General features: G+C 33.7%; 17 protein-coding genes, 1 long non-coding RNA gene and 4 pseudogenes across 24 annotated transcripts; 11 read left to right on the top strand and 11 right to left on the bottom strand.

Annotated features, from left to right (window-relative positions):
* The first annotated feature begins 7,974 nt into the window (after window positions 1-7,974).
* Window positions 7,975-9,469, top strand: LOC107890627 (FCS-Like Zinc finger 2). The gene is made up of 2 exons (XM_016815143.2): window positions 7,975-8,543; window positions 8,816-9,469. The coding sequence occupies exons 1-2, from the start codon at window positions 8,209-8,211 to the stop codon at window positions 9,000-9,002; spliced, it is 522 nt and encodes a 173-aa protein (XP_016670632.2). The 5' UTR covers window positions 7,975-8,208; the 3' UTR covers window positions 9,003-9,469.
* Window positions 9,470-10,105: 636 nt separating this feature from the next.
* Window positions 10,106-11,455, top strand: LOC121203184 (beta-amylase 3, chloroplastic-like; annotated as a pseudogene).
* On the top strand, window positions 11,415-13,017 carry LOC107892450 (beta-amylase 3, chloroplastic-like; annotated as a pseudogene).
* Window positions 13,018-13,173: 156 nt separating this feature from the next.
* On the bottom strand, window positions 13,174-15,265 carry LOC107890630 (uncharacterized). Its single transcript, XM_016815145.2, has 3 exons — window positions 15,111-15,265; window positions 14,890-15,007; window positions 13,174-13,415 (listed from the first exon to the last, which is right to left on the bottom strand). The coding sequence occupies exons 1-2, from the start codon at window positions 15,176-15,178 to the stop codon at window positions 14,893-14,895; spliced, it is 183 nt and encodes a 60-aa protein (XP_016670634.1). The 5' UTR covers window positions 15,179-15,265; the 3' UTR covers window positions 13,174-13,415; window positions 14,890-14,892.
* A 139-nt stretch (window positions 15,266-15,404) lies between these two features.
* LOC107890629 (60S ribosomal protein L37a-like) lies at window positions 15,405-16,987 on the top strand. Its single transcript, NM_001425979.1, has 5 exons — window positions 15,405-15,482; window positions 15,956-15,995; window positions 16,281-16,369; window positions 16,483-16,565; window positions 16,654-16,987. The coding sequence occupies exons 1-5, from the start codon at window positions 15,480-15,482 to the stop codon at window positions 16,715-16,717; spliced, it is 279 nt and encodes a 92-aa protein (NP_001412908.1). The 5' UTR covers window positions 15,405-15,479; the 3' UTR covers window positions 16,718-16,987.
* LOC107890628 (uncharacterized) lies at window positions 16,977-19,558 on the bottom strand (annotated as a pseudogene).
* A 2,036-nt stretch (window positions 19,559-21,594) lies between these two features.
* Window positions 21,595-24,533, bottom strand: LOC107890631 (calcineurin B-like protein 1). 2 transcript variants are annotated; one of them, XM_016815146.2, is made up of 9 exons: window positions 24,244-24,533; window positions 23,750-23,831; window positions 23,536-23,618; window positions 23,333-23,392; window positions 22,724-22,832; window positions 22,593-22,645; window positions 22,389-22,469; window positions 22,032-22,144; window positions 21,595-21,934 (listed from the first exon to the last, which is right to left on the bottom strand). In XM_016815146.2, the coding sequence occupies exons 2-9, from the start codon at window positions 23,826-23,828 to the stop codon at window positions 21,847-21,849; spliced, it is 666 nt and encodes a 221-aa protein (XP_016670635.1). In that variant the 5' UTR covers window positions 23,829-23,831; window positions 24,244-24,533; the 3' UTR covers window positions 21,595-21,846. The 2 variants fall into 2 exon arrangements, with proteins under 2 accessions (XP_016670635.1, XP_016670636.1); XM_016815147.2 differs by having other exon boundaries at window positions 22,724-22,802; window positions 24,244-24,473.
* A 1,530-nt stretch (window positions 24,534-26,063) lies between these two features.
* LOC107890632 (uncharacterized) lies at window positions 26,064-29,115 on the top strand. The gene is made up of 5 exons (XM_016815148.2): window positions 26,064-26,628; window positions 27,226-27,324; window positions 27,526-27,570; window positions 27,887-28,024; window positions 28,613-29,115. Exons 1-5 carry the CDS (start codon window positions 26,242-26,244, stop codon window positions 28,973-28,975), a joined length of 1,032 nt encoding a protein of 343 aa, XP_016670637.1. The 5' UTR covers window positions 26,064-26,241; the 3' UTR covers window positions 28,976-29,115.
* Window positions 29,116-29,656: 541 nt separating this feature from the next.
* On the top strand, window positions 29,657-32,329 carry LOC107890635 (phospho-2-dehydro-3-deoxyheptonate aldolase 2, chloroplastic). Its single transcript, XM_016815149.2, has 5 exons — window positions 29,657-30,274; window positions 30,380-30,657; window positions 30,839-31,115; window positions 31,574-31,819; window positions 31,924-32,329. The coding sequence occupies exons 1-5, from the start codon at window positions 29,786-29,788 to the stop codon at window positions 32,185-32,187; spliced, it is 1,554 nt and encodes a 517-aa protein (XP_016670638.2). The 5' UTR covers window positions 29,657-29,785; the 3' UTR covers window positions 32,188-32,329.
* A 122-nt stretch (window positions 32,330-32,451) lies between these two features.
* LOC107890634 (GATA transcription factor 26-like) lies at window positions 32,452-37,598 on the bottom strand (annotated as a pseudogene).
* An 8,299-nt stretch (window positions 37,599-45,897) lies between these two features.
* On the bottom strand, window positions 45,898-49,070 carry LOC121220782 (uncharacterized). Its single transcript, XM_041100249.1, has 5 exons — window positions 48,988-49,070; window positions 47,472-47,547; window positions 46,828-47,072; window positions 46,701-46,770; window positions 45,898-46,625 (listed from the first exon to the last, which is right to left on the bottom strand). The coding sequence occupies exons 1-5, from the start codon at window positions 49,068-49,070 to the stop codon at window positions 46,329-46,331; spliced, it is 771 nt and encodes a 256-aa protein (XP_040956183.1). The 3' UTR covers window positions 45,898-46,328.
* A 2,974-nt stretch (window positions 49,071-52,044) lies between these two features.
* LOC107892831 (vesicle-associated protein 2-1) lies at window positions 52,045-54,845 on the bottom strand. 3 transcript variants are annotated; one of them, XM_041101208.1, is made up of 7 exons: window positions 54,368-54,834; window positions 53,826-53,896; window positions 53,542-53,707; window positions 53,330-53,445; window positions 53,131-53,241; window positions 52,588-52,656; window positions 52,045-52,367 (listed from the first exon to the last, which is right to left on the bottom strand). In XM_041101208.1, exons 1-7 carry the CDS (start codon window positions 54,426-54,428, stop codon window positions 52,245-52,247), a joined length of 717 nt encoding a protein of 238 aa, XP_040957142.1. In that variant the 5' UTR covers window positions 54,429-54,834; the 3' UTR covers window positions 52,045-52,244. The 3 variants fall into 3 exon arrangements, with proteins under 3 accessions (XP_040957142.1, XP_016673360.1, XP_040957143.1); XM_016817871.2 differs by having other exon boundaries at window positions 53,626-53,707; window positions 54,368-54,830; XM_041101209.1 differs by lacking the exon at window positions 52,588-52,656 and having other exon boundaries at window positions 54,368-54,845.
* A 1,839-nt stretch (window positions 54,846-56,684) lies between these two features.
* Window positions 56,685-60,337, bottom strand: LOC107890637 (RGG repeats nuclear RNA binding protein A). The gene is made up of 7 exons (XM_016815152.2): window positions 59,835-60,337; window positions 58,967-59,270; window positions 58,815-58,880; window positions 58,555-58,687; window positions 57,931-58,086; window positions 57,788-57,841; window positions 56,685-57,208 (listed from the first exon to the last, which is right to left on the bottom strand). Exons 1-7 carry the CDS (start codon window positions 60,016-60,018, stop codon window positions 57,032-57,034), a joined length of 1,074 nt encoding a protein of 357 aa, XP_016670641.1. The 5' UTR covers window positions 60,019-60,337; the 3' UTR covers window positions 56,685-57,031.
* Window positions 60,338-62,670: 2,333 nt separating this feature from the next.
* On the bottom strand, window positions 62,671-63,985 carry LOC107890638 (ethylene-responsive transcription factor 2). The gene has a single exon (XM_016815153.2). The coding sequence runs from the start codon at window positions 63,672-63,674 to the stop codon at window positions 62,868-62,870; it is 807 nt and encodes a 268-aa protein (XP_016670642.2). The 5' UTR covers window positions 63,675-63,985; the 3' UTR covers window positions 62,671-62,867.
* Window positions 63,986-78,224: 14,239 nt separating this feature from the next.
* LOC107890639 (O-fucosyltransferase 30) lies at window positions 78,225-80,713 on the top strand. The gene is made up of 2 exons (XM_016815154.2): window positions 78,225-78,829; window positions 79,196-80,713. The coding sequence occupies exons 1-2, from the start codon at window positions 78,363-78,365 to the stop codon at window positions 80,277-80,279; spliced, it is 1,551 nt and encodes a 516-aa protein (XP_016670643.1). The 5' UTR covers window positions 78,225-78,362; the 3' UTR covers window positions 80,280-80,713.
* A 2,220-nt stretch (window positions 80,714-82,933) lies between these two features.
* Window positions 82,934-89,664, top strand: LOC107890640 (peroxisomal acyl-coenzyme A oxidase 1). Of its 2 annotated transcripts, XM_016815155.2 has the most exons (15): window positions 82,934-83,035; window positions 83,174-83,320; window positions 84,235-84,343; window positions 84,425-84,486; window positions 84,721-84,930; window positions 85,209-85,296; window positions 85,370-85,532; window positions 85,957-86,155; window positions 86,409-86,606; window positions 86,842-86,973; window positions 87,505-87,625; window positions 87,912-88,022; window positions 88,693-88,762; window positions 88,937-89,120; window positions 89,212-89,664. In XM_016815155.2, exons 2-15 carry the CDS (start codon window positions 83,183-83,185, stop codon window positions 89,419-89,421), a joined length of 1,995 nt encoding a protein of 664 aa, XP_016670644.1. In that variant the 5' UTR covers window positions 82,934-83,035; window positions 83,174-83,182; the 3' UTR covers window positions 89,422-89,664. The 2 variants fall into 2 exon arrangements, with proteins under 2 accessions (XP_016670644.1, XP_040957141.1); XM_041101207.1 differs by lacking the exons at window positions 82,934-83,035; window positions 84,235-84,343 and having other exon boundaries at window positions 83,190-83,320.
* Window positions 89,665-93,049: 3,385 nt separating this feature from the next.
* Window positions 93,050-102,304, top strand: LOC107890641 (WAT1-related protein At5g47470). Its single transcript, XM_016815156.2, has 7 exons — window positions 93,050-93,469; window positions 93,591-93,656; window positions 93,821-93,937; window positions 101,259-101,499; window positions 101,578-101,739; window positions 101,817-101,968; window positions 102,054-102,304. Exons 1-7 carry the CDS (start codon window positions 93,270-93,272, stop codon window positions 102,169-102,171), a joined length of 1,056 nt encoding a protein of 351 aa, XP_016670645.1. The 5' UTR covers window positions 93,050-93,269; the 3' UTR covers window positions 102,172-102,304.
* A 1,199-nt stretch (window positions 102,305-103,503) lies between these two features.
* On the top strand, window positions 103,504-104,186 carry LOC107892832 (uncharacterized). The gene has a single exon (XM_016817872.2). The coding sequence runs from the start codon at window positions 103,657-103,659 to the stop codon at window positions 103,975-103,977; it is 321 nt and encodes a 106-aa protein (XP_016673361.1). The 5' UTR covers window positions 103,504-103,656; the 3' UTR covers window positions 103,978-104,186.
* Window positions 104,187-104,802: 616 nt separating this feature from the next.
* Window positions 104,803-109,930, bottom strand: LOC107890642 (asparagine--tRNA ligase, chloroplastic/mitochondrial). The gene is made up of 15 exons (XM_016815157.2): window positions 109,424-109,930; window positions 109,276-109,344; window positions 108,972-109,082; window positions 108,412-108,516; window positions 108,019-108,156; window positions 107,553-107,633; window positions 107,142-107,219; window positions 106,992-107,060; window positions 106,782-106,856; window positions 106,558-106,641; window positions 106,302-106,388; window positions 106,026-106,121; window positions 105,857-105,931; window positions 105,524-105,650; window positions 104,803-105,226 (listed from the first exon to the last, which is right to left on the bottom strand). The coding sequence occupies exons 1-15, from the start codon at window positions 109,913-109,915 to the stop codon at window positions 105,111-105,113; spliced, it is 1,803 nt and encodes a 600-aa protein (XP_016670646.2). The 5' UTR covers window positions 109,916-109,930; the 3' UTR covers window positions 104,803-105,110.
* Window positions 109,931-110,273: 343 nt separating this feature from the next.
* LOC107890643 (vesicle-associated protein 1-2) lies at window positions 110,274-112,848 on the top strand. The gene is made up of 8 exons (XM_016815158.2): window positions 110,274-110,496; window positions 110,611-110,681; window positions 110,833-110,914; window positions 111,010-111,125; window positions 111,327-111,470; window positions 111,578-111,628; window positions 112,004-112,081; window positions 112,436-112,848. Exons 1-8 carry the CDS (start codon window positions 110,445-110,447, stop codon window positions 112,544-112,546), a joined length of 705 nt encoding a protein of 234 aa, XP_016670647.1. The 5' UTR covers window positions 110,274-110,444; the 3' UTR covers window positions 112,547-112,848.
* LOC107890644 (uncharacterized) lies at window positions 110,601-122,350 on the bottom strand. 3 transcript variants are annotated; one of them, XR_005918298.1, is made up of 17 exons: window positions 122,132-122,289; window positions 121,857-122,040; window positions 121,693-121,744; window positions 121,559-121,598; window positions 121,307-121,360; window positions 121,027-121,139; window positions 120,858-120,923; window positions 120,617-120,759; window positions 120,368-120,428; window positions 120,209-120,264; window positions 119,642-119,746; window positions 119,443-119,518; window positions 119,237-119,349; window positions 119,087-119,146; window positions 118,889-119,006; window positions 118,106-118,167; window positions 110,601-110,730 (listed from the first exon to the last, which is right to left on the bottom strand). XR_005918298.1 is itself a non-coding variant. In XM_016815160.2 (15 exons), the coding sequence occupies exons 1-15, from the start codon at window positions 122,217-122,219 to the stop codon at window positions 118,901-118,903; spliced, it is 1,317 nt and encodes a 438-aa protein (XP_016670649.2). In that variant the 5' UTR covers window positions 122,220-122,350; the 3' UTR covers window positions 118,747-118,900. The 3 variants fall into 3 exon arrangements, 2 of the variants coding, with proteins under 2 accessions (XP_016670649.2, XP_016670650.2); XM_016815160.2 differs by lacking the exons at window positions 110,601-110,730; window positions 118,106-118,167 and having other exon boundaries at window positions 118,747-119,006; window positions 122,132-122,350; XM_016815161.2 differs by lacking the exons at window positions 110,601-110,730; window positions 118,106-118,167 and having other exon boundaries at window positions 118,747-119,006; window positions 121,072-121,139; window positions 122,132-122,350.
* A 10,969-nt stretch (window positions 122,351-133,319) lies between these two features.
* Window positions 133,320-134,548, bottom strand: LOC107892833 (uncharacterized). Its single transcript, XR_001682636.2, has 4 exons — window positions 134,108-134,548; window positions 133,944-134,003; window positions 133,729-133,859; window positions 133,320-133,526 (listed from the first exon to the last, which is right to left on the bottom strand). It is a non-coding gene; the product is annotated as an uncharacterized lncRNA (long non-coding RNA).
* Between the last annotated feature and the right edge of the window lie 4,789 nt (window positions 134,549-139,337).

The following is a 139,337-nucleotide window of genomic DNA, read 5'->3' as shown; positions in this document are numbered from 1 at the left end:
ATGAGTAAAGAAAGAGAAAAGAATAAAAATTTGTTGGCTACACAAAGAATCAAATTCGGAAGACAAAATTTCATATTAATAAATAAATAAATTAGGTAGCCCACTAATTTCAGGTTTCGCATCGACTAATTCTAGGGGTCATTCCAACGGCACTCACAGATTCTAAAATTAATTTGTAATTTCTCAATTTTATTCATATGTGACCATATTTGTAATTATAGTTATACTTTCTTCAATTTTATATACATCCAACATTCAAATATAAACCAAAATATAGCTAATTGGGATTAACCTATTTAGATGAAAATTGGATTAGCATTACTTGAATTATTCAGTTCTTTTTTAACAATTTTATTATAGGTTTTAATCGACCCACATTCTTTTGCATTGACAATAATTGAATAAATAGTCAATCGATAAATATTTTTTTATAATTTTCTTTTGAAAATAACAATAATAATAAGGTATGGGGGGTGCATTTTTCTTTATGGTCCTTGTTTCACCAAATCAATGGGTAAAAGAATCTCGTTTTCTTTATGAATTTTACCCACTAGATGGCAAATGAGACACGAATACCTTTGTTGAAAATGAAAAGCCGAAAAAAAAAAGTAAATAAAAGTTCGAAACATACATATAAACGTGTCAATAAGTAGTCATATTTCTATTCAACATTTGATGCATAAATTGTACATCTTTTCAATAGGAAACCAAGTGATTCGGTCATCATGACTTCACAAATTTATAAGAGTAAATCCTAAATAAATCAAATTAAATTCAATATCTAATATAGTATTTATTTTAATGATAAAAGTATTGAAATATAATATTATTTAGCGTATCATGGATTTTTATTCTTCAACTAATTAGACACGAGATATTAAATTTGTCAAAATCTGAAGGTCCGTCTAAAATATGAAAGGTTTGGATAAAAGTAAGAGAATTAAAAAATAGACTTTGACAAAATAATAAGCTTTTAAAATTGTAAAAGAAGTGAGTGTGAATTGAAACTCGAACCCAATTAACTCTTTATATTTATATATAATATAAATTATTAATATGTTGCATAATAATATTGTTTTAGTTTTACCTCTTCAAAATCGACGTAAATAGATTAATATATTACATAATAATGTTTTTTAGTTATAAAATAAATTATTAGTATTTTTTTAGTAACTTAATAAATCGAATAATTTAAATTACAATATAAATGTACACGAAAATGAATACAATCTTAGAGCAATGATTATCAAACTTGTTGTTTGATATATCTCTTATTTAATTAGTTTAATATAATAACAAAATATAGGTATATGAAAGGCAACACTTAATTCTTATTTTATTTTGAAAATTCATGAAAAATATTATGAATCCAAATCTCATTTCTGTAAGTCAATGTAAAATTTTATCTAAATATGAAAATAAAGCACCATGTAAAATTACATTACATGCCCCTAGGGCGGATTAAAAAGCAAAAAGATGTTGGTATTTTAAAGGGAAAAAAAAAGGTAAGTAACACTAAGCTGACAAAAGGTTAATTAATACAGATGGGCTAAGATTATATGAAGCGACCTAATTAATGTTACAAAAAGTTACAACAATGTCATTAAAGTCTTTGTTTAATATAAGAAAGAAAAACCCTTGTGATTGGAATCAAATCTTTCCACTTTACAGTAATTAAAATAATGTGTTAAAATCTTTCATGGGTTCTTTAAATTAACTCGTGCCATCATGCACTATTATGATTCATGATTCGTCCCATGTGAGGCCTTCGTTCACCTATAATTAACACAAATATGATTCTTTTTTTTTTATATCCATATTTACATTACGAATAAAAGGAAAAGGAAAATATAATTTAGTCAAGGGTGTGCCCTTTGTGTCAGGGTTTGTTCCTTCTTATCCTACAATACATAAATCTGGCTCCATTTTTCTCCACCAATTAATTTAATTGCTCACTTCATTTGTATTAAATATCATTGACCAAATTTATATCTTCGGTTCTTCATGGTAAAAGTCTCATTGTTCAGAGTAGGTAAACATTAAAAATTTTAATATTGACATAATGTTAGAAATTTATTTATTTATGTATATATATATTTCAAGCGCACAACAGAACCTCTCCAAGTTGATGCTTGGGATCTAGATGCATGATCACGGAAAGGCGTTAATCAATAAATAAATAAATAAAAAGGGCAACCTTAGCGGTCGATTCTGAGGACCAAAACAAGATCGTGGCGTAGGGGATCGCTGCTCATCGCACCGTCAAAATTGAATACTTAATTAAAGATTTTGTCATGTTATTAAGGTGCCACGTGGAATGGCATGGGAGATCAATGTGCTTCGGTGGTGACAAGCACTAAGCCACACGTGTACAGTAGGAAATCTCGGGCAGGTGAACCAGTGGTGGGCTGACCTAGATTTTCGGGCAACTGGAGCTCTGGCTGGGGAAACAAAAACCTCGGAACAAACGCCGAGGTTAAAGTAATGACCGCATCATTCATTCATTTCATTCTGCCCTTTTCTTCATTCATTTTAGGATTAATTCCAAAAAGCACCCCCATATTATCACTCAACTTTTTTATTGGGCTATAAATTTCAAATTATTGTAATTCAGTTCTCAAAAATAAATATTGTATCAATCAAGTATTTCTATTAGTTTAGTATTAATTTAGACATTAAATACTAGTTTAAATCTAATACAATATATTTAGAACTTTAAAGATAATATTATTAGGATAGACAATCACAAACTCCGAAAGAATTAATTTTTATAAAAATTTAAAAAAATTATTTTTTTAACACGTTACATTAGTATAACTTTTATTTTATTTTAAAAGTGTGAAATTAAATTAAATTATAATTTAAGAATCTTTGAAAGGATTAACTCTCATGTTTATATATTTTACATAGGTATAAATTTTATTTTATTTTTTAAAATATATTAGTCAGTGTATTTCTCACTTTTTGTTAACAATGAAGTGAATGTTAATAAAATTTTTTAAAAATAAAATACAAAAAACATTAATTCTAAGTAAATTCGAAAATAGACAATAACTGGCAAAATATTGATATATATTTTTTATATTTATTTAAAAGGGAGGCTCCATCAGGTTATCAAAATGGAGCATCAAAAGGCAAAATAATAGCATCATCAATGATTAAAACAAAAAGGCCAAAAAAAAAGGAGAAGGGGTGGTCCCCACAATCGATGGGTTTGGGAGGCGGGTCCCGCCGAAGTTAAAGTGAGAGGAAAAAAGCGAATAAAACGACAAAAGAATAAGAGGGAAAAAAAAAAAGCGAAAGCGAGTGACGTAAAGAAGTTGGAGTGAAAGTGCACAGCAAGGAGCATTCGAAACCGTCGATTTTTTGCAATGGTTTTTTTTTTGGGGGGGAGTTTCTAACAAGTCGTACTTGCATGTGTGGCGCGTGGGGTACCCCCATTTTCTGGTACTAGTACTTTTTCTTTTTTCTAAAAAGGAAAAAAGAAAATTTGATGATTAAGATTTAAGACTACTATTTTGAACTGAATTGACAAAGACTTTTTCTCCGAACTTTGTTGAAAACGGGCCATTTATCTTTTTTCCCTATGTTCTAAAACCATGTTAAATGATTAAATGCTTTTATTAAACTAATTTAACAAACCTCGAGTCATATATTTCAATTTTTTAAATCTAATTCTAAACAAATTTGAAAAATATATTTATCTGTTTTAATTTCTCATAATATGATATTTAGATTTTAAGAAAATCAAGAAATTAGTCTAACCGTTTATTTGTATTAATTTATTGGGGAAAATTAGGAAGAATTTTCTTTTTGCAAAATAGGCTGTATATTTATAAAAATAGATTGATATTAGAGAGAGAAGCAAAAAACGCTTTCTGCCGAAAGCATTTTCAACTGACATGGCTGAAAGTGCGTCCTGAGAAAAGTGCTTTCTACAAAACGTTTTTTTTTCTTACATAGCAACTCTTTTTATCAGATAGTTAAATGTTTAACGGTTTTATCTTTAAGTCTTGGGTTCGATTCCTCTCCTACTCACTTATATATTTTATATGTCATGTTTATCTCTCCAAAATCGACATATTTCCCTAAATATGAAAAAAGAATAGCTTACTTTGCATATCTTTTTCGACTTTCCCCCTAGCTTCTCTTAATGTTTTGCATGTAAATTGTTGAACTATTTGTTTTTAATTCAGTCAATTAATGACAGCATTTAATAGTATTACCTAATTTATTACATATAAATTGTTTAACTACTTTCTCACTTTTATCAAGTAAAGGGATGAAGTTCATGCTTAACTTTTACTTTTTTATACCCCATTCATACTATGACACATGGTAATCTTAAAATGTGTCTAAACAGTAAACCTATCACTAGCAAGTTGAGAAGTCACTTGTGAACTCATCCTCTCGGGATGACTACTCAAACAATGGATGACTCAATCTTCATTAGGAACATGAAGGCGTTGATCACTAAACATCACGTGTGCTCAACTACTTCATCCCATCAGAATCAGAACGAATGGCAAGATTTGTCATGTCATAAACATCTTCATCCCATCGAATGCATCTCTCTCAAGCACGTTATAATGATGGCTAGATGACAAGCCTAACCCGTTAATACCATATTATACGAAACCCTTGCCTATAAATACCCTCGGGAAAGATGAAGAAAATATCGACCTTAATAGAATATCAAGCCTATGCTCTGCCAACATACTCTCAACCTTTACGTACTCTCCATAACCTCCGACTCTCAGTCCCGACTGGGTGAACTGAACTCCGTAGCAACCACTCTCCTCTCTTGTTATACATTACATCAACAATTTTATTATTAAATTTTGTTTGATTTTTTGTAATAATATTGAAAATCAAAGACATATAAAAAGAAAAAGAATGATATAAATACTATCTAATTCCAATTAAGAAACGGTTAGTACTTAGGATTTTAATTATGTCCAAAATCCGTTGCAAATTAATTGAGAAATTTGGTAGGCTCTAACTAATAATAAATAATAGCTAATTATTGTATTTTAACTGCTAACAATTTTCATTAAAAATCTAAAATAGTGGTGGCTCATTTTTAGTACAACCGGTAGTACAAGTCTCTGGAAAGACCCACCACGGTCCACCATGATTACTGTGGTCATTATGTTAACGCGCAATGCACGAGTGTGGGGCTTTGCTCTGTTGTTAAATATGGACAGTGGCATTTGTGGGGCTTTGTTTTTCAACGATTTATTTTGTCCCAAAATACACGAGACTTGCGGTTTCCTTCTTTTTCGCCCCCCATCTCCCCTAAACCACGAAATTGCCATTCCCTTTCAAATATTTTTTTCCATTTATTAACATTATTTACTAAAATTATTTACTTCTGAATTTGTATCGTGAATTAATTACTTTCACATCAATTTAATAAAAAAACTTTCGTTCAAAAATAATAACAATAAACTTAAAATTACACTGTATAAAATCTTTCAATAAAAATATTACTTAATAATTAAATTATTAGTATATTTATATTTTAGTTATTCAATTTTAAAAAATTATAGAATAGTCATTAAATTATTTAAATTTTTTTAAATCATTAATTTTTTTTAAGTCTGGCTAGTGAGCTCCAAGTGATAATTTAACTATTAGTACGGTGGATCAATACCTATCAATATGTAGAAGAATATAACTTAAATCTAAGTTGATTGGACGACCATTGTCGAAGATCAGAGAAAAAAATTGTTTAGTTTTTAGTTCGTAGATCCGTGATGCTTAAAATTGTTTCATGAAAAAAAAATGAATTGTAGAAAAAAATGAGAAGGAGAGCATTCAATTTATACAAGCGACACATACACAAAAATGATATAACAACAATTTTAACAACCAATGATTTAAATGAAAACTTTCGAATAGTTTAGTGACCATTTTATAACTTTTTGAAGTTAAATGACTAAAATATAAATTTACTAATAATTTAATGATATTAGGTGTCGTTTACCTTACAAAAATCTACCCTTCATTTATGTATTTTTATTTTACACAAATATTTTTGTTTTGTTTTTTTCAACTAAATTATAAGCAGAAAGTAATCTAAATTTTTTAATAATTTAGTGAACAATTTTTTATACAATAACTTTAAAAATCATATTCACTTGTAAATTCATCGTATACAAAAATTATAGTAGATTCAAAATTTGGTTGAGAATTCAAATTTCATACAAGGTGGAGCATTCATATCTCTTTTTATTGAAGGATTATATATTTACGTAAGATTGAGTCACTCTCCTTTGTAAATTGTATATTGCTTTCCGCAAAATCATCCTCAAAGGATAATACTTTTCGTTATTGAAGAATTAGATCAAGTTTTTAAGAATAACACCTGAAAATTTTATCCTGAAAAAACCGATCCCAATTTAAAATCACTCTTTCACCGAGGTGATAAAGGTTTATATTCGTAATGCATGCTAAATAAAAGGTTTTACCTCACATAATTAACACAAGATCTTAAAGGAGCTAGGTAAATTTTTTTTATTTTAAATTAATTAAAAGTAATATACGAAAATGTTTGTTTAATCGATTATTGATTATCGTTTTGGGAATTTCCTCATATCTAATGCATCACTTTCAGTGAATTTTTTAGATTTATTTGAAAATGAATCAGTGCTTATATTAAGAGAAATATAATTTTTAGCATTTTACAACTAAGTTTACTTTAATTTTTATATATTCTTTTATTTACTTTAATATATGATCTTAACAACTAAATTATTTTGGTATTTAAACTTAGAAAAATATAAAATTTTGATTATCACTTGAAAATTAAAAAAAAATTTATATAAAATTTCATGTGATGACGTGGCACAATCTTAGAGTGTCACATATATTACTATAATAACTGGATCGGTTCAACAACTAGTCAAACTACTGATTCTCAATTCAATTGGTTTGATCGATTCAACTGTTAGACCAACAATAATTAAATGAACAATTAAAAATTATAAAAAGTAAAAAATAAACATATTAAACAAATTCAACAACTAGTTTTTGTCTCAAATTTTCGGTTTTTACCGATTTCGAGTAGTTTCCAACTTAATTAGTTCAACGTCTTTTGACTCAATCAGTTCTCGGTTTAATCGGTTTGACTGACCAATCCAATCTTGTTCCAAGAACACTAATTACATTATCAAATATTGACATAATACCGGTTCAAAGACCAAAATAGATTTATTTATCAAGTTTAAGAAAAAGTACAAATACGAAAATAAATCTAGTCATCAAGTTCAATGTAGACCTGTCCATGGGGCGAGCCGGGCCCAGAAAAATTTTCGGCCCGCCTCCTAGGCCCAGGCTCGGGCCGGCCCGAAATACGGGCTTGAAATTTTGCCCAGGCCTGGCCCGGGAAAAATATCATAAGCCCGAGCTCGGCCCGACCCAGCCTATTTTTTAATAAACATCAAAAAATTATTTTAAAAATAAAAAATATTTTAAAATTAAAAATAAAAAAAATATTTATTATATTCGGGTTGGGCCGGGTGCGGGCCAAAAAAGTGGTACCCGAGGCCCGGCCCATTTTTTAAACGGGCCTCATTTTTTGCCCAACCTCATATTTCGGGCCTATATTTTTACCCGAACCCTTCCATATTTTGGGCCGGCCGTCGGGCTGGGCCGGGCCACCCGGCCCATGGACAAATTTAGTTCAATGGCCAAAATTACATTACCTATTATATAAATTTTTTTGATAAATGCTTAGAACTTCACATCATCTCACCCTAACTCGAATCAATGTCGATGCTAATTAAGGTAAGGCTCGTAATATTCATTATATTAAAGCTAGGAAATTCCAAAAATAAATAATAAATAATCATAACTAACCCAACCATCCATTTTCATAAAACAAATGTAATTAATTCCAAACGAATGGCAAAAATGTCAATGGAAAACTGGAAATAATTAGCGACTTAGAGATTGCAGGTATTTTGAGCCAATAGATTCACTAGCACGGATTTCCTGAAAACCTGTAGTTGTTTTTACTCTATTTTTTTTCTTTAATTTTAATTTTCCTCAACAAAGAACAAAGCTATGAGCTTCCCCCACTATAAAATCAACCCACCATTTTCTTTTCCCACTCACTTTCCTTTCTTCATCTTTGTTTTGCTTTGAAACAACCCAAAGATCAGACCTTCTCTAAAACCAAAAAACCGAACCAAAACGCTAAAAATGGAATCATCTGGACGTTCAAGGAGGCCTTGTTTCATTGAAGAAGATAATGGGTTGGCTTCTCTTGCAGTTATGGAGTCTGGGTATGCAGGAATTCATTGCCAAACTCATAAGCAAAATGGATTTTTTTCAAGACCTCTTTGTTACTCAAGGAGAAGTAGTTTGAGGAATCTGCCATCATCATCATCTTCATCTTTTTATTGTTCTTCGGCTTCTTCTCCAAGGTCTGGTAGGTTTTGTGATGCCAGATTTGAAGACCATCAGCCCCATTTCTTGGATGCTTGTTTCCTTTGCAAGAAGCCTATTGGGGGTAACAGAGACATCTTCATGTACAGGTCAGTCCATTTTTCTTTTGTATTCACAACAGTATCGGTTCTATTTGTTTTTCCAGACTGAAAAGAGAATAATTGCAGAAAGATCTGATGAATCTATTAGTTTTAGGGAATAAATCCATGAATCTGCCCATTGTTTGATCTTGGATAAAATATATGATTTTTCCTGTGCGCTTTAAGTATGAAAGTGTGTCTTAGGAACCAAAGATTGATTTTTTTTTTATGGATTTGGTTGCTGATTGGGATTTGGTTTTTTGTTGTTGGAAATCTTGCAGAGGGGACACACCTTTTTGTAGTGAAGAGTGTAGACAAGAACAAATAGAGATTGATGAAGCTAAGGAAAAGAACCATAACCTTTCATCCTCCATTAAAGCTATGAGAAAGAAAGACCAAAAAAAATCTACATCTCCAACAAAAGCTGAAAGCTACCCTTTCCGACCAGGCACTGTTGCAGCTGCCTAAATCACCTCACCAAGCAAAATAAAACAAACATATATCTACCTTGTATAAACAGAGTGAAAAGAAAGACCTTGAACAAAGGACATGGAGATCCATGAAGAAAAGGGCCAAGGAGAGGAAGAACAAGAAGGAGCAGCCTCTATGAGGGTTTCTTTTTCCGGGTTTTTAAAAAAAAAATCCCAATTTTCTTGAGAAGAAACATATATGCTAAAAGTTTAACTGTGAATGTTATGATATAGGGTATTATATGAGACTGTGAGATAGCCTTAGATTTGCTCTATGATATGGCTCTTTTTTTGGGTTTTTCTTTGGTGGATAATTAGATTTGATCCTTTTTTTCTTCTTAAGAAGTGCTAAATGAATCAATGAAGAAGAGAAAGGAAAGTTGTTTTTGGCTGTTCATTTTCATGAATATGGAAAGTGAATGACATGAATGGAACTTGATAAAAAAGAAGCTGTTTTGTTTTGTCGATTTTAGTTTTCATTGTTAACTTTTATTGTCATTGCACTTCCCTAGTCAATTCCTTCACCTATGGCCTTTTAGCCTTTAGACTGGTTTAATATGGCCATAGAAAGGTAAAGGGTTGGGAAGAAAAATAAATAAAGTTGAAAAAGGTTCATTAAAAGAAGGCGGGCAACTGTGGCTTGTGCCGGAGCCACACCACACAACTCCCACCGGGGAAACAATGGCTATTTGCAAGTTAAAGGCTTCGTAATCAATTCTCCACATTATTCTACTTTTTGTATTGCACTTAAAAGAGTTAATGGAGGGTTTCTTTTTATTTTTATTTTTCTGGGAATTCTTTCTTGGATATTTTAATGAAAGAAAGGGGGAGAGGTTGCGATTGATAGAGAATGTGATTTTATGCATTAACAGTGCGTATGACATTGGAGCGCTGGTTGAGGCTAGGGCGTCATTGCTCCCGACATGCTGTGCCGGGGCTCCAAACTTCTTGTTCTCGGGTATGCCTTGTCTCGATTCTTCATCTAAAACCACCAATGGTCTCAAAACTTGAGCCTTAAGTTTTCGTGAAACCTATATCAAGTTCAAAAACATCTAAATTAAACTCAATTATTTACAAATGCATAAAATAAAAGAAAAACATTAAAAAATCAATAAATGTAGTTAAGACTCGAAATAAGTAATCTAAACTAAGATGCAATATTTCACCTAAGAATCATGTAAAATGCTAAATGTTCGATTCTAAAATATGTAAATTATGTGCACTTATCATTATTCATGCATCGACTGATATACCATATTTTAGCTAGTGTGATCAAAATTTGTACAGTTGTGAAAAAGGATGTTAGTTGTTCCGATTTAGCACTGAAACAGTACACATCGTATTGAACCGATGTAAAATCGACCCCATATTTGGAATACCCAAAATAATCAACAAAGCCAAAAGACTCTGAGGCATGTTTATGGGATCCATGTTTGACACCTGGATATGAAAATACAATCTCTCAAAATACATAAAAAAGAAACTTGAAAAAAGTATAACCATACTCACCAATCCGAGTAACATGGTTTTTCGATTTGTAATGGACAACAAATAACCGCGTTACAGAGAAACTAACCTCGAAAAGTAGATCTGTTGCGACCTTTTTCTCCTTCAAAGCTTAACCCCAACGTTGTCTTTTCTTTCAAAAGCTTAACCCCAAGTTTCAATTATATACATATAAATGCAAACCGTCTTCATTTATCCCCATGTATCTCATTTCCTTCTCTTCATTTTCCAAAAAACAGCAAATACAAACAATGGCCTTAACCTTACATTCTTCCACTTCTTTCATCAATCTAGAAGAAACCAAAAGCTTCAAAACACCTGATGATTCCTTAGCCACCATTTGCTTTGCTCGAATGAGGCTGTCATCATTGTCCCGTTTCCAGGCGAGGAATTCGAGGTGCAGGATCAAGCATGGCTCTCGATCACCGGACAGAAGAAGAATAACAGCGAGGAAATGGAGAAGTTACATAGTCTAACAATTTCCCATAATAAAAATAACTCTTTTTGTGATGTTACCACTTGACACAATAACTCATGGAGGTACCTTGAATAAACCAAGGGCAATGAATGTGAGTTTAATGGCCTTAAAGAACGCAGGTTTGGAAGGAGTTATGGTGGATGCTTGGTGGGGTTCAGTAGAGAAAGATGTTAAAGTACAATTGGGAAGGGTACGCTGAGCTTGTCCGAATGGTCGAAAAACATGGTCTAAAGCTCCAAGTTGTCATGTCTTTTCATCAGTGCGGAGGGAATGTCGTAGATTCTTGCAGGTATAAATTTACTTCACCTTCTGCATCTCAATTTCAACTGCCAAAACAATAACATTATGTATTAGATTCAAAATTCTTTGCTCTTACGAAAATGGTTTCCGAGACATGAACCGAAGTTTCTTACTTGAATATTCACCATACCTTTGCCTCCATGGGTGCTTGAAGAAATCAGCAGAACCCGGACCTCATCTACACCGATAGGTCGGGGCAGAGGAACCCCGAGTACATTTCCTTGGGTTGTGACTCCCTACCAGTTCTCAGGGGAAGAACACCGATTCAGGTTTACACAGATTACATGAGGAGCTTCCGGGAAAGGTTCAGAGATTACTTGGGACGAGTTATTGTGGTAAGCATCTATATATCTCGAACTATACAAGTAAATAGAGGTATATCAGCATCATTGATATAACCCCTTGGTTCCTATTAGAGTCTAAAATATCAAACCATCAATATCAAGTTTTTATGCAGTTCTATAAGCCAAAAAAAAAAAAACTCAAGAAATATAAATGCAAGTTCTCTGTATCAGGAAATTCAAGTGGGGTTGGGCCCTTGTGGAGAGCTGAGATACCCAGAAAGCAATGGAACATGGAAGTTTCCTGGAATTCGAGAATTTCAGTGCTATGACAAGGTAAATTACTGAATTTTTATGAACTGAAATGAAGTTTCTCTATTACTAAGCTTAGATTATTAGATTTTCTAAACAAGTTTTTTAAGTGTTGAAACAGTATATGAGAGCTTCACTCGAAGCAGCGTCAGAAGCAATCGGGAAACATGACTGGGAAAGGTGGGACGCATGATTCAGGTCACTACAAGCAATTTCCCGAAGAAACCGGGTTTCTCCGAAGGGATGGAGCATGGAACACCAAGTACGGACAGTTCTTCCTAGAGTGGTACTCGGGAAAACTACCAGAGCATGGGGACAGGATATTTACAGCAGCAAAAGCAACTTTCCGTGGAACTGAAACAAAGCTTTCAGGAAAGGTAGCTGGAATCCATTGGCATTACAGAACAAGGTCTCATGCTGCAGAACTAACAGCAGGATACTATAACATTCGATATCAAGATGGTTACCTTCCGATTGCATAAATGTTAAGTAAACATGGAATAGTGTTCAACTTGGCCTGCATGGAAATGAAAGATGGGGAACAACCTGAGTATGCAAATTGTGAATGGAATAGTGTTCAACTTCGCCTGCATGGAAATGAAAGATGGGGAACAACCTGAGTATGCAAATTGTTCACCCGAGGGATTAGTTCGACAAGTAAAGATGGCAACAAAGACAGCCCAGGGCGAACTTACTGTAGAAAATGCACTGGAGAGGTATGATGCTGGTGGATATGCACAAGTTTTAGAATAAGTAGATCAGATTCAGGCAATGGATTGAGTGCATTTACATATTTAAGAATGAACAAAAGGTTGTTTCAAGGGAATAACTGGCAGCTTTTGCATAAAAACCAGGCACACAGGCTATGTACAACAGTATATACTATAGTGTATCACACATAATTTTTGGTATCATATGCCAAAGTAGCATATTTACATTTGTTTTTTTTTGTTGTTGTTGTTGTAATTCATTCGTTTTAGAGCGAGAAACTTAAATTGTTTTCCGTAATTTATTTATAGAAAAAGAGTCGTATACTAGTGTTGAATCATGAGAGCCTTCCTACTCAAGGCGAAAGTGAATTGTAAATTTTATTTTGGAGGGGGAATGCAATTTTATCACTGTATTAATTTTTGAAAGAACCAAACTATAATTTCACCATTTTGGGGGCCAAAGCCCCTATCAGCCTATCTCCCCCACCGCTGCCCTTGAGGCCGAGGCCACAAGTATCAAAAACAGTTTATGTATTTTTAAGAAACTCCACAATGAGCTTTGTTTCAAATTACACACCCAAATTGTTTCAAATAATTCTTTCAACCATAGAATAAAAGTTAGATATAATGAACCAAATCTGTCAAATCATTACAAAAGTTGTCTAGAGAGAAACTACAAGACATGAAAATACACAGCCAGAGAAGTCCAGATGAGCACTCTTAACCATGTCCCCAATATGCCTCCGTGAAGTCTTGCCAAGTTTCAAGCCTTGAGGAGGAAAGTTGTTCGGTCACAGCTCCTTGACCTCAATGCTTCCATATAGCTAAATTTGCCACAATCGACAAGAAAGTTTAGAGTTAGGACATTCATCAAGACATTAGTTTGACTCCATGCATCCAAGTAGGTAAATAATGCAAATATTAACTCTTTGAGTTCAACTTTAAAAGCAAAGACATTCGGTGTTTGCTAGATAAAAGACGTAGTAAGTTGGAGATATTTTCAACTGAGATAAGTGTGGCAAAAAAGGATAGCAAATTTCAAAGATAAATAAACCAATCAAACCATTCATGCATGTTGTTGCAAGAAGGAAATAAAATCAGAAGTTCCTGATTGGCAGTTAATAGCAAGGACAAAGTACCGAAGTACTAAAGTACTATTTTTAAGCAGTTAATAGCTAATATAAAAGTAATAATGCATGCAGCCGATGTCTAAAATCCAAACATATACACTGCATCCACGAAGTAGTATCCTCACATAAAGTTTTTAGGAATGATCTGGAACTGAAAAGATGAAGTTGGTTTTTACATACATTGCTCTGGCTCTTCATCTCTCTTTTAAGTACCCATGTCAGACACCAGTATCAAACACATTTCGGATATGGATATGTCCCTCAAAATACATAGAAAAACTTGGAAAAAATTGGACCGATATTAGACACATACCCTTATCCAACACTCACACTTGAGTCCAAGTATCATAGGTTATTACTATTTCAGAAGTTATAATAGCTTCAACCTTTAAGACCTCTTCCTTCAACCTTAGATATAACACCATATACTTTCCTTTTCATTTCTGCATCATCGACCATAAACTGGAAAAAGAATTGACCAATTTACCGAGCACAAAACCTACATCTTGACATCACTGTATTGCGCTAAATAGGCCATCCTGACTTTCCTAGTCCTAACCTAACCCTCCTTTAAGGAGTTGATGTCTCCCTCAGCGGTTGGTTTCTTGTAGCTGCATGCACCATTGATTGTTCACATTATCATTTGGACTCAAAGTGACAAATTTTGACTTTGCAATGTTAGCCATTCTTCATTCAACATTTCTCCAACACCTTCAACTTGAATTTCATTAAAAGCTTCATGAGCTACACCTGTCAAATCTGAACCAAATACTGTCCTCCTAAAATCCAGTCATCTAATAGGATGCCATTATAACTGCTAGCATTGGATCTTTTAAGCTTTCTCTCCTAATAAGAAGCATCACAAAGAGTGATAACCAACTTTGTCTCATAAATCTCTGTAGCCATTTCCTAAAGCAGTCGCAAGCATCGCAATCTGATACTCTGAGAAATTCCTTTTATCATGAGAAATAGAGAGATTAAACACTCGTTCTAATCTCCCTCCTACTGATTAAATTACTAGGAAAGTGTCCAATTTTCCTCTAACAAAAAGAAAAGAAGAAATTGCTTATTTGTCTATTTCATCATTCAAAATTTGAAGCTGCTAATTCTGTCAACTAATTATATCACATTCGAAAGAAATTCTCAAAATCAGTGAACTGAAAAGTACCGATCAAGAGTGCGAGGGAGGTGACGAAGAAGAAGAGCTTGAATTATCGCGGCGAAGATTTTCGATCAAGTCTCCAAGTTCTTTACGAGCTGATTCTCTGCCAAACATGAATCCGTACCTGAATCAATGATTATTAAAAAAGTGAAAAAACAAAAATCAAACTTTGAAAGATGGAGATTCCAGAGCAAGTGAAAGAAAAAAAATAATGGAGCAATAGCTACCAGCAAGAAACGGCGGAGAAGACACCGGCGGTGGCAACCATGTGAATAAGAGTGAACGATTTTTCCATATTATTTGTTGCTCTCTTTTTCCCGGTAACTGAAACGGCGTGGATTAGCTACTCGATTGGGTTTTATTGCAATTACCATAGCTGGGCTGACTGACGATAATTCTCATTGGTTGGTCCGGCCCATCATTTTTATTTGTTACGGGTTGGTTTGGAAGAATACTCGATTGTCTTGACCCAGTCATTTCAAGTTTCTATAAAAACCCGAACCAGAAAACCCTAACTCGTCGTTGTTATTTTCTCTCGAAGAGCCGCTCCTCACCTTCCGGACCAGACAGGCGCAGATCCTCTCAGCCCAGCGACCATGGTATTCTCTTCTTTCTCACTTTGAAAAAAATTCTTTTAACATTTTGCATATGTTTATAGACTTGTTTGTTTTCCGGGAAAATGCTATCCACAAAAATTGCCTGTTAAAGTAGTTGGTTAGTGGAGCAATAAGAACAAGTTGAATCAGATATAATCTCATTTTATAGCTAAATATCAACTGTGTTATAGCTATGTTGTCAGCCTTTTTGTGCAACGTAGCAGGAAAAGGAAATGAGATAGGAAGTCGAACAATCATATTTCAATTTTCGGGTTAAAAAACTTTGATGGGTTGTTCATAAATTGGTCTCATTGTCGGTTTCAAGTCGTTTTTTTTTATCTTCATTTATTTTGAATTAGAATCTAAAGGCTAAAATGCTAGAAAAGCAATTAGATATCACATGGGATTTATTTATTTTGTTAATGTTGCTTCACGGTGGAATATGATTTATTAACTCGCTTTTATTGATGGTGCAGACAAAGAGAACGAAGAAGGCCGGAATTGTTGGAAAATATGGTAGGTGCTACTTGATTTTATGAAGTCTTATCTTTGTAATTCATATTTTGTTTTCTAGACAGAATTTCTACGTAGAAAGGATCGATATTGTATGAAAGATGGTATTTGATAGCTATTTGAATGTTGGAAACTGTTACCTTTCTGATTTTTATCTAAATTGATTTAAATTTTCAACTATTGTAGCTTTATTCTCGAAACAATTCTAACTTAAAATGGGATTTTTGGCATTTCAATACCTGAAGTTTTCCCCTCTGATTCCTTTTCTTGTTTTGTCTGTTACTGAAGGTACCCGTTATGGTGCCAGTTTGAGGAAGCAAATTAAGAAGATGGAGGTGAGTCAACACAGCAAGTACTTCTGCGAGTTCTGTGGAAAGGTATGGCATTCGGTTTTGTTTGATCCTATAGTTTCTGAGTTCCAAGGCTTATGTTCATATTTTTGCTCATCATCTGTTGGATGTCTTTGTTCTAATAAGCTCTGCTGCTACAGTATGCAGTGAAGAGAAAGGCTGTAGGAATCTGGGGCTGCAAGGATTGCGGGAAAGTTAAAGCTGGTGGTGCTTATACTTTGAAGTAATTATCTACTCTGTTCCTCTCGTTTCAGTTTCTTTTCTTTGGATGTCCATGTAATTAACAAGGTACTGCTTTTGTTATTTTACAGCACTGCCAGCGCTGTGACGGTGAGGAGTACTATTAGGAGGTTGAGGGAGCAAACTGAGAGTTGAGCAGCTGCTGACTACGTTATGTTCAACTTTGGTATGATGTTCGTTTATGTGTTGGCTACAAACCAGTTGAGTCATTTTGTTGACAATTGTGGCGCTTAGTTCTTAATTTTATATCTTAACTCTGGTATTGGAGCTTTATTTAAGTTCAAATATTTGAGTATTCTTGTTTCATGAATATCTTGTTACTTTGCATCAAATTAAGTTGGTCTTTGTCGGCGTTCTATAATGCTGCATATTTTGCAATAATCGGGAACAGGTATTGCTCGAAAATGACTTCTTTTGTTTATTATTGTAACCAACGTGCATAAGAAGCTGGCCTTGGGAGGACTGGATGTTTTATCCAGAGTTCCAGGATCTAGAACTACGACTAATTACATTTACAAGAAGAAAAAGATAGAAATATCACCATACTCGTTAGGCACCCACCTCAGTGCCATCTCTCTTGTAAACTCAGCTTATATACATTACATAAGCCATTAAAAGAAAGGGAAAGGTCCATTTCTTGCTCCATGATCAAATAACCATCTTTGAATGACGATTGAACATGGTTCCAAGCAGGAACCTTGCAGTTCTCACTTCGAAAATTGAAGAGAACAGTTGTAACCATTTTTGGTGTTTTTTAAGGCTCTACTACATTCCTTGTATTAGGTTCAGGCTATCACGGTTGGTATTTCTTCACTGTTATGATGATGCATTTGTTTCTGGACAGCTTTAACAGCCACCACTCTGGCAGCATTGGCTGCTTTGTTTGCAGCTGACACAGCTTTATGCACTCTCTTGTCAATCTTTGCAACGTCACGAGCTTTCTCAGCAGCTCGCCATGCTTCCTGTATATATAGTGTAGCAAATTATAAGAGAATTCATAGCAGTTCTTGGTGTTATCTCGGAAACGTAGTAGTTTTTATTACTAGGCACCCTAAACATTCAGGTTATATTCATACTAAGGAGTTAATGGTAATTCAATAGTGAAGCCGTTATATAAACGACACCTGGACAGCGTGAAGGACTCTGGGTCGAGTATTTTGTGCGCTAAGAACATCGAGAGCACCATTTTGCCAGTGACCGGATTGTGTCTCACCATTTCTGTAAGTGTATGTACCAAGTCCCTGCCTTCTTCCTTCATATGCCAAGCCCCCTCATAGCGGTGTCCATTTCCAAATTGATAAACACCAAAGCCATGCATCTTGTCGGAAAAATATTCCCCAAAATATTCGTCCCCGTTTCTGCATTTTGAGTTGTAAAACCTCACCAGTAATTAGAACTGAAATCTACGATGGGAGATTAAAACTGTACGTAACGGGGAGCATACATTACACAACAACGTGAAACACAATGGAGAAACCAACAAGAATCAAAGAGAAAAATAAAACCAACAGCTCAAGTTAAAAAGGCAAAGAATCCTAAATTAATGCAGATTAGTTTCGCATGACACGATTAAAGATGAATTCACCTGAAGTGGTAATGACCAAGTCCATGTTTAACACCGCACTTGAATTCCCCCACATACTTGCTGCCATCCTCACAAGCATGAACTCCACATCCATGGCACTGCCCATTAGACCATTCACCAGCATAAACATCACCAGTATAAAACCTATACACCCCAATTCCATGCCTTAATCCCTGCCTATATTGACCGCGATATCGGCTCCCTTTTGCCCATGTTTCCACACCATAACCATCATATTTCCCATCAACCCAATCCCCTTCATACCTCCCTTTCATATGGTAATAATAAACCCCACTCCCTGAACATTTCCCCTTGTGAAATTCACCCTCGTACACATCCCCGTTACTGTAAACTTGTACCCAAGTCCCCGAATTCGCCTTCTTCTCAGATTTTGGCTTTGACCCAATTGACCAAACAACTGCTTTTGAAGATATGGAAGATGAACCTAGTCGAGTGAACTTGGCAGGCAAAGAGCGAGCAAGAAGTAATCGAATCGAAGGCAAGCGAGGGAGTGCAAGGTTGAGAGAAACCCAAAGGGTAAGCAAGAAAGCAAGCAAAGCGAGAAGATTCAACACAAGGAACCGCCGCGGATAAGAGACCAAGAAATACAGCGAAGGCAGAGCAAGCAAAACAAGAAAACGCAAGTGGAAACAAAGCAAACGGCCACGGTTCAGATGATGAACGAGTTTCCTACCCAGTTCTTGAGCGTCGAAAGGAACAGCAATAAAAGTAAAACAAGAGGTGGTTAAAGCTAATCTATCAATCCTTTGGCGGTGATTATGCCGGTTCTTGAAAGAAGACGGAGTTGGGGAATGAGAAAGGGGATTCTGTGTCATTACAGACCTCTTGTGGGGTGTTGAGAGAAGGGCATGAGTTGGAGAAAAGTCATTAGGTCTTTCCTGATGATGGGTTGTCGTTGTCGATGGTGGTGGTGGTGGTGGTGATGGGTTCGTTGAGGATGGGATTTGGATGATGAGATGAGACCTGTTTTGAGTGGGAACATTTGGATTCTTTTGTAGGTTGTTTCGATTGAATCGATGATCATCCAAGGAAGGGATTAGTAAAGAAGTGGAATGGTCGAAATCGGAAGAGATGCAGTCGCTGCTTGCTTTTCCGATCTCTTGATGTTTCCCGGATTTCTTTTGATGCATTTAACATAAAACGGGAACTAATTTATCTTCTTGTTTCGGTCTGAAAATTTTCTCTGTTACTCTGTTTTTTGTGTTTCTAATATATTAGAGACGAAAGGACGAAAACCAGATTGGGGAAGCAACATATATTAGAGGGGTTGACAGGGGCGGTTCTTGGTCGAAAACACCCCCCACTTTCCTGATATTTTCTTAAATGTCACTTTCTCCTTTTTTTCCTCTTCAAATCATTTTCTGGAAAATAATTTTGAATTTATTTATATATATATATACCATGATTAATCATTTAATCAAATATTTTAATTTTTAATACAAACAATAAATCTAAAAAACTACTACATTTCTAAATTTAGACAGATTCCAAGCACTTGAAATGGACCTATCACGTGACCTCCAACACATTGCACATACTGCTGCTTAAAGCAGAAAATATACCCTATCCTCTCTTAAGCTTAACTCTAAAGTTGGACCACTTTTTATTTATTTTTTTGAAGGATAATATTGTCGAATTTTAAAATGAATTTCTCCAATCATGCTATCCAATGATTAATACTTTTGGTAAGCGAAATTAATTATTATGTTTATCTTAATGTTCCTTTGTCAGACTACAAACATGTGTTGATCCTATAAAAAAAATTAGACATCAATTAATCAACTTTACTATAAATCAAGAGCGTGAGATTCTCAAGTATAGACCAAATCATAATATAAATTTTATTGATAATTCATGTACGTGTATTGACAATGCAATGCAAGTGGATCTACCATTCCCTTGCTTCAGTTTTCCCATCTCACTATTTTCCTATATCCTTGTTTCTTCACATAACATTTCTCTTTTACTGGATATTAATGAGTTTTTCCATCATTTCTTCTTTGATCACGTCCACGTATGAGAAAGTGACAGCTGGTTTATTTGATCCATGCATTTAATTGAGTTCAATGTGGCTTAAAATCTAAGCTTAATTTATAGTAATTAATTAGGTGAGCTTGTCAAAATTGGGTACTTAATCATCAAATTATTTAGATAATTATGTGCTAAAAGAAAGTTGATGAGCCTTGAATGGAAAGCAAGATCTGCCTGACAGCTGCCACTTTGTTTTCCCTTTTCAAAGATGACACCTCTTAATTTCATCTCTTTATTTCATGATCCTTTTATGCTAATTTGTCAAATTTTGGTCATTGTATTTTAAGTTAAGTTTAGTTGTTGGCAAATATATAAATTTGAACTATAGATTTTTTGTTAATTTGTTACATATAAATTGTTTAATTATTGGTTTTTGTTAATTCTTTACTGTTAATTTCTAAATCAAATAATTTAATAAAAAAAGTTTAACAGTGTCACCAATTTGGACTAACTTTACAATTATTGTAAGGAGCAAAGATCAATTTCTAATAAATTAAAACAAAATGACTCACTTTTTAATTTTCATAAAGTAGAGGGATTAAACTTAAGACTAAGCCGAAAACTTTAAGCCAATTGTAGGAGCAGAATTAAACATTTTTCGTATTTTTTGTGTGTTTTGAATGATACCCTGTATGCATATGGAAGATAAGGCATGAAAATCCGATAGCTTTAGAAAAGCAAATAAATGAATTTGGAAACTTTTGGCCTTTCTATCAAAAACTTCAGTTGGTGGCATGTATGCAAATAAAGCAGCTCATTAAAATGATTAAAATTAACTTTTTAATATGCCACTCTCATATGCCATTCGCTAAAATAATTAATATTTTAATTTATTAGTAAAAGTAATATTATTTATAAAAATATTTTAATTAAATAAAGTCATAAAATTATTAAAATAGACTTTATGTTCACATTAATTTACGCTTATTAGTTCAGGATAATTATCACTTAATATACCATTAATATCGAACAATTATACATTCTCATTTAAGTATATTATTTATTACTTGAACATTAGAATATTCTTATTATATTAAATCTAAAAAAATGAATAGATAAAATCTGATAAACATTAAACCACACTTTATATTAATTTCTATTTGAATTTATACACAAGCAATATCGTATTATAAAATATCTTAATTATTTTATATTTATTAAATAGATAAAATATTGAATAATAATTACTTATCTCATTTAAATAAAAAATATATAGTTAATTAAATTAAAATAATCAAATGCATAAATTCATGTGCACGTGAAAATTAATAAAAGAATTGAAAGAATGCAAGCTAAAAAAATATTTTTGGTAAATATCAGTGGCCATTGTGATTAATTCTCTAAGCTCGATGCAATTGGGCCATGAAACTTTCAATTAAATACCAACAACCCACCTCAACCCTGAACTTAATTTTCCAAAAGTAACAAAGCCTACAAGGTCGGATCAAAACCTGATGAATTTAGGTTAATTTGCCGACTCTGTACATCAATCATATTTTAGCCGCTACCCTTTGAAAAGAAAAAAAACTCGATAGCATGCTTTTTTTAGCCTTGTGATCAATGTCAACAATACAAACCAAAAAAATAAAAAAAAAAACAAAAAATGGCTTAAAGCCGAATGAATATGCTAACCCGAGCGAGTATTCTCCGACAACGTAGCGACCTCGTCTACTTCGGTATTGAAAACAAAGCTTGGAAATGTAGTTGTTATGTCTCTGCATGGTTTCATGTAACAAAATGGATGAGGTTCTGGTTGAGTAAGGTTTTATTTCTTTTTTAAAGTGAGCTCAGTATAACATCGGTATTATGTACCTTAGGTATGGGAGGGTCATTACTCTCAATAATGATGGATTACGGTAGACAAAGCTCTTCCATTCATGCATATCTATCTTTCCGTCCTGGTTAGTGTCGGCATCCATGAAAGTCTGCTCAAAATCACCATGTCCGAACACATACAAACGTTAACATTATCTATGGTTTCATGTATGAACAAATACTACTTGGAGTCTCGAATACAATTCCAACAATTTGTCTATAGGTTTGAAAGGAAAAGTAATTAAGGATTTCGGAAAATACTGATTGAAAAAGATCAGCACACGTATTTGACAAATTTCGAAACCGTACCGTAAACAATTATTTTATGCAAGCCATACCACAACAAGCTCTCACCTTATCAAGTATTGCCTCAATGATTTCTTCAGATAACTTCATTTCACATTCACTTAAAAGCGCAATTAACATTTCCTTGACCTGACAAAATAAAAAAAAGATAAAGTTGCACGAAAGAGGTTATTACATGGATGATTTGCAGCAATCTATAATGTTTAAAACCAGTTTTGCTCAAAATAATGCAACATATATCGCCCAAAGTACCTCTTGACGTTCGATAAAGCCTGTTCCATCCATGTCATAAAGCCTAAATGAAACTGCAATGTAAAACCATCCAACTTAGAAAAAAGAGATGAAAGATTAACATTATATGGATTCAAGAACTGTTTACTTACAATTTATCTTGTCCTCTTGCGAGGTATTCGGATGGAAGACACTGAGTGCTCGAACAAAGTCAGCAAAATCAATGACTCCCTTCTTATTAGCATCAAATAAATCAAAGATCTGCATGTATTAGAAGGTTGCATGAGTAAAACTAATTCAAATCTTGTTAACTTGTTCCCCTATAAACTATCTTGTTAACTTGTTCCCCTATAAACTAATTCAAATCTTGTTAACTTGCTCCCCTATTTCATAACTCTCTCTATTGGTACCACATTCACAGTTCATAGAAGGAAACCAAGACCAAGTAAAATGCTTCGCACCAAGTTGTGCAACTGAGACCATTTAGGCCAGTGATAAGTAGTCATACATTAGGGTATGTATGCCAATGCTAGCTCAAAAGAAACAACATAATGACCACAAAAAAACAATGTCCACACTCAAACTGTTTTGATCATAACAAAACAGCATTATACATGCAAAAGAAAAACCAGATTTCTTAAACCATGCTTGTACTTAATGGACTGAGTGACATCAAGTATTTGAACTGTATAAATAGTATTTCTACAAGATATTTAAATTCCCATGAATATATATATATATAAAGAAACAAAATGTATTACCCGATCTGTAAAAATGTTTTTCTTCTTATTATTGTGAACCAGAGCTAACCGAAACTCTTCCTGCATATACAACAGAAACATTAGGTATGCAATACATTACCAACTCATACATGACATACACATGTGATAATCCTAATCTCGAACTACATTAAAGACAAAGCCTGAAATAACTGGTTGATACAGAGGAATCACTGAAACTTTACCTTGCTAATCAGCCCATCATCAATCAAAGAACTGCTAATGATCTTAAATAGCTCAAAGAGTGCTTCAACTTCACTGACACTAACTGCAAATTCATTGAAAACCAAACCATATGGTCAAATTGACAGAAGAAGAATTTTCCTCTATGTTTCACCCGATAAAACACAATAGGGTACATGCAATGAACAAAAAATTTGTAAGAAATTGCAAACTTACAAGCAGTCTGTGAAGCAAGTTTGACAGGGTTTTCCCGTTTGGGGCATAGTCTTTTTGCTTTACATTGCAAGCAGCCCATTTACTGGAAAAATTAAAGAAAAAAAACAACAACAATCTTTACCATATTCTCTTAGCAAAACCATTGTAATCCTGCATATGTCTTTCTAATCCAAAACAATTTGGAAAACAAAGAAGATGAAAAGCTAAATCAAAAGTTCTCAGCCTAAAACGAAACGTTTCAACAACAACAAAATAAGATAAATACCCTAAAATTCCTCCAAAATCATCGAAATTGTTTCTGAAAAAAATTAAAATTTTAAGGAAATGATTACAATTGGATCATAAATTCATTTTTTTCCGTTCGTAGATAAATTAGTCTAAAACAAATCCAAATGTAACTCAAATTAATCAATGCAAATCCAAATCCGTTTACGCTTTTCATAAACAAATCAAAATAAACAAATTCAATAGTACCACTAATTTCATCAACTTACCGAAATTTGGCCGAAAAGCTAAAAAATACGTCGCCTGAAAGAACAGAGGAAATGAAGCTGTAGAGAGAGCTTCAAATTCCTATGTACTTTTAACAAAGAACGACGAATTAATATGAAGAGAATTCGAGAAAAACCGAAGCCTCATATAAAGTAAGATAAAACAACAACGAAAAAATCAAAAACAACTTTGACGGCTTAGTCCGACAGTTGAGAGATCCCATTTTTACGCTGTTTTTTTTAATTTAATTTTTTTCATCTTTCTTTTAATAATTTTCAGTTTTCTTTTGTTTGTCTGTTTTTGTAGTTCGTTCGCGCTTTATTTAAAATATTTTTATCCTCGTATAAATTAAATAGATTAAATTTACGTTATTAACCGGATAAATAATAATAAGGGTAAACTACATCATTAGTCATTAAATTATTGATAAATGTTCATTTTGGTCACTAAATTATTCAAAAATTTCCATTTAAATCATTGGATATTAAAATCGATTCTATATGACTTTCTCAGTTATTTTTCATTAAACAATTTGGCTGTCACGAATCAAAGTTCAAAGAGCTTTTTTCTCGGATTATCAACACTAACCATCAGATCGACTTGAATTTAAGATATGTTCTTCTACTCGTTGATGGGTATCAGTCTACCGTACCGATCATCGAATTTTTTTAAAAATAAATAAACTTAACCTACCACTGATTTAAATAATTTTTTTTGATATATTTCAGTGATTTAAATAAATTTTTTTGAATAATTCAATGACTAAATTATAACTTTTAATTTTACATTAAATTTATTTGATAAATAAAATAAATTAACATTGAAAAGTTAGCAAAATTTATAAATACAAATATTTAATCAATAGTCGTTTATGATAACTGAAATGAGGTGTTAAAAATTGAATTAAACAATGGATTAAATTGGTTGAGCCAGAACTTGATCTAACAGGTTAATTATATAAGTTGAATGAAAAAATAAGAGAATTAATCTGAAAATATATTCGTTCAAAAAAAATTCTTAAAAGATAATAAGTTGAAAATTATATATAAAAAAACAGTTAAAAACTGATAGGTTTTTTTCATATGGTTTGTGTTTTTTAATCATATTTTATCCTTTTTTTTAATTTTTAAAAATAAATATACATTTTCATTTGAATTAATATACTATTTGGTAATTGAGTTTTCCTTTAATTTTTTATTTTAGTATCTGAGTCTTGCTTTAATATTCAAATTAGTTCATGAGTTTTTATTTTTCAATTTGATACTTGAATTTTTTTTATCCCAATTAAATATTTGAGTTTAGTTTTAATATTTAATTTGGTATTTGAAATTTTTTTATCAAAAATAAAGTACCTCTATTTTTTACTAGAGCATATATTTCATATATTTATTGGTCAAATGTTTGGTTGGGGTACTAAATTAAGCGCAGAAGTCATACTTAGGTACAAAAAATTGGGCAAAAAAAAACCTTAAGATACCAAATTGGATATTGAAGCTAAACACTTAGATACCAAATGCTATATTTCATTATAGTTAGACGATTCTTTCAATCAATAAATCTCTTCTACATTAATTTTAATTTAATATGTAATTCAATACATAAACTTTGATTTTGTGCAATTATATATATAAAATTTTGGTTGTGATTTAAATTTATACATGAAACTATAATTTTGATCCAATTAAACATATTTAAAGAAATAAATATACCAATTTATTTTTATATGGGATAAATATAATTATTTATTAATGCAATATAAAAATTATATGATATTAATAATTAATGTTTTGAGATTCATCCTATAGAACCCAATAAAGAAAGTTGACTTCATGAACGCTAGTTGATTAATAATAAATCCTTGATGAGTACTTCTCCTTAGATTCTCCTCTGTTTTCACTGTCAACCACCCTCTCCCAAATCCAAATCACTACCATCTCATTCAAACATCCCAAAGTTTCCAAATTCGTCTCTGGGTTTTTCTCTTCATCCCTTAGTCTCAAATGGGTCGTAGGCTAAACGATCCAGAACACTCCCGTTTTGCCTCTCTCATCCTGCTCTCGGTGGCTCTCTTATCCTGTGTTTTGGTCTATGCAGTTGTTGCGACTTTCTTGAACCCCAATGTAGGTTCTCATGATTCGAGCTTTGAGTCATTGGAAATGGTGGCGAGTGGTGATTTTGGGGAGAAGAAGGACGAGTGTTGTAGAGGCATCGAGAATTTGGAGCTATGGGGTCCAGCTGTGAAGTGGGGATCCGAGTTCAAGTTCAATTCCTCCGTGGAATGTTGTCAGGCTTGCAAGACCATGTGTAGTGGCAATGATGGACCTTGCTTGTGCGATACTTGGGTCTTTTGTGGGAACAAGGAGGCCTGCGGATCGAGATTTGGGGAGGTGAGTTTTTCCTTCTTTAATTCGCTTATTTGATTGATATTTTTTTAAAGGTTTTCATAGATGAGTGAAATTTTAAAGTGGATGATTCCATCTTCTTAATTGTTTCATTTTTATGTTAATGATTCGTGGTTGTTTCACTTGACCTGTTGAATGCATTAGCTGATTGAGAATTGTTAGACCATATGGTGCTGATAAAGCAAATGTATTGTTCTCTTTGACTGCGGTTGAAGTTTTGTCTCTAACCATGGTATGATTTGGTCTTATCGGCACAAAATGCTCTAACAAGTATTGAAACGTGATGATGCTATATTCTGCTCCATCTGTTTGGTCTGATGCTGAATGTAATCATTGGAGAATGGTTAACATGGTTACATATCAAAACATTATAATTTCATTTAGTAGATTTGCTCAAGAATCTCGGCTTGCATAATCTCCTTTTGCTATTGAATCTTACACTTCTATCTACACTTTTATTTAAGATTGTAGTATTTCATTTGCATTCTTCTATCATGGCTTAATTCAGTGCTGCATAAGGTAATTTGAATTTTAAAATCACAAGAGCCATAGTCTTATATATTTATCATTTTGTTTTACTAGTGTTGGTTGAAGAAACAAAAGGACCCTTTGTCCCCTGATCGGCAGGATGCAGGAAAAAGCGTTATTTGGACCTCTGGGCTCATCTTTGGGAAAGGAGAGGTTACAACATAAGCTCAATGAAAGTTTCTTTTATACTATACTGGCTGCATAATCTGATATTTTAAGTACTATTTTTTCTATTGATTATTTTCATGAGGACAATTCTTCTTTAATCTTTTTTATTGTAGAAATTTCATCTATCTATCATGTCAATAACACCTCTCCAGCATCGATGATCATTCTTGCGTCTTCTCCATTCAGGGCATTGTTGGGATGGAAACTGAATATGGTACTCTTCATATAAAAGTGAGTACTTTTATTTTTAAGATTCTTTTTCTTTCCTATCTGTGGATCGTGTGCATCAGTGTCATAGAGTGTCGGACTTCTAGTTATGGCTCATTCAGAAGCTATTATCTTTAATATTGCTTCATCCTTTTTAGCCCCTTTTCGCTAATTATAGTGGGAAGAAACATTAATAAAAGATGATTCGCTTGCTCCTGTTTCTTTAATTTTTTTTCTGGTTGACATGTTGAATGTACGAAGAAGATGATCCTTTTTGAAGCCACCAAATTAGTAACACCCGGAAACAATGTTGTCACCAATTATTCTTTGTTTGTTGCAGCTTTTCCCAGACTGTGCTCCGTATTCCGTGGCCTACATTCTTGAGTTGTTAACAATGCGCCATTGTGTGGGTTGCCAATTTTATCGTGCAGAAAGCCGAGGACAGTCCTGGGATTCAGAAGGAAATCACATAAAAGATGTAAGGAAATTTATGAGCATCTGCTTGTTTCTTTTAGGGCTGCTTCTGCCATAAGATTGTTGCTGTGCTATCTGTTACAAATTTTGTGCTTTAGTTTAATTCTAGTCAGTAACTTTCTTCGATTTTGCTTTAAGATCGAGTAGCTCGCTGAGCTATAGGACTTTATTGCTCAGACTCTTCATCTTTCTTAAGGTACTCATCTGAAACAAATTCGGACGTATAGTCCTCCAAGGACTCTCCTAACACATGGAAACATTGAAAAAAAATTAAACATACCCTATATTCACACCCAAGTCTAAGTAACATAGATCTTCAATCTTGCCTATTTTATAGCAATTTAAATCGTGATAAAAAGGTCTCAAAATCCATCATTCCCCTGCTATTTGCTCTCATTTCTTCTTTTACTTCTGTTTCTTAAGCTAGAGAAGAAAAATTCTTCCAATAGTTCATTTGAGGGTCAATCATTCTAGTAGGTAAGAAGTAGATATTGTTCATGCGTGTTTGTCCATATTCTTAAATCCCGGACAATATGCTTCTAGCTATTGAAGATATTATATTTGTAATACCAAATTTGCTACGAATTTACAGGCTCCTTATGGTCCACCATTCGCACTGATTCAAGGAATTCTTGAAGCCCAAGGAACCCCATTCAACAAGATGCCAACTGAGGCTTGCCCTACCATAAGAAGGGGATCAGTTGCCTGGATTGGCTCTGGTCCGGAGTTCTTTATAAGCCTAGCGAACCACGGAGAATGGAAAAACTCATACACCGTGTTCGGTTCTGTTCTTCTTGAAGACATGGAGGTTGCTGAAAAAATCGTGCAACTGCCAACCAAATCAGATGTCTGGAACAACATTAACGTGTCTGTCTTGGAAAAGCCTGTTCCTTTGATTGTGCGAAGAATGAAGAAGAGTCTTGGAGATCTTAATTCAAATGTGAAACCAGAGTGAAGCTGATGTACATATATACATACATATATATATTTGTTTTATACTACAGTGTTGTACAATTTTCTTCATATTTTCTTTAAACACATTTTCCCTTTTTTCCCCTTTTTCTTTCAAAGAAGTAAAACAAAGTTCTTGAGTTACTTCATTGTTCTCATGTATTTTCTTGATAAGTTGCTGAATGTTTATGTAATTTTCAGTTTAATCACTCTTTTAGTTTTTTGGTTTAAATATCTATATCAGATACATATATGATTTTTTAATAAATATCATATATGCAAGTTTGATCTTTTTCTAAAATGATGTTTATAAATTTGTAAGAGAGATTAATTATTAGCATAATCCAATTGAATATATAGAATTAGCTACATTTGAGTATCTTGACTCAGTGTGAGGCAAATCGAGTTTTCGTTTTTAAATAATATTAAATTTTTTTAATTTAATCTCATATTCAAAACATAAAATCATTCACCATGAAAATTAAATTTACTTTTTACTAGACAAATAATATTAATCAATTAAATTTAATATTATCTCGAATCAAAGTTGGAGCTGTCAATCTATGTTCTGCCTCCCTTACACATTAGTATAATTACGTGTGATTCCCAGAAAAAAGGGGCAAAAATCTCCCAAAATATGGAACTAAATAAATATGTGAGCTTTGGCCAAAAAATAAAATAAACAAACAAACATGTGAGCCATGAGACTAAACGCTGTCGTTTTAGGATGCAAAGGCAAATGCAACAGATATAAAAATCCGTTAAAAGATCCCTTCCATTTCCCTCTCCTCCAATCACTCTTTCACTAAAAACGATGGTGGTCGCAATCCCGGGCTCCGCTAATCTCACCGCCTCAAAACCCTCTCTAGGACTGGGAGGTACCACCACACGCCTCTCTCTCTCCCGCCCGATCCCAAACCTCCACGTCACCAAAAAACCCAACTCCTTCATTGTCGCTTCCGTTTCCGCTTCCTCTTCTCCCTCCACCGGTCAAACCAATTGGTCTCTCGATTCCTGGAAGTCGAAGCCTGCCCAACAACTCCCTGAATATCCGGACGCCGATGAGCTCGATTCGGTACTCAAAACGATCGGGTCCTTCCCGCCAATTGTGTTTGCTGGGGAGGCAAGAAGACTGGAGGATAAGCTAGCCAGCGCCGCCGTCGGGAAAGCGTTTCTGTTACAGGGTGGTGACTGTGCAGAGAGTTTCAAAGAATTCAATGGGACCAACATTAGAGACACTTTCAGGGTCCTTTTGCAGATGGGAATTGTCCTCACTTTTGGTGCCCAAATGCCCGTCATTACTGTCTGTTTATTTAACCAAAAAAATCCCATCTTTCTCTAGTTAAAATTTACCCTTTTTATCAATTTATTTTTTAACCTTTTTTTTTGGGGGATGAATTTTTGATAGGTCGGGAGGATGGCAGGGCAATTTGCAAAGCCAAGGTCAGATCCATTTGAGATAAAAGATGGTGTAAAGTTACCGAGTTATCGAGGAGATAACATAAATGGCGATGCTTTTGACGAGAAATCTAGAGTTCCCGACCCTCAAAGGTTGATCAGAGCTTATCTTCAATCTGTTGGTACCTTGAATCTCCTTAGAGCATTCGCTACTGGTGGCTATGCTGCTATGCAAAGGGTCTCCCAATGGAATCTCGATTTTGTTAGAAATAGTGAACAGGGAGACAGGTAAATGCTTAGCCTTTTTTGGAGTTGCCTATTCAGGCCCGTTTGGCATTGTGATTGGAGCTGCCTGCATAGTTTTGCACTGAATTTTCCAGAAAAGAATGGGCATTGGTGATTTAGATTTTAGGCCTTGGATTTGTTTCTTGTTGCTGGCTTTAAAATCTGGCTTTGGATTTATAATTAGGTACATGGAGCTTGCACAGAGAGTTGATGAAGCTTTGGGATTCATGGCTGCAGCTGGGATAACCATTGGTGATCCTCAAATGAACACAGTTGACTTTTGGACATCCCATGAATGCCTTCATTTACCATATGAACAAGCCTTGACTAGAGAAGATTCAACAACCGGCCTTTATTATGATTGCTCTGCTCACCTGCTTTGGGTTGGTGAGAGGACTCGGCAATTAGATGGAGCACATGTCGAATTTCTCCGGGGTATTTCCAATCCTCTCGGCATAAAGGTACATCTTGCTTATTCTGTTTTAGAGTCTAAAGTCATTGCCAATTGCTGTATAAGATTTGTTTAGATGATGATTTCATTCCTATCAAGTATGAACTAAGTTGATTAGTAAGGATTGTTTAGGTAATGACAATAGTTGTAAGATTTGTTTAGGTAATCATTGCATTCCTATTTACTGTACCTAGTATGATTAGTAAGCATGCGAATCGATGCGTTAGAATAGTTAAACACGGTTAGACAATCAATGACTCTTGCTTGTTTTGACATCTGAGACTCATAGCGGCATCAATCTTTACTTTGGTTCTTCATTGTAGGTTTAAGTTTTCGAAATCAAACCAGTTTTTTTTTTTTCTTTTTCCTTTTAGTTAGTGGCTGGAAGGAGATAAGGTTTGATGTAGATTTAGTTGTTATGTTTGAATGGTACTTTTTGGTTGCTGATATCTCCATTGCATCATATAGGTCAGTGATAAAATGGACCCGAAGGACCTTGTGAAGTTGTGTGAAATTCTCAACCCTCGGAACAAACCTGGAAGGCTGACTATAATCACACGAATGGGTGCCGATAACATGCGAATAAAGCTTCCACATCTTATAAGGGCAGTGCGCCAGGCTGGGCTTATTGTCACTTGGGTGAGTGATCCCATGCATGGGAACACAATTAAAGCTCCATGTGGTCTCAAAACTCGTCCATTTGATGCAATCAGAGTAAGACCTATTGAACTTAAATTTGTTAGCCAATTTGTCTTTTGTTGTACTGTAATGAAGCCTAAATGTGATGATCTTTTTCCGGTCTGTTTGCATCCTCTCAGTCTGAGTTGAGGGCATTCTTCGATGTTCATGAACAAGAAGGGAGCTATCCTGGAGGAGTTCATCTGGAGATGACGGGGCAGAACGTAACAGAGTGCATCGGAGGGTCAAACACTGTCACTTTTGATGACTTGAACTCTCGGTATCACACACATTGCGACCCGAGATTAAATGCATCGCAGTCATTAGAGCTAGCCTTTGCCATATCAGAAAGGTTGAGGAAGAGAAGGCTCAAGTCTGCCAAGGAACTTTGCAATGGCAATTAATTGTCTTGTGCTGTGTCTGAAAAGGAGAGGGTTTTTTGTAATAGAATAAATAACCCTCTCCTCTGATGTCCCATTTGAGTTTGGATTTTTGTATGAACTATGTTCTTTGTTTTGCAATTGACATAAAGTAATGCTTGGTTAATTAATGGCTACTATTCAAACCACAATAATAGTGTAGTATCGTAGGAGTAGCAATGGATACTGTTGGGGTTCAAGCATACGGTTTAAGTAGGAGGCAATATTCAATGGTGATTCCTTTGCATCTATCTATAAAGCTATTTTCTCTTCTTTTTTTTCATTTTATTTTCTTTCTTCACTCAGCAAAACCAAACCAAAGGGGTTATATAAAGTTTATTTTTCTAAGCAGACAACATTTGCATACAATACCCTGGATATTGCCCCCTCTTCTGCACTTTTTAAGCTTCTATATATTACAATATGTTGTCAACCTGTATGGAAAAAAAGCACCCAAAATTCATCCCTTAGCATTCCAAGTTTGAACAGGTCAAGGGGAAAAAGAGAAACCATCAAAGCTCATTCACAGAATGCAGTCTTCCGAATGCAAAACATGTCAATACTGCTCTGGGGATCTTGCTGAAGGAGACCTTTATATGGTTCTAGTAAAGAACAACCATGTCTAGGGAGGGACAACATGTGTGTGCGTGCTCTTAGCTACAACTAGTGCTTGCCTGTTGCCCAGAGTCACAGATGAAGTAGTTCCGCGAGTGGGAACGAACCATTGGATGGTACATCCAGCAGCAAATCTTGGTCAGAGCTTTCATCAACATAATGGAGAGAATCAAGCAGAGGAGAGCTACCATCATGTGGCAAGGTTAATAGGCTTCCTGGACTAAAGCAAGAACCATCATTGTCTACGAGTTCTTTGTTTTCACAAGTAGCCTTCATTATCACCCTTTTGGGGATATTTAAATTCCTTGCTTCTGAAAAATGAAAAACAATTTTTTTTCTTGAGCAAAATGCCTCATAACAATGGCAACAAATAAGATTTAACTCTCAACTTAAAGGTGACATTTATTCAGTCACGGAGAAATTTTCTTCAAATGACTTGATTGTTTTAACTTATTTCTTTGACCCAATTTATGGATTGGTTTGCATAAACTACTCTCACTTAGTTTATGACTTCCCCTTGTCAACAAAACTTGGGTTATTTTCACTTTAAAATTTAACCATCTAATATTTGATATAGTTTAACAATGTTTATTTTGTAAGGGTAAAATAAGTACCGAGAAATTTTCGAACCTGGAAAATTTTGACATTGGCTGTCGCGTGATCTCTTCATGGTTGCCAAATTATTCAATGCGGTGGCATTTGGTCCTCTAGCAGTTGCACATCCTCCAATAGTACTTTTACATTTCTGCAGACAAAGAAACGCTGAAATACTTGGGCATCAAACGAACAAACTAAGTTCATGTCAAGATATCCCTATTTAAGAAACCAATTCAAACCTTAAGTACATGACAGTGTTCCACCCAGTGGGATTTCGTCAAATTGAATAAGACAAGTCTTTTCAAAGTCTTACAGTCTTCAGCTTTCACCCCAGGGACGGAGATCTTAAAGACCCCTTCCTCAAGAAGTTTCTGAAAGTAACATAAGTTCTCCTTGAATTGAGGGCTTTCAAACATGTTCTCGAGACTGCAGTTGCAAGGACAACTATCAGTGATTACACATCGTGTTTCAATCATTGGCCATTCCATTCTCTTTAGGTAACCAAAATAAGAACAGGATAATTATCAGTGAACGCATTGCATTATATACAAAATGTAAACTAAAAAGATATTATTATCCCTCTCTTGATAGAAAGGTGAGGCACCTATCCGGGAATTTGGAAGAGTCAAGTGGAGGCAGATACTGCAGCAGCTGCTGCTGCTCCTCATTTGTTAAATGTTTCATAAACTCCTCAAAGTTGAGAACATCCTGCACCACACAAAAATCTCGTCAAATAATGGAAAATGAACATATGTGCAGCAAAGTACACAAAATTAAAGGTTCGTCGTGCTCAATTTAGAATTTTTACGAAACAGCAGCCATAGAATTGAGATCTAAAGAAAAAAAGCAATAAGGAAACTTACATTCAAATCTATTTTACACAGTGGTGAATTGTGGCTTTCAAGCATTAGTGATTTTTCATGTTGAACCTTGTCCCTGCCAAATGTCAAAAAGAAAAAAGAAATGTTAATCAACATGAAAGCATTATTCTCCAATTTCTCCACCATTCCACAGAAGCTATAAGCTTATATCTTACACCTAAATGTCTTCCTGAAAAAAAATGTCTACGCCTCGCATTGTTGTAGGAAATGTGCCTACTCTATTCCCAAAAATATATTATCTAAAAGTGGTCACGGGAAAATTCCATAATATCTAAGATAAAAAGACCGCATGATAAAAACTGCTACTAGTTCCATAACTGGCAGATTCAGTTGCTACTTCTAAAAATATTATAGCTAAAAGATGTACCTCCTAAGCTGCTCATGCTCCATCCCTTGTCTAGCTGTATTAGCCTTTTCAATTCCATGTCCCGAAATTTTGAAGCCCTTGCTATCATTATATGTTGGGAAGCTTGAACAATGTGAATAAGCCTCGTTCACTGAGTATTGCTTGTTTTCAACTGAAAGAGAGCTAGCTTCTGATTCCTCTTCTCGAGCTATTGAGCTTCGATGTCTAATTAGAACACTTCCATGTCCAAATTCAAAAGAAACCATTGGTATTTGACTCTCGAGAAGCAAATCCTCCTCAGAAGATCCAGACTCCAGAGAAATATGAAGACTGCTGTTCGTGTAAAATAGAACATAGATCTTTTGTAAGTTTCTCCACTGGAGATGGCTTTGGACGATTTACGCATGTTCTTTTCTTAGAAGGTACCATTGAGTCCCACACGTTAGATTGAGCAGGCCCTGGAGAAAGACCAAAAGAGAAGACAACATAAATCAGTATTTAGGACCATTCTATGACTACAAACATTCTAGTAGAATGAAGCAGCTGGCATCAGCCAAGATGAAGCTGACAACAAAGATAAAATATGAGGATGCAAAAGATGAACAAGTAAAGGAAAATTTAATATAATAGCAAGAGGCATAATCGGAATCACGCTGTCAATCACATTGTTTCAACTTACAACTAGATATTTAATTTGAGTTGTCTCTAAGATGTTTCTGTTGTTCATAGGGAAGAAATATTATGAAAGCATGTGAAACCTTCAGTGTCAAACCCTAATGATTATACTTTTAGGAAGATATACAATTGTTTTCTAGAATCATTTTCAATTGTATCAAGGACTGAGATATTCAATTGAATTTATTATATGTTCCCCTGAGTCTCATTCCTTAAAAAAGAATGCAATCTATTCTCATGCAGTCAAACAACTAGTAATGAGGAACACTACTGAAGTTGTGTCCAACCTGTCAAGTCACTAGCATCTGCACCACCAAATTGGGCACAGCTTTCGGAATTAGATATGGCTGATCCAGAACTGGACCTATTACTTGTATCATCGTCCACAAACTTACGGAAACCCTGGTTGTAATCAGGGGCAACTACCATTGTATCATGATTTGGCTTTCTTTTCAGAAATTTCACTTCTTTGTTCTTATTTATAGATATGCTCTTCACTCTGGAAGCTCTATTATCCTCATAATCATCAGTTTCAGCCCGGGCATGAAGTGGGGTATAGTTTGCTAGTGTCCCTTTAGTCCTCCAGCGTGATCCGCAAGCATTGCACAATACCGGCTTCTCAGGAGGTCCATTGCGCCAAAGAGGAGTGCCTATCACAATGCATTGTTGTTAGTATAGTACAGTATAATTTGATAATGCTTAATAACAAGAGCTTTAAAGGGCCAAAATTTTGAGGTGAGGGAAAAGAGCAAAGAGTATAAGTATATTATTGACCAAGTTGTAAGACAAGAAAAACACCATCAAATAAATCTTCTTGAAAATATGATAATAGGACAGACATCTTTCACCTATCACGGGCAGACTAGAGTAAGAACCAAACAGGAGGATCTTGCGTTAGTCCTTAAAAGATGACATCTAACAACACTGATTTTAATTGCTTAATGTTGGGAGCAATTCCTAAAAGAAATTCAGATTTGATGCTCTTCTCCTCAGCAAATGTTATCAAAAATAACAAACATGAAAGTACCTGCTCATTAGCATTGAATTAAACAAGAGCAAGAGATTATATCAAAAGAGAAAATGAGCAAGAGGTCCATTAAGAAATCAATGGCAAGTGCATTCATGAAGGAGTGAAAACTCAAAACAATGATGTTGCAAGGAAATACATTTCAATTGAATCAAAGAGGACTGAGGTTTGACTTGATATTTAGGCTTATAAATATCCATGGAGCAATTGGTAAGCAATACAAATTTAATGTTGAATCTGGAACTGCCAGAATTCAACAGCATAGCCTCTGCAATTCCACAATATCCAATACGATTCAATCTCACTTTCCTTTGTGAGATATGTTGGAACTCTGAAATAAAGTCAAAGAAGACCAACCCCAAGAGTTATAAGGCTGAAAAAAACTGAATTCCATACAAAATTCTCAAGTTTAAAGCCTTACATGGATTAAGAAAAAGGAACCCTGTTGTTCTAAATCCATATACAAACATAATTAACACAAAGAATAGCATATATTCTGAAATTTATCATTTTAGTCAATGTTATCTTGTTCCTTTTCCGCATACAGTTATTCCACTTACAAATTCGAATGAGAATCATTTATCCAAGCACAAAAAAATCATACACAAAAAAAAAATACTGATTTATAAGAAAAAGGTTGAACATTTACATAAATTCCAGAACTCAACTTTTTTTAATAACTTTATATCCAAAAAGTTAACTGGAGAAACAAGAACTCACTTGTAACTCCACAATGATAGCAAGGTCCTTGCTTGCCCATATCTTTCTCTTTTGCTCAAGGGAAGAAAATAAATTAGAGAAATGAAAATAGTTGAAAATAACAAGAGTGGGGAAAAAAACTATTATTGACTAAAAATTGAAACTTTTTTTATATAAATTTGATTGGTTCCTTCAAGCTTTATATGACATAAGGACATTAAAAGGTATTCTGAAACAACCCAGAAAGCTTGTTTAATTTGCAAAACAAAGCAAAATGAAAAAAAAAAAAAAGTACCCAGAAGAGTTTTTATTTCATTTTTCTCAGTCCAATAAACCAATATATATATATAAAAGCAATAAAACCAAGCCCAAAAAAAAAAAAGAAAAAAGAAATGCAAACTTTTAGAGATGGGTTTTTGAGCTTGAAATTTGTATAGTCCAATGGAGATTTTAAAAGGAAAAGAAAGGAAAAATAAGTATGAAGAGGAATCTGATAAATGGCTTTGAAAAGAAGGTGAAATTGGGGGAAAAAGAAGAGATAGTAGCTTCGTGTGTTTCTTTGTAATTTGTATATTATCAAAGTAAAAATGTTCTTTCTTTTGTATTTATTTATATGCATTTTATTTTGATTAAAATAAAATTCTACTATTATGCTAACAAAAAGATTTAAAAATGAAAATTATTGAAGGGAATATTATTGCATATGTCCTGTTGACTACAACCTTTCAGATTTGTTGATTTTTTATAAAATAAACTTTCCCACAAAAATAGAAATTTGGAAATAAATTATGGGATTTTTATTCAATTAATACAATATTTTTCTGGTTGAAGACTAATTTTTTAAATATGTCTTTATTTTAATATTTAATCTACTTAAAAATTTTGGTCTAATCTCAACATATAATCAGGCCAAAAAAATTAAATATCTCAACATATGAGATTTTACTCCAAATTTTACAAATTCAAACAATTTCCTTTCAATTTTATTAGTCCAATAGTTGGATACACATGTTTTTTTAATTTTTTTTTTAACCATGTAAGTTTTTATTTGTATTTAAGAGTATTAGGTTGGTCGAATTTTACATTATGATCCATATTATTAAATTTCAGAATGAGATTATGCTGTTTTGATTCTCAACATTTTTGCAATCTCATAATTTCACATTCTGAAACAATATCAAGATGCCATAATATAAGATGTAATCTTATTACGGCCTCTTTTCTAAGTTATCTAAGATTTCGAGCGGAATCTTAATTTTTAAACAAAAGTAACTTCTATCTTCATATTACTTTGTGATTTTTTGTATTGTTATTGTTAAGCATTTGTTATTAATTTTTTTTTTAAAAATTTGTTTGTTGAATGCTCTAGAAAAATGAACTTTGTTTTTTATAAATGTTGAATTTTGATGCTGGACTAAACCACAAACTTGAATTTATTTGATTAATTTTTTTATGAAATTGTTTAATTAATCTTAGTTACTAATGTAATTGATCGTGAAAATAAGGTGAGGATGGACTCCCCATGTTAGCCAACATTTGCACAAAGTTAGGAGAGATACTTGAAATGTCTAGCATCAACATCCTCAACAAAAAATGAGTTGGATAAGAAGGAATAGCATCATCATCAAACTAATATAAAGACACAATTGGGCATTCAAATTTGGGTTGTGCATCCACTTCTGTAGGTCTTTGTTGGCGATTCAATAGTGTTAGGATACTTCAATTGTGAAACCTGTTGTGGACAAAATTGTGACAGCAATAGAACCACAATTTTGTTTTAGTTGACAACTTTTGATGATGTTTTATTTTCATAATATTAATTTTGTACACAGAAAAAAAAACATATAATTATTCATTATTGTAAACCAAGATAGAATGGGTTAAGTTTTTACAAGATAAGGTGATAACAGCTCGATTTTTAATGGTGTTGAAAAAAGTAGTTTTAGAACCCCATTTCTGTAAATCGGGTCTGCAAATATGAAATTAAAATATTTACAGACTTGGTATAATAGTTTATTAAAATTTGGTCCTTTAATTTTGCCTATTAATTGCTTAATTAAGATATAGGGACTAAATTGTAAAAAATTACCACTATAGATTTTTAATTGGCCAAAGGCTTAAAGACTTAAATTGCAATTAACCAAATGTCCAAAATGGCAATTTAACCATTTTGAAATGTGTGTTAGTGGCCGATGGTGATTAAGCTAATTAAAACATAATTAGTTTAAGTAAACGTAATTAATTAAAGTTAATAAAATTCTTAATTAAAATATAAAAACAAATCTAAGTGGATGGAAAGAGATAGTCTTCATCTTCATCTTCCTTATTCAGCCAAAACTTCAAAGAAGAAAAAACATTTTAAGGGTTCCAATCCCTCAAATTGGTAAGTTATTCAAGTCTTTTTATTGTAATTTTATATTTTTGAAGTTATGAGAGCTTGATTTAGCTAGCCTATGTACCAATTTATAAAACTGCTAAAGTTTTTGAAAGTTTCCATTATTAATTTCTTGAAGAAATTGGTGTTAAATTGATAGATTTTAAGCTTAGGTGTGAAACCGAAGCTCAAATTTGAAAGATATTGTTATTTCAGTTTCATGGACTAAATTGAATAAAATGTAAAACTTAAGGGACATTCAAAAATAGAACCAAATAGGTTCGTGCATATCATGGAATGGTATAAAAATGTTTGGTATTGATGAATTGTCTAAAACAATTGTTTAGATCAAGAATTAAATCAAATTAGGGATAATTTGGGAAAAGCTAAAATTATCGAATAGTCCTTAAAGGTACAACTTATTTGTTGTTTTTTCCAAATCATCATCTTGTAGAATGCGTCAAGCTGGATTGCTTGAAGCTCACACTATCCTATCACGGAATTGGTAGATGTTTGATTATTTTGAGTCAAGAGTTGTGGCACGTATTTAGGTGACTTAATGTATATGTTAACTTGTGAACTTGCTTTCTTGTGACAAGTTATTTTAACTATGTTGATTTGATGTTTTGGTATTGTCTATGGTGTTGGACATATATGTGCTTATATGCTAAAAATGTGGAATTAATAAGTATATGAATGGAATGTGGAATTGTATGGAGTGAGTTAGAAATAGTAACTTGATTGCTTAAGGTGGGTTTGGATCGGCGATTGGGTGGGGTGCGGTGCGGTGCGTTTAACTTACTTTTTGTCTCACGCTACAGGATTGTTACAGTATCTAATCTCACCGCCACCGCTATTTTTACACTAACCACAGGTAAACGCACCGCCCATCCAAACTCACTATTAGTGAATGAAATGGAAACGTATTTGAACATTAGCAACTTGATACATGCTTGTAAAAAAAAATGGCCTAAACTGGATAGTTGGTAGATATGTTTGAAGCTTTTATGTCATAACTGTGTATAAGGTTCACAAGGTTATGAAAATGGAGTAAAATGGTATGTTTAATAGATTTGGCATAGGTAAAAATAGGTAATTTGAATGATTTGAATGGAAGGCTCTAATGATATTGAAATGTTTAGTTTTAATTGATTTATATGTATTGAATGATTGTTAAATAATTGAATTTGAATGATGGAAATGATTTGGTATGTTTTAAATATGTTTTGATTCAACAGAAATTGGTAATTGATGAACATGTTGATAGGTATGTTTGGAAGTTTTGAAATAGGTACAAAAAATATGTATTTTGCCAAAAATAAGGACTTGGTAGTCTATTTCTGTTGTCGCGATATCAGCTCTATTTAATTTTAAAAATTTACAATTTGGTCCTTAAATTGAGAAGTTTAGCTATTGTCTATGAGATCGTGATGCCAAGCCCTGGATATCACGATACCCACTTGACATATTTTGAAGTTTGGCTGTTGTCTTCGAGATCGCGATACCAAGTCCTGGATATCGTGACACCCACCTAGCATATTTTGAAATTTTTCAGTTTAGTCCTGGTTCAATCCCATGATGGTACTGAGCTTTCGTAAGCTCAATTTAGACTTGGAAATGATTGTTATCATATTTTGAGTTTGATTAACACGTGATTACATGCATAGATGTTTGTATGTTGATTGATTGACTATAGTTGCTCTGGCAACGAATGTAACAATCTATAACTCGGACCCGACAATCGGGTCGGGTAAGGGGTATTACAATATTATACCAATCAAGATAAGAGTTTGAGATAAAACTAAATGAATAAATAGATTATGATGATAACATTTGAAGGAATTCTTATCATAGGAAAGCTAAGAATATAAAACAAAGTGTCAAATAATTGATGGTTATTCATATATATTGTAACACCTCTAACCCTTATTTGTCGCCGAAACAGGGTTACGGAGCATTACCAAACTTTACGGATTAAATACGAACATTTCACAATATTTAATATACATATCAAGAACCAATCGTAAAACACTCATATTGTCCCTTATATGGGCTCTCGAAGCCCAAAACACGCATTAGAAATAAATCGGAACCACATCGAAAACTCAGAGGATTTTTCCCAAAATTTCAAAAAAAGATTTTCCTAGGTGCAGGGGACACATACCTGTGTGGTCGGCCATGTGAGGAGACACGCTTGTTTCTTAGGCAGTGTGGGCATTCAATGCGAGGCACATGGCCGTGTCCCAGCCCGTGTCCATACCCGTATAACTCTCTGACTTAGGTCACACGGCCAACCACACGCCCATGTGCTAGGCTATGTGTAAAAACATGTGCACTCTGTTTCAAAATTTCAAGGTGCAGGGGACACACGGCGAGACCACATGCCTATGTGCTAGGTCGTGTGTCACACACGGTTGAGACACACGCCCGTGTCTCTGCCCGTGTGGACGAAAATAGGTCATTTTAAGGCCACTTTTCTCACCTAATCTTGGTATCAACCTATGTACAACAAATTTTACACTCACAAATCATACAAGACCCTCAATTCAAGCCAATACCAAGTTCTTATATCTAACATATCATCACATATAATCAAATATCTTAACTTACCAAATTAACAACTTACACCTAGGTGTATATGCAACCATGCCTCAATAGACCTATTAATTGCCCATCATTTAAACATTTCAAACATGCTTCATACATGATTTATCCTTACTCATATAAGTTGGGTTGAAATGTAAACAAAATATAACTCTTAATATTTACACAAACCATTATCATCCTATACATGCCATATAAACCAAAATATACATTGCAAAAACTACTAGAACTAGTTGGATAGTGTGGCTCAATGTGTTGATTCGAGTCCCCGACCTCACTTTAATCTACAAAGACATTAAACAAACACAAGTAAGCTCAATGAAGCTTAGTAAGTTCGTTGGCTTTTAAACATAAAGCGTACCGAATATACTATAACAATTCATTTAAGTAAATAATTCAATATATTATTCCTGCCAAACACAACTTCAATCGATGAATTCACTTATTTCAGATCAATATCAATAATAACTTTAAGTCTTCAAGCATTAATTTCATATGTAACTTACCAACCCTTGTCAAATCGGAGAATGTCTTACAAATATGAGTACATAGTATACAGAAGCCCGAAGGCTGCACAGAAGCACACAAGTGCTAAACGGAAACCCATAAGGGTTGAATGGAAGCTCATAAGAGCTGAAAGGAAACCCATAAGGGTTAAACTAAAGCTCAAAAGAGCAAAACTAAAACCCATTAGGGTTAAACGGAAACTCATATGAGTTAACTGAAGCTCGTGAGAGCTAAACGGAAAGTAAACACGAAATTTCACAAAAAAATATTGAACCTCGATTTACTTGGGTAATTTACCTTCAATTCCTCCTTTGCACTAAACGACTGTACTCAATCTCGCGTTCTGTTCGCTTCGAACATTCAATTCTATTTCATAACTTTAACAATAATTTTATTTTCAAAAAATGATATGAATAAATACATAATATCATTCATATATTCAATATATAAACATTAAATTCTAACCATACAAACTTACCTGGGTTAACTTGTGGAATTTGTAGTAGTTTAGGGACTATTCTGCTAATTTCTCTTTTTCATGATTATCTACGGGCTCTTGATCTAAAATATAAAATTATTCATTCATTAGCATATAATTCAGTTTCAATTCACTTCACAATTAATACCCCTCAATTTATGAAATTACACAATTACCCCAACTTTTATAGTTTTTTTACAATTTAGTCCCTCAATAATTATTCTATCAATTGAAATAATTTTTCTCAATTGACAATTTATATAATTATTCTAAGATACCATACAGCCTTTGGTAAACAGAATTTATTAACAAAACCTAATATCTAACCTTTTTTCACAATTTGGTCCTAAAATTAATTTCTATTCAAATCACTTGATAAAATTATCATATAACAAAATTAAAGCTCTAAATCCATGTTAATTCATCACAAGAATCCAGCACTCATCAATGGTAACTTTTGAAATTACCCATAAAATCAATAACTAATGACACAAATAGTTGGACCTAATTGTAAAAATCTTAAAAACATAAAAAATTCAAGAAAAGAGCAAGAATTGAACTCACATGATGTAAAAATATGAAAAACCAGCTTTTTAATACTCTAATATGGTGTTTTTGGCTGAGAATTATGAAGAAATTGCTAGAAACTCTTTTAATTGTTGTTTTATTTGTTTAATTTACCAAATTTACAATTTTTGCCCTTAGTTCACATTGTTTCCTTATTTCTTTCATACTTATGCCGCCCCAGCCATATCATTAGGCCAATTTACATTTTAAGTCCTCCTTTATTTACCACTTAAGCTATTTAATCACTATTTCTTTAATTAGAAAGTTTTGTTTTTTTTCAATTTAGTCCTTTTTACTTAATTAACTATCAAAACGTTAAAATTTTCTGACGAAACTTTAATACTAACTTAATGACACTCCGTAAATATTTATAAAAATATTTACGGCTCAGTTTATAAAATCGAGGTCTCGATACTCCATTTTCAAAACCAATTTACCTAATAAATTCTTCTAAAACACAAATCACTAATTCAAAAGTCTTCCTAAAATCGCATTTAACTTATAAATACTAAATAATAAAATTTTTGAACTCACTCGTCAGATTTAGTGGTCTCGAACCACTATTTCCGACACCACTGAAAATTGAGTTGTTACATATATACTTTTATATGTTGACTTAAAAGGTAGAGCAAAATAAAGAGAGGATTACATGTGCATTCTAGAAATTATTTTTGAGTACTTTATTATGCTTATGTGATTAATTTAACTATTGTTGATTTGAAAAGTAGTTTGATAGGATTCACTTTGATGTATAAAGGTGAGGCTGCAATTAGAGAGTGTAGACGTTGAGCTTAAATTATCTTCTTTTTACTATGATTATCATGGAAGAATAGTTCTTTAGGTAAGGCCTCGTAGACGTATATTAGTGTGAACTATCTTACCAATTAAGCTGGGCAAGTCAACCTTTTGTTGTTACAATTACGTCAATGGTGATTACCACCAGGGGTTTACAAACTTTGGTTAAAACTGAATTAACCGACCGAACCAATCTAATTCGGTTAATCGGTTGGTTAACTGATCTAGTTCGGTTGGAGGTCAGTTAAATGCTTTTTGGAATTCCAGTTAGCGGTTAATTCGGTTCGAAATCAAGTAATTAACTGAATTAACCAAAATTAATAAATTATATTATAAATTATATGTATTAGGCTATTATTAATTCGGTTAATTCGGTCAAATAAATATTATCAAATTTTTTTATATGTTTTATACTTGTTTTAACAAAAATATATATAAATTTCGATTAATTCAGTTAATTGACCGAATTAACCGAAATATTTCGGTTCGATTAACGATTAAAGGATTAAAAAGTTTAATTAATTCGGTTAATACTAGTTCGGTTCGGTTAACCGTTTAAACACACCTAATTACCACTACATATTATATCAGGCATACTTTCATTTATTATCAGAGCATAAACCTAATTCAATCGGTGAAGATTTTGTGTATGGTAATTCACAATGGAGGCCATAAAAGAAAAGGCTCAACCACACATCCGCCTCTACAAGATTGGTCAAATTGCTTTTATTAAAACGTTGAAAGGATCCCAAAACTTGAAATAAGTCGAATAAAAAAAAAAAGAAGAAGAATCGCAGTCAAACTTGTGCTAAAGATGAAGATACAACTCTTACAACACGTTTGGTTCGCTGTAATGGAATAGAGGCGTAATGGAATAGAGGCGTAATAGGTAATTCTTTTGTTTGGTTGAATGTAATGGAATAGAGGCGTAATGGTATTCTTGTGTTTGGTTGAATGGAATAGAGGTGTAATAGCATAAGGAAAAAAGTTAAAATGACTAGAATACCCTTAGCAGAATTTTTTTAAAGTAGATGATTATTGTTATTGTTATTAAATTTTAATAAGATTATTAATATAAATAATAAATAATTTAATCATATTTTAACATAATTGTTATAAAATATAATTTAATAAAATATATAATTTAATAAAATTGTTAATAAATATTCTTATATAAATTTACTAATAAAATCATAATATATAATACTAAAATATAATTTAAAATAATTATTATTAAATATAATTTAATAATAATAAATAATTAAATAAAATTCTTATTCTTATATGAATTTACTAAAATTATAATATATAATACTATAAAATATAATTTAAATAATTATTATTAAATATAATTTATAATATACTTTATTATTATTAAACTGCAATACATATTTAATGTGCTAAAATATCATTTGTGGAACAAATAAGTTAATTATTCTACAATAAAAAAATATTAGCAGTAATAAATAACTTTAGAATTGTATTTTGCATAAACATAATAACAATGAATATTAACAAAAGGTTAAATGAGATTCATGAAATTCTATGTCACAATCCAAATGTTATACAGTTTTGCCACATCAAAAAGTTATATGACATACCATCCCAAATATTACAAACAGAAAAAGTTACGAAAATGTCATCAACAAAACCATAAATTTTAATGGTTAGCAAGAAATCTTCTGACCCATTCCAACCGTACATCAGAAGGTAAACTAAAGAAAACTACCATTTGAGTTGGATGATCTGGAATTTTAGTCAATGCTTGAAACCGTTCATCCACAGTTAAACCTTCTATTTCACATAAGGTTGGATATAAATTTGCCGCTTTTTCTTGGATGCCCTGGTGAACTACCACATCGGAGGCAATACTCCTACTAATTTGTTCGCCAATGGCCCGCATGTTTTCAGCCAATAAAGTGGCAGCATCAGTAACTGAAGAAGAAAAATGACCAGTTGCATCAGAATTCTTTTTTTTTCCTCTTTGAAGATGAGGAACCCCCTTGGTTTTTGTCTGTTTGCGGCTCCGTGGCAGAAACATCCATGTCATCCAAAGAGACATTAGCATCACAATCATAGTATTCGTTTCTGTCTTCATTAATATCTGCAGAAGGTACATCCTCAGCATTTATTTCTTCAAGAACGTCAGCGGCTGTTTGAGCGTCTTTCCCAGTCGCTCGATCTTTTGCGTATATGGCAGTAAGTTGGTCGTAGTAGGGGAAACTACGATGTCTGAACTGACCGGCTTCTTTATGACTCTATAAAAACGAGGAAATCATATTAGTTATAAGTTTGGTAAGAATAGGATAATCAAGAGTTGAACTCATTCTTACCTTTAAATAAGAGTCCCAAACCGCATCTTCAGCAACAACGACCTGCCTATGGTCGTCCCAACCAAAACCGCTATTGTTTTGGCCATTAAGCATGTCATACACTATTGACTAATCTCTTTTCAGTAACCTAATCCTTGACTCGATATTAGGTATTGCCTTCAACATCGCATTGGGTAAAGCCTTCTCTAACATTTTTTCTAACTCGTTTAAGTAACCGGCTTTGAACCCCGTATCAGCGTTAAATGTCCCAACATTGTGCAAGTCTACCATGCAGGAAACCAGTGCTGCATCTTCTTCTGGAACCCATTTCCTTTTGGATCCTCGAGATGATTGGGAAGGAACATTTGATTCCGAAACACCTGACATAATTATCTTAAGAAAAAAAAACAAATTAAAATTAAGTTTAATATCATGAATCAAAAGGTGAACACTTTATAAAATTAAAATTGAGTTCAATATCATGAATAAAAAACTCAACACTGTATAAAATTGAGTTCAATATAAAAGCTTGTTGACCTTACTTAATTAAGCAAATATAGAATCTTATTTTTAATAAGGAATTTATTGCAAATAAATGTTATCATTTGTTTATATTTATGTATAAATAGGTAACACAAGAAAAAGAAGAGGAGGAGTTTTTATTATTAAGAAAAGAAGTTACGCGGCAAACCTCTCATTAAAAGAAATACATCACTTTTTTCACAAAACATTACTATGGAGTAAACCATAAAAAAAACAGTCCAATTTACTGGAATTGCAACTATAAAATACCTCTTGAAATGCAACTAGAGATTCAGCTTGCCAACGATTTATGTCTCGAGCAAATCGGTAGGTAACGGTCCAATACCTACAAAGGAATCACAGTCAATCAGCCAATCCACCTAGTGACAGACAGCCACATTTTAAGCAAAAGAACGAGCCAAAGCACGAGCAAAAGAAAATAAATAACAAATAACAAGGGCATAAGCATGCAATTCATTCAACAATATGAGGTCCAATTTTTACATGGAACGAATTTTAAGTACAGTTTTACAACTAAATAGAAATTGATGAAGGTAATACATGGATTTCATAACATAGACAACGCCAAAGCACATTGATATATACCAAGCCACAAGCAGAATAAAATAATTAAGAAAGGAAGTTCGAGTGAGTTTGAGAGAATAAATGGACTCCATTTTCTTTTCATATGACTCCTGCCGAAACCACGCTAGCAATAATTATTTGAAGGAAGATCTTCCTACATTTTAAGGATGTTATTAATTATTATCTCACATCGGTATTAGATTGAATCAACTATTACTATAGTATGGCATTTAAAACTATATATGCTAGTCTGTCTCAATTGTAGTCTGTAATTCATATTAGTAAATTCATAGTTAACAAGAAGGAAAGAAATGTTAGAAGCTCTGAACATTCATTGTCACCATTCTGCACCAAAATAACCACACTAAAGCAGCTTAAACTGTAATCATCAGAATGGCATGTAAATATTTGTTCAGTATTACTGAAGTAGAACTAAAGAATCACATGCAGTAAATACACTTTAATTATATTCATAATTAGAGAGCAGAAAACAACCTAATCAAAGCTAATAATTTAAGCAGTGGTCATTTGCTGCACTAAAGGACAAGTTATTTTTGTCTCACTTCAAATTAAAATGCAAATAGACCATGAAAGGAAGAAGATTCCTATAACATTTCAAACCACCGAAGACCTATAACCAAAATATATTATACCCTCTAAGTTTAGAAATCAGTATGCCAGAGAATATTTATCATCAACTACATGCACATATACATAGACATAAGGAAGCAACAGAATCCAATTGTTGCATCTAAAAACTAAAAAAGTACAATCTAATCATCTTCTTATGAAAGAATTAAGTTCACCTATAGAAACCACACAAACTGAACAGTTTATTAACTTTCTCAGAAAAAAACCTGGCTCATTAACTTTCTCAGAAACCAAATGGAAAATAACTAAATTTTAAGGATAAAAAATCTATTTAAAAAAAAGGTCAAATTTTATTTAAAATAAAGGAAATATTTCCACTTTGACAAACATGGAGTTGGAAATTAGTAAACATACATTTCTCATCGTTTTTTCCTCCGTTTTCTTTGAAAACAAATAGAAAACACTGAAAAGAAAGCTAGAATTCAAGCATAACACAAGAAACCTTTGATGCCAATTGAGCTTTTAAAAGTGAATCATGATACTGCAGCAATTGAGCTTTCCAAACAGAAACTCAATGCTCCAATAGCAGACAAAGAAAAAGCAAACATACCTCTCATTCTTGCCAAATGAAAATCGTACACCAAAATAGAAAGCAACTTGGTTGACATTGCCAATGAGATTGACATAGTTCATAAGATAAATGAAACTAAAGACCCATACACAATTTGGTTGAGATCATACAACTATTCGATAGCATTACAACTCCATACTGCACTGGAGTTACTAAAGGCCAATTAACAGCCAAAAATACAATCCCATTGCAGAAAACCACTAATAACAATGCATTCAGCTAAGGGTACGCATGAGTATAATCAAGATGCAAATCACATGAGAAAAAAAATAGAATGATAATCCTTCAATCAAAATGTTCAACAAAGCCCTCAGATCTCATAGCTATATCCGTGTCAATAAGAAGATAAATATAATTATAGATAGAAAGAATAGAGAAAGAAAACAGGGAAAGAGGAGAGAGTTATCGACAGGAACCAGAAAGGATAGAGAAACAGATGGTGAGGAAGAGGAAGAGGAGAAAGAATTGAAAAACAGATGATGATAGTAAATGTTTTAAAGCGAAAATTGGGCAAAATCCAGTAAACCAAATCAGTTCTAAAAATAAACAACATTCGGCCGGTGGGAATAATCGGTGGGAATAAACAAATAAAAAAGAAAATCATGAGGAAGAAAATAAAAATCCGGGATGAAAAAAAGAGAAGAACAACTTACCGAAATAGTTGGGCTGGAGATCTGAGACGATGGAGTGAAACGGGAGCGGCGATTTCGGGAGGGACGGAGAGGGAGAGGGTGGAGGTGATTTTGCAGAAACAACTTCTGTTGATGTTGGTCGATTTCAGCGATTTCGGAAGGGAGGGAGAGGGAGAGGCTGCAGGTCGATTTTGGCGAGGGTAAAACAGTGAAGGTTTTCGGGAATGCGTCCGTAATAGGCTAATCAGCGTTTTTGGAAGGGAATAAGAATCGGCCAGGAAGCAGAGAATATTACGTTTACATCCGTAACCGCATAAGCCCGTAATAGGGCTTTACAGTGAACCAAACGCAGGAATGGGTGGGGCGCGCGTAATAGAGGCGTAATCGCATACCCAACACGGTGAACCAAACAAGCAGTTAATGATGGTGTCAATGATGATAATGTTTATACTCAAATTAAATATAAAGAGATGTTAGACAAATGGTCAATGTAAATGAAAGATTAAGTGGAGAAATTTTGAGTCTCAAGGAAAAAAAAATATGAAACTTGTCAAACTCATTGATGAGGAAAAAAACACTTTTGTAAAACACAAAATTGAATTGGATGCAGTAAAATCCATCCTTAGAAAACTAGACATTATAGGTAAAAAGTTGAATGAAATATTGACAGCAGAAAAATGGGATCTAAGTCATACTAGATTAAGGGTTTCTTTAGATGGGTAGTGTGTTTATGTACAGTTAGTGTAAAAATAAAAGTAACAGTAAAATTAAATATTATAGTGATACTATGGAGTAAAAAAAAAGTTAAACACATTGCACTAAAAGTAAACGTCTATCCAAAAGGATACAAAAATATGTTGGTGGATGTTCTACACCAAACAACCCTTCTGTTTCCGTAAAGGCAAGCACTACCGCAATTACAGTTGAAGATCAACACAAGAAAGTAAATCCAAATGGAAACACCAACCTGGCCCGAAAAGAGGTGATGCCTATTTGACATTTTTTTTGTGGTGAGTTTGGCCTAGACCTGTCCATGCCGCCCGGCCCGACGGTCCGCTCGAAATATGGGAGGGTTCCAGTAAAAATATAGGCCCGAAATATGGGCTTTGGCAAAAAAATGAGGCCCGTTTAAAAAACGGGCCGGGCCTCGGGCACCACTTTTTTGGCCCGGGCTCGGCCCGGCCTGAATATAATAAATATATATTTTTTTTTATTTTTTAATTTTAAAATACTTTTAAAATATTTTTATTTTTATTATTTTTAAAATAATTTTTTAATGTTTATTAAAAAATGAGCCGGGCCGGGCTGGGCTCGGACTTATGATATTTTTCTTGGGCCAGGCCTGGGTAAAATTTTAGGCCCATATTTCGGGCCGGGCCGGGCCCGTGCCTAGGAGGCGGGCCAAAAAAATTTTCCGGACCCAGCCCAGCCCATGGACAGGTCTAGTTTGGCCTTAAGCTTCGATGTTACAAGATATTGAATATTTTTATTATCATGGATAATGGAATTATAATGCCTATAATTTAACAGTGCATGGCTTTCACATTTATTTTTTAGTAAATATGACGGATATTATTAGTATAATGTTTAAACTAAGAACTAAAAAATAATTTTATTAACAATATTAATTAAAAAACATATTAAAATTACTTTAAATATAATTCTAATGGAGAAAAAAATATTAATCAGCACTTATAACATATGAATTATTTATTTTGGAACTTAAACTAACATTATTATTTGATGCATTTAAAATATAACTAATTTATTTATATTGATTTTTCAAAAATCAGAACAATCTTATCTTTAATAATGATTACTAAGGTTAGTTATATGAAATAAAAATATTTTATTGAATAATAAAAATAATTAAGTGTAATTCAAATGATAAAAAATTAGTTAAATATTAAAAATGAATAAATTAATTTAGAATTTATATTTAATGAAAGAAAAAACTTGAAAATTTATATAAACTAAAATATTTTATTAATTTTAGTTATACACCGACAGGTTGACTGTGTGGCACGTGTCATATTGATTTTTATAAATATTTTTTAATTTTTTTACCACGGCTTATAATACACGATTAAACTCACTTGTAGAAACTCCATTAAGTAATGTATCAAATAATTTTTCTTTTGATATTATATTAATTTATTTATTATTTTTAGTTATTAAAATAAACTATCTTATTATTTTAAATTAAAATTAAACAGCAAAATTCAATCAAAAAATCAAATTTTAGTTACAATTCAATCAAACAAAAGTAAATTGGTAAAATTAAAAATTCAATATAAAGGGGCAAATTTAGCCTTTTTTTTCAAATGTATAATGTCAAATAATAGTGATAAATTCCAAATAAAGTGAATTTTGCAAATTGCCCCCTAAATGTTTGTCAACAAATTGAGTTCAAAAACTTAAATTAGATGATAAGTCGGGGGACAAAACAGATCAAAATAAGAAATATTGCACTAACCGTAACATTATGAGTTGAATGAAACTACATTCATTTAAAAAAAAAAACAGCTTCATCAACACATCCTCCATTTATACAATGAAAGTCCACAAAACATACCGGTTGTCATTGGCTTCCATACTCTCTATTCATTTAGACAAGTAAAGATTCAACACCAACCCAACTATTATCCCTATCACTCCCACAATGGCTGCGAACTTGAACGAGAAACCCGGATCATTCCTTCGTTGTCTTCGCCTCTTCAAAAGGTCCTGTTCCAATAAGAAAACAACGATCGCTTTTCTAAAGCTGTATGATACATACACACACGCACACTAAAAAGCTATAATTATGATTGCATTTTACAGTTTCGGATTGGGAAGAGACACGGGTAGATAAGAACGACCATAAGCCAGTCCATTTATAATTACAGTTATGAATCAACTACTTATGGTACCTTTACATTGGTTTTCTGTCAACAACTCAACATACCAGTTCTTGCTGCAGATGCAGTGTTTGCCGGACCGCGGCATCTCGGTCTTCCTTCAGCTGCTGCAAGGTCTAATTCATGGATAGGGAAAGGAAATTTAAAAGATGGAGGGAAAGAAATCGGATTCCGGGTTTGCATTTTCGAGTTAGCTTCACCGGAAAGGCAAAATGGCAACATATAACAAGAAATTAACATTATGTATTGCAATAGCTAACTGAAACCATGTGTTTGTACAAATCATACGAGAATATCGGAATCATTTGCTCATGGTAACCGGAAAAAATTGATGGAAATGAGTTGATGCAGTACATAACGATATGCCTACTTCACTCGGGCTTCGAGTATTCATTTGCAAATTCCAGATAATTTGATCAGAAGGTTTGATATGTATGCATTATATTTTTTCCTTGCGTCACAAGGCAGAGGAGTTAAACTCTTAAGGTACCAATTGAACCTTTTACTAAAAGCCTCAACGCCAAACCAACTCCTTCCATCGAAGGAATATAAATAAAGACAAAACAAAGCAGATGACCAACAAAACTTACAGAGTTTGAATCAGAGCTTCCTTCATCTCCAGAATTCCCTTGAGCCGAAGGAGATATATATTGAACTTTAAGCTTGAACTCCCTTATATCCTTAGAACTTTCTTTATTGAACTGGATTCAAAGGCAAAAAATGTCGCATTCCAAAAATCAAATTTTGTTTTTAATATGAAGAGATTATTCTCAACGTCAGCATTCTTACAGTATCAGCCGGTAAGTCATCGACATCGGTATTTGGAGGCACAATAGTACTCTGCAGCAGAAATTTGTCTTTGCATTGCATGTCTGGTGGATATTCCCGTTGCACTTGGAGAGTAACTGGTAATCAATGAAATCAGTGTCATACATACTGGAATCTCAATGAACTAACAGAAAAATGGCAAAGCTGGATCAGCTCTTAAACCCGAAACTAACCTGTGCGTTTGAATTCCATCAAGGGTTTCGTACTTCTACAAGATATTAAATCGTTTGGAAAGATTGGAGTATATAGTAGTGTACCTCTGATGAGACATGAGTCCCCAGGCTGTAAAACGCTGGTGTTCGGTCGGACGAAGTACTTCTTAGGTGAAGTTGTTTTAACCTAACATGATAAACAAGTTTGGGAACATATGAAAAATCAAACATTCATAGAAAAATCCCACAATATGAATGGGGATTGAAGAATATATATATACACATAACATGATGTTCATACATACCTTAAATGCAACATGGTTCTCTGTGTTGTTCACCACCTTAAGATCACAAAAACTTTGTTTTCCAAGCTCAACTGAAAAACATGAATCACAACATAACCAAAAGTCAACTAAAATCCTTTTTTTTTAATAATAAAAAAAAAAGCTTTGAAGAATAAACATGGTTAAACCCCATGGCAAACCTATTTGGTTCAAAATTAAATGTTTAAAGACTACATTGCTAACTTTTATAGTTAAGGTACTAATTTGCTCCTAAGCCTATAATACAAGGACCCACAAAAGAATTTGACCAATAAACATATACCGAAGAAAATGAGCATAAAAATATCCCAGAAAGATGTTAAAAATCAACGGCCAATGACTGCCCATACTTTTTTTTCCCTTTTTATAACTTGATGACATGCCTATAGAATTGAATGATGAACTTTTCCACATACATCCAATGGGAATGTATACATGTCCATGCATGCATCAGAGTTCACATACATGATACATCATTCATGCATGCAAAATATACATAAACATATAAAAAAGATGGAACTTACTAATGAACTTGAGGTCACTAGGATGAACGGAGATCAACTGATTATCCTCACCAGCTGGCATGACTGAGCCACCTACTTTCACCCCAACACCACTTTGATCTTTTATACTTTTTAACACTTTTAATATAATTAATTAATTAATTAATAAATATTTAAATCGAAATCGCCCCAACAATCTTCCACACACCAGAAAAGAAAAGAAAAGAAAAGAAAAAGTAAATATTATAATGAACAAACAGAGCTATCAAAACCCGATTCTCAAATAGGGTTTTGCTACTTTTGTTTTGTATTTTTTTGTTAAGAGAGAGAAATTTAGTTAATAAGAAACAGTGAAGTGGCAAGGAATTAGGAACAAACAGGTGGGGCAAAGCGCAACAAGCTCGGTCTAGATCTGAGGTTTCTTTCTCTTTTTTTTTTTTGGTGCGAAAAAGGAGGAGTCACCCCAACTCGCCACCAACCTCGGAGCTTCTCATCCGTATTATATATATATGTTATGTTTGTATATAAAAATAATAATTTATAATAGGCTTAATTCATTAACTACAATCACATTATTGATTACACAGATAAAAGGCAAACACTTGCCCCAGTCAACATTAGATAAACATGTCAACCCTTTCACTATAATTTTAATTATACAAATAACCCTGTATGAAATAAAAGGTAAAGTCTTTATTAAGGTCATTATTGAATTTTTAATTTATTCTATCTTTTGTCACCGAACATTAACAGTCATTTAAAATTTGATAGAAATACTGACAGTGAATTTTTTTATTAGTCTAATAACAAATTTACTCATTAATGTTTACAAAATTTATTGTTTTAGTACAAATTCTAAAAATTTTAACAAATTCAACCTTCAACACAAATTTACAAAAAATAAAATAAAATATACAAAAATTTTAGACTATGGACTTGAATTTGGTTGTGTTTATGAGTTGAAAATTGAACCATTTATCTGTTTAAGATTGGTTAATGCAGAAAATGCAACTTCTGTACCCTTAGAAGTTAGCCTTAATCGTTTTGAAGAGCTTTATTAGGAAAAAAAACATGCTGAAATTCCCTTCAATGATCACTTTGATAATACAATAATCAGAGTTAAAAAAAAAAAAAAACTTATCCATAAGAAAATTCCAACAATTGGATGAAAACTATGATATTCCTATATCCCTAAACCATACAATTTAAATTCGAATCAATTGTTTACATGAACATAAAAATGAATTAGAGTATCTACTTCCAGTGAAGTTATGAAGTTCAAAGTACTCATGCGGTGGCAAGCCACTTAAAACTAAACATACTTCTTTTACAGCATATAGAAACAAATACATACTCTGGTATTTAACTGCAGAGACCAACAATGAGGGCACTGTTATACGATTGGCTCTGCTTGCATCGAGTTGTTCCATCATATTGTAAACAACAGGATGCTGTAACGCATTCCATTCACTGACCCTCACCTGCAGTAGGAAGTCTATCCCGATAAATAAAAACGATCAAAACATAATACGATGAATGTAAAAAATCAAAATTTTACAAAATATTATTTAAGATCAAATTAATAAAATATGTAAATATTATAGCGCTAAATTTATTAATAGATCAATAAAAAAACACTTATTTTATGACTAAAAAATTTAATTTCAAATAATTTAGTCATCAAAATAGAATAAATTAAAACGTGGTGAATAGTTAGTGACCATTTATGGAATAGTCCCTAAAATGAATGCATTAGCATAAAGAATTGATACCTTCCTTGATATCATATTTTTGAAATTCTTTTATTTCTGCTATTAATTTTTAACTTGTTCTTTGTAGCTAATATATTTTTCTGCATTTCAACTTTTGTTCAGAATATTTTATCGATTTTAAGATATTATATAGATTGTATAAATATTTAATTATGAAAATTAACATTAAAAATTAAATTACATAGAAAATATTATTAACCAACCAAATTGGTCGAATTATGCTCCCAGTCTCAAAAACTTTGATCTTTCTACTTGACTCGGTTAAAAAAAATTAAAATCCAAATGACAACATTATTCATTAAATACATCGTATAATTGGATTTTAATTTTAAAATCAGACTAAATATTAAAATGTTACATATTGAGCTTTAATTTTTAATTCAGGCGATCATTCTGATTAAATTCTTTAAACTAGAAACTAAATTTCAAAAGCTCGACATCCCGTCACCGGTCATTTCACCGCCAAAGCAAGCAGTGCAAAAGCATGAAATAATAGCAACAGACTGCAATTTAAGCTTCCCTTATATTTGCAGAACATAAAACAATCCTACCTTGAAGCCAGGAGAAAACTCGAAATCGTCAGTAAATAGAGGTTTAAAAAGATAACATGAATGCCATGTCTCAAACTCCGACACGACCCTCTAAACCATCTTAACCTAAACCGAAACAAAACTGATGCCGCTACTTTTTGGTTGTAATAATGAAACTTGTGTTCTAATTTTAACCAAAAACAGTAAAACAAAAGAAATTAATAAGAAAGACAAAGTATGCATGCATGCATGTCAGGAAATGGGCAAAGTATCTAAAATTTACACTCAAAAACAGAAAAGCTTGTAGACTCCTGACTATTGAATAGATCACAACGCATTCCCATGAAAATGAAAACCATTGTGCAGATTGCAGCGGTGGGGTCTCACTTGCCACCCAATGAAGGGAAGTGCCCAGGATCTTCGATTGAGGGAGCTAACACACTGCTAGCTGTATTGCCTCCATATCCACCTCTAGGACCACGGCCACGGCCTCGACCACGCCCAGGTCCGTAGTACCTCTCCCCTTCAGCTGGCTTCAGAAACTCATTGATGCTAACAGACTATACACCAAAACAACATTCATGCAAAGTTTTAATATGAGAAATACATCACCAGCACCAATAGGCAGAACTTAATGCAGAGATATCACTCCACCCATATTCATCTAGTAATGAAAAAGGTTGAAAAAATCACATGATCATGCAACTAAATGACAATAAAAGAAAATTAAATGTACTCGAATGATTTTACAGATTCATTTTCAGTGTTGCTTATCAATCATTACACGGTTAAACAGCAGAGAACTAGGCAAGGTCTCAATCAGTTACTATTAAAGTCTAAATTAGTTTAAACTCATTCTAGTGTCCGAGGAATATAAGACAATGACTAGGACAATAAAGATAAAACAACCATACTCCATACACAATGGAACCTGAGATTTGTTTAAGTCAGAAGCATATGCTACAAAATTAAGAACCAAAATCCAGAGATGCATTCATGCTTCATTATAACAAAACAGATTACTATACTTAATTGAACCCAATTAAATTAAAAAGGCAGATAGCAACCAGAAAGAAAAAGATAATGCCAAATCCATCCAAAAGCAGTTAATCAAAAATAACGTGACAAAATATGCACACCTTTTTTACTCTTTCTTCTTTATCAGCATCCTTGCGCTTGTCCTTTTCAGAACCCTAAAAATCAAAAGCTTAGTCAATACACTGGTATAAATTAAATAGATAAAAACCATATAAAACAAAAGAGGAAAGCTAAGAAAACTTACCAGTTTGATAAAAATGTCATCGTTGCTCTTCTTACTTGAAAGTTGTTGCATGGACTCAAACTCTTTGGTATCAACTTTCCTTTCTTCAGTCTTAAGGGCAAGCAAAGCTTTCCTCTTCTCCTCAACAATCTTCTCATATTCTTCCAGAGTCATCTCCTACAATAGAGGGAAGAAATATACATTAAAAATTACAACTCGTCTTACTCATACTCAAGTCAGTGTTGTACATAGATATGCTAATGTGTCATATATGGATATCATCCGAACGAGTTAGTTCAATTCATTCAAAGTTTTTTCCATGTACTAGGAAGGTCCTTGGATGGCCATATCTCCATACCATGTCTAAAAACGTGTGGGATGTAAGTGCCGGCCACAAATGCTTCAAGAAAAAGGAAGACTCAGAACAACACAGATTACAACATTATAATCAAGCAAGACTTACTAAACCAGGTGAAGTCCAAACTAGATGATTAATTCAGTTCAAAGAAGTTATCATAATACATTCTGTTTACTCGCTTGATACTAACTAATCAAGGAGTAACAAATTGAAGAAAACAGTGAAAAAAATTTTGTTATTGCCTACAGAGGTACAAAACAAAGACACTAACAGTGACTGAAAACTACCTTGTTTTCAGGCTCTTTCTCCTCAGCTTCATTTGCAGCATTCTCCTTGCCAGCATCCATGGCATCTTCCTCTCCAGACTGCTTCTCAATGCTAACATTCTTTTCATTCTCAGGGACATTTTCTTCGGTCTCCCTTATTTTGGGCAAGATAACAGATATATAAGCATATGAGCTTGCATCACACAAAAATATGTATATAGCATAATAACAGAAGCTTTGTTGCACATGATGCTTAGTAGATTGGCAAAACAGATACTCACGGAGCAATTCCATCAGTAGGACTACCCCAATTACCACGTCCAGAACCATCACGTTTGAACTCATTCCTGGTTATTTATAAAGGTTGATAAACAATGTTATGCATGGTTAAAGAAAACAGACATGAAAATTAAAATAATGCAACAATACTTGCCCACGTCCAGTCCCACTACGGCGATCATACATCCTGCGAGGGCGCTCCCCCTCTCCAGATTCTCCATCATTAAAACCACCGCGTCGTCCTCCACGGAAAGAACCTCGAGGCCCACCATATCCTCCACGCCTTTCAGTTTGCTTCCTTTCTTCTCCCTCTTCAGAAGGTCTGTACCCTCCTAAAAATGCATTGGAGTTATCATTGACATTGGAATCACGATTGAACCCTCTTCCACCATATCCCCGGCCTCCTCCACGTCCAGCACCACGACCTCCTCGTCCAGGATCATTCCTTGCCTCTCTCACTACAACAAAAGGCAAACATGGGGAAAAAGTATGCAAGATAAATGAGTAGGACACCACACTTCAATAATTAAATGTGCTTATCAATAAACCAACAAAAGGGTAAACAAAAACTAAGAAAAAAGTTCAGCAATAAAACCATATCACCTAGACAAACAACATGAATGAGGTTCAACATGAGTTTCAAGCTACACAAAAGAAATGAATGGCATTGATAAAATAATTTTATAGCAAGATAAATAGAATCAAAAGTTCCCCTAATTTTTTATGTTTTGCCTCATTTTCAATACCAAAACACATGCAACTTAGCGAATGACCTAACCAAAAGAATTGTTCTAATGACAGATAAAAACTAACAAATCTCCCAATCCTCTTAGATAAGTCTTCTACTTTGCTTCAATTTCAAATCAGACAAACAACCATATATAAATCCATGAACCAATCGCAACAAAGATACTCATGCAAACTATTGAAACAATACATAAAACAAAAAACCCATAAATCTCATTTATTTACCATCAAAAGAAAACTGGCAAACAGACAACAAGAAAGGAAACAAAAGTTACCAGCTTGAGCAGGAGGAGATGGCTTGGAAGGGAACTTAGCAGGCTTAGCCGGCTGAGCTTGAGCTGGGGCGGAAGCAGGAGCTTTCTTGGGCTTTTCAAGCTTCTGCTGCTCAGCAGCGGCAATAACCAAATTTGGGTCTTCAGTATCATCGTCCAAGAGATCGAAAGGGTTCGTGGTTGCCATTGGTTAAAAAAAATTGGATTATTGAAAATCTCTTAGCTTTTCTTTCTTTTTTTACTTAAAAAAGAAAACGAAATAGCAACCAGGAGAACCCTAGTGTATGATTAAAGCCATGGAAGTGAATATAAATGACAAAGGAAAAGATCTAGGCTTGGTGTTTGAGAGGTAAGAAAATGGAGAGACAATCGATAGAGATCACAAAACCCTAGCCAATGCGGCAGAGAAGTGAGAGTGAGGCTAAACCTAATCTTAAAAACCCTATTGGTTTTGTTAATGTGTGGGCGGTTTCATTTTAGGACTTCTGCATTTCGATTGATGAATTGAGACGGGATGAAAGAGATTTCTTTAATAAATAAGAAATTTAATAAATACTAAAATCCATATCAAACCTGTGGATTAAAAAAAAGTCTTTTTAATAAAAATAGTTCTTTTTTTAAGTGAGTGGGTATTTATTTTTAGAGAAAAAAATCTTAATTGATAGTTTTCCTTCAAGGTTTTACAAGAATACAATACAATCACAAAAAATATCTTTTGAGTAATTATAATTAGAATAAAATTAATATGAATGATAACTAAGTTAAAATTTAAAATATATTCAAATAAGGCATAAGATCTACCTAATTTATTACAAGTATGAGTATATTAGAGAATAGGTTTGTTAGTGCTAGTTGTCATTTAGTTTGTTAGTCGATAGCTGCAGTAATTGTATTATTGTCAGTTTGTTAGATACTGTTATTGAGGAAGTTAGTATAACATTTCTATTATAACTAAATACACTCTATGAGTGCTATCAATCTTTGTATATAAGGTAAGCTCATCTCACTTGAGATATTAGAGCTTTTATTAATAAAACAAGTATATTCTTTTTCTCTATTTCTTCTTAATCTCTTTGTGTTTTTTTGTTGTTGTTTTTAGTTGTGATTTTTTAAATATTTTGACATGGTATCAGAGCTAATTTTAAGTTGCTAGATCAATAATTGTGAAAATATTTATTCTTGTTGTTAAAGCAACTTAGGGTATGTTTTCGTCGAGGAACGATTATTAGGGGTGTTCAAACTTCGGCTAAAATTGAATTAACCAATCGAATCAATTTAATTCGGTTAATCGATCAATTAACCGATCTAGCTCGGTCGGAGTTCAGTTAAATTTTTTTTGAAAATTCGGTTAACAGTTAATTCGGTTCAAAATCGTGTAAATAACTGAATTAACCGAACTTAATGGATAATATTATATATTATATGTATTAGGCCATTACTGATTCAGTTAATTCAGTCAAATGAACAATATTAATTTTTTTGATATGTTTTATACTAGTTTTAACAAAAATAAAATAAAACATATAAATTTCGATTAACCGACCGAATTAACCGATATTAAATTTAATAGTTAATTTAAAAAACATAATTATATTTAGTAATTAATTTTGTTAACATATTAAACAATTTTCTAATATAAATAAATTAAATAATTATAAAATATAGTACTAAAAATTTAACATCTTTATTTTCAATTCACTAAACAACAACTAAGTTAATGCTTCGTTTAGAAACAGGGATTTGAAATTTTGGAATTAGATTTTATTTATTATGTAAATAGTAAGAACTAAATGTATATATTATGAATAAATTAGTTGAGATTCAATACAATATATATTAGAACATTATAAAAACATGTATTTGTTAAGATTTTTAGTTTTTATGATGTTATATGAGTGTTTTATATTTTAAATAAATTGCTTAAAATGATAATTAAAGAAGAAAATACAATATAAGTATGCAAGTTGTAAAAGATATTTGGTTAAATGATAAAGATGGATGAAAATTGAATTCTATGTGTTGGTTTGATGGTTAAGATATTCACCACCCCATGTGTGACTTAGTTCGAGTCACGCTAATTAAGTTATTATTAAATCTTTGTCCTACTCTTATAATAATAAGAAGAAGATGATGATGATGATGATGACGATGAAAATTGGAAACATAAAGTGTTCCATGTAAAGTTAGAAAAAGAAAAACCCAAATACAACAACCCATAAAAATATAGGCTTTGGGACCATTAAAATTAAACGAAGTTGTTCGCTTATTTGGGCCTTCATTAATATTACAATAAAATATTTAAATAATAAAAATATATGAAACAAAAATTTATAATTCAAAATTTAAATTCATTAATATTATAATATTTTAGTAATAGTATAAAAGTAATTTATTATAATTTATTATTAATATTTTGATACGTTAAATATACACTTTAAATATTTGTAAGTAATTAATATTAATTATTTGTAAAATTTAATTTCAACATATCCTCCATATTTAAAATATTATTAAAATATGATCAGTAAATATGTAATGTTTTAATTTTTAGATAAATTCAAATATAAAAATAATTATATATTCAATATAAATATTACATAAAATGACTTGAATTATAAATAAAAGTTAAAAAAATTACAATAAGATCATTATATAAAATGAAAGTTTAATAAAAACATATGTAAAAAATTGTGTTTGCAAAACTTTTAGAGATTTTATGTTTTTTTTTCGTAAATTCTTTAATTCTTTACTATTAATTAATTTTTTACTTAAACTTGGTTAAAGTTTAAGTTTAAATTTTAAGGTTGGAATAATTTAAAAAATTGATAAATAATAATAGTTATATATATATTTGAATATTATTAATATAAAATAACAAAATCAATTAAAAAATACAAATCCTTTGTATTCACAAAGCTAAAACAAAAATCCCTCAACTCTTAAAAGTGTATTTCACCTTAATGTTTATAAATTGAAAGAATGTACATTAGAAGATAAGCTTACTGCAGCTGAAATTAATCCACTGACACGTCAGCATTAACTGACTAATAGCTGCTCGCCATGTGCACACGTACTAACTTTATAATTAACTTCACCTCCAGCACCCATGTCTAACCCAGCGTGAACCACTGCCGGAGCTGAGCCAGCCACCTTTCTCCTCCTTTTTGGTGACGCATTTTCGGAGCCAGAAGACGAAGACGGCTCCGGCGACGATCTCTTTGACGTTACTCTGACTGGATCAGGCTCCCCAGAGTTCACCCTCAGAGGAAAATTCAACAAAGCTCTTGAGCCACGCATCCTATAAGCTGCTCTATCATAAGCTAAAGCCGCATCCTCAGCCGTCTCAAAAGTACCTAACCAAACCCGAGCGCCATTTTTAGCCGGGTCCCTAATCTCAGCTGCGAACTTCCCCCACGGCCTTTGCCTAACGCCTCTGTAATGCTTCCCTTTGGCCGGCACCACCGCAGGAACCGTCCTCTCCGCCACCGTATCCACTTTTTCCACCGATGTCTGCGGTAAAAATTCTTGCGGTTCCGGCTTGATCGGCGCGAAATTCGTCTTAGAGTTATCGGACGGTGCCCAACCGACAGTTAGAGCATCTCGTAAGAGTCCGTAAACAAGCATGTCCTGGGAATCGTCTTCTTTGAGCGGGAGATCACCCCAGGTTTCAGTGAAACAGGGGTACAAACGGCTAAAGCTTGAGCTCCTGCAAAACATGGGGGGAGCCGAGGTAAAATCAGTGGAAGCAGTGAGTCGAAGGTCCGATGAATCGCTGAGTAAGTATTGCCGAATTGAGTCCAGCATAGCCAAATCGGAGTCGTTTGCACTTGAATACATCTCCATAGCCAAAACAAAACAGTCAACCTATTTTTTTTCCTCTAAAAATCTAATCTCAAAATTTTCAAATTTTGTGTCTGGGGATGTTTTTTTTTCTTCTTTCAAAAGTCTGAACTTTGCGTGGCAAAGGGTAAGTGAGGTTATATAGTGAAATTAGATACATGAACCAACGCCATGGTATTTTTCAGTTTTTTTCTTTTTCTTTTTTGTTTTTTCTCCAATGCATGAATTTCATTGAAACTTCATTTAAGCCTCGTGATTAATATGTTTCTGATTTGTCGAATGCCACTAAATTAATACAGGATGACGTCATCCAATTGACAACAGCAAATCGTTTGTTGCTTTGCTTATTCGCATGCCTTGTTGCCCACTTGCTCTATATATGGTTTTTATTTGTATTTTCTTTTTGCCAATTTTCCTTCCTGTTTATTTAAATTTCCTTTTCATATTTTTCTCCATACATTGGCCCTAGACGTATTATATAAAAGTTAATATAACCAACAACCTTTTGGATAAGTTCGGAATAAAGTCAATAGTCCATTAAAGAATATTATGGCACGGAATGGACCCTCTTCTTTTTACCCTAAGGATTTGTTTTATAAGGCTATACTTAAACTAATATTCCCTCTTTTATCTTATCTTAATTTACATCAATTTAATTTAATTAATCTTGTGGCTTAAACAAGCATATTAAAAAAACACAATAGGAGAAGTCATAAATTTTGTTTTGGGAGCAAACATAAAATTAAATGTTTTTAAGATTGTTAAAAGATGATAGATTAGTAAAGTTAAGGAGTTGGCAAGGCTTTGTCTCCTAAAATGGAAAATATTTCGTTTTAACTCTTCATAATTTATAAAATTTTAAATTAGTAATAATAAAATTATATTTTGGTCCCTCAAAAATAATAAAAATTTGACTTAACTCTTTAAAAAACTATAAATATATAAACTATTAAAATAGTGAAATTATATTTTTACTATTGTAAAAATACACAATTTAATTCCGGCCTCCTCAAAAAAATTTTCTAGCTCCACCACTAAATAAAGAATGAATCAATGAAGAAAAAGTGAAAAATATTTAGAACGGTTCACTTTTATAGGGCGAAGAGCGTCAATGATAAAAATTAGCGAAAAAATATTGAAAAAAAACTTTTGGTAGCTGAAAAGTACAAGAGAAAAAAAGATAGAAAATATTACTTACCCCAATCCCAAGAAGTATATAAAACACATTAGGAAAAAAGCAATTATAATATTTTGAGAGAAAAAATGAAAAATTTTCATCTAATTAAAGTATTAAAGAGGTTAAATTGAAATGTTAATTTCTAGAGGACGTAAAAGAAATATTCTATGCCAAGTCATTACTGCTCTAGCTACACCATATAATTTACATAAATAAAACTCAAATTTAAGCATTTGAAAATTTAATAGCTAAATTTTATTGTTTCAATCAAGTCCTCTTTAACCAACATATATGTTAAGAAATGGCTTAAAATTGGTAGTGGATTGTTGTTGTTGGTAGTGGGTTGTTGGTGGTAGTGGATTAGTGGATGGTTGTTGGTGTCCATTTTCAACCACAAATCTTTGCCAAAGTTTTGGACAATTATGTCCTTGAACTCTCTTATAAATAGAGAGGTTCATTAGCCATATTAATCATCCCAAACCAAGAGAGAGCAAAGCTTGTTCTTTGAAAGCTAGGATTTTAGCTTTCGGGTTTTCTATAGGGGTTGAGAGTTGTGAGGTTCTCGGGTTGTGTCTTGAGTGTAAAACACTTGTAATCTTCATCTTGTTATAGTGAAATTTCTTTTCGCCTCTGCCCGTGGACGTAGGCATTAAAGCCGAACCACGTAAATCCTTGTGTTCACTTTATTTTTCGTTCCGGTCAATTTACTTGTAGTCATATCGGAGTTCTCGAATCGATCCTTTCCGCAACAAATTGGTATCAGAGCGTAGTTGAAGGAGTGATAATATTTTCTGAATTGCCCTGTGACTGCAGCTTTGTCTGATCTTTCACATCAGGAAGAAAATATTATCATTCATTCAAAGGTTCCAAATTATGGCTACAAGTGTTTCATCGACTAAGTATGATGTCGAGAAATTTACCGGGAAAAATAGTTTCAGTTTATGGCGCATCAAGATGCGGGCAGTGCTGGTTCAACAAGGATTGCTAAAAGCATTGTCTGGTAAAGATAAATTACCAAGCACGCTTTCGGAAGAGCAAAAGGATGACATGCTAGAAAGAGCACATAGTGCTATTCTGCTATGTCTAGGAGATGAAGTGCTACGAGAAGTAGCGGATGAGAAAACCGCGTCCGGTTTGTGGCTCCGGTTAGAGAGCAAGTACATGACGAAGTCATTGACGAACCGGCTCTACCTCAAGCAAAGACTCTATGCCCTGAAGATGGAGGAAGGTACACCTGTTTCCCAGCACCTGGATAAATTCAATTCCATTATCATGGATTTGAATAATATCGATAACAAAATCGATGATGAGGACCAAGCAATAATTGTTTTGTGTTCTTTGCCTCCCTCGTATGAGAATTTTGTTGATACAATGATGTACGGTCGTGATGACCTGACTCTAGAGGAGGTGAAAAATGCCTTAAGTTCCAGTGAGTTGAGGAAGAAAATCACTGGTAAGGTGGTCGAAAACAATGAAGGCGAAGGCTTGGTTGCTCGAGGAAGATCCAAGGCAAAGGGTGGAAGTTCAAGTAAAAGCCATCCTAGATCGCAGTCCAAGAAGAGAATACAGTGCTACTACTGTAAGAAGTACGGGCACATGAAGGTAGATTGTCCGAAAAGGAAGGAGAAATCAGAATCACAGGAGCAACAAAATGATCGTGCGAATGTAGCTGATGCAGATTCTTCAAGTGATGCCGAGATCGTTCTTGCAGTATCCGACTCTTACGCTGGTGGGAGATGGATTCTTGATACGGGAGCTACATTTCATATAAGTACTTCGAAAGATGCATTCTCAACATACGAGAAGCATTCTGGTTCAGTACTAATGGGAAATGACCACGCATGTCAAGTCATGGGGATTGGCACAGTTCGTATAAAGATGTTTGACGGTATTGTTAGAACTCTAACTGATGTTCGGCACATTCCAGAAATGAAGAAAAATTTGATCTCTTTGAGTACGTTGGACAAGAAAGGCTTTCGGTACTCTGCTGAAGGTGGAGTTCTCAAGGTATTCTCGGGTGCTTTGACTGTGATACGTGGTAATTTGGAGCGGGGCCTTTACTTCCTCGATGGTTCCTCGGTTACAGGTGTTGCGGGAGTGTCATCATCAGATGATCTAGATTCTGACACCACGAAGTTATGGCATATGCGGCTCGGGCATATGAGCGAGAGAGGCTTATCGGTGCTAAGCAAACGAGGATTATTGTCTGGGCAGTGTACAGGAAAGTTGAATTTCTGTGAGCACTGCGTCTTCGGTAAGCAGACTCGGGTAAAGTTCAGCACTGGGATTCACAAGACAAAAGGCACAGTGGATTACTTCCATTCTGACCTTTGGGGGCCTTCTCCGACAATTTCTAAAGGTGGTTACAGATATCTGCTTACCTTTATCGATGATTACTCGAGAAAGGTTTGGGTGTATTTTCTGAAGAGCAAGTATGAGGTTCTCATCAACTTCAAGCAATTTAAAGCTTTGATCGAAAATCAAACAGGAAAGAAGATCAAGCGATTCCGGACGGATAATGGCTTGGAGTTTTGCTCAGGTGAATTCAATGAGTTCTGCAAAAATGAAGGAATAGTGAGACACCGCACTGTTCGTCGAACACCACAACAAAATGGAGTTGCAGAACGCATGAATAGAACTCTCTTGGAGCGAGCTCGTTGCATGCGATCAAATGCTGGGCTCGGTGAAGAATTTTGGGCTGAAGCTGTTAATACTGCTTGTTATTTGGTTAACAGATCTCCGTCAACAGCTATTGAGCTGAAGACTCCTGAGGAAGTATGGTCTGGTTCTCCTGCTGATTACTCTGGTTTAAGAGTGTTTGGCTGCCCTGCGTATGCTCATGTAAATGAGGGAAAACTCAAACCGAGGGCGAAGAAATGCATATTTCTTGGATACGGCCAAGGGGTGAAAGGATACAGGTTGTGGTGTCCTGATCCGGTTTCGTCCAAGTTCATCATCAGCAGAGATGTGACTTTTGATGAGTCATCCATGCTTCGATCCACCACAAATTCCCGGGAAAAGGAGGAGTCAGATAGAATGGGAGATCACGGTGTTGAGAAGCAGGTGGAGTGTCAGGTGGACGCTCCAATTCCTACGGAAGGTACTTCAGTCCAGGATGATCAAGTTGAGGTGCAAGATTCCGATGAAGATGAGTCACCTCAAGAAAAACCATATAGCATTGCCACTGGAAGAACGAAGAGACAAATCAAACCAAATCCGCGTTACGCTAATCTGGTGTCTTTCGCGCTCAGTGTGGCGGAGTCCATTGGTATAGAACCTTCCAGTTATAATGAGGCTGTCACGTGTGATGAGTCGGCACAGTGGGCAATTGCTATGAGTGAGGAGATAGAATCTCTTCACAAGAACCATACTTGGGAGTTGGTTAAGCCGCCAAGTAACCAGAAGATAGTTGGTTGCAAATGGGTCTTCAAGAAAAAGGAAGGCATCCTAGGGGTTGAAGCAACTAGATTCAAGGCACGATTGGTTGCTAAAGGCTTCACTCAGAAAGAGGGGATTGACTACAATGAAGTTTTCTCCCCAGTCGTAAAGCATTCTTCCATTCGTGTATTACTTGCCATGGTGGCCAAGTCTGATCTAGAACTTGAGCAGCTTGACGTAAAAACGGCGTTCTTGCATGGTGAGCTCGAGGAAACAATCTACATGCGTCAACCAGAGGGTTTTACAGTTCCTGGTAAAGAAGACCATGTCTGTCTATTAAAGAAGTCTTTATATGGATTGAAACAATCCCCAAGGCAGTGGTACAAGCGGTTTGATAGCTTCATGATTCAGCATGGTTACACAAGATGTGACTATGATGCTTGTGTCTATCATCGGAAGCTCTCAGATGGTTCGCACATTTATTTGTTGCTGTATGTTGATGACATGTTAATTGCTTCCAAAAACATGTCGGAAATCAACAAGTTAAAGTCGCAGTTGAGTGGTGAGTTCGAGATGAAGGATCTGGGTGCTGCCAAGAAAATTTTGGGCATGGATATTCACAGAGATCGCAAGGCGGGCAAGCTTCGTGTGTCGCAGAAGAACTACATTGAAAAGGTTCTTCAACGCTTCGGCATGGATAAAGCGAAAACTGTGAGTACTCCGTTGGCACCACATTTCAAACTCTCTGCAGAGTTGTCACCACAATCTGATGAAGAAAAGCAGCAAATGTCTCACATTCCATACTCGAGTGCAGTTGGAAGCGTGATGTATGCAATGGTTTGCACTCGTCCAGACATTTCACATGCAGTTAGTGTGGTCAGCAGATACATGAGTTGTCCTGGCAAGGAACACTGGCAGGCCGTGAAATGGATTCTCAGGTACTTGAGAGGTTCTGCAGATTTATGCTTGGTATATGATCAGAGTGACTGCACTAGCAGTGTCACGGGCTATGTGGACTCTGATTATGCTGGAGATCTGGACAAAAGAAGATCTCTGACGGGTTATGTTTTCACTTATTCTGGAGGAGCCATTAGTTGGAAAGCTGTGTTACAGTCTACCGTAGCCTTATCTACGACTGAGGCGGAATATATGGCGTTAGCAGAAGCAGTGAAAGAAGCATTGTGGATGAAAGGTCTAGTAAGCAGTTTGGGTTTACAACAGGATTTCACTGTTGTATTTTGCGATAGCCAGAGTGCCATACATCTGACTAAAAATCAGATGTTTCATGAACGGACCAAACACATTGATGTCAGATATCATTTTGTTCGGGAACATGTTACGCAAGGTGACATTGTTATCAGCAAGGTTGCTACCGAGAAGAATCCTGCAGATATGTTAACTAAGGTGATCCCTGCATATAAGTTCAAGCATTGCTTGGACTTGATAGGTATTCGGGATTGATTAGCGCCAGAGAGGCGTTTGGAAGAGGTGATCCAGTTCGAGGAATTCACTATGATGTTCAGCTTGGTAAATTTCAAGCCAAGGTGGAGATTTGTTAAGAAATGGCTTAAAATTGGTAGTGGATTGTTGTTGTTGGTAGTGGGTTGTTGGTGGTAGTGGATTAGTGGATGGTTGTTGGTGTCCATTTTCAACCACAAATCTTTGCCAAAGTTTTGGACAATTATGTCCTTGAACTCTCTTATAAATAGAGAGGTTCATTAGCCATATTAATCATCCCAAACCAAGAGAGAGCAAAGCTTGTTCTTTGAAAGCTAGGATTTTAGCTTTCGGGTTTTCTATAGGGGTTGAGAGTTGTGAGGTTCTCGGGTTGTGTCTTGAGTGTAAAACACTTGTAATCTTCATCTTGTTATAGTGAAATTTCTTTTCGCCTCTGCCCGTGGACGTAGGCATTAAAGCCGAACCACGTAAATCCTTGTGTTCACTTTATTTTTCGTTCCGGTCAATTTACTTGTAGTCATATCGGAGTTCTCGAATCGATCCTTTCCGCAACAATATATCACTTAGGGTTTCTATTTGCAAATAAGGGTGAGTCTTATATTTGCATTACTTTTTATCTACACGTGCAACGTGCTTCGCAGTTCGCATTGCCGACTAACAATGATCTCACTATGTAGATAAGCTTAACTTTTATGTACTTTCGTTTGGTTAAGTGTGTCATTAAACTATATGTAAAAAATAAATTGTTGGACTTAACTGTCTTTTAACTTTCTATTGAGCAAGATAATAGGTGTTGACATTGATTTGCTTAATCTTTATTTTTATTTAAGAGTTTATCTTGATTCAAGTTCAACTTTAATTAAAATATAATGTGATTATGAGATATTGAGAGGTGTGAGGTCAATTTTTTTATATGTTTATAAAAAAAATATACAAAATCACGAATTTAAAAAAATTAAACCGAAAAAAAATTATTTATTATTTATTTATCGTTTTATTAACATTAGAACAATATCTCATATTTATCATTAAAATATGAATATTAAAAAAGCATTTGTTTTGGATAAGTACACATTTTAATGCATATCTTAGAGACTGATTTTCTACTATATCCAATGACAAGCTTTTAACTTCCATGAAAGCACTTCAATTGCTGGAAATGAAAGCGGGTAGTCATAATCTCTGCGACAAATTTATTAATTCATATTACGTAGTTATTTTTTTTATTTGTCAAATATTCACTAAAATGAATTTAATTTAAGTTTTCGACCTCAAATTTATAAATATTAAAATACATTGTAAAGTCAAGAGCCGACTCTTCGATTCATAAAAAAATAAATTAATCTAAAATTATTTAGATTTCATTTAAAATATGTTGTAATTTGACTCATATTACAAACTTGAACTCAAATTAATTTACTCCTTTTGAATTCATATAAGATAATTTTTATGTTAAAAACATATAATGATATAATTTTTTTATAACAATTATTTGTTCGCAAAAAAATTATCCCCGGAAATTACCACACCGAACGAATGTAGAAACGTTGATTTAAAGAAATTGACGAACAGGTTGGTCAATTATAAGACTTTGACCGAAGAAAAGTCTACTTTCTATTTTTGTGCATCAAAGTACAACAGCAGTTAACTTGGTCACACCGTGCCAGCACGTGTGCGTATGCGTTTTGACCGTAGCGCTTGAGTCTTCAAAATGTTGTCTAAAAAACAAGAGTTTGCGTAATGGCAACTGGCGAGGCTGCATGGGAAATGGGACCTGCCCATGAAATTATATTTTTTTCTTTAAATACGAAGAATTTGTTGTTGAAATTAATGGAATTCCAATAATGATTTTCAGATGATATTAGACTTTTAACGTAATTTTTAAAACATTTATCAAATATTATTTACGGTATAATAATATAACAATGTTGAACGTTTGAATGAAATTATTACATATTAAAAAACAAATATTATTAAAATAGACTGTAATATTTGAAATTAATAAACAGTCAATTTTGAAGATTGACTGAAAATTAAACAAATACATGACCTTTCACAACCATGAATAATAATAATTTAAAAGACAAAAAGCACGTGTGTATGGGTGGGTGAGGATATACTCATTAAGACTTAAATTTATCTTCTAAATTTTTGCGGCTTTCGTTTCAATTTTCTATTTGAAAATATATACTAAAGAAGAGTTGCTTTTTTGACATTAAAACTTGCACAGCTTAATTTTCAAAAAGGAGAATTATAATTTGGTTACTTGTTATGCCAGCCCTTTTAAAAAAAAAAATCAACGCAAAACCAAGTGGGAGGGTTTGGTTATTGAAATTTTGTACAATTTGAGAATTGACATTAACAGATGCTTTTCATATTTATATTTCAACAGTACTACAAAAAAAAGGTCAAAATCTGGAGGCAAATCCAACTTTAGCAAATGCAACTTGAAAAAAAACTGTTTAATTAATATTTCATTTTCTTAGTTAAATTCATTGAACAAAATAATCGAGTGTATGCCAATTAAACCTCCCCGACATGATTTTTTAGTAATTCAACGATTATAATAATAATTAGAATTAATCATGATATACTCTTTCTCTAATAATGACAGGTAACAAGATACGAGATAGATTGATAATAACCCTCGTTGTATGCAATTTGTAAGCAACTCTTTGTTAGGTATTGTAATACTCTTAACTCATATCCGTCGTCGAAACAGAGTTACAGAGTATTATCGGAGTTTATAGATCAAATATAATTAAATCGTATCATCTACTATTCATATTTGAAATAATACCTATTCAACCATGTTGACCCTTAAATGGGACCACAAGACCCAAAATATGTGCTAGAGATAAGTCGGGACTAAATCGAAAACTTAGAGAATTTTTCGTGAAATATTTAAAATTTTCAACATTGCAGGGGTCACCTGGCCGTGTCTTAGCTCGTGTCCGTGCCCGTGTGAGTATACTAACTTGGGTCGCACTGCCAAATCACACACCCGTGTGCTAGACCGTGTGAGCATTCTGCTTTATGCAAAATTTAAAATACAGGGGACACACGGCCATGTGTCACACACAGTTGAGACACATGCCCATGTCTCTATCCGTGTGGACAAAAAGATGTCATTTTACAAGCCATATTTTTCACCCAATTCTATGTTAATATATACATGCCATTATAACAAAAATGAAAACATTCGAAAGTACCGGTAGAACTGATGGATAGTGTGATACAACTCCGACAAGCTTCCAACCAAATCGAGCTTCCGATAATCTAAAAAGTAAAGGAAAAAAAAGTACATAAGCAATGAATGATTAGTAAACTTGTATAACTTTAATCATAATACTTCTTTTCAAATATGAAATTTAAACATATTAAGAATAATCCACTATTGATACCACAATACTCATGAAGTTATATTTAACAACTCACTGAGTAAATAACTCTAAGTATCACTTATACATATTATTCCTAGCATAGTAGAATTTTAAACAACTTTAACTCTTCCAAATTTCTTTATTTTCATTTGCGTTTATTTACTTTCCACATTCATTCCGTATGCATAACACACCAGTTATAAGCATATCATTCCATCATAGCTACAAGCTAGTGCATTTAAACATAGAGCTTTTTCGAATTAATCACATGATAAATCATTTCATAAGAAATTGTATAACTTAAACTTTACCACTCTCTCATAAACACAATCATATTTTCATCCAAGCACTTACCATTTCAATGCATCTTATAATTAAACATATTGTCATTCAACTAGTAGTTTGGCACTTGCCTAAGTATCAAACAACAACACTTGTTAGCGTACTTGAACATATTTCATATAATTTCAACATCAATAACCTTATTATCTCAATATGTCACACTTGAATTTATTACTCGTCTCAACTTACATAATTTTCATGTTTCAACATATCAAGATATTGATATATATATTCATTTCATGATACATATCATATTATACTGTTTCTTCATATACATATATCATCAAAGACAACTCCTGATAACTTACCATTCGAAGAACGACTTACGAATATGAGTGCAATTATTTTCAGAAGGTCGAAGGCTAAACTGAAGCACATAAGTGCTAAACAGAAACCCGTAAGGGTTGAACGGAAGCTCATAAGAGTTGAACGAAAACCCATAAGGGTTAAATTGAAGCTTAAAATAGCTGAACAAAAACCCATTAGGGTTAAACTGAAGCTCAAAAGAGCTGAACGAAAACCCATTAGGATTAAACTGAAACTCATATGAGTTAACAGAAGCTCGTGAGATCTAAACGGAAAATAAACACGAAAGTTCGCAACAAATGTTGAACCTCGGTTTACTTGGGTAATTTACCGTCAATTCAACCTTTGCACAGAATGATTGTACTCAATCCCGCGTTCCATTCGTTTCGAACATTCAATTCAATTTCATAATTTAACAATATTCCATTTTTCAACAACATGCTAAATACATAATAATTTAACAATATTCTATTTTTCAACAATATACTAAATACATAATATCATTCATCATTTCAACATAATTATTAAACTTAAGCCATACGAAATTACCTGAATCAAATTGTAATAATTGCAGGAGTTTAGAAACTATTCCGCTATTTTTCATTTTTCACGAGTATCTACGGAATCTTGATATAAAATATAAAAGTACTCATTTCATTAACATATATTTCAATTTCAATTTATTTCAAAATTTATACTCTTCAAATTTTCAAATTTACATAATTACCCAACTATTACAACTTTTTCAATTTAATCCCTTAACTAGTTAATCTATCAAATCAACTAATTTTTCTCAATTAATAATTTATCCAAATATTCTAGGCTATCATACAACTCTTAATACCAAACCTAATATTTTAACCATTTTCACAATTTGATCCTAACATCAATATTTAACAAAATCACTTTATAATATCATCATACAACAAAATTAAAGCTCTAAACCCACTTGATATTAAAAATTTATTCCAGTATATTATTTTAGACAATAAAAAAATTCATTTCAAGCAATTTGGTCATTTTTAAAATTTTTACAAAATTACCTTTAAAATTTTACTTTTATTCAAATTAGTCCCTGAACCAAAAACTTGCAAATTAGCCATTTTTAATGTAAACCATGCTAGCTTAATATTCATATATTTTCCTCCTCCTCCTCTACATTCCACATCCTTAATGTATATAACATGCTTATATGTAATATTATTTATAATTCTACTATTTACTTATATGTTCATATCAAAGCTGTCCACTTGAGTTATAGTCACTAAATTATTTATATATTCACCTACATAATTCTAAGTTAAGATCCACTTGATGTTTTTGAAACTAGACTCAAATATATTTCTACCATAAAAATTTCAGAATTTATAATTTAGCCAATAAGTAAAGTAAAATCTTCAAATTAATCCCTATTCTGCTGTTTGACAGCTTCGACCTTTCTTTACTAAAGATTACTTATATCTTAGTACGGGGTTTGGATGATGTTTACGTTTGTTTTTCTTGAAAATAGACTTATTAAGAATTTATACATATAAATTTAAACCCCTAATTATTTTTTTTTACAATTTTTGATGATTTTCCAAAGTCAGAACAGGGGAACCCGAAATCAATCTGACCTTTTCTCACAAAAATTCATATATCTCATAATATGAAATTCGTTTGCTACACCGTTTCTTCTATGTAAAACTAGACTCAATAGGATTTAATTTAATACTTTAATTAACCTCTAACTCAATTTCTACAATTTTTGGTGAATTTTTAAAGTCAGACTACTGCTGTTGTCCAAAACTGTTTTTGTGTAAAAATGTTGATAACTAAGTTTATAACACCCTCTTTTCCTTTCTCGACAATATTTCCCATCACTTCCTCTTATTTCCCTTCACTAGCATATTAAGAACATAGAAATTTATATAATAAAACTCTACTCTAACATCATTTTCATGCATTTTTCAATAATATCAAACTTAAAAATGTATTGAAATCTTGATGTTCTTACCTTGTCCTATTGATTTCAATCTTTAACTTGATTTTCTCTCTCCTCCAGCTTCTATTTCTTGAACTTAACTTGATATTCTAGCTCCCCATAGTCTCATTATTATTTTTCTCTCTTGGTAGCTATGGAAATTCTTTTGATTTCTAAGTGAAAATGGTGAATTTTTGGTAAAATGACCAAATTGTAAAGAAAAGAAAATTTCTTTCTTCTTTTCTATTCTCACGTTAGTGCATGGAAAGATGAAGAGAATTACTCATCTTTCTTTCCTTATATACTAAATAAATTAATAATAAAATATAATTAAAAATCAAATAAAAATATTAATAAACTAATTTTTATTTAATTAATCTAAAATATCACCAACATCATCATTGCCTTTTAGAGTTCTCTCTCTTTTTAATTGACCATTTTTCCCTTTATGATCTTTTAAAATTCTATCATTGAGTCATCACTTAATTTGGTACATTTTTAATTTAGTCCCTCACAATTCTTCACCTATTCAATCTGGCCCTAATTTATCCATTTTTCTTAGTTTCTAGATCATTCCACCCTTAAAATATTTGCACTATTGGTCCTTTTACTTTTTCATATTTACACTTTAACCCCTTTAAATTTTGAGTATTACACTTCAACCCCTCAAATTTTGAGTATTTACTCTTGGCAACAAAACTTTTCTCACTTTTATGATTTAGTCATTTCTTGAGTTAATATATCATAATATACTTCCCAATGTTGACATAACTCAAAATTTCCCTTTTTGTCACTTTATTTCCTTATTTTACTATATCAATGATAATATCTTACTTTCTTACTGTAGTAATTTTCGGGGTATTACAAGTACCCTTTGTGACGTCCTTCCTTCTACAACCATTTGCGAATGGTCCTTTGTGAACCCCTCTTGAACCATCTTAGAGTCATCATAGAGTGAATGTCGGGACCATTGAGGGAGGTATAACAATCTTATACAATCTCAGTAAAGAATATATCAAAGTAGGATCACACAGTATTGCACATGGTGACAAGTGATGCGTAACCGCCTGCCACTTGGGCGACCACATATACAAGCCTACTATTATTATTAACAAAATACGAGAGACAAGGGATCTTTTTTTTTCTCTTCCCAATAAGAATCTAAGTGTTTTCCTTAATTATCTCTATCTTCTTCCCTTTTCCTACTTTTTGTTACCTTGGCTGTTCGCTTGTCATAGGTGAACCGACCCTCCAGTCACCACTATCTTTTTCCTCCTTATTGAACACTTTTCGTCAACAAACCAGAGTGAAAATAAGAAATACTTAATAGATTTATTCTATAAATATAAAATATGAGTAGTTCATTTACGGGGAAAAGTGGGTAGTTTTATTTTAATTGATACTTATCGTTTATAAAAGTGGATAATTTTTTGATACACGACTTCTAGAGTTTTTAGACTTTGGAAGCATGGTTGAAAATGACTTAAAATTTGTCATAAGTTTTTGCACTCTTCATAATTTTGGAAATTAATCCCTAAACTTTTATTTTTAAAAATTTAGTCCTTTACTATTAAAAAAGAAAGTCATATTTATTTATAATTATATTAAAATAAACATAGAAAGTTCACAGAAGGACCAAAAATGTCCAATTCAAAAAGTAGAAAGATCAATTTTGAGCAAATAAAAATAGAGAGACTAAATTCGCACAATTTGACAAATATGGGGACTCTTTTTATAATTCAACCTATTTATAATGTATATTACTGTTAACGCTGTCTACAACAACTTCATTTGTCTACTAAGATTTTACTTATTATAGAAAGGTTGCTATTATACACCTAACATAGAAATCATATCGTGAATTTCTATCAAATGAAGAAAGTAATAATTATGTTCAGAAAAGAAAAAAGTGAGAATCAAATCAACAAAATTAAAAGGCATATAGCAGGTGCATGCGTTATTGCTTTTATGCATATTTTATTTTACATCCATTTACATGACTAAATATGAAGTTTTTAAGTTTACAAGTTTGATTAATCACTCTTAGTTATCAAATTAAATTAATTAATTTATCACGAGTTATTAAAATTCAAGTAATCAAATTATAAGTTTATAATGTTCCTAATTCATAATAAAATATTTAATTAAGGAACTTAATAGTTTATTGAATTGATATTTTTAAATTCACTCATTGAAAATTATTTCATTTAATTAAACATGATGAATAAAATTTTTTCATGTGAAATTTAAACATTTTATTGAAATAGTATTTTAATTAATATTATTTTTATTTAATAAATTATAATTAATAAGCTTACTTATAAGAAATACCTATAATTTTACTAAAAGTTTTAGATAATTTATTGTTATAGAAAATTAATTTAATAAAAAATATTTTTTATAACTATAATGTTACTTATAAATGAAAACCTGATAGGGAGAATTAAAATAAAAATATAAAATATCGATTCTACTTAAAATTTAATTCTTATAATGAAATGCTGGAGGATTGTTATAGAAAAAGTAGACTGTATACGAAGAAGGATGGTCAGCTGTAAAAAGGCCCGCGAAAGCCCAACAGGAATTTCCAACAGTTTCAGGCTCAAACACCTTCAAATTGACATCACAAAAACCACATCGTCAACCGCCATAAAAATCCCGAAGCAAAATCGAAAACAAAAAACATGTTCAATCTCAACAGAACGATTGCCAATCCCAAACTATGGAATAAAAGGAACTCCCAACAATCGCGCAGATCGCCATTGTTTTTCCCCTCGATTTTTCTTATTTCTCTTTGCTTCTTCTTCTTCTTCTTCCTCACTTACACTCCCATCCCCAATTACATGATATTCTCAACCTCTTTGAAAACCGTAAACGTAGCCCTAACCCACCAATACCCACATTGCGAAACTCGATTTCATGGGGAGAAATTCTTGTGGTATGCGCCTCATAGTGGGTTTAGTAACCAGCTTTCTGAGTTCAAAAACGCCATTTTAATGGCCTCTATTTTGAACCGTACCTTAATTGTCTCTCCTATTCTTGATCACCATGCCGTAGCTCTTGGTAGCTGTCCTAAATTCAGGGTTCAGAGTCCTAAAGAGATCCGGATTTCCGTTTGGGATCATATCATTGAGCTCCTTAGGAGTAGGAGGTAACTGCGTATTGCCCATTTTCTTGTTTTCTATTTCAATTTCACTTAAATTTTCTGGTAAATTTTTTAACTTTCTAATGTTTGAATTATGGGATTTTTTTTATCCTTTAGATTAATTTTGTATTATTGGTAAAATGTGGTTAAAAGAGAAAATAATGGGTGTTCTGATCTTGTTTTTAGCTACATGTAAGTTCAAATATATTGTCTCAAACTGAAGTTCATAGTATTTGTGTAAAACTCAAAACATGGGGTTTTGTGGTGGCAATGCTTCTGCTGATTAATTGCATGAAGTTTCAATCACTAGGTAAGTTCAGTATTGTTTTTAACTCCATGGAGTTTCTAGCTTATGCTTACCTCTTTTTGCAGGTACGTTTCCATGGCCGATATCATTGATATTTCTTCATTACTGTCATCTTCACTCGTTCGAGCCATAGATTTCAGGGTTTTCGTGTCATTGTGGTGTGATTTGAATGTTGATTTGGTTTGCTCCAATGGATTGAATGTGCCGCCGTCTCTGGTTGAAAGCTTAAAGCAATGTGGCTCTCTGCTTTCCGGAATTGATGGTAATATAAATCAATGTTTATATGCTGTCGATGAAGATTGTAGAACAACAGTTTGGACATACCAAAATGGGGTGGACGGGATGTTAGATTCATTCCAACCTGATGAACAACTCAAGAAGAGGAAGAAAATTTCGTATGTTAGACGACGAAGAGATGTATATAAGACTCTTGGACCAGGTAGCAAAGCTGAATCAGCTACTGTTCTGGCGTTTGGAAGCCTTTTTACGGCCCCATATAAAGGTTCCGAGCTCTATATTGATATCCAAAATGCACCAGCAGATCCAAGGATAAATGCTTTAATCAACAAGATTGAATTCCTTCCATTTGTCCCTGAAATTGTAAACTTGGGAAAGCAGTATGCCTCTCAGACGATAAAGGCTCCTTTTCTCTGTGCACAGCTTAGGTTGCTTGATGGGCAGTTCAAGAACCATTGGAAAGCTACTTTTCTGGGTTTGAGACAAAAATTAGATTCGTTAAGGCAGGCAGGTTCTCAGCCTATACATATTTTTGTGATGACCGATCTCCCCCAAGGTAATTGGACTGGAAGTTACTTGGGTGATTTGGCTATGGATTCAGCGAATTTTAAGCTGTATTTTCTTGGAGAAAATGATCTCTTGGTGATGAATACAGCAAAGAAACTAGCACTCGCCAGACATGGCCTGAGATTCAAATCTTTTCCTGGCAGTATGGATGCAGTGGCTAAGGTGGAGAAGCATTGCTCCCTTGATATATTACCTGATGTACTCCTATATATAGAGGAAACAATTTGCAGTTGTGCTTCGCTTGGTTTTGTCAGGACCACGGGTTCAACAATAGCTCAAAGTATCGAGGTCATGAGAAAATTCGGTTTATGTTCGAGTCCAATTCGGACTGCATTTGCATTATGACATTGATTCATTATAACTTACTTGATAGAATTCCAGTGGTTCGGTTTGGTTCTCAGAAGGCATGTCTATTTGTGTTCTTTCAAATTTGAAACTTCCAATCAGAGACAAGGACTATTTTCACGTTCAAGCTTGTACCATATATTCATTCACGATATGATCCAACTGATTTGCCATATTGTCATTTAAAGAGCTTTTGACCAACGAGCACATGATCTCAGACGAAGTTCGATTTCACTCACAGCTGCACCAGAGCATTTAAGTCAAGGTTGGTTGTTTGTCAAAGGGAAATCTTTATACCTCCCAAAAGCAAAGTTTGTTTCGAGTGTTTTTCATGAAATTTAATGACATATGAACTGGGAGATGGATGGTACATGATATTATTTATGTATGGTAAAGTGGCTAACTTCCAATGTTTATTCAGTACATTTTCATTCCTTTAAGGGACTACTTGCTCAAGGGTCGGATTATTCATCTGGTCGTGCTGGGCTCTCGATAAGGGTATTTGTAATTCGGTCCAGATCGGAGCTCGGGCAAGGAGTTATCAAAAAATTCGGATTGTGATGTGGTCCGACACTCATCTCATGCTTCCTGATAAAATCAACACAATCCCAGAATCTTGTGTTAATGGCCAAATCAATATCATTGAAGTATTTTAGGTTTTTTTTTAAAATATCATTTTGATACATTGAAAATATTAATGAGTGCACTTGCACTGTTTATTAACATATAATGGACAAAAGAAAAACATAGTTAATATATTATTGAGTAAACTATATTTTAATTACTCGTTTTTTTTTATCTACCCATGAAAAGTTATAATATGGTTATCTAACTATTCAATTTTTTCTGTTTTGATCACCGGCTATTAAATAACTAGCAGAAAATTGAAAAGTTACTTAAATTTTGTTTGATTTCAAGAAATGGGGGTTACTTTCGTTTTTGTTTTTTTTTTTGAAAAATGGAAAACATTTAAGAAAACATGTTTGGTTGAAAATTTTAAAAATAATTTTTAGAAAAAATAAAAATATATAAAAATTAGAAAATAATAAAAAAAATATTTTCATTAAAATGCTTTAAAAATGTAAAAATGATAAAAATAATTTTTTTTAACTTTAAATGAATTGATCTTGGTTTAAACCCATGAAAAAATATTCTTTCTTTTTGTCAACAACTTTCAAATATTAAATCTTATTCTTGTTCGAATCTTATTTAAGTGTAAACCTTTCTAATTTTATTTATCATGCTTCTATTATTGAGATGTGTTTTCACTGTTTTTATTAATGAAAATGAACTTCTAATTCTATTCATCAAATGTATTTTTAATCTTTAAAAAATAAAAAAAATAAATCAATTTTATGAAAAGGAAAAAAGAAGAAAAAGAAAAATGAAAAAAAAAATGTTCTGTGAAATGAAATGAAAACTTAATTTTAGGTTAAACCGGTTTGTTTTTCTATTTTGGTTTAATCAGTTTATTTAAATATATAATTATTTGTGTATGTAATATATAAATATAAAATCATATTATATCAATAATTGTGTTAATAATATATGAGAATTCATTCAAATTAAAAATTCATATATACAATTGTAAAAAATCGAAGTTTATGTGTAGAATTACACATCAGACCAAAGTTCATATATAGTTTTAAGATTTGTCCTGTTTAAAAATTTTAATTAATTTATTTTTTCGATATTATTAATAACTAAAATGTTTTGCTCACTTGAGGTGGGTTTAATTTTTTAACTATATTTTTAATTAAATATTTATTACAATTTTAATATATATGCATTAAAATAATTAATATAAACTAAATAAGAAATTTTAATAGAAAAATAGAATCAATACTAAAATTTTATCATTATCTTATAGGGGAAAAAAGACATGAAATGAAAAATTATAAATATTGAGATAATAAATTATTGAAAAAAAATAAAGTATAATTCGAATATAATATATAAATTAAAATTGAAATTTAATAACTTTATGTAATTTAAATAAAATGAATGGTTATGGATTAAGTACGCATACTTTATTTTGAAAAAGAAAACTAAGTTAACAATTTGAATTAAAACTAAATCTAGAAATTCGAATATTGTCGGGAAGAAAAATAGAAACTCGAATTTAGTCCAGCTGGGACCCAGCATATTTAAACTTTTGTCTCTTAATGTATTATTAGAAAATTATATATGAATTTTAATTGTATATAATTATATACTGAAACTTTAATTGTAGCTTAAATGTATAATTAAAAATTTAATTTTGATTTAATTATATAGATTTAAAGAAATAAATACATCAATTTATTTTATATTGGAAAAATATAATTATTTATGTATGTAATATATAAACATAAAATGATATATCAATAGTTGTGTTAAAAATTTATAAGAATCGGATCAAATTAAAATTTTATGTATAAAATTGCACAAAATTAAAGTTCATGTATATAATTACATATTAAACCATAATTCATTTATAATTTTGATATTTATCCTAAAATATAAGATTAGTAGTTAAATCTATAATTAACTTTTTAATTATTAGTAGTTACATCAATAATTAACTTTTAATTATTATAAATTAAAAATTCATTTTTCGATTTAACTTTTGTCCACCTTTCTTTCAGTAAAAAGTCTTAACGTGGGAATTAACTACTTTTTAATATATTTTTATACGGTCGTTATTTTTGATAAATAGAGTCAATAAATTCTCAACCAACTCTATTGTAATAATCGAAGCCGAAATAAGGGCGAAGGTTTTGTTTTGTTTTGTTTTTTTTTTTTTGTTTTTAAAGTATTTATATTCAGTTCATTCTGCTAGATACTTGCTCTTTTGCTTAAGTGCTCTATTGTTAATTTGTTGGTTTTTGAAATTTCGATTTTTGTCGAAAAAGAAAAACACAATGGAACCACTGGATTACCACGCTGAGGAGAGGAGCAACGCGTCGTTCGATGTAGAAGAGATGAAGATCGTTTGGGCTGGTTCTCGTCACGCCTTTGAGATCTCCGATCGAGCTGCTCGTCTCGTCGCTAGTGATCCGGTGATCTAGTGTTTTTTTTTTTCTCTTTTTTGTCATTTGATTTCTTGTTACCTACATTATGGCTGTGAATATATATATGAAACAGAAGTTTCAGAAGATTGAGAGTTTTGGTTAATCATAACTTGAAATTGTTAGTTTCTTACACTTTTATTGCTGAATGGCTCCGATTAATATTTTCTTTTTTTTTCTAGATTAATTCCATTTCTCTTTGGTTCCCGATAACACGCGGGAAAAAAAAGTGAAGCTGAAGTTTGGATTTTGGCCTCTAGTTGTTAGTTGCTTTTAGGGTTTAAAATTTAAATATATTGTTTCCTATAATCCCTTATCAGAATATGCTTTTTACTGTATGTTTCTCACGAAAATGTAGGAAGAAATCCAATTTTTGTTTGGTTGCGTAAATTGAGTATTCAGTTTCTGCCTGTTAAATGTGCACCAGCATTCGGGATATTGCAATATTATAAAATTTGAGGTTCTTCTTAAGCTTTTCAGCTACCGGAAAGAGTTTCCTTGGACTTGAGACAACTTTTACCTGTTTCTTAATTTCAGCTTAGTTTCTCTATGTTTTGCCACTTGAGTCTTTTAACTCTTGAAATGCGTTAAAGAATAGAAGACTAAGTGTCTTAAAGATTGAGGCAGTTCCATAATTTACCTTCAGTTGTTCTAGATTTTGGATTTGAGTTTTGGTATTGTTAGTTTCGAAAAATTGGCATAAGTGGAAAAGTGAAATGAAGCAAAGATGTGATTTTCTCTTCCAGTGATGTTGTCGTTCTTTTCTATTAGTTTCTGCACTGACTGATATTTAATATTACTAACCTTTCCCTCCAGTAACCTAAACGACTAGAGGCACTTCTCAATTTGGCATTTTTAAAGATAATTCTTTCATATCTAAGTAGTCTTCCTTCTATTTTTTCTAGGTCTTTCGAAAGGATAACAGAACTATGCTTAGTAGGAAGGAGTTGTTTAAAGATACTTTGAGAAAAACTGCTCATGCAGTGAAGCGGACTATTGAGCTTAATCTCTCTGGTTTCTTTTCATCTGAGCTTCTCATTGCGTTATTTGATTTTTCCCTTGGATATCTAATTAAATTGTTATCTTTTATGATAGAGGAAGAGACACATACATTATGGTTTTATGTGGATCAGCCTGCTTATGCAAACCTTCATTGGGTAAGTGCTATTTCTTGATTCCAGTTATAAGCTTCTAAGTACCATGTATGCTATTTCTACGCTAAGCAATATATTTGGAAAACACAAGAAACTTTGGTCAACTTCAGCATTCAAATCTCGTTTGCTAAATTTAATACAAAATGATGGTCTCTTTGGGGTAATTTCTGGGTTTGAAGTTTGCATATTTTAATCTAGTTTTAAGTTTTAACCTACTAATATATATTTTCTTGATAGGGAATGTTTATACCTGCTATTGAAGGACAAGGAACTGAGGAGCAGAAACAGAAATGGCTGCCAATGGCACATAACATGCAAATCATTGGATGCTATGCACAAACTGAACTTGGTCATGGCTCCAATGTCCAAGGGCTTGAAACTACAGCAACATTTGATCCTCAGACTGATGAATTTGTCATTCATAGCCCCACATTGACTTCAAGCAAAGTGAGTAAAATAGTTAACAATCCTTTGATCAATTCTGTCTTTGATATTGATCAATTATACTTTGTAGTAAGCAATATATCCTGAGAACTGCTTCAATAATCATTCTCAGTATTTTTCTTCTTTGGCTCAGACATCCTCAAGTGTATCCTCTCTCCTCTTTTTTCTTGTGTACAATGCGTAGTTTTCTTATGCGTACTTTGCATACTTCATGACTTGTTGTAATCTTATAGTGATCTCCTTGTATTTTATTCACTTAGCTTGGTTTTTGCTATTTATAGTGGTGGCCTGGTGGACTGGGTAAAGTATCCACACATGCTGTGGTTTATGCTCGTCTTAGAACAGATGGACAAGATTATGGAGTGCATGGTAAGTTCCTAATTCATGAACTTACTTCTTTAGCTGGTATTGCAGATATTAATTCAGATACTTTCTTTTTCAGGTTTTATTGTCCAGCTGCGTGGTCTGGATGACCACTCTCCTCTTCCAGGCATAACAGTTGGTGATATTGGAATGAAATTTGGAAGTGGGGCATATAACAGCATGGACAATGGTCTTCTGAGATTTGATCATGTGCGCATCCCGAGGAACCAAATGCTAATGCGGTTTGTTCTATAACCATTCCTCTCTATGTCTTTGTCTGCTGCTTTCTCTGAAGGCCAATATTTTTTCTCTCGTTTGATGTTTATCTGTCTGCCCACCTTATAGAGGAATAAAAGTGTAGCCATGGTGGAAGTATCTTTTGAAAAGTCTTTACTGGATAGTTCCTGTACTGAGCAGTTTTTTCTTGACTGAAGTTGCAAGGCTGCAAAATTTTCTGCAACGTCAGTTAACAATAGAGAGGTTTTAGAGTGGTTAAAAACCTAAAATTTATAAAAGTATCTTTCGTCAATTGAAGAAAAAGACCAACAAGGAAGCCACAAAAGTGATAACCTAGGCTGAAGTGCTGCTCCTATAGTGTGATTTTCATGCAAAAACAAGATGACTGTTCTGATGTTTGCTTCTTTATTTCCTCGCCAAATGTTTCAGTCTTTCCCAGGTTACAAGAGAAGGGAAATATGTACAATCTGATGTTCCCCGCCAGCTGGTTTATGGTACTATGGTCTATGTCCGACAAATAATTGTATCCGAAGCTTCTTGTGCTTTGTCAAGGGCAGTTTGTATTGCAACAAGGTACAGTGCTGTTCGTAGACAATTTGGTTCAGAGAATGGTGGTCCAGAGACCCAGGTACTACTTTCTTTTGGACTGCATACACTGATACACTGATACACCTATACATATTATTTCCAGTACAGATTGTTGTACACAGCAACCTTTTATTTTATAATCACTTCTAATGGCTTGTTCTTTCCCATAGAAACTTCCAAAGACTTTTGTTGAAAAGTATTGGTTGCTACTGCTGTTGATGTTTCAGACTAATTTTTACGTGTCCCAAAGGCTGATGCATCTAATGCTTTTACATTTATTTAATTTGTTTCAGGTGATTAACTATAAAACTCAGCAAAGTAGACTCTTTCCTTTGCTTGCCTCTGCCTATGCTTTCAGATTTGTTGGTGAATGGATGAAATGGTTATACATTGATGTGAGCAAAAGATTGCAAGCCAATGATTTCTCCACGTTACCTGAGGTTCATGCATGCGCTGCAGGGTTAAAATCTATTACCACTTCTGCAACTGCAGTATGTCACTATTACTAACCTTCACTGGTCTTCCTTATAATTATATTGATTAGTTTTCTACTATGTCAAATCTTGATTAGTTTTCCTTCTATTTGGTTGGCCAGTTTATTTTCTATTTGATGGCACAAATGCTCTCTCTTTACTTTTAAAAGTTTTGATATTCATTTGAAATCACAGTCAATAACTCAGTTTATTTATTTATGTTTTTATCTTGGCTAAAATAATATGCTTGCAGGATGCCATTGAAGAATGCCGAAAGTTGTGTGGCGGTCATGGTTATCTTTCTTGCAGTGGGCTTCCGGAATTATTTGCAGTTTATATCCCTAACTGTACTTATGAAGGAGACAATATTGTGATGCTTTTGCAGGTGTGAAAAATGTGAAGTAGTATATAACTTTTATTTTTGTCAACCTTTCTTTGTCTTCATTTTGTTCTTTTAGATGGTAATGGATGAATTCCAATTTTCTAATGGAGGCTTAATCTTAGTAGTAGGTTTTACTATCTATTATGAGAATCTCTGATTTCAGTATCTTATTAGCTGTATTGCTGGTGCTTCTTGGTATTTTATGTAGATAGGATGAACCATGTTACTCGGGCTTGGATGTGAGTGTTAAATACGAGTATATATCTGACACAGATATGGTTAGATTTTCTAAGTTTCTCTATGTATTTAGAGGATCTTTAGAGGTCATATCCCCATATCTATGAATCGGATAGGAGTGTAGGACACTAAAGAAGAGTGAAGAGTCCGAGTAGCATAGAGGATGAATCTATAGCAAAGAACATGTAAGAAATATCACAATTGAAATAGGGAACCAATCTAAAATCCTTAGATGTTGTGTTCATAATGATGATGGGGTGCCATCTATTGACAATGCAAGCGGAAATATTTCTGTAGGTTGCAAGGTTTCTAATGAAGACCATTTCCCGGCTGGTGTCTGGAAAGATGCCTGTTGGGACAGCAGCATATTTGGGACGAGTAGAACATCTCATGCAATGCCATTGTGAAGTTCAAAGGGGTACCTCTTACATGTTTTTCTTTCTTGAGCTTGTTTACGACTTGTATTTTGAATTATTGCTTCTTGGAAAATTGAAAATTGTCATTTTTACCAATATTAATTATGATTTGCGCAATGCCTAGGAGTAAGTTTGCTGGTCCTTATTTGTAAACAATTTAAAGCTTATTTTAATTCTAATCTACAAAAATATTGCCAACTCTAGACATGGTTTCATACTCCTTGACAAATTAACATTGGACTGGGTAAGTAACAATATAATTATTTCATTATTTCGGTTGGCTTGCAGCTGAGGATTGGCTGAAACATAGTATTATATTGGAGGCATTTGAAGCGAGGTCTGCTCGGATGTCTGTTGCCTGTGCTGAAAGCCTTAGCAGATTTTCAACTCCAGAAGAGGGTATCTCCTCTCTACCTTGATGGGTGAATAAGCATTCTCTTTTATCAGTCATTTTTATTGTCATGTTACTCAACCAAGTTCACTCTTGCATGGTCCTCTTGTAGATGGTCATGTTGGGGGCGTAAATGAGACACCTTTGATCACAAATTACTCAAGTTAGACTAGAAAAAAATAAATTTGGCTTAGTCATTTTCGAGTTGAGCTCTAACTTGAGTAGCTCAAGCTGTTGGTTGGACTGAATTTGTGTACTTTCATGTTTTATTCATATAGCTGGCGAGTTTAATATATATTTATTTTTCACCAATATTGAAAAATTCTAGCATGAACTAGAAGTCGAGCACAAATAATCAAGCTTGAGGTTAAGCATGGAGATCTACCTTAGTTTTTACTAGGTAATCATGCCTAATTGAGCAAGTTCAAGCAGTTCACCCCTTGAACCGAATTAATTTCAAGCTTTAAAAGTTAAACTCAATGAGTCCGACTCATACTTTGAGCCTTGAATTTCAAGTCGAGATTGAGCTTCTTACTGCTTGAGTTCAGCTCAGCTCAATTATGAATATCATTTTGTTATGATATATAATCTGGACTGACCTCTCTGCTTTTAAGTTGTTGAAGTAGATAAATTAATTGGGCTTCCATGTTCTCTTTTCCCTTTTTTATATATCTTCAGGTTTTGGTGAAATCTCAGCAGATCTGGTTGAGGCTGCCGTTGCTCATTGTCAGTTAATTATTGTTTCCAAGTAAGCTTCTCCTTGAAATTAATAGTCGATGAGGTTTCTTATGTATGGAAGGAACCAAACTATAATATTCATAAAACTCTTAACTTTCATCTCAATTTCTAAGAAATTGGTTGCAAAAGTTGAACACCAAATCATAGGATCAACATAGTGTCGGCTGCTTGATTTGTTTTTCAGGTTCATTGAGAAACTGCAGCAAGACATACCAGGAAAGGGAGTGAAAACACAGTTGGAGAACCTCTGCAACGTATATGCATTGTCTCTTTTACACAAACATCTTGGTCATTTCGTCTCCACTGGCTGCATTACCCCAAAACAAGGTGCACTAGCGAACGAACAGCTCAGATCACTTTACTCCCAGGTTTGTTTCAAGTATTTGATTCCGTTAATACGGTGATCAGCTCAAAAGGCTGCTGCATTCTCACTAGTTTTGATCTCATTTAAAACTGTAGGTCCGCCCGAATGCGATTGCCCTTGTTGATGCATTCAATCACACTGACCACTACCTTGGCTCGGTTCTCGGTTGCTATGATGGAAATGTTTATCAAAAACTGTATGAGGAAGCGTGGAAGAGTCCGTTGAATGATACGGTTGTGCCGGATGGTTATGATGAGTACATTCGGCCACTTTTGAAGCAACATTTTCGTACTGCAAGACTCTAACAGTTCAAGTACCTTGCAGTTGGTTGAATGTTAGAATGAGGAAGGTTAGCTTAAAACTGGGCTTCCGCAACTATTTATCTTCTCTTACAGATTATGGCTCTGATTTGTTGTTATTTGCGGAATTAAACGTCGTCGTAGGGTACCTTCGATTCTTAAGTTACGTAGTGGGATAAAAGTTAAAGATGATATATATATGTGTGTTTTATATATCTATTCTGTAATAAATCGATGGAAATTAATTAAGTCTGGCTCGTTCATTGATTTATTATATTGTAGTTTTATTCGCTTGAATCGTTTAATTTTTAATATGTTTATAGTTTTCTTTTTTAAAATAAAATTAATCCAACCATATTTGTACAGCCAATATCATCCCAGCTTGTAAAAGTAAGCAACAACCATTTATTTAATCAATTATACATTAAGACGCTCTATAAAGCACTCTTTACAGTAATACCAAAATCGCTGACCCCAAGTACATGCTCTAGCAACTTCGAAATTGGTTAAAAGTAGGACAAATATGCGATCAACAAAATTGTTGTGACTTGTTTGGTATTAGCAATCCTCCGAGCAGTGCATGTTGAATAGTCTGAAACTCAGCTACATTGGGATATTGTTGAATTGCCTCTGCAACCGTGTGAATTTTATCATCCTACCCAAATCATTCTCCTCATCGAAAATTGCGCCCAATAGTGCATGAGCAAAGAATGAACTCTTTGCAATTATTAGTACGGTTATATCTTTTAGCGATATTATAGTTTTGTCTCGTGGAAATTAAAAGTATAGATTATGGAATTTTATTGTTCAACTGATACATAAAAAAATCTCAGTACGCCTCAAAATTTATCTATTTGACTAATCGTACATAATAGGTCTATATTATGTATTTATTTTTTTTATTTTTAATATCATTATTCTTTTCTTTACAATAATTTTTTACCTTTTAAAAAATTCTATGTTAAACTTTATTTTAATAAATATTTAATAATTACAAATAATAAAATATTAAAATAATATATTTTAAGAAACTTTCATTTTAAATTTCCTTTTTAGAGATATCTATATTATCATAAGAGTGAAACGGCCATAAAGAAAATCAAAACTAAAAAAAAAAGATTAAATTATATAATATGTAAATATTGAGAGATAAATTTTTTATAATCAAAACTAAATTCACACAATATATAAATATTTGAAGGTTAAAATTATTAATATACTAATTTTAAAAATGGACTCTTTTCATGAGTACTTTAACTTTTTCACGTTATAAAACATGGAAAATTAATATGATGCTATTTATTTTCATCAACATTTTTTTTTGGGTCAATTTCATCAACATTAAATATACAAAAAATTTTCTTAAAAAGAATACAAAAATTAGTTTTTATACTTAATTTGAAAAATAATTAGTCTGCAAATAGAAGTGCTTATAGGCCAAGTCGAGTTTATGTAAGATATCTAGACTAATTTTTCAAATCCGAGCCTAACTAAACCCGAAAAATAGACTTATTTTTTGTCCAAACCTAACCCAATTTAAAAAAGATAGACTCGAACTCAACCCAACCCGTTTATATTTGAATTTTTTAAATTAGTTTTTATTTAAAAATAAGTTTTTAAAGAAAATATATAATACACTAAGTGCACTAAAAATATTAAAATAAATATTTCTAACATAAATATATTAAATGTTTTATTATATTAAAAAAACAAATAAATATAATAAATGTTTTATTTTATTAAATATAATTTTTAAAATTTTATATTTTGGGTTGAGTTATTTAGTTTGGTAAATTTTTTTTTAAGTTTTGGGTAATTGATTTAATTGTTATTGAGTTAGTAATTTAATATAAATATAAACATATATAAGTATTGTTTATCATATATAATTAATATAATTATTTTTTATAGCATAATATATTTGGGCCAAGCTAGAGCAAAAAAATCTTACCCAAGGGTCAGGCCTTATAGAAAATGACCCTTAAATTTTACCCAATCCCAATTTTTAAGCATTGTATTTTCATTCAAACCCTCCCATTTTTTGGTAGGCTTTTTGACCAGGGTAGGTGGCCCAACTTATGAGTAAGTTTATTTGTAGATATGATTAATCAACTTTGTTTAACGTTCATTGTAACAATAGTTAGAACAAAAATAAACAGCGCAAGTAAAATGAGTACAGAAAAGAAACAATACAACCAATCTTTGTTTACACAGTTCAGGTACAATGATCTTACATCTTCGAAGCCTCGTTCATGATAAATTTTTTATTCAATCACCAAATACTTCAAGAGTGCACTTCTTTCCCTATTTATTAAAGCTCACAACCTCTTCTCCAAGCAAGTATATGCAACCTCGATAAAGAATTAATGATCCCACAACTTACAATAGTCACTAAACAGAGATTCAACTAAGGGTGAGTTTGGATGGGCGATACGTTTACCTGCGGTTAGTGTAAAAACAGCGGTGGCAGTGAGATTAGATACTGTAGCGTGAGACAAAAAGTAAGCTAAACGCACCGCACCCAATCGCCCATCCAAACCCACCCTAAGTGTTACATACACCTTAATTAACTAAACAAATACTCAAAAAGAGACAAACAAGCTAATCAAAACACAATGTGGGAGCCTTTTTTGTAAAAATCAACTCTTAAAACTTGATTTTTCAAGGGAGAATGCCGCCTATATATAGGCTCAGAGAGCAATAAAATATTCTCTTCTAAAACAATTGATAAGTCTTTGAAAAACTCTTTTAAATAAATCTGATAACTATTTTTAAAAATAGCTCTTTAATTAAAATTTTCATACTAATCAAATCACTTCAAGATGTCGATAGGGAGACTAAAACCTTTAGTCGACCTCTACTATATTTTGTCAAATATGTCATATTTAAATGGATCAAACTCATGTAAAAGATTAAAAACGACGACCCAAGTAAAAAACAAATTGATTATTACAGTACATGAAACGAGCACTGAGCAGCAGCAACTTCAACATAATTTACCTTTTATCCTACAATAAAAGGACTTGTCAAAATAGTGTATAAGAGACTTGGAGGCGATTCACATTTTGGTCCAAGTGGTGGGCCGCCGAGTTGTTAAATATTTGCAGGGCGAGAACGACGCCCACAAGGACAGGCTTGGACTATTGTTGCGTTAGGCGAGTTGGTCCCAAGGGTGGGTTACGTGTGGCAGGTATGCATGCCAACCCACTTTCAAACTTCTAATTGACTGCTATATACAGATATATTTTTACCATTATAAAATTATTCATCAAATTGGTAGATTTAATTAATAATCATCTCAATTAGAAAAAAAATATTTTAAGACTAATTTTATGTTTTGAAAACCACCTCCAAAAACATTACTTTCTTTTAAAAAATTATTAATTTAGAGAGATGGAAAAAGGTACTACATAAAATATCCCTGGATTTTAAGTATACTCATTTGTTGTTATTAATTTCCCCTTAATTATTCTTAAGCATTTCAAACTAAAAATTATTATATTAAGTGGAGAGACGTGAGATAATACCAATAAATTATATAATTGAAAATTTTAACCATAAATATAAATATATAAATCCAGAAAATAAAATAAAGCCATAAAAAAACAAGGTCCTTGCCAACCTCTTCCGAATAACCAGAAGAAGACTGGTAGCTGAAACATCTTTAACGTTAGCTAAGTATAATTAACTTAATTCGGTTACATCATATATAATCTCCATTCTCACTCTATTTAATTATTATTAAGTAAGAAAAAAAAAGCAGAGGGTTTGTTTCGGAGGTGAAGAAAGAAGGTTTTGTGTATATAGTGTATTGTTTGGAAGGAAGGAAGGAAAGTGAGGGAAAATAATTAAAGATGGTGGAATACATGAAAAAGGAAGTGGTAGAAGATGTGGTGATAGTTGCAGGATTGATAGGGGTGCAATTCTTTTTCGCAGGGAATTCAGTTTTACTTGGATACCTAATGTCCCTTGGCCTTAAACCTTTCACCATTGTTATTTTCTTCTCCTTTTCAACCTTCCTCGTTGTCTCTCCTTTTGCTGTTCACTTTGAAAGGTAAGTTTTTCTTTTGGGTTTATCGAAATTGTATGTTTGAGGTGTATATGCTTAATTTTAGCGCTAAGATTTTCTATCGGTTGGGAGTGAATTTGGTGAAAGTTTGACGTTAATTTTGCAGGAGCAAATGGCCCAAACAATTGACATTGAAGTTGATAATTCAGCTGGTTTCCATCTCCTTTTCAGGGTAAACATGATTACTCATTTGCCATATATTTTCGACATTATTTGGTACAATAAATCAAATATAAATAATTTATATGTTTAATAGATTACATATGCAAGCTTAATATATTCCAAAGAAAGATAATATGTCTCCCCCAATGATGTTATGATTAATATTTGTTTCAGGGTAAGTCTCTTCCAGTTCCTATTTCTAAAAGGGATAAATCTATCCTCACCTGCAATGGCAACAGCCATGCCAAACCTTGCTCCAGCCCTCATCTTTATAATTGCTTGGACTTGCAGGTATTGTATTTATTTCATTTTTTTTCTTTTTATTTCTTTCCCAAAGTAGTTTTATTATTAAAAATTGGATTATCCCACATAAATTTATTATATTAAATGTTATATTTATCTTATATTCCTTTTGTTTTATCAATGTTTAAATTTTTATATAATATTGAAAAACAAGAGGATATATATGGTTTAAATCCGGGTCATCTAAGTGTTAGATAAGAGTTTTAATAACCACTTCTCCAAACAAATCAAAACAATTTTTTTTTGAGTTCTAATACTATATATATATGCATGTGTATATATATTAATAATCTCTAATACTATATTTTAAGAATTAAAAAAATTATGTTAGGTCTTTGAATTCACTTCATTCTTCGGGTTTGACTCCTTTCCATTACCTTTTTACCTATTATTATTTAATACATATTCAATCATCATTCTTAAGTTGACTTTCATATTTAGTAGATAGACCTTTTACATTTTTTTTTGTGAAATGAAAAAGCATCAATTACATAAAACAACTATTTATTTTATCCACTTGCAGTAAATCTAAAATATCCTTAGGAGCCTCATCAATAACTTGTAAGCTTGATTTCCAACTCAAACTGAGTTTAGCAAGACGATCCGCTACCAAATTCTGATTTCTTGGGATATGCTTAATCCTCCACTCCCCTTCTGATTACAAGATGCGATGAGTTCTTCGAAGCACAATAAGATGCGATGAGTTCTTCGAAGCACAATAATCCCTGAGTCTTCCAAATCCATATCAGTCAAGATCTGGGCAATTTCAAGATTATCTGTCATAATAATGATCTGTCTATAGCCCTTATTAAATAAAATAAGGGTCTCATTTAGAATGCCCCAGACTTCAACCTCAAACGGAGAGCACACGCCTAAGAATCGGTTAAATCCCATTATCCAATTTCCATCTCGATCACGAGCTACGCCTCCTGTTGCAGCATAACCAGAATCTTTGGCCATAACCCCATTAGTGGATAAATACACCCAAGTATCATCTGAATTGTCCGTCAAATAGATCCCTGCTTGTTATTAATGTGATCTCCAACATGAGAGTCGTAGTGACGACCCCAGCAACTAGAGACTTTTACCACTTCAGATGCTGTCCATGATATGTGTTGGAAGATAAATAGGTTCCTATTCTTCCATATACGCCAAGCGACTAATCCAAATAGGTAGGACCAAATAAGATGACAATCTTGCAATCTTTCATGAAAACAAAGGTTAAGAGTAAGCCAGTCCTGAAAAGAGACAGAGAAAAACCTTTTTTTTAACTGATAGGACCAAATAAGATGACAATCTTGCAATCTTTCATGAAAACAAAGGTTAAGAGTAAGCCAGTCCTGAAAAGAGACAGAGAAAAACCTTTTTTTTAACTGATTTGGAATCACAAGCCTCCACACATCTTTCGCGGGAGGACAATCTCTAAGAACACGCGCCAAATCCTCAAGGTCATGACCACATATAGTACAGGAGCTGCAATGACTGATTCCCTGTCTAGCTCGTTCCGAATTTGTAAGAAGTCTTTGTTTGAAAACAAGCCAAAGAAAGACTCTACCTCTCTAAAGACCCGGATATTTCTAAAGAATCTTCTAATATTCCTCCTGAGAATTCCAAGAATCCTCTTTCAAAGACCAATAGGCATTGCGAACTAAGAAGACACTAGACGCTGACCGGGCCCATATAACTTTATCCGAACTAGAGTCAAGGTGTGGGGGAGGAATGCTAATGATTCTATTGATTATATCTTCAGTCACCTAGACATGAAACAAATCCAAATTCCAGCTACCATTAGAATTGATCATCTCCCTAACACAACAATCCAAATTAAGGTTAGCAAAATAAGGAATTTTTGAGATTAAAGGGCCCATATTTAGAATCCAGGGATCTTTCCAACATCGAGCACCAGCACCATTTTCAATAGATTATGCAAGATTTTCTCGAAGAAGCGGTCATATCTTAGAGAGTGCTCTCCATAAATGAGAACATTGGCTTCTACTGATAGAATCTGGGAACTGATCTTTCCAACCATACTTGGCACGAAGAACACGAACCCAAAGCGCATTACTTTTAGACACTAGATTAAAGTCAATCTTCTTAAGGAAAGATGAATTTTGATCTTCCAAATGTCTGGAGCCAAGACCTCCCCGAGCCCTCGGTTTACAAATAGAATTCCAACCTACTAAAGACATTTTAGGATGCCCATCAGTACTGCCCCAAATAAACTATCTAACCAATATTTCAATGTCAACATTAACACCTTTCGGAATCATTAAAGACTGCATGAAGTAATTAGATATGGGAAGGAGTACCGATTGAGCCAAAGTGATTCTTTCTACAATAGATAACTTCCTGGCATCCCAACTTTGCAATTTCTTTCTCACCTTATCCACAATAAAGCTCAGAGTACTCTTGGTAATCCTGTCGTGCAAAAGAGGAACACCCAAATAGGTGCCAAGATTTCAGACTTCCTGAAAACTAAAAAGCTGATTAATTTAATTACGAACATCAGCGTCAGTATCTTTGGAAAAGAATATGTTACTTTTTCTAACACTGATTTGGTGACCCAAAATCTTACAGAACTGAGTTAGGATGCTATCCAGTAATCGAGCTTGGTCAAGCTGAGCTTTACAGAAGATCACCAAGTCATCTGCAAAGAACAAATGAGAAACTGAAGGACCTGTGCAAGAAAGATGAATTGGGGTCCATTTTTCAGATCCTATTTCTGTTCGAATAAAATGCCTTAACCATTCCATGCAAAGTACAAATAGATAAGGTGATAAAGGACAACCTTGGCGAATTCCTCTCTTAGGTTTGAACTTCTGAGTAGGCACTCCATTTCATAGAATTTGCACAGAAGAGGAAGAAATAGATGGCATGATTACATTCTGTAAGAAGACAGGGATTCCAGCTGCAATCAAAGAAGCACTTATAAATTCCCAACTAACTCTTTCATAGGTTTTCTCTAAATCTAACTTAATAGCCATCAACTTCCTTCCTTTCCGATTGCATCGCATAGAATGGATGACTTTTTGAGCTAAAATAATGTTACCAGGAATGTTACGCCCAGCTATGAACCCAGCTTGTTCTTGGGAGATAAGCTTAGGAAAGATCACCTTGAACCGATTTGCAATTACTTTCATTACCAACTTGTAGAGAACAGAACATAAACTAATGGGCCTAAAGTGACTAAAGTCCTCAGGACTCTCTTTTTTAGGAATCAACATAATCAACGTATTATTCAATTCTGGCTCAATCATACGTCAGAAAAAAATCTTGAACCCACTGGCACACATCATTCCCAAGGATATCCCACTGATTTTGAAAAAAATGAGCATGGAAACTATCACTTCTAGGAGCTTTCAAAGGAGCCATGTCAAACAATGCACTTTTAATCTCCTCATTAATGATAGTAGCCTCCAAAAAAATGATCTTTGAAGAATTAAAGCTAGGAAAACCAATATTTGGAATATCCCTCAAGACAGGGGGAGCCTCTCCATAAAGTTCTTCAAAGAAATCCACTGCCTTAGCTTGCAACTTGTAGAGAACAGAACATAAACTAATGGGCCTAAAGTGACTAAAGTCCTCAGGACTCTCTTTTTTAGGAATCAACATAATCAACGTATTATTCAATTCTGGCTCAATCATACGTCAGCAAAAAATCTTGAACCCACTGGCACACATCATTCCCAAGGATATCCCACTGATTTTGAAAAAAATGAGCATGGAAACTATCACTTCTAGGAGCTTTCAAAGGAGCCATGTCAAACAATGCACTTTTAATCTCCCCATTAATGATAGTAGCCTCCAAAAAAATGATCTTTGAAGAATTAAAGCTAGGAAAACCAATATTTGGAATATCCCTCAAGACAGGGGGAGCCTCTCCATAAAGTTCTTCAAAGAAATCCACCGCCTTAGCTTGCAAGATGTCATGATCTGAACACCATTCCCCATTATCAATACGTAAGGTTGTGATACGGTTGAATTTTCTTCTCCTCAACGTACGGCTATGAAAAAATTTGTATTTCGGTCCCCCAATTGAAGCCAATCGCAACGAGCCTTTTGTCTCCAAAGTAAATCTTCATGGTCAAGAACATTTTCCAGCTCATCCCTAATTTCCAATTCTTTTCCTGCTAGATAAGTAGAGGAATAATGCTCCAGGCTTTTTGAATATTGTTGAGCGATCTCATAAGATTTCTCTTACGAGTACTCAGAAAGCCATAAATATTCTTGCTCCAATCTTTAGCAAAAAAGGTAAAATTATTTAAAGATTCAACCATATTACCTGCAAAATTCCACCTTTCTTTAACAAGATTGGAGAAATCACTATGCTTCATCCATCCCGCTAAAAACCTGAAAGGTCTACCTTGAGGTATGCTAAGGTCCTGTCTAATAGATAGCAAGAGGGGCCTATGATCAGACTTAATACGAGTGAGATGATGGACAAAGTACTGTGGAAAAATAGACACCCAAGCATCATTAGCTAAGGCCCGATCAAGTCTGACAAAAGTACCACCTCTTTGCCAAGTGAAAGTAGGTCTATTAAACCCCAAATCCTGCAACTCACAAGAGTCAAAAAAATTACCAAATAAAACGCAACGCTTACCAACGAAAACAAGACTCTTTTTATCTGAAAAAGATAAGATGGCATTAAAATCCCCTATAATTAACCAAGGAAAAGAAAGGTTAGGGTTAGCAGATCTTAAGCCTTTCCAAAGAAGCTTTCGTTTACACCTATCTGAACTGCCATAAACAAAGGAAATAAAGAAAGTATTATTAGGATTAAGATTATCAACACGTAAGAAAATAAATTGCGGATGGTTTTGAACAATATGTATTTGGATAAACTCCTTCCATCCAACCTATATACCTCTTGAAAAACCAACGGCTTCAACTCGATGTGAATAGTTAAACCCCAATTTTTCAATAATAAGATTAGCCTTTTTACCACTCACTCTTGGTTCCACCAAAAAACAACATCAGGCATGTGCTCTGCGTTGTATTCCTGAAAGGCTCGTAAAAAATTCCTGCTAGCGTACCCTTGACAATTCCATGATTTTTTTTAGATTTAAAGCCATAATAAGATAAATACAATATAAAAATAAAGTAAACCAAACCCCCAATTTTAAGATAAAAACATTATCAAAAAAAAAAAACAAATAAGGACTATAAGAAAAATCCTTACTGCCTAGGGACATTAACTCCCTCTTATTGCACATTAGTTTCGACACTTATTTCAACCCCAAGATTAGAATTTGCAAGGGTTGAAATGCTCTGGGTGAGATACTCCATCGATTCCTTCAAGGGCATTCGTTGGGCTCCCGAGATTTTGAAGCGGGCATTGCTGCCATGAAGCAATTTGGCCTATTTTTTAGTATATCCTCTACCTCTGTTTTTAATAGCTTTACCCGAACCAGAGGAAATCACTGGAGAAAAACCAAAATTATTTGGGGAAGGAGCATTGTTATTTGCCTTTGTTTGGGTGCTTTCATGGAAGACAACCACCGAGTGTCTACCGGAGTCAAGGTTTCCAACATCCAGTGAAACTGCACTTCTATCCTGCCTTGTATCCTCCAAATCTAGCCAATTTATTGAGCCTTCACCTTCAAACCGGAGACCCATACCATCACCTGGGACTGTTTGCAATTCAGCAGCTGCATTAGACCGACTGCCTCTTCCAGTAGTAACAGGGAAGTGTTGGGCTGCCAAGTCCGGATTAGAATGATCCAAAACTCCCCGGGCTTGACCAGCTAATGTGACCCTAAAGCCCAAGCTATTAACAGGCTTCTTAATGCTATGTAAGTTTTCCTTCAGACTATTAATGGACATGCTGGGCTCCGAAATTAGCCTACCTTTCTCTTTAATAATAGGGTCACAATCCTCCATCAAGCGTACCTCCTTTAAATTGCTTTTATTATTGTTGTTTTCTTTCCCTTCTATTCGACCGTTATAAAGAGTAGCAGAATCTTTTCCAATAAAATTGCCATGCAAAATTTCTTTTCTTTTATAATGCCTAATATCTGGCAAAAATCCCTCAAAATCCTCTTTGTGCATGTCCTTATTATTAGGGACTCTAAATCGAGATCCTTCTTTTTCATTCTGTTGGTTATCTAAGGAAATTTGCACATTTTCTCTAATTTTCTGCCTTGATTTCCTTTCAACGATCATCCATGGTCTGAAATTTTCGTCTTCTTTCTTCAAGCCAGCCTTGGCCGTGTTTTGAATCTCCGATGACATTTCCGACGGGGCATTCTCCTTTTCGCTAGAGATTTCAGAATTTCTAAAAGGACAAGAGTTTTTCACATGCCCATATCTCCCACAGTGAAAACAATTGTAGATAAAGATTCATATTCAAAATTCTGCTTATGACCATTAATCAAAATATGGGACACCAATGGCTTTTCCAAGTCAACGTAAACAACCATTCTGGCAAATCGCCCCCTAGTCCTGCTATCCGTGTTCATATCCAATTTAACCACTTTTCCAACCATTTCCCCTATCTCAGTGATGATTTTATGATTGTATAAATAGCCAGGTAAACCAGGAAATCTAATCCATGCCATCACAACACTTGGGTAAGCTTGTGTAGGGTCAAAGGCTAACGTCCAAGGTTGAACCGTCAAATATTGACCAAAGATGATCCAAGGACCTTCAGAAAGCGCCCTTTCACAGTCCAACTTATTCTGAAATTTTACCAGGAAGTAACCATTTTCTATATCCATCATATGTAAAGGCGCTGATGGTCTCCACAGATTGTACAGTTTATTCTGCAAAACCGAAAAACTAATGTTACGACCAAGAAGTTTTAAAATCACCGTGTTCTCCATACCTTGAATAAGGATTTTGTGAATCCTATCCGAGAAAGAAATAGAATGCACGCCATTCACAATTGATTTCTGAATGTCCCCGTCCAAGATATCAAGATCATCTTTTCCTTCCGAATCATTGAAAGTATCCTTTGACGATTGGCCGACGAGCATATCCCTCCACGAGATAGGCTTTTCCGGAGATGGGTCAATCAATATATTATTATTTGTATCATCATCTCCTCCTCTGAATCAAACTTTCTTAGGATTCAACTCCTCAGTAATGGATTTTTCAAAGTCAGTGTTTTCATAGAGAGAACTCATATTTTTTCCTTGTGTTTGATTTTCTTTTTTAGACCTTTCACATTTGAACGGGGACCATCAATGTATTAGATATTAATGGATGAAAAAATAAAGGGTTGGATCTTAACCAGCCAGGTTCTAAGATTTTCACTTATCTTGAGTGATGGGAGCTCCCTTAAAATGGTGGATGATTGTTGTTGCAGGTTAGAAAAAGTAGCTCTAAGTTGCTTGTACAGTAAAGTGAAGATTGCCGGCACAATCTTATGTGTCTTAGGTGCCCTTACAATGAGCCTTATGCAAAGCACTGTCTCCTCCAAAGATGCAACAGCCATGCCTCCCCTAACTGATGTTGATACTGATATGATTTTCGACAAAGATAAGATCTCCGGCTGCTTGTATCTCGTTGCAGCTGTCTTTGTTCTATCAAGCAATATAGTCTTGCAAGTAATGATATATTCATCAAAAAACAAAACACGACGCAGCTCTTTCTTTTTCTTTGCTAAGATTTTGGTGTTCTTGCAGGGGATAACTTTGGGTGACTTGCCTGCGCCAATGTCACTATGTGCCCTAACATCGTTCATTGGAATGATTATTACTGCAATTGTTCAGTTAGTTGAAGATCATGCTTTGCAATGGGCTTCACCCTTTGTTAGCTTTAAGGACCTCATTATCTTTTCTCTAATGGTATGCTTCAAATTTCTTGAAGTATTCATGTTCGACATAGTGATATATTTGTTTAATTCAAATTGGGATATGCATAGGCAGGTGCAATGGGCGGGGCAAGTGTAAGCTTCAATGGATGGGCAATGAAGAAAAGGGGACCAGTTTTTGTCTCAATGTTCAGCCCCATTGGAACAGTCATTGCAGTGGTTTTCTCTTTTATTACCTTAGGGGAGACAATTTCATTAGGAAGGTAAACATTGAACATGCATATATATTATTATTCAACAATTTGGATGTAAGCTGAACAGTATTGGATAAATGTGTGTTTAATGCAGTTTTGCAGGAATGTTGCTTATGTTCACTGGTCTCTACGTCGTCTTATGGGCTAAAAGAAAAGAACTTTATTGTGATATTGAAGAGGGGGTGGACGCAGAGAAGCCATTATTAAATTAATATGTTGTTCATATTTACTTGCTATGCAGAATGTAAATTTTTCCTATACTTCAACTGTTGTAGAAACTTGATATACTAGCAGCCTGTAAACTTGAAATGTCTAATTAATCTTGTCAAAGTAAATTTATACGAATTGTCTCCAGTATTCTTATCAAACATCCATGTTCTATATATTTTTTGATGTAAGGATGAAAATGCAATTTGTCAAGTATACTAAAAAATTTGGAAAAATTGTAACATATCTATTTGAATTTATCATGTACACCCAAATTTTGACAACTCTTGGTTAAACGGATAAAATGCACTTTTAATCCCTTCAAAAATTAATAATTTAATTTAAAGCATGTAACCCTTAGTTAAATATATATATATTACAATTTTGACTCTCTTAAAATTTAATAATTTAATCTAAGTTATTTAATCCAACATTATGATCTAAAATTTTAAAATCTTATAATTTTATTTCAGTCTCAATATAAAATTCTGGGCTTTGTTCCTGATGGTGTGGATGATGCTTCATACCTTTCGGTGTGGGTTTTGGATTTTACAGCTGGTTTGTTTTTAGGGTAAGTAGTGCGGACTAATTTTCTATAAAAACCAAGATTTGTCCAATTTTATAAATAAAAGTCAACTCATATCAGACATTAAGATATAAATTGAAAGAAAATTTAACAAAATGTCATGAATTTTTCTTTTAAGAAAATGATATAAAAGCTTTTGGCAAATGAATGCATTTTCTAATTTAATTACTTAAAGAAAATACTAAATTGCAAAAAAGAAAAATATAAAATGAAATTCTAACTTAAAACTTAATTTGTTTCAAACAAACTTGACTCAAAACGATACAATATTAATCACATAAACATGAGATATTGTCTAAGAAATTGGAGGTTGACACTGACAATTTGTGATTAAAGAAAAAAGACCTTTGTTGCCAAGTCCTAGTAGAGATTTCAATAAGCTTACTCTCATGTACCCTAATCGAATTCCACATCAAATATTATATAAGGAAATTGTTTAATATCAGAACCATATCTATATATAGATAATACACACCTGTCAGTCGGATGCATTGTAGTGTATGCATGTATATATATATATTGTTATTTATAAACATAAATATCAAATTCACTCATATTTCTCAACCCAATCATCAAATTTAATTAACTTCCAGGATACATATATGAAGTATTCAATGATTCTTAATCAGATAAAATAAAGTCAAAAAAGATTTAAATGACGTGCTGGACTTGCCATTTCATTACCACAATAATAATAATAAGAATAAGAACAACTAAATATATTATATATAGTCATGAGTGATCAGTTCATCACCACTAAACCCAATATACCAAAACTCCAAAAGTCTTCCGTATAGTCTCTCTCTCTCTCTCTCTCTCTCTCTCTCTCTCTCTCTCTCTCTCTCTCTCTCTCTCTCCATCCTCTCTGTTTAGTGATTCATTACCAGAAAATCCCAGGAAAAAAATGGAGGGTCTTATCCCTTTGGTATATCGAAGATTGAAGAAGGCCAAAACTCGTCGACAATACGAGTGTCTTTCCTCCGGCGCAGCTAAAAGCTACGACATTAGTGAGTTTTACGTTCAGAGTCCGAGTCAGTATATGAAACCCAATAATACTTCCATGGCTGAGAAGAATATCGGTGGTCAAGGTCACCGCCGGCGTATGTCAACGGGAGATATCTCCGGGATGGATGGAATGGAAACCGGCGAATCTACAACTCCGGCGGTGGCAAAACTCACGAGGTTTAGGAGCCACAGGATGTTTTCATGCGTAACCGGTTGCTAGGTGCTATCCATGTCTCTTTCTTACATCATAAAACATTATGTATTGTTTTTAATTGGCAATCAAAATGTTCATTAGAGGCACTGTATATACTCTTTTTCTCTGCTAATTATATATTTTTTCTTGTAATAAGTAGAAAATGGTTGCTTTCAAATCTGAGAATTATTAATGCTTTTGCATGATTAATGAATTGATTGTTTACAACTTTAAAATATAGTATTTGATCAATAATAATTCAATGCTTTCAATTTTTGGTTTATATCATAACATATTTCTTGATTTTCAAAAAGAAAAAACAAAATATGAGGCAGTGGATCATGTGATCACATGTAAAAACGACATAATAATAAACATGTTGCAATAAAGGCAAAGGCTACAAATACTGGGACGACAGAAGAGTTAAACAAAAACAGGCAAATGGGTGTAATATTAGTATATTTTAATCCAATAAAATATTATTTATATTCTGTATTTGGTGATTAAGTCATGCAGAATTGGTCCAGTTCCTAATCCCAATATGATGAATTTAGCAACCAATGACTTTTTCAATGCATATCTATAATTACTTGGTATTTTAATGTTAGTAAGAAACCATTTATTGATTATTAAACAGAGTAGGTAATATTATAAATGATTAAAAATACATACGTCCTTTACCCTGATTAATATCCATAAAATATGCTTTTATTTCAAAAAAAAAAATTAATCCTCATTTAAAAGTTCAATTTTTAATATCACTAATTTTTTTATAAATTCTTGAAAAGAATGTAATTAAAAAAAAGACCTATTTTAACATATAAGGTAGATAAAGCAACAAAAGATAATTTGTTGAAGAATAAATATACTTCCTTCTAGGAAATAACATTTGTAACTTCATTATTTCTTTTCTTTTTCTATAATATGTAAATTCATTTTACAACAGCACTAATTTCAGTTTTTAAATATTATAAACTTCAATATACCTTCTTTTTAAAAAAAAATACAAAAGGCAAAAGGTAGCTAAAGTCTTCAGTGCCCTAAAAAGAATAGATGGGATATCTTAGTATAAAACATGAATTTGAGGAAGGAAAAAGAAAAAGAACGAAGCTAAAAAACTGCTTAAAGAAAATATGGAAAACTCGTTGATGTTTGCACCACTAAAATTCAGCAGAACCAGGTGCTCTTGGGAAAGGTATTGCATCTCTTATATTCTCGATTCCGGTGGCGAACTGAACCAGTCTTTCGAAGCCGAGTCCGAAACCCGCATGAGGAACTGGCAAAGACAATCAAAGAGATTTTACAATGGTAAATGCAATAAGATGGTCATCACATAGAAACCATGATAATAACTTTCCTGCACAACTGCCCCTTGCAATTCACCTCGATGACACACCATAATATAAAAAGCCTAAAGGGTTCAGTTGGTTAACCATCTCTTTTGAGATGACATTGCCGTTGCATGTGCCTGAACCTAGATAGCTATGTTACTCAGAACTCATCTGAGTGCTAGAAACTGAACTATTCTCAGGCTCAGCAGCTATTGTTAAAGTTTGAGAGAAGTATCTCTAACCTGAACCGTATCGACGCAAATCAAGATACCACCAGTAGCTCTCCTTACTAAGCTTCAACTCATCTAAACGATTTTCCAGATAATCAAGCCGTTCTTCTCTTTGGCTTCCACCAATGAGCTCACCAACCTAACCAAACGTAAACAAGAAAAGGAACTGTAATGAACTCGACAACCAAGGAAAAGCATATAACAAGAATAATATTCTTATCTAAGCGCAACAAATATGTTTGTTATAAAAGGAGCATCACAGTGTCTAAACTTATCCAATAAAAAGATTATGTTCGTTATAACAAATCTGCTGGCAACCATAGATGAAGAAATTTTAATATTTACCCGAGGTACCAACATATCCATTGCTGCTACAGTCTTCCCATCATCGTTTTGCCGCATATAGAATGCCTTGATCTCCTGAGAGTATTACATTAAATAACTCTAGGCATTAAACACCAAAAGCAGATAAAATCCCAACATAGAGAAGAGTGATCAGAGACAATTCGCATGCCTTTGGGTAGTCCCTGATTATAACAGGGCATCCTTTAAATGCTTCTTCAGTTATGTAACGTTCATGCTCACTTTGCAAATCACATCCCCATTTCACCTGCAAAAGGGAACCAAGAATCAGAAATCTTCTATAGAAATGAGTTTCCATACAATCCTGTGATGGGACTATCTCTGAGGCATGGCTAACAATCACAAATTTAAGCATGGCACATTCATGAACAGGAAATGGCTATCTTTTCAACTAAGTAGGTTTGAACAGAAAATAAACAAGCAATACCGGAAATTCAAATTTCTTCTTTGCTTTTAGAAGAAGTCCAATTGCATCGGTATAAGTCAGCTGCACAAAGTCTTTCTCAGCCACATCCTGTTAATCACATAAAATTCATCCATATATCAGTAATAACATTGCCAGTAACTGTGTCAAGCTCAAAAGAAGAGGTGATCAAAATCTAGAAGATGAAATAATGTTTAATAACCCCTCCCAATTCAGTTCAGAATAAAATGTAAGGTTAAGATACAAATTGAGCCCGTACATTCAGCCGATCAATGACCCCTTTCTCGATCCAAGTGTTGAAAAATTCCATGTCTTCCTTGCAATTATCAAGCACGTGCCTCACCTTCCAAGGAAAAGAGCATTGTTACAGCAAATTCACTTGGAAAGATACAACTAAAGAATTTCAATGGATCTGCCTACAAGCTTCTTACTCTAGCATTAGCAACAAAGATGAATTTATAATAGATGTGAAGAGTAACATACTACATACTGGAGATATGCAGTAGCACAGGCCATGTCATCATCCAGATCAGCAAAAGCCAGCTCTGGTTCAATCATCTATATAAAAGAGGGAATAAGTTCTTGAAGACAAGGTTTAGGTAAGGTCAGAATAAATGCATAAAAGTAGGAAGGACATGGATGTGAAGTTGAATAGAAAGTTAAAAATTAAAATACTAAACCAAGAATGCCTACCCAAAATTCAGCCAAGTGCCGGGATGTGTTCGAATTTTCCGCTCGAAAGGTGGGTCCAAATGTATACACCTGCCAAAGTATAAGCATGCATTATTTCTTGATTGATTACCTTTGCATTTTGGATTACTATGAGTACAAAAGGAGGCATACATCTGAAAGAGCAGTAGCATATGTTTCAGCATTAAGTTGGCCTGAAACTGTCAAGAATGCAGGTTTGCCAAAAAAATCCTGACACAAAAAAATAGGACAAAGAATTACATTAGTGGAATCCAAAAACATACTAGTTCCTGAGAGTTGCAAACTACGTCCACTATGATTTCAGACATGTAGTGATAGACAATAATAAAATTTGCAGCAGAAAAGTTTAGAAGTAGTTTCCAGATAATTGCACAGATGATGCATGGAGCAAAGTTATAAAACCACATACAGTTGGCTGCCTCTCTGCAGTTGAAGACCTTGAAATGCAAAGAGAACGCTTTTATTTTATAAAAATTCAAACATTTAAATAGGGATGCAACTCTATATAGTAGTACTGGAAGTGGGCGAGTTAGACTAACTCACCTGTGACCAATCAATTAACCCATTCTTTGTATTTGGAATGGCATCCACAGGCGAATCAGCAGCTTCTCTGGAGCTTGGAATCTATTAATTACAAAAAGCTTTATAAGTCAAAATGCTAAATGAAGTGTTGTAACATAATTGTATCATAGTTGCTTATCAGTTCTTACTGAAACCATTTCATGCGCAGTGGGATCATACATTTAAATCAACAAGCACATATATTGTCCAAACCATCCCAAGGAGAAACAAATTTAACAATGGAATAAGGATGCTAGAAATTGATTGAAAACATAATAATTCCCTTAAGTCTAGAGGCTTCATGTTTGCGGGTGGACAATAATAGCTTACCTTTACACAAAGTTGTTTAAAATATAATCTTAGATTAACTTTTAACTAAAAACCTAAAATACAGTATAGCTATTAGAAAAAATTAAAAAAATAAATTCTTGATAGATATTGTTCATACCAAAGTAGTAACGCAGAACTGTTCACCAGCTCCTTCACAATCTGAAGCTGTGATGATAGGACTTGAGATCCATACAAAACCATTTTCTTGAAAAAATTTATGAGTTGCATAGGCCAAAGCATTCCTCACTCGTGCAACCTAAAGAGAAGTTGTACCATTAAAAGAGAACACTTATACAGATAAACAAACAAGCAAATAAAATCACGATGGTCTGATTTGAAAGGCAAAACATTAAAAAAAAAAAAAGACTGAAAAAGAACCATGCTGGGCAAATAGCAAGTAAAAGTTACAACTAATATAATAGATAATGTCTTGCACAAATTATGGTAACAGTAAAAATAAATAAATATAATAGCAACTAGTGGTGATAGTGAACAAGCAACAGAACCATACTGCACCAAATGTGTTTGTTCGAGGACGAAGATGAGCTTTGGTTCTCAAAAATTCTCGGCTGACCCTTTTCTTTTGAATGGGATAGGAAGGATCACTCTTTCCAACCTGCCAAAAAGAAAAAGAGTCCATATAATTAGTATAAACATTCAACTCGAAGTTTAAATTTTGTCCTTTAATTTAGTGAAGAACTTTCCTTTAATTGCCCAACAGAGGAACATGCAGTAACATTCATGTATTATAATACAGTAATTGTCCATTTTCCAAAGTATTGTCATGAAAAAAGAACAGCAACAAAAAGTTGTAAACCAATTTAGGATCACAACATAGCAATGCATAAAGCAGTATGATAGGTTTTAAAATTATAAACTTAGCAACCGTCTTATCTATTCTTAATTTAAGTCCAAAAGGAAAAATGAATTTCCTATTCCATAATCAACTTCGACTGTTAACAGATGCAGACCACTTGAGTCAATTCTCAAGGCAAAATGGATGAATAAACTCCTACATTTGACAATAATAAACGTCAACAAGACAGGGGGGTGGGGGGGAATCTAACATACCACGACAACTTTTTCAACCTTCAGTTCCACTTTCTGCTTTGATCCTTGGCTAGCCACCAAAGTCCCTTGCACCCATATAGATGCACCAGTAGCAATCAAGCCAGATTCCACCTACAAGCTTGAAACATATAAATGATTTGCAACTATAATAAAAAAATTTAAAATAAGGAAATTCCAGGAACAAATATAAATTGAAATTTGCTAATGTTCCACTTTCACAAAACAAATGAAACAAGAATTTTCATATATTCAATTTCATGGTTAAGAAAGGTTAAACATATATCTTTTTTAGGCCAGGGGATACCTGATCATAACCTTCAGCATCCGAATTCATAACACATTGCATGTTTGAAAGCGAAGAACCATCATTTACCTAAAAATATAACATCAACAAAATACATTAACTGAAATTTAAAAAAAAAAAAAGGAAAGGGAAAAGGTTTATTATTTACCTCTAGGAATGTAACGCTGCTTTGAACCCGGACAGTCCGAACCCACCCCATAACCACCACAGTCTGTCCGACCCGATTCAAACATTCATCAGGCCCTCCTTTTATGTCAGCAATTTTCAACTTTTTCCTGAACTCGCCAACTGTATTCCCCATTTCGCCAACTTTCTTTTCTGGGAATTCCCTTTTTTTCATCTCTCCGGACTGCAGCGCGGCGGAAATAACGGAGCAGAAGCATCGTTTCCGAGGAATGGTTGAGTGGAACGGGACCGGCCGACGAGGAAGCGGCGGGAAAAGCCGAGGGCTTGTTGGGTTTTTGGAATAGAACGAAAGGAAACGAAGAGTAGAGTAGGGTTTGAATCGGAGAGGAGTGGCGGGTGTTAAAGCAGCAGCAGCGGTAGCCGCCAGCCACTTGCATTGCTTTTTTGGTTTGCAGCTGTGATTTCGACCTCTGGTGCATAAATTTCCAATTTTTATATTATCTTTTCGTATCATAAAACAGATGATGTTGTTAGTGAAACAAACCCAACCCAACCCAACCCATTGCCATATTATGGTCCAAAACACTTCAGTATTGGGTTTTCAAGTGGCCACTCTTTTATTACTTACACTGTTCTGATCTTTGGATCCAACGTGGAAGCCATTGATATTATTATCAAATAAAGCCTCCAGTTTCGAGTATCACTCCAAGTTGAAGTTTAGTTTTAACAGCTTTACCTCATGAATTTATCCATTTTTTTTCGTTAATCTAAATATAAAATTGACCCAAATTAACGATGGAGATATAAAACCGACCAATCCAATAATTTGGTCGATTCAAGTGATATTAACTAATAATAAGAAGAAGAAAAAGAAAAAAAATTAAGCAATTTTAATTAGTAAAAACCAAAAATGGGGAATCGAGTAAGAGCAGTTCCCGATTCCAATAATAAAGAGAGAGATTTGATTCCTTCTTCGTTTTCATAATCATTTCCCTTCCTTTTAGAGATTAAGCGATTCCTCGATTAAATCCCATTGCTCCGAAATGAGCACGGGCGACCTTCTTACCATCGATCCTTTAGAGCTCAAGTTTCCTTGTAAGTTTATATTCCTTTTTTGGGTTCCCTTTCCCTTTTTTCGCCGACCTTCAATTTCTGTTTTTCTGGGTTTTTAATTTTGATTTCATTGTTGTTGTTTCGGCATTTGATTAGTTGAGCTGAGGAAACAGATCTCATGTTCTCTTCAATTGTCGAATAAAACTGATAATCATGTAGCTTTCAAGGTATATCCTTCATCAATGTCGAATTTCCCGCATTCAATGTTTTAATGATCTGTTTGGTAGCCGAGAAAAAAAAAGATCAGGAATGGAAAAATAACAACGATTTTGAAACCTGAAAAAGAAATCAATACTTCATTTTGGATTTTGTTTTCAGGTGAAAACAACAAATCCAAAAAAGTACTGTGTTCGTCCCAATACGGGGATCGTCTTGCCTCGATCTACATGCGAAGTTATAGGTACAAAATACAATGAATCAATTACATTTTTCCAAATTTTATCATTATTATATTCGATCAAACTTCAAAAGAATCAATGATTTTTGTGGATTTAGTTACCATGCAAGCACAAAAGGAGGCCCCTGCTGATATGCAATGCAAGGACAAATTCCTCCTTCAAAGTGTAAAAGCCCCTGATGGTGTTACCGCAAAGGATATAACTGCAGAAATGGTATAGTATAATTCCGGCTCTTCATTTTGCTTTAAAATATTCGTTTTCGACACATATTTGGACATAAGTGTGGGCATATTCATATCAGATACATACCCATTTCCAACTTTAGACTTGAATCTGAGTAATGTAGTTATTTAATACTTTTGTGGACTGGGATGTATAGTGTTGATTGATTATTGGAAATCTTCATTTTTCTAGTTCAACAGAGAAGCTGGGAATGTGGTTGAGGAATGCAAGTTGAGAGTGGTTTATGTTTTTTCGCATCAACAAACTTCACCTTCACAAGAAGGGTCTGAATTAGTGCCTAGAGGCTCTATTTCAGACAATTCTGAGTTTGTTATGGTACGAGGCCGAGATCCTGCTGCATGTATTTACATTATCGCTTTTGTGTGTTGTTTGCACTCTGTTTTCTAGAATGCTAATAGTTTGCATTTCGTTGGTGAATGCAGGCTGCAAGAACATTTATGGATCAGCTTGACACTCAAGACAAATCTCCTGAGGTAAAATTTGAATTCTGGCATTCCAGATCTATGTTGCTTCGACTCTTCATTTTTCTTATGAAGTAGTCGTGTCCAACACCAATACCCAATGCATGACAGAACACTGGTATGAAAATATAATCCTCTACCAGCCCCCAAATACATGAAAGAACTTCAAAAAATTGAACATATTTGCATTGAGAACATACCCGTATCCGGAACTTATGCCCGAGTTAGAGTAACATAGTTCTGGATATAGTAAGGTCCATATTTTTCTAGTCAGATATTTGCATTCCTTTCAATGCTTCTGGGTTGGGGCCTGAAACTCTTTCATTCTATATGATGTCGATATATCGAAGGTCTAATAATCCTCAATAATACTTTCTATAATTGCAGGCAAAAGCTCTTATAACGAAGCTGACTGATGAAAAAAATAAAGCAATTCAACAAAATAACAAGCTTCGCCAAGAGCTGGTGAGCGGAATTTGGTCTTTTCTGTGTTCCCCTGCACTTATCGTCTCTGATAATTACTCATAGTTACAGCAAATTTCGAGTTGACATCAATCTCTCTTTTTACAATGAATCCATATTTTGGTCATAATCTTGTATGAATATGTTTTCCTTCTTCTTCTCAGACTTGCACATGATCCCTAGTCATCTTTCCTTTAAAACCGCTGCATCTTGTCGATAGTTGCTTACGACCTGCAGTTAAAAGTTTCCATCCCTGATAGAATTGTGCCTTCTTACTTGTCTCTTATTGGTTTATTATGTTCTCTTGATCTATTGAGCCATGGAAACTTCTCACATATAAAAAATTTGAATGTTTAGGAACTGTTGAAGCGCGAAAGCAGCAAAAGTGGGGGCAATCTGTCTTTCATGTTTGTCGCCTTGATCGGCTTGATTGGGTTAATTATGGGATACATCATGAAGAGGTCGTAAACCGCTACCGATCTAGTCAAGCTTATATGCATAATTTTTCTCTACTTTCCTTCAATGGAGAAGTAAACTGCAGGAAAAGGGTTAAGGTCATATGGCTCTGCACTGCAGTTGGTGGCTGGCCTGCATTGTATTGCCATTAACTTTGTTGCAATCTTTCTGTAACTTGGAAAGAGTTAATTTAGGAATAAATACGTACTATAGGGTCATGAGCAATTTAGTCCCGTTAAAAATAAACGGAAACGGGGCAATTTAATCTCTGTATTATTCTAAAGTGAATAAATAAAGATAAAAGATGGTATTAACTATTTCTGTTAATAAAATATTAAGTTAAGAACAATTTGGTCTTTTTCAAAGTAGATATTTGGAGTTACAAATGTGGCTGCAGCAAATATTGTCTTCTTTGGCTCAGCTTTTGCACAGGAAAACCTTCTTCAGATTTGTTTTGGCGCGTTTCACATATATCAGGGTAACTATTTAAAAGTGAACAAACTACAGCTTCGAAAATTTTAAAAATTAAAAATAAGAATTATTCAATATTCAAAAAGATTTTTAAAAATCAAAAAATTCTCATTTTTGAAAATTGAAAAACACATATGATAAATAAAAATAAATATTTGTTTGTTATCTAGTTTTTTGTAAGTGAAATATGATAAATAAACTAAAAATTTATACATTACCAAATTTAATATTAAAAAAATTACTTTTGTGTTTATAGATCCTTGCCAAGGCCAATTCATTTAAAGTTAAAAACCCTTATTTTCATTATTATCAATTTTATAATGCATTTTTAGTGAAAAATGAAAATATTTTTTTAAAAATATATTAAAATTTAAATTTAAATTGGCACTTTTTTAATCAAAATTTAAGAAAGTTTTGGATTTTTTTTAACTTTTTTCTATTAATTTTGAATGTTCATAAATTTTTTAAATTTTCATGAATATTATACTTTTTTAAAATTTTTGAAAAAATATGATTTTTTAAATCTTTTTGAATATTATATAAATTTTTTATATTTATTTCTTGAGTTTACCTGTATCCATGCTTTTCATGACTATTAACATTGATTTTCGTTATCGTTGTTTACTCAATTTTGAGAATTGCATGAAAATAATTTAATCAAGTATCTTTACTTTTGAATAATAAATAAACTAAATTGCTCCGTTTATTTTAAAAAGAGGGCATTTTATAAAAAAAAAGCCTTTTTTTTTAAAAAATTACCGAAATGGGCCCATTATTTAATTATTTATCGAAATAGTCCATTTTCCAGAAAATCGCAGCCACATCAGCAAATCGTGCTGACGTGGACACGAGTTCATGCCACATGGCGCGGTCCGGGGGACGCAATTTTGCCGTTTTTCCCACGTTAGATTTTTTCGGCTTTTAGAGCTTAGGGTTCAGGCTTTTTAGGGTTTTTAGGTACTGAAAGAAATAATTTCGAGTTGACGTTTCTAATCAAATACTATAAAACCGCTTCTAGCAGGATGCTATTTGAGAAGAATTTGTGAAATCGCGCCCTCGTGGACGCGCTTTTGCTACAGTAGGTCATGGAAGAAATAATTTTTTTTGACGTTTCTGAGCAAATAGTATAAAATCGCTTCTAACAGGATGCTATTTGAGAAGAATTTGTGAAAATCGCGCCCTCGTAGACGCGCTTTTACTACAGTAGCATGTTTGGGCCACCCACTAGAACTTGATGCCGTTCCCCAGTACGTATTTTCAGCATCAAACGTCGAGCCACCGACGTAAATGTCCCATCCACCGACAGAGTGTCTTGCAGGGGATATGCATTCGACACCGCTACTGAACATGGGTTGTTCCGTATTTTGTAACCCGCTTACCGGTGAGGGGACCTTGTACGCTGCAGATGATTGTGGGTTAGAAAATGACTCCGATGTGGATCCACCTTGAGAGCCCGGGCCGGATGGTGCAAAAGTTGGCTTATTTTCTAAACCGGAGCCTATTCTAACAGAACTTGAAGATGCTGAAAGGAGTTTAGATGAATAAGAAAATCCACAATTCAGATCATACTCACCTCCAGCCCACATGCATAATATCGATCTGTTTGCAAATGATGCGTTAGAGTTTCTAGATCTACCACACCGGTTGCGTGATCGTACAAGTTCGGGGGTAGATTCCGGTGAATTTGAAGTTGGTAATCAGTTTACCAATAAGGATAGTTTTATTGGTGCTTTGAAACAACATAGCATCAAAAACGGCGTTAACTACCACGTCGTTAAATCCAAATCTGATAAGTTTGAGGCGAAATGTGCGGTCCAAAATGGCACATGTTCATGGAAAATCTAAACCTCGTTAAGGAAAAGAACAGGGTTGTGGGAGATTAAAAAGTACAAAGGTCCACATACATGTACTGCAGGTATAGTATTAACGGTTTCTGAATAATACTTTTATTATGCAATGTTGCATTATTTAATATACTCAGTTTATAGGTGTTTCACAAGATCATCCCAAGATGGATTCAGCTATGTTAGTTAACTTGATACTGCCCACGGTAAAAACAGATCCTAGGGCTTCAGTGCCAGTGCTAATTGCCAATATTCGTAGCCAAATGGGGTACACGCCCTCTTACCGCAAGACTTGGATAGCTAAGCAAAAGGCGTTGGAGAAGATGCATAGTGGGTGAGACGCCTCATATAATGAAATATGACAGTGGTGTCAGGTGCTAGAGAGATATGTCCCAGGTGCCATCACAGACCTTGAAACGGAACATGCGTACAACAACAACCGATTGCTACGTGGATGCCAAGTGTTCAAACGCCTGTTTTGGACCTTTAAGCAATGTCGAGACGCATTTTCATACTGCAAGCCGTTGGTACAAATTTACGGTACATTTATGTTCGGCAGGTATACTCATCGACTATTGCTTGCAGTGGCACAGGATGGCGATGGGAGAATTCTTCCAATTGCATTTGCAATAACACCGGAAGAGTCGTCTGATGACTAAGATTTCTTTCTCTCTAGGTTAAGGAGGCATGTGTGCCCCCAACCTGATATCTGTGTTATTTCAGATTGAGGCGCCGGTATACTAGCTGCATTTGATCGACAAGAAAGTTTATGGCAGCGCACACACCATAGATTTTGCCTAAGACACCTTGCTTCGAACTATTACAGGCAATATCCATCTAAGAGCGAACGACGACAAGTGACCAACATGGGTATTTAGTCTATATCTGTGTTATTTTGTTTGTCAATTTGAATTAGTTTTATTGGTAGAAGTCGTATAAATTATTCGCTATGATCTTATATTGGCAGGGTATACAGCCAGTCAAATGAAGTTGTACGAATGGTATGGGAATTCAGGCCATACAAGTCGATCATGCCGTACTCGCAATAGTTGAATGTAATTGTAAAAAAATTAAGTTTGTGAAATTATTAATTGATAAATTGTATTAATGGTTAGTAAAAATTTTAAATTATATAAAATTATTAATTGTTAGTACCAGTCAAAACATTTTTCCAAATCTAACATTATGTGAATGTAAAATTATTAATTGATAAATTGTATTAATGGTTAGTAAAAATTTTAAATTACATAAAATTATTAATTGTTAGTACCAATCAAAACATTTTTCCAAATCTAACATTATGTGAATGTAAAATTAGGTTAGGGTTTTTAAGTTAAGGGTTAGAGTTTTTAATTTAATTAGGTTAGGGTTTTTAGCTTAATTAGGTTAGGGTTTTTAAGTTAATTAGGTTAGAGTTTTTAATTTAATTAGGTTAGGGTTTTTAAGTTAAGGGTTAGGGTTTTTAATTTAATTAGGTTAGGGTTTTAAATTTAATTAGGTTAGGGTTTTTAAGTTAAGGGTTAAGATTTTTAATTTAATTATATTAGGGTTTTTAATTTAATTAGGTTAGAGTTTTTAATTTAATTAGGTTAGGGTTTTTTAATTTAATTAGGTTAGGGTTAAGGTTTTAAAATTTAATTAGGTTAGGGTTTTTAATTTAATTAAGTTAGGGTTTTTAATTTAATTAGGTTCGGGTTTTTAAATTTAATTAGGTTAGAATTTTTAAGTTAATTTAATTAGGTTAGGGTTTTTAATTTAACTTAATTAAATTAAAAACCCTAACCCTTAACTTAAAAACCCTAACATAATTAAATTTAAAAACTCTAACTTAATTAAATTAAAAACTCTAACCTAATTAAATTAAAAACCCTAACCTAATTAATTTAAAAACTCTAACCTAATTAAATTAAAAACACTAACCTAATTAAATTAACAACCCTAACCCTTAACTTAAAAACCCTAACCTAATTAAATTAAAAACCCTAACCCTTAACTTAAAAACCCTAACCTAATTAAATTTAAAAACCTTAATCTAATTAAATTAAAGACCCTAACCCTTAACTTAAAGACCCTAACCTAATTAAATTTAAAAATCCTAACATAATTAAATTAAAAACCCTAACCTGATTAACTTAAAAACTCTAACCTAATTAAATTAAAAACTCTAACATAATTAACTTAAAAACCCTAACTTAATTAAATTTAAAAACCCGAACCTAATTAAATTAAAAACCCTAACCCTTAACTTAAAAACTCTAACCTAATTTAATTAAAAACCCTAACCCTTAACTTAAAAACCCTAACCTAATTAAATTAAAAACCTTAACCCTTAACTTAAAAACCCTAACCTAATTAAATTTAAAAACCCTAATCTAATTAAATTAAAAACCCTCACCTAATTAAATTAAAAACCCTAACCCTTAACTTAAAAACTCTAGCCTAATTAAATTAAAAACTCTAACCCTTAACTTAAAAACCCTAACCCTTAACTTAAAAACCCTAACCTAATTTAATTAAAAACCCTAACCTAATTAAATTAAAAACCTTAACCCTTAACTTAAAAACCCTAACCTAATTAAATTTAAAAACCCTAATCTAATGAAATTAAAAACCCTCACCTAATTAAATTAAAAACCCTAACTCTTAACTTAAAAACCCTAACCTAATTAAATTTAAAAACCCTAACCTAATTAACTTAAAAACCCTAACCAATCATTTGGCTCCAACCCACCAGTTTTGGGTCCACCTTTTGACATGTGGCGACGGTAGGCCGAGGATGCAAGATGGACCCGAAACTGGCGAGTTGGAGCCAAATGATTGTTTAGTATTTTTAATTTAATTAAGTTAGGGTTTTTAAGTTAATTAGGTTAGGGTTTTTAAATTTAATTAGGTTAGGGTTTTAAAGTTAAGGGTTAGGGTTTTTAATTTAATTAGGTTAGGGTTTTTAAGTTAAGGATTAGAGTTTTTAATTTAATTAGGTGAGGGTTTTTAATTTAATTAGATTAGGGTTTTTAAGTTAAGGGTTAAGGTTTTTAATTTAATTAGGCATCCCCAGCCTACCGTCGCCACATGTCAAAAACTCGCTTCCCGCAGGTAGTTTTCTACCAACGGTGATGGAGGATCATACATATTCCGGATATTGCATTCCAATACCTGATCTACAGACTTTTATAACAAATAAAAAATTAATAATTATCTAACAATGCATAAATAAAAAATTCTTAAATAATATTTAAAAATTAAATTTAATACTTACCATTTTCATTTGTTCCACTGATATGTGATGCTTATCAAGACGAGTCAATTCTCCGGCCATTACTGAAATCGTAAAAATTTTTACAGTTTAAAAAATTTTAAAAAAATATTTTTAAGAATATTTTTAAAAAAAGGAGTTAAGAGGAACTTGAGAGAAAATTGAAATTAAATATAGATTTAAAAGAATTTTTGAAGGAAATTGAGAGAAAATTGAAAGGAATTTGAGAGAATTAGTTTGTGAAAAAAATAATGGGTGGGGTATTTATAATTTTTTTTTACCGTTGGAGGGGGGGCAACGGTCAAATTTTTGACCGTTGGAGCACTATTCACGCGCGGGGCAAGTCGCAGCCACGTCAGCGCGCTTTGCTGACGTGACAGCAAATCGCGTCCATTTCCTGGCGCGTTCCCTGACATCGCACTGACGTGGACGCGATTTTCCGGAAAATAGATCATTCCGGTAAATAATTAAATAATGGGCTCATTTCGGTAATTTAAAAAAAAAAAGACTTTTTTCTGTAAATTGCCCTTAAAAAGAACTAAATTGCTTCTATCTGGACTGGCCCGAGCCCAGGCCAGCCTAAATTGGGCTTCAAACAAATCGCAATCAAGTTCCCAATAAATAAAATAAATAAATAAATCAGATGACAAAATCATCAACTGCTTTAAAAGGCTGAATCATACAAATTTTATGTACATTTTTGCAGGCAAGCTAACCATAAATTTAAAACCAAAGCTCTTTTGCCATAAATATTTTGGAGGAATATGCCAATAAGAGGCAATTTACCTCTCAACACTGTTAGAAAATGAAGTCACTGAGCTGTACATGTTTCCCTTTCCCTGTATTTCTGCCAATTATATATGCTCGGTCCTCGATATCAGCATTTAAGCAGTTCATCCTATGCCTGCGGCATCACCGACAAGTCAGTAAGTTCTTTACACATTGGGAGACACAAAATGATGTCAATGATGTTACAACACATACCAAGCAAAGTGATCTTCACAACAAATGGAACCCCAAATCATTGAAAGTCCAGCCCCTTTCCTGCAGTCAGCAACAACGTACAGCACATTTAATCGTTACAGAGTCAAATTAAAAGTTAAAAAAACGATTGAAGTTGTAATGATAATATACCAAGTTGCCGTATACATATCGTAGAATTTGTCAAATGCTTTATCGAAGCAGTAGTGGCAAATCAAAAGATCATTAATGTTAGTCACCTCGCATGTTGACTTGCAGCATTTCACCTATTTTGATAAATGTTTAGACGTTAGTTTCATGCCATGAGGTCTAAGTGATACAGTATCTAAAGTGCAGAGAATGGAAAAGAAAATTCTCACCAGTCGCTTGAGTTTATGTGAGTAGTACTGTTTATGGGATGGATGGGTATGGATATGTTCATTCAAATGACCTTCACTGTATATCAAAATATCCAAGAGGAAAGATCATAAGTTGCCCTTTTTGTTTTACAATACATGCCGAAGACAAACATGTCATAATTGAATGTGAAAACAAAAAGATACAGGTTATACAGCTTACTTGTCACAGACAACAGTGCTGCAATCAAGGCATGTTGCTAGGCCAATTGAGCCACGGCATGCATTACAGCTTGCATGAGATAAGTTTTCACCTATGCGATGGCATCTGCAGAAAGAAAGAAGCAAAGAGAATAACTAAGCTCCCCAAGAAACGAGTTATTGTGACCTCTAACAGAGCAAGGGTCTTTTTGTGTGTGTGTGTCATGCAGTAACATATAGCAAGAAATCAATCGCAATCTAATCAAGGAAACTAAGAAATGGTGCAACTCATTTAGTAAACTCAACAATCCCAGATTAACATACAGGCTTAAAATCTACAAGGCTACTTGTGAAAACAAAGGATGAGCATGAACCCTACCGCAAAAACTAAACAAATAAATAAAGGGAAAAAGGAAGTCTTTGCCAAATCCTCCATGCAGGAGTCTAGCTGTTATATCCAAGTTTGCCTTAATTTCAAGAAAATAAGAAAACAATATGGAATAATCACATGCATAGTAATTAACTTTTAAAGGTTTTTCTTTTTTCGAAAATAATTTAGGATAAATACATGAAATTGAGTTATATAAACCTTCTGTACAGTTCAAGAAGATCTCTCGCTACAGGCTTGCTCTGCTTCGACACCGCCTACAAATAGAGAAATGTTTGTCAAGGAAAAATGTGTTTTCACAGTCCATAATTGTAAAGGACCAAAGTGCTTCCTTTAGCAGAAAATAAGTAATGATAAAACCTGCTCGGGTGTGGTGACCAAGCAATCATCAGCAAGGTGTCCAGGCCTCTTGCATTTCCAACTAAAACCAGAATCATTCATATTAGACTCAAAGGTAATCATAACTAAATACTGGAAACTATTTTCTCTTCTTTCTTTATTTTGACGAAGTGCTGGAAACTATTTTCAAAACACATGGAACCTATGGTGCTATGCTATCTCAATTTACAAATGTTATTTGGGAATACAATGCTTTAGAAGAAACTTTACCATTTGTAACTACAAAGACTAGATCCCCTTTGGGACCAGCGATGGTTGTTGTAATCCCAAGTGTCCTCCGCAAGCTCAGGCAAATGAGAAATAGATGTAAGATCAGATGACGAGTGAGATGGATTCCGATTGCTCATAGATTTCTGAACATGCAACAAATAATACTGGCTTAATATAATGAAAACAGTAAGACCAGAGACATTCTTTTTTTACTGTGAACAAAGTCAGCGAGAATGAGAACCTCAGTTATTTGAAGGCTTTGCAGAAGAGCAGATTTGCACTCCATGCTGCAAATGTCATCATCAGTCTACAACCGCAGGCAAGCATCATATACAAAGTTAGAGAGATTAATAGAAACAACTAAGGAAATGATGTGGTGAATCTTGAATTACAGTGTTCATTTATCCCACCTTATCACATATATATTCTCCATATCTACCACAAACTACACATACAGGTTCACCTGGAAGAGGAAATCGTTGCTCACTTCTGCTCTTAACCCGATCTACTTCATTTGCATCGCCTACAATAAACATAGTAAAAAAACTAGTGTAAAGGCCACATCTGCAACAAATATAATTTAAAGCTTTGCCGATCATAAGCAATCAATAACAGAAAAATGATCCGAGTGGTCTTTAAAATATTCTAAGCAAAAGATTGATGATAGTTGAAGAAGATACTAAAACAAACCAGAATCTGGAGGATCCTGAGTTTCTTTATCGTTGGAAGAAGCACTTCCATCACCTGAATTTTTAGGAACATAATATTCAGTAATTGCACACACATTCAATGGAAAATAGAGTTGCAAGTCATCAAAGTTTATAAACTGAATGATGAAAATCAATTCTTTATTGACCGAACCGACAATTTGTTCAATGTTAATTATAATGGAATCCATTAATATTGACTTTTGCTATCAAAAGAAACATGAATTTAACTTACTTTCATAGTCTACCAAATTTACACTCGAATTCGAAGCTTGCTGCAACAAAAACAGAAAAAGAAAAATTAAGAACTAAAAGGAGACAATTAAAATTCATGTAAAAAAAAAAACCCAAAAGCAATGGCCAAATTACCAAAATATCGGCACTCAGTTCGTCGTAACCCTGAGATGAACTAACTTCTCTCCTGCTCAATCAAAAACCGGATATTGAACAAAAATTGTAAAGCAGTTTCGCAATATATGAAAACGATTACACTTTAAAAGTGTGAAAACACATTAAAAGAACAGAAAACTCGCCTTCTTTTTAGAATGTAATCATGATGAGACATAGGTCCATCATTGTCTTCAATTTCACGGCTACGATGAGGCAGCTGTGACAATGGCTCACGCTCTCTCGAGCGTTTCCTGCACGCGCTTTTATCGTCGACTTGAGATTTTTCTTCGACCAGAGGAGGAGCATTGCCGGTGGCGATATTATAAGCTGTGAATTGGAGGAAGGGAAAGATTTAAATTTTAAAAACGTGTTTGGTAAGTAAGAAAATGGAGAAAAAAAGAAGAAATGAAAAATTAACCTTTTAGGTTTTGGAGAGCAGATGAGAGACTTAAATCTTTCTTGTAAGAGAGGGAAGGATTCTTGTAGAAATTCGATCTCGTTCCCATTTTCCCCTTTTTTCCGCGAAGGTTTTCGATTCTTAGATAGAGAGAGAGCTTAAACAATAGGGATGGCGGCAGCCCAGCACAGAGATACCAAACGAAGTCGTTTGATTATCACAAAAACGGCTGGATTTCCCGCGTTTTGACTATTTACAGAACGAGATCAATGCCCAAGACTATGGACCTTGTTATTAACGGCGGGGTCCAATTTGCTTAATGCACACTTCAATTTTAACTTTTAAAATTGTGTTTGTAAGAGGAATTTTTATTTTTTTATTTCTTAAAGTGTTAGTATTTTAAAATTGATCCATTCAAATACTAAAATTTGTAATTGTTTCGTTTGGATAAATAATTGATTTAATAATAGGTTATTGAAATTTTATAAATTATGAAATAATTATAAAAGAATAATAATTATATTTAAAACAAATAATATAAAAAAATCCAATATGAATAACGTTATATTTGTAACACATTATAAATAGTTTTAATAATATAAAATTTTAAATATATATTATAATTAAATCAAAATGATTTTGAAGTTTTAAGTTTTTCTAAATCAAACAAAATTGTGAGGTATTTTGAAAAGGCTAATATGTCAAGAAAAAACCCTTAAAGAAAAAATAAAAAATAAAAAATCAATTAAGTTCCTGTATTAAATTTGCACCCAATTAAGGGCAATTTATCAATAAAAGTCCTTTTTTTTAAATTATCGAAATGGGCCCATTTTTTAATTATTTACCGGAATGGTCTTTTTTCTGGGAAATCACGTCCACGTCAGCGCGATGTCAGGGTACGCGCCTGGAAATCGCGTCCACGTCAACGCGAGATGCTGACATGGAAGGAAATCGCGTCCTTGAGAGCGCGATTTCCTTCTGACGTGGACGCGATTTCGGCCCACGCGTGAACAGTACCCAACGGTCAAAAAAATAAAATATTTGGCCCATTTCGATAAATTTTAAAAATATAGGGCTTTTTTGGTATTTTAAAAAAAATAAATTTTGAATCTTTTTGTACTTGTATTTATTTTTTTAATCAATTAACTCTTCAATATTACATCAATAGCAACAAGTACAAAAAATATTCAAAATTGTTACCAACAAGATTTGAACCAAGGTACTAAGGGAAAAGAGCAAGCATCTTAACCAACTAAGCTAAACTAATTAATTGACATATTATAGAAATACTGTTATTATCTTAATTATATTGCTTACGTTCTAACGATTTATCCTATTCCATTCACGTGTCAAATCAGAAAAAATAATACAACAATTCTGTAAAAAAAATCCGGTGTTTACTTCAAATAAATAAGGAAAATAATGATTTGAATGTTTCAAAATTCAATTTTAAACCGAAAAAATCGAAATTCAGGGGCAAAAAAAGATCTTTTTCGATGAAAACTGCATCAAACTGCCTTCGGCTGTTTGTCAACGCGTAGATCTCGAAAAGTTATTCGAAATAAAAAAAAATCATCTCAATTAGACAACCAAGCCAAAAGTTATGGCCTTTCAAAGTTTTCCAAGCTAAAAAACATAAACTGTTCATCCACGTCAGCAAATCGCGTCCTCGTAGGCGCGATTTGTGTCTACGTAAGCAAAGCGCGCTGACGTGGACGCGATGTTCTGACACGTCCCCTGACATCGCTCTGACGTGGACGCGATTTCGGGGAAAATGGCCCATTCCGATAAATAATAAAATACCGGGCCCATTTCGGTAAATTTTAAAAAAATAGGGCTTTTTTTAGTAATTTGCCCCCCAATTAAGTCCTTCCATTAACAAATTTAGTCATTGACTATAATGACCAATAAAATAATTTATGGACCAATCAGATGGTGCAACATGGCAGTTTATGGTTTAATATAATATTTTTCTCATAAAAGGTGTTTTAAAAATCTTAAAAATTTATACAAAATTAGGAAAAAAAATATAAATATAAATATAAATATAAATATATATGAAATATTAAAAATATGAAATTTATATAAACTTATTAAAAATATAAAAACTTATAAATATTATAAAAATTATAAAATTAATCAAACTTATTCAAAATATTTAAATCTAAAATACTTATTAGAACTCTTAAATATTAATAAAATATTGTAAAAAGTATTAAAAATCTTATAATTATATAAACTTATATAAATTATTAAAAAACATGGAAATTTGGATTGGACCAATTAACCTAAAATAAGTCATGGTACTAATTCGGGAAAAGCCATTGACTAGTTGACTTGGAAACCAGGTGTAACACCTCTTACCCGAGACCGTTGTCGGAGTCGAGCACGAGGCATTACCTAACTTAACTTACTAGTTAGGAGAATAAATATTTTCTTTTAAAATTAATTCACTCACGTTCATTCAATATGTCCCTACAAAGGAATCTCAAGACCCTAAATCATGCAATAGAAACAGTTCGGGTCCAAACCGGGAACATTAATAATTTTCCGAATACTAAAACAAATTAAAACAATTCATTTCACTATTCATAATAAAATTGTCCACCTGCGCAATAGTCACTAATTTAATTATAACTCAAGTTACAAAACTCGAAATTTAGATCCGTAAATTTTCCTTGAAACTAGACTCATATATCTTCTTACCATAAAATTTTCAGAATTTTTGGTTTTGCCAATTAGTACATTTTATTCTTTAAAGTCTCCCATGTTTCATTGTTCGATAGCTTTGACCCCTCTTCACTAAAAATTAATTATCTCATTGTACAGAATTCAGATAATATTCTCGTTTGTTTATATTAAAAATATACTCACTAAGGAATCTAGGCATATAAATTATAACTTCCAATTATTTCTATACAATTTTTAATGATTTTCTAAAGTCAGAATAGGGGATTTCAAAAACTATTCTGACCTGTCTCACTAAAATTTAAACACTAAAAATATACAACTCTTTTGCTTACTCTATTTCTTTCATGTGAAAATAAACTCATTCAGCTTTAATTTCATATCTCACTCAGCTTCTAATTCAATTTTCATCATTTTTGGTGATTTTTCAAATTCATGTCAATGCTGCTGTCCAAAAATTGTTTTAGTGGAAAATGTTGATAACTAAGTTTATAACACCTTCACTTTCTTTCAATTAAACCCTATACATGCCATATAAACCTTAAGATGCACAATACAATTTACCGAAGTAATCTGGATAGTGTGCCCTGATGTGTTGATCCGATCCACCGATTTCACATCAATCTACAAAGAACATTAATCACACATAAGTAAGCTTATGTAAGCTTAGTAAGTTCATAGGCATAGAAAATAATTCTTACCGAACATTTTATAACAATTATACAATATATAATTTCACTAATTCTTCATTTTCTTAATCAATTTAGGAAACGGTTACGGAATTGAGTACTTCGTTTTTTTAAAATGCCATAGTATAACTATGGTCTTGCACATAATCACATATCACACACCGAAGCCATAGTCCAGCCATGGTCTTACATGGAAGCATATATCACACCGATGCCATATCTCGAGTATGGTCTTATTAGGAAATCACATATCACATATTGCCATGGTCCAACCATGGTCTTTTCCATCAATGCGTATGAGTCACTGAACGAAAGTACTCAATCCAATGTTCCATAAAATTAGAACTTTTATTCAAACATTTATATTTTCAAAATTATCTCAGTTTAATAACATTCATATAAAATAACATACCATAGCATTCATGAAATTTCAAAGTATAATGCAACATTTCCTGCCAACCACAATCTCAAACAATGAATTGACTCAATTGAGCTTAATATCAAATATCAACTTATATTCCAACATTTAGCTTCAATTGCACTTACAAATACTTGTCAAATTAAGGATCGTCTTACGGATTTGAGTACATCGTTTACCCGGTGCCACAATTTGCTTGAATATTTTACAATGCTATAACTCAGTATGGTTTCCTTCATTGAAATATCATACCTACTTTTCACAACTCAGTATAGTTTTCTTCACTGAAACACCATACCTACTTTTCACAACTTTCCATGGATTCACCATGGGCTTATTCGTCAATTCATCACTAATTACAGAACGTATGTACTCAATCCTGCGTATCCCTTAATTTAAACTAACAATCTCATTTTTTTTCTCATTTTTACAATAATCATAATTCAATAAAAATATACGAATTGATACAATATATAATTCCCACATTAACAATTAATCATAAAAATTCAGCCATATGAACTTACCTGGGCCAAATTGTAGGATTTGTAAAAGTTCAGAGATTATTTTTATACTTTCTCTTTTCCGCATTTATCTTCAGATTCCCGATCTATAATATAAACTTTTTCATTCATTAGCATCTAACTCAATACTAATTCACTTCACAATTTATACCCTTCAATTTTTGAAATTACACTTTTACCCCAAAACTTACAGTTTTTACAATCTAGTCCCTACTCAATTAACACTTTAATTGAACTAATTTTTTCCTTAGTTAACACTTTATCTAATAATTTTAGGCTATTATACAGCCTTTGATATTCATAATTTCAGTACAAAACCCCAATTCCTAGTTTTTTCACAATTAAGTCCTAAAAATAATTTTCTATTAAAATCACTTAATAAAATCATAATATAATAAAATTAAAGCTTAAAATCTATTATAATTCATCATAAAATTCCATTAGTCACTCATGGTAACTTTCAAAATCATTCATAGAATCAAAAACAAATGAATTCAATAGTTGGACTTAATTGTAAAAGTCACAAAACATGAAAAATTACAAAGAAAACGCAAGAATTGAACTTACATGATGAAAAATATGAAAAACCAGCTTGAAAACTCTCTCCTATGGCGTTTTGGCTGAAGAAAAATGATTATATCTCTAGGTTTTTCAATTTTGTCTTTATTTTATATGTTTAATTTACAAAATTTTCAATTTTGCCCTTATTTCTCCTTATTTTATTGCCCAAAACGTCCAGCCCATATACTTTAGGCCTAATTTCCTTTTAAATCCCTCCTTATTAGTCACTTAAACTATTTAATCACAATTTAACAAATTTTGCACTATTTTCAATGTAGTCCTTTTTAATTAATTGACTATCCAAATATTAAAATTTTCTAACGAAACTTTTATACTAACTCAATGACACTCCATAAATATTTATAAAAATATTTATGGCTTGACTTATTAATTTGAGGTCTCGATACCTTGTTTTAGACCCAGTTTACCAATTAAATTCTTTTTAAATCACAAAATTCACTAAATCACAAAATTCACTAATTCAAAAATTCTTCTAAATTCAAACTTAACCCATAATTATTAATTTATTAAATTTTCAAGCTTACTTGTCGGATTTAGTGATCCAAAATCACTGTTTCCGATACCACTAAAAATTGGGTTGTTACACCAGGTTGTTGAACTGATTTTTTATTTTTTAATATTTGTTTATCAAACAAAAATTTCATTAACCAACTATTAGCACATATCAAAATGAAATATTTTGACCAAGATTTCTAGAACCGGCCCAGTGGTTGAACCAATCAAGCTACCAGTTTATCGGTTCAATTGATTCATCTTGTTCAATTAAAAAAAATTAAGAAAAAAATCAATTCAAACCTTTCAGTTCTCAAGTTAACTAATCTAATGGCTTTCTTCGGACTGATACCCTTATCAATTTTGGTCTTAGTCCAACCAATTGATCGGTCCAGTTTAAGTTCTTTTTTATGATTTTTAATCATTTTATGAGTTTATATCAAATTTAATACTTTTATAACCTTTTTTTTATAATTTTTATGATTTTTATAAAATTTTAAAAATTTTAAATATGTTTTATTACTTTTATAATTTTTTATAATTTATTATATTTTTATAATTTTTATAAGTTTATATCAATTTTAATATTTTATTATTTAATAATTTTTCTTATATTTTTTTATAATTTATCCGATTTTTTAATATTTTTTTATGAGAAGAATATTAGACTAAATTAAAAGCTATCATATGTCACTATCTGATTGGTCTGCGAATTTATTTTTAGCGGTAGTCGTGGTCAATGACGAAAACCATTAAGAGAGGGACTTAATTGATTATTTTAATTAATGACAATGGCTTAATTGAGTGCAAATTTAATACAGGAGATTATTTCTTCTTTTTTGCATTTTTTAACGGCTTTTTTAACATATAAACCTTTTGAAAAACTACCCAAAGGAATTTGAAAAAAAAGAATATTAGCTATTAAAATTATCGGGATTTGAAAAAAAGAATATTAGCTATTAAATTTATCTCCTGAAATTACTTACAAATTTACAAATTTTGAAATTCTTTAATATATTTACCAAAACAAGAAAATTTATTTCTAGATTTTTTTAAATTTTGGTACAAATGAAGTTCCTTCTACAAGTTTTTCAACCACACACCCTAAAATTTTAATATTAAATATTTATAAATTTAAATGTATATTTATTAAATATTTATAAATTTAAATGTCTATTTATTATTAAATTTTAAAATTTTAATAAAATATTTAAGATGTTCCTTAAAAATTAAAAACATTACTAATACTAAATTTTATTAAAATAATAAGTTATTACATGATTAAATATATTATTAGTATTAAAAATTATAATGTTTTATATTATATTTTAATATTGTTTATAAATAAAAATATTAATAATATAATTATTTTAATTAATTTTTATATAAAAATCAAGATAAACTATTTTTCGAAAAGAAAAATCATTTTGGCTTATGAAATGAATTCTTATGAAATTAACATAAAAAATAATTTCCGTATTATTCTTTTCATTCAATATATTATCTGTCTTTTGACACGCTTTTTCTTTTGGACTATTTCCTGTTTTTATTTTCTTTAGTTTCCCATTTTGGGTAACCTGCTTGTCTTTTTCCGTAAGAAGAAAATGGAGGATTCAATTGCAGGTCTTTCACTGGATGATGAAGAGGAAGAAATCATTCAACTGGAGGTGGAAAAGACTAGTCAAGAGATCTCGTATGTGAACTGTTTAGTGGGAGTATTTCTTACTTCCAATGTTGTGCATTTTCAAGCAATGCGATCGACTTTGGCAAGTGTTTGGCATCCAATAGGGGGTGTTTCAATCTCAAATCTAAGAAGGGAGAGATATTTATTTCATCTTTATTATGAAGTGGATGTGGAGAGAGTTATGAATAATGGGCCATGGAATTTTAATTCCCATTTACTATTTCTACATCAGTTGAAGACGGGAGAGGATCCTTTAATTGTTCAATTACATTGAGTGGATTATTGGCTACTAATGCATGACCTCCCTCTTGGTTTTATGGCAAATACTGTTGCTCATTAGTTGGGAAATTTTATAGGGGAATTTATTGAGTATGACACTGTTGCAACTCAACTGGGATATAAACGCATCATGAGAATTAGGGTGAGGGTGGATTTTTGAAAGCCTCTTAAGAGAAATAAGAGGATTGCGCTGAAAAATGGTGAATCAGTTTATGTTCGTTTTGACTACGAAAAATTGACTCTATTTTGCTTTCTATGTGGCAAATTAGGACATGGTGAAAGTTTTTGCCCGTTTAGAGCTATTCAGCCATAGTCAGAATATGTCTTTAATTGGGATATTTCTCTGCGTGCTCAACAAAGGAAGAATCTGTCATGGAAGTGCAAATGGTTAGTGGAAGACGATGAGGGGAACCTTCTATTTTTGGCAACACAATGTCAACGGGGGAAAAAAGAATGTGGGGATTCTAAAATCAAATTCAGTGAATAAAGGTGAGAATTGAGGTTCTATCCTAAAAGATTCTGTTTCTGTAAAAGATAAAGGAAAGTCTATTTTTGCTCTAGGCCCATTAAAACTTTGGGAAATTGATCAACATCATGATGGATTTGACGAGGAAATGGTAGCCCATGAGGAAACGAGTAGTCCAATAATGCATAGTGATGGACTTAAACAACCCCGCGTACAATTTAATGTTTCACGAGTTTTTGGAAATGATGATTCGAATGAAACTTTTAGTACTTCATTACAGGTACAAAATACTAAAAGATCGGCAGGCCTTACTAAGCAGGCCAACCGGGGGTAATGAAACTCCTAAGCTGGAATGTTCGGGGTTTGGAGAAGCCTCGAACTGTTAATCGTCTCCAGCATATGCTGAAAGACATAAATCCCAAGGTGATATTTTTAATTAAAATGAAGATTCGGAGTTGTAATATGGAAAATGTCAAGCGTAAGTGTGGTTTTCCTAATGTAAAAGATGTTGATTCAGATGGAAGAAGTGGGGTTTATCTTTAGGTTGGAACAGTGATTGTAAGATTACTCTTCGATCTTTTTCACGAAGGCACATCGATGTTATGATTGATGAAGACTTCGAGGGGAAAACTTGGAGATGTACGGGGTTTTACAGAGCGCCAGAGGAGACTATGCGTGAAGCATCTTGGAACCTGTTACGAGCATTGAAGGACTCCTCACATATTCTTTGGTTTGTTATAGGGGATTTCAATGAAATTGTCTTTTCAACTGAAAAGAAAGAATGGGGCTTCCAGGGAGAGAAAGGCAAATGTGTAGATTTCGGGATGTTATGGAAGATTTTTCTCTCACCGATCTTGGTTATAGTGGACAATTGTTCACTTGGAAAAAATGTTGTGCAAAAATTAATAATATTCGGGAATGCTTAGATAGAGGTATTGCGAATTCAACTTGGTGGGATTTATTTTCGAATTTTAAGTTATCTCATTTGTCACATGTGTTTTCAGACCATTGTCCTTTGTTGCTTAATTCAAATTTTGGAAATCAACATCCAAAGCAGTGGCATTTTAGATTTGAAGCAACGTAGCTTTTGGAGGAATCGTGTGAAATGGAGGTTAGTAGGAGTTGGGTTGATAGTTTGGGTGATATTCTAAGTAAAATAAAGGTGGTGGAAGTGGGCCTTGAGAAATGGTTCCAGAAAAATAAAAAACAGAGTCCCTAACGAGGAAATATTTGGAACAACAGTTGCTTAAATTGAATGAAGCTATTCCCACAGATGAAATATTGAGAGAAATTGTGAAGACTAAACCAACACTTAACATAGAGGCTGATAAGGAGAAGCTTTATTGGGAGCAGAAAGCCAGAGCGAATTAGCTAAAAAATGGGGATAAAAACATAAATTTTTTCATCAATCGGCAACGGATCGTCGACGAAGAAATAGGGTGGAGGAGCTGATGGATGGTGCAGGTAATATTCATGAGAGCAATGTTGATTTATTAGTGTTGGCCACAAATTATTTTAATAACTTATTTACATCGAAATGTGTTAGAAATCCAAATTCTGTTTTGGAAGGTGTCGAGCCACGTATATCCCAATTGATGAACGAGGATCTTAAGAATGATTTTACTTATGATTAGGTGTGTTTAAAAGCTTCTGGGGAGGACGGTTTAGGGGCAATTTTTTATCAAAGGTTTTGGCATATTGTGGGTAAAATGGTGGCAGATTTTTGCATTGAGACGTTGCATGGACTTCATAACATGGCTGAAATAAACAGTACAATAATTGTCTTAATCCCCAAGGTTAGTTCTCCTTGTTTCATGACTCATTTTAGGTCTATTAGTTTTTTTAATATTTTATATAAAATTATTTCAAAGATCCTTGCGAATAGGCTTCCAAAGGTCCTTCATATTTTCATTGACGAAGCACAAAGTGCTTTTGTTCCGGGAAGACTTATTACCGGTAACATCATAGCAACATATGAAATTTTGCACTTAATAAAGAGAAAACGGGTAAGGAGAGAGGGATCATTTGCCTTAAAACTTGACATGAGTAAGGCATATGACCGGGTTGAATAGTTTTTTGTGCAAGTTATGCTTCAAAGGATGGGCTTCTTGGATCAGTGGGTTGAGAAAGTCATGCATTGTGTGACTTCGGTCTCTTACTCTGTGGTTACAAATGAGGATGTGGGTAATTCGTTTCTCCCGTCAATGGGTATTCGTCAATGAGACCCTATTAGTCCCTATTTATTTCTTATTTGTGGAGAAAGTTTGCCTGCTCTTATTCGAATGGCAGCTACAAGGGGTGTTCTTAATGGTTTTTGTATAAATAGGCACGCTCATCAGGTTACCCACTTGTTTTTCACCGATGATAGCCTTATTGTTTGATATGCAACAGTTGATGGGGCTAAAGCGCTTAACGAAAATTTAGAGGTTTATGCTTAGAGTTCGGGTTAAGAAATCAATTTCAACAAGTCTGGGGTCTTCTTCAGCTCAAATGCCAATCAGAATAAATGAGAGGAGATGTGTCGAATTTTGGGGGTTAATTGGAGCACTAATCCGGAAAAATATCTCGGTCTTCTAGCAATGGTGGGGCGTAATAAGAAAAGGGCTTTTAAGGAGCTTAAAGAGAGGTTAATCAATAGGGTATCTAGTTGGAGCTCGAGATTACTTTCTATGGATGAGAGGGAAGTTCTTATTAAAGTTGTGCTTCAGGCTATTCCTTTGTATGCTATGAATTGTTTCTTGCTACCGTCGTCTGTTTGCAAAGAACTGGAAGTTGTCATAGCCCGTTTTTGGTGGCAAAAGAAAGCTGGAAGAAAAGGTTTTCATTGGTATTCGTGGAAATAGCTGTCTGTACCAAAAGAGGAGGAGTGATGGGGCTTCGAGACTTGTCTAAGTTGAATATTGCACTACTAGCGAAGCAGGGCTGACATCTAATTAGAAAACCCGAGTTTGCTAACAGCGCGTTTACTTAAAGCTAAACATTTTAATGGATCAAATTTCATGGAGGCTTCTCTATGAGTGAATCCATCGCTTGTATAGAAAAGTATCTGGTGTGCAAAAGGGTTCTTAGGCTCTGGTTTAAAATGGAGGATTGGTTCTGGAACATCTGTGTCAATATGGCAAGATTATTGGTTGCTAGGGAAAGATCAACGACTTATTTCTACAAGCATGGTGGCTGGAATGGAATGTGTGTCTGATTTGATTTTGTAGAATCCTAATCGATGGAATAGAAACCTCATTTATTCAACCTTTACAGTGGAAGAAGCTGATCAAATTGTGAGTCTTCCTATTCCTATTACTAATCAATCTGATAAAGTAGTTTGGTTTAGCGAAAAATCAGGCATCTATTCTATGAAAAGCTGATAAAAGATGCTATTGGATCCCCCAAATGTGAATTTAAATGAGCAAAAACTATTCAATCAAATATGGAGCTTAATGTGTCCTTCAAAAATTTGTATCTTAATTTGGAAATTTACGAAAAATTATTTGCCTACTTATCAGAACTTACATTTTAGGAGATTGATCACTGATAACAAATGTTCGCATTGCCGACAGCTTTGTGAATCCTCTACGCATGTTGTTCTTGATTGTTTGTTTGCTGCACAATTTTGGTCCAAATTAAATTTTCAGTGGTCGAGTTCAATGGCAAATTCAAATTTTAATGAGTGGTTGAACTGGCTTTTGGAGAATTTAGCCAGTAACAGAAAAGATGAGATTGCTATTACAATTTGGGCACTTTGGTTTTCTCGAAACAAATATGTCCATAAGAAAAAGACGTAGAGTACAAAAGAAATTGTTACCTTCATTAGGGGTTTTGGTATGGAATATTGGGGTAGCACATTGACTTTGAAACATCCTAAATCACGATCCATGGTAAAACGGATGCCCCCTCCGTAAGGGTGGGTGAAAATTAATGTCGATGTGGGACTTTCTGTTGCAAAAAAATGCAGTTTTAGGTTTCATCATAAGAAACGAGGAAGGCTTTATAATGGGTTCGAGGTTTAAAGGGCATAACCTGGTCTGATCGGTGGTGATTGTTGAAGCGACTACAGTACTGCATGGGCTCCAATTTGCACTGGATTTGGGATTCAAAAACGTCATTCTTGAGAGTGATTCAAAGCTGGTTATTCAGAACATACAACAAACACGCGAAAATTACTCGGAATCCAAACCATTCACCTGGGATGCGAAGAATTTGACGAGGAATTTTTCTTCTTGTCGATTTCAATTCGTTGCGCTAGAAGGAAATGGGGCAGCGCATGCAATGGTTGTTGAAGGTTTGAGAACTGATGAGGATTCGTTCTGGGTTGAAGAGGCGCCTTTGAAAATCTTGAAAGTGGTTGATTCTGATCGACGATTCAGTAGACCACCATAAATCTTTTTCTGTGAAGTTGATTGGGTTGAGAAATTTGGTAATCTAGTTGTCTGTCTAAACTTGCTTCCTCTTCTGGTTCACTCTCTGCCGAAATTTGGAAGATTTAGCCGTTTATTCTTTGGGGAGTTCAGATTTGCAAAGAGCTTGGAAGACTGTAGAAATGAGAAGACGATTTCTTGTTTTGGGGCCTTTTGCTTTTTTGGTTTTCTATTTTTTATTTTCCTGTTATTTGGTTTTTCCTTTCGTTTTTCTTTTGGGGTTGTTGTAAACTTCTCTAATTTGGTCTTTTAGGCCCAAATATTAAACGGACTTTATTTTAAAAAAAAAAGTTTCCGTGAATCAAATCAAATGTAGCATATTCCTTTGTTTATCCATTAGGAACTAAGTGGGACCCACTTTTTTTGTGATTGTCCCATGATAATCATACTACTAGTGTCACGGACTTAAGATTCTTGCCTCAGAATCCGTGCGGCCTTAGGCAGTTTCTTACTCCAAAACGCCTAAGTCAGCCTAACTTCCACAAAAGAAGGATTCAACAGAATTCCTCCCAAAAACACAACTCAAGCGAAAGCAACTCAAAGCCAACAAGATGAAGGAAAAATGAGACAAGAACAAGCCAAGGAAAATAAGAACACAAGAGAGAAAAGTTTGAGTGAATGCTCTCAAGGATTCTTCTTACTCAAAACTCAAGTGATTTACAATGAGGGAAGAGGTCTCTTATTTATAGTTGAGTCTCCCCAAATCCAACGGTGCAAAATTAAGTACATCAACGGCTATGATTAAAGGCCACCTACCACCAAACCTTTAAGAATATAAAATCATATCTTCTAAGATTACATATCTTATCTAAGATATGTAATCTTATAAAATAATATATTATATTTGTCTAACTTGTAGATGGGCCTTCAATCTCTTCAAGCAACGGGCCGGTCTGATTGGGCCAAATGACCTCCTGTCTTCTTGATGGTTCACACAGATGTGTCATGGTTGCGGGCTCCCATGCGCAACCCATGACATTCTCCCCCACCAAATCTAGCGACGCCCTCGTCGCGTCTTCTGCATGGTATCGATCTATCTTGTCTTGGAATTGCCACAAGGCTTCAGCAGGTTCCCAACTCATCTCACTATCCGGGAATCCCTTCCATCGGACTAAGTATTCGCGCCGCGGTCGGTAGTGCTTACGTCTGACCATACGATCCGCTTCGATGTTCTCGACCTCTCGATCATAGGCGGCTTTTACCCCCATTGGTGCTCGTTCAGACTTGCTTCGATTTGGGTCTTCTCCATCTTCATGGAATGGTTTAAGCATACTCACGTGGAATACTGGATAAACTTTAAGCTTTTCAGGCAACTCAAGCTTGTAGGCCACCTTGCCTACCTTCTTCACAATTCGAAATGGCCCCTCGTACCGCCGAACGAGTCCTTTGTGCAACCCATCATGTCGCAAAATCAGGTGTAGTTTGGCAAGAACTGGTTCACCTACCTGAAATTGTACGTCCCTTCGATTTCGATCCGCCCACTTCTTATTGCGCTTACTTGCCTTGTGAAGACAAGCTCTAGCCAAATCGTTTTGCTCTTGCCAATCTCTCGCAAATCGATAGGCTGCTGGATTCGGTCCCCATAACGAGTCGCAACAGCATTAGGTGTAAGTGGCTGTTGTCCTGTTACTATCTCGAACGGACTCTGGTTTGTCGCCCCACTTCTTTGTAAATTGTAAGAAAACTGAGCCACATCTAGCAACTTTGGCCAGTCCCTTTGTGTGGCACTCACATAGTGCCGTAGATATATCTCCAATAACGCATTCACTCGTTCAGTTTGCCCATCGGTTTGTGGATGCATGCTGGTTGAAAAGTTCAAGTTTGAACCCATTAACTTGAACAACTCCGTCCAAAATCGTCCCGTGAATCGCCCATCTCGATCGCTGATGATAGATTGTGGCACTCCCCAATACTTCACCACATGTCTAAGAAACAAGCGAGCAGCCTCCTCAGCAGGACACTCCTTGGTTGTGGGGATAAAAGTTGCATACTTCGAAAACCTGTCCACCACAACAAAAATGCTTGCAAATCCATCAGATTTAGGCAAACCTACAATAAAGTCCATGGATAAACTCTCCCATGGGCGCTCCGGAATAGGTAAAGGCTGTAGCAACCCAGCAGGAGCCTTCAACTCGATTTTATCTTGTTGGCACACCAAACAAGTTTTCACATAAGTCTCCACATCGTCACTCATGTGAGGCCAATAAAATCGATCCTCCAAGAGAGCTAAAGTGCGGTGCATGCCTGGATGTCCAGCCCATCTCGAATCGTGACATTCCTTCATGACTTCCTTTCGCAAGTTCCCATGTTGGGGCACATATAGACGTTGTCCTTGAGTGTATAATAATTCTCCCTCGAGCCAAAATCGCCTCGTTTTTCCCTCTTTAGCAAGCTCAATCAAATTTTTGGCCGTGGAATCGTGGGACAACCCTTCTTGAATGCGCTCCAATAAAGGACTATTGGGTTGGCTTATCGTTGCAAATTCCATCTTTCGGCTAAGCGCATCAGCTACAATGTTGGCACTCCCCGGCTTGTACTCCATGCTAAAATCAAACTCTGCTAGGAAAACCTGCCAACGAGCCTGTTTGGGGGACAACTTTTTCTGGGTTAGGAAATAACTATTTGCAACATTATCAGTGAATACCACGAACCTGGAACCCAGCAAATAGTGCCTCCATGTGCGCAAACAATGCACCACAGCAGTCATCTCTTTTTCTTGGACCGTGTATCTCCGTTCTGTCTCATTCAGCTTTCGACTCTCGAAAGCAATTGGATGTCCTTCTTGCATCAATACTCCCCCAATTGCATAGTCTGAGGCATCCGTGCGTACCTCGTACGCCTTTGTAAAATCCGGTAAAGCAAGTACAGGTTCACTCACCATTGCTTGCTTTACTTGGTCAAAAGCTTTCTCACACCGAGAGTCCCAGTCCCATACTTTGCCCTTTTTCAATAAGTCCGTCAAGGGTGTAGTGATCTTGGAGTAGCCTTCAATGAAACGTCGATAGTAGTTTGCTAAACCAAGAAAGGACCGCAATTCCGTTACCTTGGTTGGTGGCTCCCAATCGGAAATTGCTCGGACTTTACTTGCATCCATTCGGATCATGCCACCTCCTACAATATGGCCAAGAAAAGGCACCTCTCGTTGGGCAAATGAGCATTTTTCCTCTTTGACATACAGCTCATTTTCCCGTAGGACTTGGAACACCTCTCTCAGATGTCCAACATGCTCCTCAAGCGTCTTACTATACACCACAATGTCGTCAAGATAAACAACCACAAAGCGATCTAAGAAAGGTTGTAATACCTTATTCATTAGGGTGCAAAATGTTGCCGGAGCATTTGTCAACCCGAACGGCATCACCAAGAATTCAAAAGACCCATACCGAGTCACGCAGGCTGTTTTGGGCTCATCCCCTTCGGCTACTCTCACTTGGTAGTACCCCGATCGCAAATTGAACTTAGTAAACCATCTCGCGCTACCAAGTTGATCGAGCAGATCTGCAATGAGAGGAATGGGATACCTGTTCTTCACAGTGATCTTGTTTAAGGCCCTATAGTCAATGCACAATCTTAAGGACCCATCATGCTTCCTTTGGAATAACACCGGCGCTCCAAATGGGGCTTTGGAAGGTTTAATAAACCCGGCATCTAGAAGTTCCCTTAACTGCTTCCTCAATTCCTCCAACTCAGGTGGAGACATTCGATATGGTGCCCTTGCTGGTGGCTCAGTATTAGGCAACAACTCAATCTTGTGATCTACCTCCCTCTTTGGTGGCAATGTCTTGGGCAACTCTGTGGGCATTACATCTTGAAAAGACTGCAACAACTGCTTCACTTCTTTTGGGATTTCTTCTTCGAATTTCTCCTCCACATTGTTCCTTAAGGTGGCTAAATAGGAGACTTCGTTTCTACGTACTCCTTTGGCAAATTGGATTGCCGACAATGTTTTGCCTTCCATGTTTCCCTTTCTTTTCATTCGCACCATATAACGATGGTTCGAATCAGAGATCATCATGTAGTTCTCGGAAGGATGAATATACGCATTAAGTCGGTCAAACAAACTCAATCCTACCACAAAATCATAATCATCAAGTGGGATTACCTTAATGGTTGCCTTGCCCGTCCACTCGCCAAGTTTGAGTTCCACCCCTTTAGCCACACCCGTTATGGGAATACTTTCTGAGTTTACCGTTTTTATTCGACCCGAATCTTCCTCCACTTTGAGACCGAGTTCCTTCGCCATCTCTTTAGACATGAACAAATCAGATGCACCAGTGTCAACAAGGGCATTCAATTTTCTGTCTGCCACGATGATGTCCACAAACATCAGCCCATTACTCGTCTTGTCTTCAACACCGCCCAATATCGTACCAAGACTTTTGGTGTCAGGATTGGCCTCTTCGCGTGCTTCCATAGCATTGAAAGCGGCCCTCTTTGGACAAACACTCAACCGATGTGGACCTTGGCAAAGAAAGCATCTCATTGGCTCTTTCTTATCCCCTGGTCTACCATTATAATTCCTTGGGGCTTCGCCACTCCTTTCTGTTTGCTCTTTGTCTCCCCCACCATTGCCTTTGGGTCTTGGCTTGGGTTTGGAAGCATCATTATTGTCAAACTTTCTCCCACCAGCTTCGTAGAAGTTCTCTGCCTCAGCCATAGCTATAGTCAAATCGGTGATGCCTAGGCGGCGCAACTCTTGCTTAGCCCACATTCTTAGCCCATCCTCAAACATATAAAATGCTTCCTTCTCATTCAAGTCTGAGATCTGAAGCATCAGCTCACTAAACTCCCGCACATAATCTCGAATAGTGCCTTGTTGCGTAAGCCGACGCAACTTAGCACGAGCCTCCTTTTCAGCATGCCGCGGATAAAACTGCTTCTTTAACTCTCCTTGGAACTCCTCCCAAGTCCCAATGGTCGTTCCTCCACGTCTCTCATCCGTGGACCTACGTCGCCACCATAAGAGAGCAACATCAGTAAAGTAAATCGAAGCAGT

The sequence above is a fragment of the Gossypium hirsutum genome, chromosome D09, assembly GCF_007990345.1.
Source record: "Gossypium hirsutum isolate 1008001.06 chromosome D09, Gossypium_hirsutum_v2.1, whole genome shotgun sequence".
NCBI classification, from domain to species: Eukaryota; Viridiplantae; Streptophyta; class Magnoliopsida; order Malvales; family Malvaceae; genus Gossypium; species Gossypium hirsutum.
The sequence above is the reverse complement of the archived record's forward strand: the minus strand, read 5'-3'. Positions and strand labels throughout refer to the sequence as shown.

What these genes read in the sequence shown, in the direction of transcription:
- LOC107890627 (XM_016815143.2), top strand. Translation starts at nt 8,209, where the DNA reads ATGGAATCATCTGGACGTTCAAGGAGGCCTTGTTTCATTGAAGAAGAT. An exon ending in AGAGACATCTTCATGTACAG is followed by an intron (nt 8,544 to 8,815) that starts GTCAGTCCATTT and finishes GAAATCTTGCAG; the next exon opens with AGGGGACACACCTTTTTGTA.
- LOC107890630 (XM_016815145.2), bottom strand. Translation starts at nt 15,178, where the DNA reads ATGGAAAAATCGTTCACTCTTATTCACATGGTTGCCACCGCCGGTGTC. An exon ending in TTCTCCGCCGTTTCTTGCTG is followed by an intron (nt 15,008 to 15,110) that starts GTAGCTATTGCT and finishes TCATTGATTCAG; the next exon opens with GTACGGATTCATGTTTGGCA.
- LOC107890629 (NM_001425979.1), top strand. An exon ending in CGGAATTGTTGGAAAATATG is followed by an intron (nt 15,996 to 16,280) that starts GTAGGTGCTACT and finishes CTGTTACTGAAG; the next exon opens with GTACCCGTTATGGTGCCAGT. An exon ending in GGTGGTGCTTATACTTTGAA is followed by an intron (nt 16,566 to 16,653) that starts GTAATTATCTAC and finishes GTTATTTTACAG; the next exon opens with CACTGCCAGCGCTGTGACGG.
- LOC107890631 (XM_016815146.2), bottom strand. Translation starts at nt 23,828, where the DNA reads ATGGGCTGCTTGCAATGTAAAGCAAAAAGACTATGCCCCAAACGGGAA. An exon ending in ATGATGGGCTGATTAGCAAG is followed by an intron (nt 23,393 to 23,535) that starts GTAAAGTTTCAG and finishes TTGTATATGCAG; the next exon opens with GAAGAGTTTCGGTTAGCTCT. An exon ending in GCTTTATCGAACGTCAAGAG is followed by an intron (nt 22,470 to 22,592) that starts GTACTTTGGGCG and finishes TTATTTTGTCAG; the next exon opens with GTCAAGGAAATGTTAATTGC.
- LOC107890632 (XM_016815148.2), top strand. Translation starts at nt 26,242, where the DNA reads ATGGGTCGTAGGCTAAACGATCCAGAACACTCCCGTTTTGCCTCTCTC. An exon ending in TCATCTTTGGGAAAGGAGAG is followed by an intron (nt 27,325 to 27,525) that starts GTTACAACATAA and finishes TTCTCCATTCAG; the next exon opens with GGCATTGTTGGGATGGAAAC. An exon ending in AAGGAAATCACATAAAAGAT is followed by an intron (nt 28,025 to 28,612) that starts GTAAGGAAATTT and finishes ACGAATTTACAG; the next exon opens with GCTCCTTATGGTCCACCATT.
- LOC107890635 (XM_016815149.2), top strand. Translation starts at nt 29,786, where the DNA reads ATGGTGGTCGCAATCCCGGGCTCCGCTAATCTCACCGCCTCAAAACCC. An exon ending in CCCAAATGCCCGTCATTACT is followed by an intron (nt 30,275 to 30,379) that starts GTCTGTTTATTT and finishes AATTTTTGATAG; the next exon opens with GTCGGGAGGATGGCAGGGCA. An exon ending in CCAATCCTCTCGGCATAAAG is followed by an intron (nt 31,116 to 31,573) that starts GTACATCTTGCT and finishes TGCATCATATAG; the next exon opens with GTCAGTGATAAAATGGACCC.
- LOC121220782 (XM_041100249.1), bottom strand. Translation starts at nt 49,070, where the DNA reads ATGAACTATGTCAATCTCATTGGCAATGTCAACCAAGTTGCTTTCTAT. An exon ending in CTCTAGTTGCATTTCAAGAG is followed by an intron (nt 47,073 to 47,471) that starts GTATTTTATAGT and finishes TTTTTTCTTAAG; the next exon opens with ATAATTATGTCAGGTGTTTC. An exon ending in AATATCGAGTCAAGGATTAG is followed by an intron (nt 46,771 to 46,827) that starts GTTACTGAAAAG and finishes CCAAAACAATAG; the next exon opens with CGGTTTTGGTTGGGACGACC.
- LOC107892831 (XM_041101208.1), bottom strand. Translation starts at nt 54,428, where the DNA reads ATGCCAGCTGGTGAGGATAATCAGTTGATCTCCGTTCATCCTAGTGAC. An exon ending in ATGACTTACCGGCTGATACT is followed by an intron (nt 53,242 to 53,329) that starts GTAAGAATGCTG and finishes CTTTGAATCCAG; the next exon opens with TTCAATAAAGAAAGTTCTAA. An exon ending in TGCATCTGCAGCAAGAACTG is followed by an intron (nt 52,368 to 52,587) that starts GTATGTTGAGTT and finishes TTATTGGAACAG; the next exon opens with GACCTTTTGAAGAGGCGAAG.
- LOC107890637 (XM_016815152.2), bottom strand. Translation starts at nt 60,018, where the DNA reads ATGGCAACCACGAACCCTTTCGATCTCTTGGACGATGATACTGAAGAC. An exon ending in CGTAGTGGGACTGGACGTGG is followed by an intron (nt 58,881 to 58,966) that starts GCAAGTATTGTT and finishes ATAAATAACCAG; the next exon opens with GAATGAGTTCAAACGTGATG. An exon ending in CCTACTGATGGAATTGCTCC is followed by an intron (nt 58,688 to 58,814) that starts GTGAGTATCTGT and finishes GCCCAAAATAAG; the next exon opens with GGAGACCGAAGAAAATGTCC.
- LOC107890638 (XM_016815153.2), bottom strand. Translation starts at nt 63,674, where the DNA reads ATGGAGATGTATTCAAGTGCAAACGACTCCGATTTGGCTATGCTGGAC.
- LOC107890639 (XM_016815154.2), top strand. Translation starts at nt 78,363, where the DNA reads ATGTTCAATCTCAACAGAACGATTGCCAATCCCAAACTATGGAATAAA. An exon ending in GAGCTCCTTAGGAGTAGGAG is followed by an intron (nt 78,830 to 79,195) that starts GTAACTGCGTAT and finishes CTCTTTTTGCAG; the next exon opens with GTACGTTTCCATGGCCGATA.
- LOC107890640 (XM_016815155.2), top strand. Translation starts at nt 83,183, where the DNA reads ATGGAACCACTGGATTACCACGCTGAGGAGAGGAGCAACGCGTCGTTC. An exon ending in GTCTCGTCGCTAGTGATCCG is followed by an intron (nt 83,321 to 84,234) that starts GTGATCTAGTGT and finishes TATTTTTTCTAG; the next exon opens with GTCTTTCGAAAGGATAACAG. An exon ending in CCATTGTGAAGTTCAAAGGG is followed by an intron (nt 87,626 to 87,911) that starts GTACCTCTTACA and finishes GTTGGCTTGCAG; the next exon opens with CTGAGGATTGGCTGAAACAT.
- LOC107890641 (XM_016815156.2), top strand. Translation starts at nt 93,270, where the DNA reads ATGGTGGAATACATGAAAAAGGAAGTGGTAGAAGATGTGGTGATAGTT. An exon ending in TTTGCTGTTCACTTTGAAAG is followed by an intron (nt 93,470 to 93,590) that starts GTAAGTTTTTCT and finishes TTAATTTTGCAG; the next exon opens with GAGCAAATGGCCCAAACAAT. An exon ending in ATAATTGCTTGGACTTGCAG is followed by an intron (nt 93,938 to 101,258) that starts GTATTGTATTTA and finishes TTGTTGTTGCAG; the next exon opens with GTTAGAAAAAGTAGCTCTAA.
- LOC107892832 (XM_016817872.2), top strand. Translation starts at nt 103,657, where the DNA reads ATGGAGGGTCTTATCCCTTTGGTATATCGAAGATTGAAGAAGGCCAAA.
- LOC107890642 (XM_016815157.2), bottom strand. Translation starts at nt 109,915, where the DNA reads ATGATACGAAAAGATAATATAAAAATTGGAAATTTATGCACCAGAGGT. An exon ending in GGTTAATTGATTGGTCACAG is followed by an intron (nt 107,220 to 107,552) that starts GTGAGTTAGTCT and finishes TTTTTGTGTCAG; the next exon opens with GATTTTTTTGGCAAACCTGC. An exon ending in AGAAGAAATTTGAATTTCCG is followed by an intron (nt 106,122 to 106,301) that starts GTATTGCTTGTT and finishes TCCCTTTTGCAG; the next exon opens with GTGAAATGGGGATGTGATTT.
- LOC107890643 (XM_016815158.2), top strand. Translation starts at nt 110,445, where the DNA reads ATGAGCACGGGCGACCTTCTTACCATCGATCCTTTAGAGCTCAAGTTT. An exon ending in TTTAGAGCTCAAGTTTCCTT is followed by an intron (nt 110,497 to 110,610) that starts GTAAGTTTATAT and finishes GCATTTGATTAG; the next exon opens with TTGAGCTGAGGAAACAGATC. An exon ending in AGGATATAACTGCAGAAATG is followed by an intron (nt 111,126 to 111,326) that starts GTATAGTATAAT and finishes TCATTTTTCTAG; the next exon opens with TTCAACAGAGAAGCTGGGAA.
- LOC107890644 (XM_016815160.2), bottom strand. Translation starts at nt 122,219, where the DNA reads ATGGGAACGAGATCGAATTTCTACAAGAATCCTTCCCTCTCTTACAAG. An exon ending in TCAGGATCCTCCAGATTCTG is followed by an intron (nt 121,140 to 121,306) that starts GTTTGTTTTAGT and finishes TGTTTATTGTAG; the next exon opens with GCGATGCAAATGAAGTAGAT. An exon ending in AGTCTTTGTAGTTACAAATG is followed by an intron (nt 120,429 to 120,616) that starts GTAAAGTTTCTT and finishes TTCTGGTTTTAG; the next exon opens with TTGGAAATGCAAGAGGCCTG.